A 144,179-nucleotide genomic window follows, 5' to 3' on the forward strand; every position below is an offset into this window, starting at 1 on the left:
CTGTCTTGTTGAAAGTAAACGTTGTCCAGATCAATACCATCCAATTCCGGCTATAAAAAATCTTTAATCATCTCTCGATAGCGCAATCCATTCACCGTTACTGTTGCTCCAGCCTCATTTTCGAAAAAGTAAGGTCCAATGACTCCGCCGGACCATAAACCGCACCAAACAGTCACACGTTGAGGATAGTGTGGCTTTTCAACAATAACTCTTGGGTTTTCCGAGCCCCAGATGCGACAATTTTGCTTGTTGACGAAGCCACCGAGGTGGAAATGGGCCTCATCACTCAAGATGAATTGCATTTGATTCACTCAAGTGAATTTTAATAATTTCAATGCGTTGTTGAAGCGTGTATCGTTCCATTTATATTAATGGCGTAGTTTCTACTTGTCAAATGTCAAAAAATGAATGCTTCAAAAGTAACATCTACCGAAATAGCGGGCTATTCAAAATAACACATCTTATTGGAAAACCCTGTGTAACTAAAAATATTGGGTGGCCGCGGCTTCCCTGCTCATATAAAAACATTCCACTTTGAATTATTCACAGTCATAACTACAAAAATGTGTGAAATTAGCAGCAGTTCTTGAACATTTCAGAGCATTCATGACATATTCCGAATTTTGTTTAGTTGCAAGATTTAAAGTGGTAAGAACCAACAGAAGAACATTTATAAATCTTAAATACACAAGTCAGTTTAGAGCCCTAGGTGCTCGGTGGTTAGACATGTTGCCGGTTATTGTCTTCACAAAAACATGAATAATTTAAAAAAAAATAATATAATTTAAATAACTCTAAGGATATATTATTATTCTACCTATTATATTATAATATATTTTATTTATACATCTTTTTAGTTACAATGCAAAATAATTTTGCACAAAAATTTATACTTTTAAAAAATACTTTGTGTGTAATGCTAATAATGTGTGCTGGCCACACAATATTTTATTTATAAGCTGATACTGTGAAATTAAAATACTACAATATGGCTAAGACAAAAAAATAGTTAGCATTATTTTACACGGTAAATACTAAAAAAATTACAATAATTGTATATTTTGGAAAAAAAATTGATGGCAGTAAAAATTGATTAGCTAATGGAAAAGAAAAATGATTTAAAATGCACATAGTTATATTATGTCAGGAAAGGTTATAGTAAAACTGAAACATCACTCAGTTTATGAAAACAGGTAACTCAAACAGTGAAAATGATTTAATGGTTGATAAAAAAAATTATGGTCAGTCTTGCTCGGACGCACGTTGTAGGTAACCAACTGGAGAACATTGTCACAATAAATTAATAAAGTGGAAATAATCAACATACTTGTAATAGACATACCACTGAAAGTTCTGATGTGACCACTTCCTCTTTCTCACATAAAACGAATGTAACATAGAGACAGATGACAACGGAGCTCTTAGTGGCTTCAGGAAAGGGAGAATATTTTATGTGGAATCAAAAATGGCTGTAATCCTATTTTATTTTAATAAATTAAAGGCACTACTTTAAAAAAAATCACAAAATCGTTTTTGTAAACGAAAAATATAATTACACAAAGTCTTAAAAAATAAATATTACTCAATAAATATTAAATAATTACTAGGATAGGTTAGTTTGAATTTTTGCTAAGTTAGTTTGTGGAAACCTTGTAGTAAAAGCATCTATTGCTATCAACGATACTAGTTGGAAGAAGTTGATACATGGTATGTTACTCCAGATTTCATTAAGTTAGTTTGGGGAAACCTTGTAGTAAAAGCATCTATTGCTATCAACGATACTAGTTGGAAGAAGTTGATACATGGTATGTTACTCCAGATTTCATTAAGTTAGTTTGGGGAAACCTTGTAGTAAAAGCATCGATTGCTTTCACTAATACTTTTTGGAAGAAGTTAGGTTAGGTTATTCCAGATTCCAATAAGTTAGTTTGGATAAACCTTGTAGCTAAAGCATCTACAGCTTGGCTAGCAGTAGAACTTGCTGGCAAAAGTTGATATATGGTATGTTACTCCAGATCCCATTAAGTTAGTTTGAGGAAACCTTGCAGCTGAAGCAATACTTGTTAGAAGAAGCTGATGTATATATGATAGCTACTCTCTATTGCTTTCAGTGATACTTATTGGAAAACGTTGATACACAGTAATGTTGGGTTATTCCAGTTTCCATTAAATTAGTTTGAAGAGACCTTGTAGCTAAAGCATATTTGCTATCAGATTCTTATTGGAAGATATTGACACATGGAATGTCAGGTTATGGTACTCCAGATTCTATTAAGTTAGTTTGGGAAAATCTCACAGTTAAAGAATCTATAGCAGGCTAGCAGCGATACTCAGTGGAAATATTTGATAAATGGCAATGTTACGTTAGGTTATTCCAGATTCTATTAAGTTAATTTGTAGAAACCTCGCAGCTGATGCAATACTTGTTGGAAGAATTTTATGTATGGTATGTTAAATTAAGTTCATCCAGATTCCATTAAGTTAGTCCGGGGAAACCTCACAGCCAAAGCATCTAGAGCTTGGCTAGCAGCGATACTTGTTATAGGAAGTTGTACATATGTTAGGTAAAGTTACTCTTGATTCTATTAAGTTAGATTGGAGAAACCTGTCGGCGGTGGCAATGTGTCTATAGTTTGGTGAGCAAGTTGGCAAGGTTGAGAGCTTCCGCTAGTTCTACATGCTCCAGACGAATGGTGGAAGGACTGAAAGGGAACTTCACTGGGAAGTTGAACTTGGAGTCCATCATCACCTGGAAAAAAAAACATTTGGATTAATAATAGTTTAGGAGATAAGATAAGAATCTTGCAAGGAAATATTAATCAGATACCAAATTATAGCATTGTTTAACTTCCTTCTATAGAATTATAGAACCAAACCACAATGACGCACAAACAGGACCTAAAGGATTCCAAATTATTTAAATGTGGACTTATTCAAACAATAGAATGCATCTGAAGAAAAATCTTCTTACTCAGTTCCCCGAAGGCATATCTGTGCTGAACCAAGTGACTTCCGATGCCGTCAACTAGCTGGATAACCCCAGCATCCCACTCTAATCTCCACAACTCTTCTCCATCATACGAAGAAGAATATTAGTAGCATTACTGCCAGACTTCGTCCATTAATTTTGTTTGATTTTCACAGTTAAATGGTTATTTCAAATTTCAACGACAATGGGATGAACTCACCTGATCAGAATGTTCATTCTTCTTATCCCTGGTCTGAAGGCAAGCTTGAATCTGCCGTATGAAGTCCTGCGTGATCTTGGGCTCAAACTCCTCGGCAGGAGTGTACAGGTTGAGTATCTTGCAGATCTGCATGGACGTCAGGTCAGGGCACATGTCGCAGGTGGACTGCACATCAGCGGCCGACTGTGGAAGAAGCAATCCATTAGTGACCGACTGACATTAACTTTTAAACATCGACAAAGTGATATGTACATAGAAGTCATGGAATCAATTAGTAAGGCGAGTTCCACAATACCTAGCTCCTGGTGCACTAAATACCGAATGCGAAACAACTGACATTTTTGATGTTGTAATAAAATGAAAGATTCGCAATCAATTAACGTGAAACCTCTATCTATCGTTTTCGAAGGAACCTATTGAAAAAATCGATTAAGGCGATGCCATACGTAGTAATGCAAAATCATGTGTTTTTGGTATGAAAATTTTGTCGCCTAGAAATGTTTCAGATGCTTTAATTAAATACTACGAGTAGAATACATTTTGACCTTTGAAATAATTGAGTATTTTTTATATAAGTCATTTTATAAGCCCAGAAAAAAATAATGTATAGGCCTATTAAAACTGCTTTAAAGTTCAAACGAACCCATTTTCGGTTGTGATTTTATTGTATAATGTGGCAAATTAAGTTATTTATAAAATGAACGGAAAAAAATAAATATTTATGCCTGAACATCCACAAAATAAAATAAAAGGCACTTTTTGGCCATGTTTTTTCCTTGCATAAATCAAAACAGGCGGATGGTGTTAAGCGGGAATTTAAACCTCATCGCCATTTACGTAAGGGTTGTTATTGATAGCGGCTCAATTTAAAATATTACACGACGTAGTGCATCGCCTTAATGTCAGAAAGCAATGGATGCGAAATACAGTAGAACCTCGTTAATTCGAAATCCACGGGACATCAAAAATAAAATTTCGAATTAACAAAATCCAACGTAATTCGAAATTTAATGAAAAAAAAAAAAAAGTCGAAAATCAAGTTCCTCGGCCCCCCCTTCAAATCCGGGTAGTATCTTATGAGTAAATTCGTATTAATACGAATCATTCCCGTGTAAATCGAATTTTCGCAGCTGATTTCTGCCGTGGTCAGCCCTTCAAGTTCAGTTATTCAAAGTAAATTCTTAAGTATACCACACATTTTCGTGTAAATCAAATTTTCTGAATCTTTGAATAGAATAAAGCTAATTTCAAAATGTCATATCACTTAGGTGAGCTACACAGTTGTTGACAAAGAATCACAAATATTGTTGTTTTAAGCCCATTACTGCGTCAAGGTCCCTTAAAAAAAAATGTTCGTAGTCATCCATGCCTTTTTTTTGGGTAATTTTTTGTTTTATTTTTTATGTGACACCTCACAAAAGCGCTCCTGACAGTACAGTGCAAAAGCAGGGGACCTATGTCACCACCCAAACTCGTAATATTTTAAGTATAAAGTTTTCGTATTCTTTAAAGACCTAGGCTTCAGCGATTTGCCAATGACGGGGGGTTCGCCTATGACAGTTTCAGCACTGTTGACGCGTTAACACCGTGGCAGGACTCAGCCTTTAATGTCAATAGTCTGTCTTTCCAGTTTTCTAAGATTTTTCACACAGTAAAAAGATCGCAAGCGCCTGTTTGATTGTCTAACGAAAACTAATGACTAATGTCAAAAATTTCGAATTTTCTGCTCGTTATTTACGAGTATCATTAATCGAAATCAAGCATTTAGCTATGAAATATGGTTTTTAATGTTCATATATAAAAAAATGGTCGGTCGAATAAAATATGTAGTCTAAAACTACGTGCTTTAAATGAGTAATGCGGTAAAACCATTGGTATTTTCTTAAGTCATTCGTGAAAACGATGCAAGAGGAACTATCTATTTTAGGGAGATTTTAGAAATATAATAATATTTAGAAATTAATTCGGGACTGGAAGAAATGATCGATTGAGATTTCACTGTAGGTGACTCTCGAAACAACTTTAGCAGCCGAGTAGTGTTGAGTATAGATTTGCTATAAGGATCTTCTAGATCAGCACAAAAGTCCAGTCTGATGTTTTCCCCAGAATGCAATGAAGCGCTTTGATTGCAGTAAGCGTACCTTGCGCGCCTGCATGAGGTAGACGGCCTGAATGATGGGTTGCAGCGTGGTCAGCACGGAGGCCGCATCGGCTGGCAGTTGCTCCTTGGCCCACACCTCCAGCGAGGACAGATTGTAGCGGATCTGCATGCCCTTGGACCAGCGGCACAGATCCTTCCGCAGTAGTAGCTGGTTCAGGCAGCAGGCACACACAAAGTAGTAGAGCTGTAACAACAACAGAAAAAAATTAGATTCATCTAAATACACAAAGATCAGATGGCATTGTTTTCCACCTCATATCCAGGAATTCTACTGAATTGTCGGGGCAAAGTCAGTGGCAGATCTCGACATGAAATGAATTATTAATTAAATACTCTTAACTGCTCCGAATGCGGTTTGGTGAACTTTGGCAGTTTGAGTTCGGAACAAGGTGCTTGTTTTTCACGTCCGGAGTCGAAAAATATGTGAATGATGTAGATGTGGTTTAGTGAACTATGGCAGTATGAGTTCAGAACAAGGTGCTTGTTTTTCACGCCCATTTTGCTGAAATCTGGCACGTAACTGATTTTGCAAGGGCAATGACGATAAGAAGCTGTTTTTTCCAAAATTATAGTAAAGAGCTTCATCAAAAAATTATCACTCACCTGTCTGAATATCTGCACAATCAAGTCCGGGTCCACCCCGTGATAGTAGAGACTGCTCCGTATGTGCGCCAGCTCTTTAGTGAGATGGTGCGGGGAGCGAGGGGGCAGTGGGGAGGGGGGCGGCGGCCCGTCTTGGGAGGGGGCCCTGCCTCGGGGTGCCCTCCCCGACACGCCTGATATCTCCTCAAACTCGAGTAGCGCGGGGACGATGAGCGGAAGCAGCTGTTGCTCTAGGGAGGTGATTAGACCTGGAATACAAAAATGGATGATTTATAATATCTTTGTTATGTCTTAAGGAAGTTCGCAGCTTTTATACAGGATGCGGAAAAACAGACAGTGAAGTTTTGAAGAGCTATTAAAAAAAATGGCCTAACTTACAGAAATGGGGTTCATTTCATTTTATTCGGTACATCAAGCCGTTTTATGCATAATTCCTGAATATGACATCAAAAAGATGGTGGCCCCAAGCAGCGATACATTGATGAAGAGGATTTCTGAAGTTTTCGGCCGCGTTTTGGCACATCTTGACGGGTATAGCGGCGATTTCCTCCCGGATTCCATCCTTGAGTTCTTCCAAGGTGTGAGGCTGATGTTTAAAAACATTTTCTTTCAGGTAGTCTCACAGGAAGAAGTCGCAAATTGCAGCTGGAAGGCTCGCTGGGTGGAGACGAAAGAATGGCCATTTTCAAGAAACGTGTGGATGGCAAAGTCCCGATGTTGTCCAGATCAAACCATGGTAACAACTGAAAATGACACGACCTTCCTGACCAGATTTCTACCCCCACCACAGGGGATGTACCGGCCCTTCAAAACTGCACTGTCTTGTTTTGCTGCACCCTGTATTATAGGTTGGGCAGTTTGAGTGGACCCAAACAACACAAACTTAGGATTGTGTGTATTGATATTTTTTTTAACCCCTACGGACTGGAGCCCTGCATTTGAGGAATTGTGTGCTTCCATTGTTATAAGTGGAAAAAATTTCTTATACAATGCTGGAGGACTTAGCTGGGTGGGAAACAGATGCATGTCTGTTAATTTATAGATTATTGCAACGGAATATATGCAAGTCTCCCTAAATGTCAAATCAACAAATTACAATCCGTTTTCAACGCCGCGGCAAGGCTTATCACCGGAGTATCTAAATACTCCCACATTTCAGAGCATCTCAAAAATCTGCACTGGCTCAAATGTCCTGAAAGAATCCAGTTCAAGGTATGCTGGATGGTATTTAAGTCACTTAACGGAATGGCTCCGGCTTATTTATCAGAATTGTGTATTCCAGAAGATTCCAACTCCCGACAGTCAACCCTTAGGTCAGCAACGTCATCAGCTATCGGAAGGTTGAAGGAACCAAAGCGCACACCAGATACTAAGTTCGGTGAGCGTGCTTTTGCCGTGTCAGGACCTAAAGCCTGGAATGGACTGCCACATGATTTGAGAATGATCGCAGACTCGACAGAATTTAGGTCTAAACTTAAAACGCACCTTTTCAGACAGTCGTATCCATAATTTCAGAAACCTCCACTTTCACAGTTGACGGCAATTTAAATTAACAAAATGTAAAAAATACTAAAAATAAAATAAAATAAATAAAAATAATAATTAAAAATAAATAAATAAAAATGATAACAACTAACAATTTGTAGGCTTTTAAGACAGTTAAAATACATTTAAATTAAAATAAAAACTATAGCAGACTTAAGATCATGCGACGACCAGTGTTTTTTGATATAGTGTCCTCTGCGTGCAGTTCTATCTTTTATAAGCATAAACTTTTTAATATAAGTGTGTTTGTTGGAAGTGACTTGCCAGGTAAGTATGTTTTGGTATCATTTCTAAATAACAAATGTAGATCCTAGGAAATAAATTGTACAGCGCCCTTGAGGTGATTTTTCACAAAAACGGCGCTCTACAAATTATCCAATTATTATTATTATTATTAATTTCATTTATGTGAGCCTTGCTTACCTTGGTAGATCCATACAGCAATATCAGACAGAACCTGCCGGTACTCTGACAGATCAAAGTTTCTTAGACACTGTTCGTTCTGCGATGGCGTGTTCTCAGACTGGTAGTTGCGGTCGCCGCTGTACTGCTTCAGACAATGCAGCAGCCTGCAAATAATGAATAGTGTTAGACATTGTACTATCAATTTAAAAGAATCAACTTTTAGGAAGACTTAAAATGAAAGACAACCTCTAATAATTGGACGGGAATATCATGATTCGGAAATTGTACCACTTCCCCAAAGAATGAATTGTTTATTTATTTGTCAGAAACCATCAGCTTTTATATAATACAAAGATGTTTATGCACATGAAACTTGCTTAGGAAGTTTTCATGCTTAACCTGTTAACCGGGAATTCCGTTTTGAATTACGCAGCATATAACGGGCGCGAACTCCTTCACTAGGACGTATTCGTACGTCACGCCCGGAGGACGTAATTTCAAATTATTATTTTTTTTCATTTATGCATTATAAAAATGAAAACATCGAATTAAAAAAATAGAAACTTTACAAACAATTAAAAAGATTACAAAAAATATAAAAAAAAGTTATAATTACAGAACAATAAACAAAAACACTCCGATAAAAGAGAAACATTGAGTTTAAAAAATTAAAATATGTAAAAATTAAAAACTCAAATTCCGTGTGATATGCTCGGAAATATACGTCCCGCTCGTTCCAGGGCGAAACATATATTTCAAGGACGTATTCATATGTCCTACCCGTACTCAATACTGTTTGCGTTTGACGTATTTATACGTCCCGCCCGGTTAACAGGTTAAGAAGTATGGTTTTTTCGGTCCCCTGAATTTGAAAAATGGCCCAATTTATCTCACACATAAGGTTTTCCCGTTTAAGAAGTGTTTTTTGTCTATATGGATATATTTTGGATATCAGAAAAATTTTGAGCGTGCAAACTCAGCCATCCTGATAAATCGGCAATTGCCAAGTATTTAATTGAAACCGGCTATACCTTTGAATTTCCTGAGAAGATCCAAAATGCATCAAGCATACCTAATTATGAAGGCGATTGAAATGCAAAAAAAATTACATTAATATTAACCTTTCCTCATCTGTGGTGTGTATTTACTACACATTGCTTCTAATATCTTTAATAACTCTATAAATATAATAAATTCTGGGTTCAGATTTTAGGTATTCCTTCGTTATACATTTATGCACTGAATTAAAAAAATATATTTAACATAGTTTTCAAATTCAATTAAAAATCAGAGATTTTTGTAAGAAATCGGGAACAAATACACCAATACAATCAACCGTGTGCCATTGCTACGCGAAGAGTGTGCGAGTAAATGACACGCTATTGATGTCCCGCTTTACTTCGCTATACGGGCACATGAGAAATCCACTTGTCCCCAGTTCTATTTGCATCGATACCTACAGCCGCATTGTGTAGCTTCGTCTCGTGACCAACTTGTGCAGGGGTACTAAAGTGAATCATTATTTCCGTTCGATAATTAAATTAATAATTTTTGGTAAGTACTTTTTCATTTATTTCCGAATACTGTGTTATACTATTACCTTATATTATAGTATTGAAAAGTGTGTATTACGTAACTATTTATCCGTGCGCTTTCGTCATTTAATCATTGATCTAAGATTTATTTTTGAATATTTATTTCAAATGTTACATTTTTTTTCTTATTCGTTATAATATTCAGTTGAGCAATACTGCGTTTTACATTATTTACAAAAACCCTTCCATTTTCAGGAAGAATAATGACTGACAGAAATTTAACAAAAGAAGAGATAGCGCAAGAACTTGATTATGATAGTGATATTGAGTTTGAAATGAACAATGACATATCAGATACTGAAGATTTGGTTGAACATTTAGAAGAATTGGACTCGGAATCGACTAGTGAAAATGAAGACGAGGGAGAAATACTAGTTTCAAAACATGGAATCAAATGGAGTGTATTACCACCATCATCATCGAGACGTCGGCAATGCAATATTGTCAATGAAACTTCCGGCCTGAAAAATGGTAGTTTATTAGCCAACACAATAAGAGAAATGTTTGCTTTATTTATAAGCGCAGATATGGTGACAGAAATATGCCAAGAAACGAATCGTCAATTGAGGCGTTTACCCGGGAATATGATTGAGCAATTATCCGAAGATGAATTATATGCTTTCATCGGTATAATGCTTGCTTCCGGCAGAAATCGCACCCGAAAACTAAGTTTGAATGAGTTGTGGACAAGTGAAAGTCCATTTTGTCAGCCGTTTTTCACGGCAGCTATGTCTCGAGACAGGTTCATAAATATTTATAGTCAGATCCGTTTTGATAATAGAGATACAAGACGAGAGAGATTTGAAGCTTCTTCAGACAAGCTAGAGCCAATTAAGTCGATTTTCAGTAAATTGGTAGATGCGTGTAAATCAAATTACTCTCCATCGCTTGATATAACCGTGGATGAGCGTTTGGCGGCGTTTAGAGGCAAATGTCCATTTCGGGTATATATGAAGTCAAAGCCAGCCAGGTATGGCATCAAAATATGGATCGCTGCAGATGCTAAAACCGCATATATATGAAACATGCAAATAAACAGCTGTATGATAAATAATAAAAGAGAAATAAATCAAGGCAATCGTGTCGTTATGGAATTGGTGGAACCTCAATATGGCACCAATATAGGCATAACCACAGACAATTTTTTTACGTCAGTACCAAAGGCGGACAATCTTCTGTCCAAAAATCTGACCATAACTGGCACTCTTCGCAAAAATAAGAGGGAAATCCCTAAAGAGTTTTTACCATCAAAAGAAAGGCCATTGTATAGTAGCCAGTTTGGTTTTACATCAAATAAAACACTTGTGTCGTATGTGCGTCAGCAAAATAAAGCAGTTTTGCTACTATCAACTCAATTCCTTGGAAATGAAATAAGCCAAACCGATACAAAAAAAACCGGATATAATTTTACATTACAATAAACCAAGGGTGCCGTTGACACAGGGGACAAAATGACCTCCGAGTATTCGTGTGTAAGGTCGACAAGAAGATGGCCGTTTCGTTTGTTCATGGAAATGTTAGACATTGCTGCACTGAACACATATTTATTATGGATTCAAAAGTATCCGGAGTGGAAAAAAAATAATAGAAGTAAAAGGAAATTATTCATAAGACAGCTAGGTTTAGAGTTGGCTAAGCCCAATGTAATGAAAAGAATGTAATTTAAAGGTCTTTCTGACTATCGTGAATTTTCCTTCTTACGTGCAACATACAAGAAGTTGTCTAATGAATCTCGAAAGATATTTTTCGACAACGTCGAAAGTTCATTGCAAAACAATATCAAAAGTTTTTGGTCATACATATCCTCATTAAAGTCGTCCGACGGATATCCTGCTGCTATGTCCTTTGACGGACCTGAATCTAATAATGCCCAGGAAATCTGTAATATGTTCTCTGAATTCTTCAAGTCAACATTTGAACCCTCCTCCGTCAATGACACAATAGACATTGATCAACTTGAATCAGTTCACGACTCAGGACTTGCACATATTCACACGATTAAACTAACGAAACAAGAAGTGAAATCAAGTTTAAAGTCGCTAGACATAAACAAAGGTGCGGGTCACGATGGAATTTCGGCGTTTTTCCTTAGATCTGCTGCGTCGTCACTGTGTGTGCCGCTTACCATAATATTCAATAAATGTCTGAGTGATGGGGTTTTCCCTGGCAGGTGGAAGCTGGCCTACATCATACCGGTCCACAAGGGTGATTCGCGTCAAAGAGTGGAAAACTACAGGCCAATATCCATTCTCTCAGCGATCCCTAAACTGTTGGAAAGACTTGTCCGGATACTAATATATATCCTCAGCTTGCTGCCAAAATTACAGACCAACAACACGGGTTTGTCAAAGGCAAATCTACCGTGAGTAATCTACTTATTTACTCTAATTTTTTGTTTACTAGCATGGATCGAGGCCATCAGGTAGATGCAATTTACTGCGATTTCAAAAAGGCTTTTGACAAGGTTGATCACCTTATTCTTATCAAAAAATTATGTATAACGGAATTAGGGGAAACTTATTACGTTGGTTCATCTCATATTTAACAAAAAGACAGCAAGCTGTATTGTTACGAGGACATACTTCCGTATGGGAACCAGTTACTTCTGGTGTACCACAGGGATCAATCCTAGGACCGCTTTTATTTATACTTTTTATTAATACAGTTTCTGAATGTTTCATGCATTGTTTATTTCTCTTGTACGCCGATGACATAAAAATATTTGCTATTGTATTTGTGTAATTTAAATGATTGTCTGCTCATCCAACGAGACTTAGTATGGTTCGAAGCGTTTTGCAATGAAAACAAAATTTACCTAAGTTACAATAAATGTAAACAAATAAGCTTCACTAAAAATCATAACGCTATTATACACAATTATTATATAGGCAACTATTCACTAGATCGTGTATACTGTATAAGGGATCTTGGCGTACTTTTTGATTCAAAACTTCATTTCGATGCGCACATTAAAAACATTGTGAATAAAGCTTACTGCATGCTAGGCTTTGTTATCAGAAACAGCCGCGTATTTCGAAAGCCTGAAACCTACCTTCTGCTTTACTATACGCTGGTCCGTTCTCAACTTGAATACTGCACCTCCATATGGACTCCACTTTACGATATCTATAAAGAAAATATTGAAAGTATCCAGAAGAAATTTCTGCGTTACCTCAACCACAGAATGAGCGCACCTAAACGGGGATACACAAATATGCTCTCGAAATATAACGTCTCCACTCTTACTAACCGGCGAACTTACCTTGACCTAATGACCTTGTACAAAATCTGTAACAACTTTATCGACTGTCCTGGCTTACTCAATCTAATAAACTTTAAAATACCACCCAGAACGACGAGGCTTAACGACTTATTCCATATTAGCCGGACGCGCACAAATGCTGGTGTCAGAGATCCAATCAGAAGAATGTGCGAATTGTATAATAAAAACCAAAACCTGAAGGATTCCGACATATTTTTTGATACATATAGTACTTTTGGCAGGAAATTGAAGTCTGTTTTACTATAAAAAAAGAAAATGTGTACTTACTTCATTCACTATACTCTTTAAGTACTTTTTATGATCTATCTCTAAACTTGTTTTCAAAATATGTGTACACTTTTATTTGATACTCAGCATTATCTATATACAAAATTTTTACCTTATTTTCATGTAAAAAAATATTTAAAATTGCTATCTACCAGTCAATCAGTGAGAAATAGTTAGGATGCAGGCGAATTCTCAAGTTATTGTTTTACAAAATTATCTTTTAATTACTGTCTGTATCTGTGTTTTCTCCTTAAATAAATAAATAAAATAAATAAATAAAAGAAAAAACAGCACGGTCAAATTTCACAAACAACACCAAGATGCTTTCGAGACAGTTTTGTCATATTATCAAGAAACACCACCCGCAACTGCTGTTACGAATGATATTACGAGTGATTCAAGAAATGTACTAGTGTCCCGAGCACCGTCAAAAACTTGCAGATTTTGCCCATACAACACAAAAAAAAGAAGCACCATAGTTTGTCATATTTGTCAAAAATCTGTATGCAAAAGCCACAGAAAAGAAAAAAAAAATATTTCCTGCCACAATTGCGATGCAATTTAGATTAACAATTTTATATATTTGGTTTAAAATTTTTATTATTTTTAATTTCGCTGTATTGTTTTGTTCTTACATAATTTTGCTGTTATATTTAAATATAATGCATGTGGAATTTTTAATGTTTAGTTTCTCAATATAATATTTCTTTTTACACATTTGTTTATTTCATTAAAAAAAATTTTTTAGTTTGAAACCCCTGCAAGACTGGCAGCGTAAACACGCAAAGCTGTGTGCGTATAGTCCAGCGCCCATCAGCGGAATCAGCCGCCATTCGGTCACGGACCGTCGTTAGATAAGGACTCTTCGCACCGTTTTTTAGCATCTGCCGATGGTTTTTTCATGTTTTCAGCTATTAAATTACAATTATTATCAGTTTTGACATAAAATATAATAAACATAAGCGATTGGCTATGAATATTCATATTTTTCCGATTTAAAATCGCTTATTTTAAGATGTGTATTGACTACACAGCACCGGAACGCGTGTATTTTTTTAGCACAGTAAGGGAAAGGTTAATTAAGACGACGAGACTAATCTTAATAGTTCTTGGTATCCGGTAATAGACAGCAATACCAAAACCAAACGCCGTAAACCACTGTAAATTAAGTAATTATACTGAAATACCAGATCGTACATGATTGGAGCGCGCAACACCGTATCGCATTTACATATATAAGCACACACTTTGTAGCAGTTCAATCTTGCCCCGCTACAGAGATTATAACACTGGTCAGTACCTGGCACTGGTGGATGTTGTGGCTGTTGACATGCCGTATGGCAACTTCGAGAGAGAGCTCGAGACTGGATTGCGGAACCACGAGCGCCGCCATCTTCAGTATTCTACGGGCTGCCAGTTGGGGACGTTGTGTCTACAGGAAGACACGAGCGAGCACGCGAGTCGACATATTTTACGTGCGGCAATGAAGGCCGTGAGCTGTTAGATTCTCTTCCTTGGTCATCGTTTGCTCTGTTTATAAATTTAATTACGCGGATGCATTTAATTTGGCACCCTACTCACGATAATTCAGGTCAGATAATTTTGTCTCCACACTAATGTCACACTTTCAATGTAATTTTAAATTCCACCGTGCGTTCAGTTCTTCGAACTGGCCGTTCACCCCTGAGATATTATAATATTGTTGAATAGAGTCTCTTGCTCTGGCTTTTGTACGAAATAGTAATATATAAATGTTGTAATTTTATCTCTTTATTAATTACATTTGTAACTTCCCGATGTTGGTTCCCGTGCACATTAATCAGAAGGCAACCCAACGTGGTTTACTGTTTATTTTAATTATTATAACATTGGTTAAAACATACCGTTACAACTTCACCACTTCGATTACACAATTACCCGGATGATGGACACCATAATGGTGTACGTAACGTTGGCTAAAGAAGGAGGTAGCGCAACACGGCATAATATGAACGATAATATGAACCTTTTGTATTGTGAAAAAATAACTTTAGGTTAAGTTAGGTTAGATTTGTTTTTTTTTTCCTTCAATTACCTTCAATATCCGTGTTGTCATTATTCTGTACCGTACATAACAAATGCAAACATTCATACCACAGAAAAACAACAAAAACACGTACCGCAGAGTGTTTGCCAGCCACATGATGGATACGTCCATCTTGTCGCCCCGCCTCTTGACCACCTTCTTGACGCCGTTGATGAAGACGCGCAGCAGCACGCGTACCTTGTCATCGTCGTTCACGTAGTCCGTGTATCGGATGCACATAAAGAGTACATACGCCGGCAGTCCCGGTAGAAGAGTGACAGCGGTGCGGGGAGAGAGTTCTACAACAAAAATGTTGTTAGCAACGTAAATAGTGTATTAGTACATACCAGAAAGATTTTAACTTATCAGGCCTTTGACATATTTTGATAGAAGGTCGGAGTATCTTTGCTCTGCAATAAAATCCAAATAAATGGAATATTTCTAAACATATCCGAAAACTAAAAACTGCTTTAAAAGGTGATAAAATATGCTATAAAATTTTATTATTGTAAATAAAAATATCATTTTTGATACATTAAAATTTATAAACCTAACATTAAAAATGGTTCACCTTGCTTTTTTTGTAACAAAAATTACTGATAAAGAAAACAAATATAAAAACACAAGCAATTTATTAGACAAGTGTATTTTACAAATGTTACTCTCACCTCACTTTTTTTGCCGCTTCATATAAAAATATAATTAATAAAAAATTCTCAGGGTTTCATAATTTATTTTCAAATTGCGTTCGGAACCTTTGGTTTCATTAAGGAGCAAATTTTAATTCTTCTGTGGTTAACTTCTATATTTCAATCTAAAGAATGTTGTTTTCTCTTTCTAACACCTTTTAGATCATATTTCTCACCATGAGAGTAAGGGAGATAAAACAATTTATATGAGACCGTATGAGTTGTTCCCAAAAGCTAACAGATTAGCATGAAAGGTTAACTCATTTTGTTTGAGACCGCCATCTTTAAATTAATTGTTTGTGGTACTACACAAAAGTCCAAATACTGCGAAACAATAATTACTCACAAATAACATGGTAAAAAGGAAAACACCAGTTTTCTGTTAAGAAACTGCTTGACTTCAATAAGTAAAGTATTCTTACCGGACACAAGTCTTTGCACGATGGTGTTCTCAGTTCCCGCCTTGTACTCAAACATGCCCATGAAGTCACGGTCTTTCTTCTTCACCACAGGCAGTAGACTCGTATCACGGTCTTTCGCAACTATCATTGAAGATGTATCCTTGGCCGTGGCTGAAACAAAAAAACATAATAATTATTAATAATGTCTGATACAACAGTTATTACGTCGCTTTAGTTCGTTTTTGTCCAACAGACCATTTTTGGAGAAATTGAGTTAAGTACGCAGTTGTTCTCAGAAAGCATTTATTTATACGACACAAGTGAAATTTAAAAAAAATATATATTTTTAATGTGTTTTCAAGACGCAGTTTGTCTTAAGTCCACCAAAATTAAACAACATTCCGAGCGTGTTTATCCAACACTTTGTCCTACATCCAAATTAAAAATGTGTTTTCTGCGTGTTTTTAAACATTTGGAACAAATTTTACTTAACCCTAGATAACTAATCGCTCGTCGAGGCGACGACGCGCTACTCGGCGAAATTTGAAATCACCTACTTCCTCCCGCTTCCCGACCTTGACTCTTTCATTACCTTCCTAATTTGAGTAAACAGTGCAGCACGTGACGCGATTGCGGCCACACGCAAACTAGGACGTGGCCTATGACCATCTCGTCGTCCGCTGGACGAAAGTTTAGTTACAACAACAATTTTTATTTTTAAGGTACATACATTCATATATTTATTGTTAATGTTGGCAAATCTTCTACAATAGAAGCTCCGGTTCCATCTACGTCAAACGTGCATAAAATTAGCTACCTGTGTCCATCCAAGGCTCGGAGGATGACCAAACACCGTTGCACCAGATGTAGAAAGGCTATTTGTGGTCCACATAATGTTGACATGCGTGGTCACTGTGTAGACTGATATTTTGATATTAATTTGTTCATTATAAACCTTACTTTTGTGCCATGTAACAAGTTCCTATGTTAATTAAATATTTTTGATTTATTTCTAGTGTTTTATTGCGTAGTCCACACGACGAAAGTGTAGTTACAATGAAACGATGAAAACAGTTTAGTTATCTAGGGTTAAAAATAATAATTTCTATCACTTTAAACCATTTTAGTAAGCTTAGAATGAGCTAATTTCATTGTATATGCGTTTTTCGTAAAAAAAACTTTGAATAGCTATCTCTCCCGACTTATGTTTTGGTCTGTTGGATAAAAACGAACTAGAGCGACGATTAAGACATTTTTTTATCAAAAATAGGTACACCTTTTCTGATTTATGATTTCATAAATTTTTTATGTAGCAACAATGGCTTAAATTTTATTGTGTCGCAATGATATAACAACCAACTACGATGGCAAACAATTTGAAATGTCGAGTAAATGCAAGAGAAATAATAACTTGCAAAGGTTTTTATATAGGCTTTAACACTTCAAAGTCAATAAGTAAAAATGTAGAAAATAAGAATCATAGACAATGAAAGATAAAAGGCAATAATTGAATGAAGTTTAAGTAAATGAATTACAAAAGGAAAACATATTAATTAACGCATAAAAATGCGACTGATTCGCTTTTCTGCAATTTCGTGCTCCTGGTAGATGCAATGTTTTTAATGGAAGAAGATTCGAGCGCGAGGAGACCAAATCTAAAAAATAATTAAATTTACAAAAGTATATTTACCATCATTGCCATCTTCGAGGGTCAGGTTCAGCCCCTGCAGTCGTCGCCTATAGCCTTCGCATCGCTCCTCTAGCGCATCGCATCGCTCCTGTAATGCTTCCAAGCGTTCCTGCAGTAACAGATTGTGCGCTGCAAGTCTCGCCACCTCTTGCTGCATGAACTGGTCGCCACCCGCTCCACCCGATGACAACATCCTGAAAAACAATACAAGTTTTACTACATAACCTAACTTTAACTCCAATCCAGGGAATTAAAATACAACATCGACATAGTAAAAAAAGTTTCTAATTTTTAAAAAAATATTTTTTTATATGAAACCGCATTAGAGTCCCAACTGCTTCCAACCATCTGGAGCCAGTGAGATTATGGCATTCACAATTGGGGTATGTCATGAGGCTGAAAGAAGCGGGGAGGGGAAGGAGATGGGGAAGAGGAAGGTGGGAAAATTACATGGCTATTCAGATCCGGTCACCAAACACGGCCAAAGCCATTTCAAGCTATGTTTCAATTCTGTTTCAAATTCAATTTCAAAATCAATAATATATTGTTGATTAGTCGACATGAGTGAGCATGACAACTATAACTGACAGTTGACATTGACTAGACAATCTGGTCCACGTGCACAGATGTATTATACAGGATGTCTGTGGTAAAGTGCCCTAACTTCGGAAGGTGATTCTATATGATGGTAGAAGTAAAAAAGATAAATAACTTTTAGAAGAATTTTTGTCCATAATTCATCTTCAAACCTAAAATGCTTGAATTTCGAAAAACTAATTTATCAAAAAAAAATGAATAAGGATGTGATGGCACTGACTTGTGTTGGCGCTCATTGTCTTCGCATAGGCGCTCACACTCGGCCGCCAGCTCTGTGACGGTGTCTCCGTGGCGTTGTCGCTCCACAAGCAATTCCTCTTCAAGTTGCCTGGAACACGAGTAACGAAAATTACAATATTGCACAAAAAAATAAACAAAATGAGGAGGATCAATTATTAACAAACTACCTAAACTAGAAAACGAAAAATACAGTGAAACATATTGATATGTTTATGAAAAATGGTATAACAAAGTCGCCCCACTCCCAAGGGTAATTTAGGTATAACAAAGTCGCCCCACTCCCAAGGGTAATTTAGGTATAACAAAGTCGCCCCACTCCCAAGGGTAATTTAGGTATAACAAAGTCGCCCCACTCCCAAGGGTAATTTAGGTATAACAAAGTCGCCTCACTCCCAAGGGTAATTTAGGTATAACAAAGTCGCCCCATTCCCAAGGGTAATTTAGGTATAACAAAGTCGCCCCACTCCCAAGGGTAATTTAGGTATAACAAAGTCACCCCACTCCCAAGGGTAATTTAGGTATAACAAAGTCGCCCCACTCCCAAGGGTAATTTAGGTATAACAAAGTCGCCCCACTCCCAAGGGTAATTTAGGTATAACAAAGTCGCCCCACTCCCAAGGGTAATTTAGGTATAACAAAGTCGCCTCACTCCCAAGGGTAATTTAGGTATAACAAAGTCGCCCCATTCCCAAGGGTAATTTAGGTATAACAAAGTCGCCCCACTCCCAAGGGTAATTTAGGTATAACAAAGTCGCCCCACTCCCAAGGGTAATTTAGGTATAACAAAGTCGCCCCACTCCCAAGGGTAATTTAGGTATAACAAAGTCGCCCCACTCCCAAGGGTAATTTAGGTATAACAAAGTCGCCCCATTCTATTGTTTATTTATTGTTTGTTTGTAAATATTACATAATACAATTAATGAACTTAAAATGTCCAACTAGGCGATTGCCCGTTTTAGGACATTCCAATATGATAATGTTTTTACATGTAAATTATGGTACATTATAGTGTTGACTATTCTGTTGTTAAAAAAAATACATATGTATATTCATATTCTAGAATACTTCCAGTTATATCACGACATATTTTACTATTGTTTAGCTGACATAATAACTGAATTAACATAACATATCGTCGACGGCAATCCATCACCGCGTATGTAACATCACCGCGTAAGTCATCCTGAAATGCCATTCGACGGCGGTCATAAACCTACATCGTTGGGATTATTATAGGAATTTTTCAATGTAAGGAAATAGTCCTACAACGAAAATAGTATCACCGCGCATCTCATTTGCCTTCCGTTTGGGTAAAATCATCGCCTATCTCAGTCGTTGACCAACCGTCATTGCCGCAGCACGTTATTTCGCTGATTACAACAGTTTTTTTAAAATTTATGTGTTTTCTGTTCATCGGATGTCTTACAAAAGGTATGTATTATGAGACTAAGTAATTATATATTGCAAACATTGTTTTGTGCACACGGTAGACGTTATTATAAATCATTATGAACTTACGCGTTGATACACTTCGCAATGGTTCATTTCATTGTATCGGAAAACGTGAGATACGCGCTGATTCATTCTTTTTTGATTTGCCGTTTTTAATTTTTGTGACTTTACTATTAATTATATATTATACTTTACTAATAGTATTTAGCGAAACAAATATATTAATTTTTAATTTATTTTTTATTTCAGTAACAAAATGTTCGATTCTAGCGATGATGAGTTATTTGTTGATGCCATGTGCAAAGAACTCGGAATAAATACATTATCTGACAATCAGGGCATTGGAAAAAAAGTTGGTGAATGTTCTACAAATGAAAATATAGAAAACATTGATATAAATAATTTGGAATTTTCTATCGTTGATTATTCCCAAAATCAGCCACCAACAACAGAAGACAGTGCGGAGTTGATCTCGATGGTATCTCCTGAATACATATGCCAAGATATTCATAGCATTAATAATAATTCAACATCTTTTGTTATAATAAATAATGAAAAGATTATAGTTGATTCAACTTCAATTGAAATGCAGGTGGTGGATTACAGTACTCCTACACCGGGTACTATATTATCTCCTTCGGAAATAATAGCATCCCCATCAAATCGGCCGAGTGATGGCGACATACACGCAGATTCATCAAGATTATTAAACAAGAAATTGAGGATGCAAGGGAAAGATTATTTAGGCTACAGAAGAAGTTTACTGCAAGATGGGAAATTCAACATGGTACACGATGTGCCTAAAGAAGCTCGTCAAATGGGTCCAGCTTGCAAATCCAAAATGTGCATTCGATCAAAACTACGAAACTGTCCCAAACTTAACCAAGGTTCTAGAGAATCTATTTTCCAAATGTTTTGGTCAAAACTAAATTGGGATCAGAGAAAACAATTTGTTGCATCTAATGTAATGAAAAAAGAACCCAAACAAAGAAGATCGGAAACAAGTGCTTCTCGTAGACAAGGCACGTTGGTGTATTTTTTGCCCATTGAAAATATTACAGCCCAAGTTTGCAAAATGTCGTTTTTGAATACCCTGGGGATTAAGGAATGGACCGTGAGGTATTGGGCAGAAAAATCAGAATCTGCAATGATTCCGATGTCATCCATGACGAATCAGAACAGGCGACCAACAACAGGAGAAAATTCTAAAAAAATGTTATTACTGAAGTTTTTTCACGATCTTCCAAAACTCGAATCGCACTATTGTCGTAAATCTACAAAAAAGCTGTACTTAGAACCAATAATCAAAAGCTTGGCTCAACTGCATGATATTTATTTAGATTATTGTAAGGAAAATGTAGGAAGTCCCATGAGTCGCAGAACTTTCGAAAATGTGTTTAAAAAAGAAAACATGAGTATTTTTATGCCCAAAAAAGATCGGTGTGACACATATTGTGGTCACGACGTTGGGAATATTAGCGATGAGGTTTGGAAAAGACACATCGTACGTAAAAATAAGGCACAAGAAGAAAAAGTTAAAGATAAACAGCTGGCAAAGGAAGGAAAGTGCCACGTTTTCACTCACGATTTGCAAGCAGTCAAATTGGCGCCAAATTTAAACGCAAGTGCAATTTATTACAAGACGAAATTATGTGTGCATAATTTTACAGTCTTTAATTTGGCAAGTAAGGCTGTAATGACATATTGGTTTGACGAAACCCACGCCGGACTGGAGGCATCTGTATTCACCTCCTGCATTATTGATTACATTGTAGGAGAATTAAACAAAGCCCCTGCTCGTCCAGTTATAATTTATAGCGATGGATGCGGCTATCAAAATAGGAATATCATCCTCAGTAATGCTTTGCTTCGTCTCTCCATGAAATTCAACATCATCATTACACAAAAATTCTTAGAGAAAGGACATACCTACATGGAATGTGATTCAGTACATAGTAGAATCGAAAATAAATTAAAAAAACAAGAAATATACCTACCAAGTCAGTATGCTCAAGTCACTAAACTGGCTCGAAAACCTCCTAATAAGCCATACGACGTTCAAATACTGACATTCGAATTCTTTTTGAATTATGCACAAAAAAATACTTTTTTATACGATTCAATCAGGCCAGGCAGAATAGTTAGTGATCAAACTGTTAATAACCTACGTGTGTTACAATACTCACCAGATGGGATAATTCATTTTAAAACAAACTTCCAAGACGATTTTGCCGAATTGCCACGACGACCAAAATTGTCGAATAATAAAAATTATAATGATAATATTCCAAAACTTTACAAAGATAGAATTAAAATAAAAGAATCCAAGTGGAAACATTTACAGGAACTGAAATCTGTAATACCGCAAGATTGTCATAGTTATTATGATTCATTACTATATCAATAATTTTTTTTTTATATTTTTAAAATTACACGAGGTACCTACAATGTAAGTTTATTTTTTTTTAATAAAAAAATTGATGAGCTTAATTTTTACGTTGATGATTGTCGGTGTCATTGAGTAACTAATAATTTTGTGTATTTTTATGATAAGGTACCTATCTACTATTTTATTTGTCTAAATAATGTCATGTAACATAATATTACTTTGTTGTAAAATATTATTATTATTAAAAATAAAAAAATAACATTTGTTTCCACGTTCCCGTGTTTTAAAACTATAATGATATTATATACCTAACTCCCAACAAGAATAAATTTCCGCGTAAGTCTAAACTTTTGCCGTATTTTACTGAACATCACCGCTTAAGTCATTTATTATTTTATTTTCGGTTAAAAACGTATATGTTTTTAAATACATAATTGTAAAGAAAATTGAACATGAAAAATAAAATGATTTGCCGCGATTTCGATGTAAATATATTAAGAAAAGTTGTTTTATGTCTCTCCTGAAAAGTGGCCAAATATGATTTACGCGGTGATGGATTGCCGTCGACGATATGCTGAATTAATAGATAAAAACAAGAAAATGAATTTGAAAATGAAACTGAATTGAAGAAATTCTGTTGGTAAAGTAATACAAATGTATATTCATTTTTTTTTTACTATTGTTTAGCTGATATAATAAACTAAAGAAATATTAATATATAAAACAAGGAAATGAAAAATAACAAAAAATAAAAAATGAAAGTAAAGAAGGAACTTTTCCTTTAAGGAAAAATATCACGAAGAATTGAACAATTTTCGAACTTTCTTTATGTAAAAATACAGTTCCTGTAATGCTAATATAATACCAATATAAGTTAAAATGTAAAGAAGAATGTAAAGAAAAACAAAATTTACAATTTAATTACTGTTTTTTAGCATATTCTCGCATTCAACTCTCCCCAAGACCAGAAGCCAATTGTTTACCTGCATACGCAGAATATTAGTACTCTTTGCCTTCCATGCATCAGGTATGAGATTGAGCAGTTTAGGGCCTAAGTATGAGAATTGTCTCTGTGCTAAAGATGAGGAAGTGGAGGGCGGAACTGTTGGGTTTTTTTTTGCATGTCTTGTATTATGACAGTGGTTTACGGAAGCTAAGTAGTGCCTCTGTTTTTGAGTATGTAAAATGATTTTCCTCATGTATAATTGTCTTACATCAAGAACACGAAACTCTGCGAACAATGAATCGCTGGGGTACCTGAAAGGTTTTTTCAGTATGACTCTTATAAGCGATTTCTGGGATTTAGCTAAGGGATCGAGTATGGTTTTAGCACAACCTCCCCAACCTAAGGAAGCATAGTCTAGTATGGAATTGCACATTGCAAAGTAAATTCGTTTCAAATCATTTAGACATAGAATATTTCTTATTGCTATAAACAGATGTGTAAGTTTCCTGACCTTTGTGGAAGTAAAGGCTATGTGTTTGTCCCATCTCAGAAATTTATCAATGATAATTCCTAGGTATCTTATATTGTCCACACATTCTAAGGTATTGCATTTACATGTAATAGTGTCGTAACAATGGTGTATTCTAATGTTAATAATTTCTTGTGGTTGACCCGCTTGAGTTGAACTGAAGCAGATGAATTTCGTTTTATCCGAGTTTAGAGTGAGGAGATTACTATCTAGCCACTGTTTAACTTTGTTTATGCCAAATTCAGCTTTAATGCAAGACTCATTCCAGGTTTTGCCTTCGAATAAAAGTACTGTATTGTCAGCAAATGTAATAATGTGGTCTGCAAATGAAGTATTACATAAGTCATTTATATAAACATTAAACAATATGGGACCTAGTGTACTTCCTTGCGGTACGCCATATTTAATATTGGCTGGATCACTTAGAGTACCGTTAATATCCACTCTTTGGCTCCTGTTTTCTAGGTAACTAACAAACCACTTGAAAATTTGACCCTGTATCCCAATTCGCTGTAGTTTATTCAGCAGAATTTTGTGCGAGATAGTGTCGAACGCTTTAGCTAGATCTAAAAAAAGTGCAATGCATTTACTACCTTTATCTAGATTATTAGAGATGATTTTTGTCAAATTAGCGATGGCGTTTTCAGTGCTTAAACCTTTGCGAAAGTCGAATTGTCTACTAGAAAGGATGTTGTTATTTTCGAGATAAAGGATGAGACGGTTCTTTACAATTTTCTCCATAATTTTAGAGACAGAGTTGAGCAAGGAAACAGGCCGGTAATTATGTATCAGTGATTTGTCCCCACTTTTATGCAGTAAAATGACGATTGACTGTTTTAAATGGTTAGGGAATTTCCCTGAATTAAAGCTTAGATTCGCAATGAACGCAATCGGTATGGCTATGTATACTTTAATGATTTTTAGAAGATTTGATGAAATCTTATCGGGACCACATGCTTTTGATGACTTAAGGTCGTCAATTATCTTCATGACTTCGTTAGTTGAAGTTGTGATTGAGTCTATTTTGTGACCGATCCTAGGGATAGTTAAATTGGCGAGAGCGGTTTCTGATTTCTTACACTTATCGAGAATTTTTTTCGCAAGTGTGTCACCCACAGATGAAAAGTAACTGTTTGCAAAGTTTGCCATATCTTTGGGGACTTCAGAGTTTGATGTGTTAATGTATAGCGATTTTATTTCAGAAGATTTATTGATTTTGGATTTGGTTATGTTGCGAAAGGTATCCCAAAAACGTTTTGGATTGCAGTTGTTTTCGTAAATGAGTTTTTTATAATAATTTTCTTTCGCCGATGTAATTAATTTCTTACACAAATTCCTATATTTTTTATAATAACATTGTAATACCAAATTCTCAGGATATGTTTTTGCCTTTTCATGAAGATGATTTCTTCTGTGAATCGATTTAACTAGCCCCAGGGTGATCCATGGTGTGAATTTAATTTGTTTATTAGATACGGTTGTATTACTTGTGTGTTTTGATATATACTCGTGTAGTTTGATAATAAATTCTTTCATTGCTAAGTCAGTATCTGATTTATCTAGAACATTTAGCCAGTTTTCTGCGCTCAAGTCCTCAATTAACTTGTTGAAATTAGTTTTAGCAACGTATTTAATTTTCGAAGAAGTGGGAGGCTTGTTTTTAAGACAAAGAGATGTTGTATAGTGGTCTGAAATAGTTGAGTGTATAACAAAAGTGTCAATAAAGTTAATATTTTTTACATTGATGTGATCAAGACAGGATTTACTCGAGCCCTGTTCACGAGTAAAGCTGTTAATAGTCTGTGTGAAACCATTTTCCGCGAGTAGACATAGATAATCGATTGATTGACGGTGGTAGTCAGGGATAGTGTTAATGTTTAAATCTCCCATTATAATTTGCTGTTCAAATGTTTTCGCATTGTTTAAAATTGCTTGCAATGAAGAAAGGAAGGGGTCAATATTGATGAAGGAAGGAGATCTGGGTAATTCCCAAGGGTAATTTAGGTATAACAAAGTCGCCCCACTCCCAAGGGTAATTTAGGTATAACAAAGTCGCCCCACTCCCAAGGGTAATTTAGGTATAACAAAGTCGCCCCACTCCCAAGGGTAATTTAGGTATAACAAAGTCGCCCCACTCCCAAGGGTAATTTAGGTATAACAAAGTCGCCCCACTCCCAAGGGTAATTTAGGTATAACAAAGTCGCCCCACTCCCAAGGGTAATTTAGGTATAACAAAGTCGCCCCATTCCCAAGGGTAATTTAGGTATAACAAAGTCGCCCCATTCCCAAGGGTAATTTAGGTATAACAAAGTCGCCCCACTCCCAAGGGTAATTTAGGTATAACAAAGTCGCCCCACTCCCAAGGGTAATTTAGGTATAACAAAGTCGCCCCACTCCCAAGGGTAATTTAGGTATAACAAAGTCGCCCCACTCCCAAGGGTAATTTAGGTATAACAAAGTCGCCCCACTCCCAAGGGTAATTTAGGTATAACAAAGTCGCCCCACTCCCAAGGGTAATTTAGGTATAACAAAGTCGCCCCACTCCCAAGGGTAATTTAGGTATAACAAAGTCGCCCCATTCCCAAGGGTAATTTAGGTATAACAAAGTCGCCCCACTCCCAAGGGTAATTTAGGTATAACAAAGTCGCCCCACTCCCAAGGGTAATTTAGGTATAACAAAGTCGCCCCATTCCCAAGGGTAATTTAGGTATAACAAAGTCGCCCCACTCCCAAGGGTAATTTAGGTATAACAAAGTCGCCCCATTCCCAAGGGTAATTTAGGTATAACAAAGTCGCCCCACTCCCAAGGGTAATTTAGGTATAACAAAGTCGCCCCATTCCCAAGGGTAATTTAGGTATAACAAAGTCGCCCCACTCCCAAGGGTAATTTAGGTATAACAAAGTCGCCCCACTCCCATAGGTATTTTTGGTATAACAAAGTCGCCCCACTCCCAAGGGTAATTTAGGTATAACAAAGTCGCCCCACTCCCATAGGTATTTTTGGTATAACAAAGTCGCCCCACTCCCAAGGGTAATTTAGGTATAACAAAGTCGCCCCACTCCCATAGGTATTTTTGGCATAAACAAGTTGCCCTACTCCCAAAGGTAATTTTGACTTCTCAAACACTTATTTTTTTTTTGCATATATTTTGATAGTTTGTGAAATAAATATGGTATAAAATTTTCCCACACAAATCATTTTATAAAAAAGTTGTTTAGTTTCTAACTTGAAGATTGATAAAATCATCCCATTTTACAGTACAGTTCAAGTGCGCGAATAGATCAGCAATCTAAGGGTTCGAGGGTAAAATTTATTCTTTGGTTGTATTCAGTGAATAGGGCTGAAGAGAAAGGAAAACGTTTCCCTTCAACTTCTTCAGAATACCGATTCATATAAATAGACATGCGTTGACACAACTATATGCATCTCCCTTTAGCATATGTTCCCTCATTCCCCCACCCAATATGTTGTCCATTATCTGTCTATCTCGATACTCCACACTGTTGATTCACTCTCCACACTGTCGATCTCCTGATCTGACAGTGTGTAGTTCATACCTGAGTGACCTAGCATCAATTGTACCGGTCAGTCTATTAGGGTAACTTGTACAGTGATCAACCCAGTGATCCATCAGTGCCATAATATCGATTCTCAACAAAAAAGTGCAGTGTAAAAATAAGGTAAGTTAGATTCCTTCCCAAATTCACTGTTCACAGTGCTATTTTTACATTATTTTTTTTTAAAAAGACAAACATTCCCGGGTTAAGAATAACCTGACAATATTTAAAAATCTCCTACTTCCACCACAGTTAGCGGAAAGTGTTGCTTGTGTTGTGGTGGAGGACTTAGCCAGCCGAGAAATTGAACACACTACGCCTGGGTGGGACCCAAACGCGATGTCAACTCGGCCACCGACCGGTCGGTGTAGACATACTTAATAAAAGACATACTTCTACAAAATGACCCTTTTTACTTAAATGTAATTTTCATGGACAGTATTGAAATGCATTCAAAATGTCTAAAACATAGCTCTACACACTGCAGTGCACCTCAAAGTAATCATAATTTCACTGGACTGCAAATGTAGGCAGCCGCACAATACGGGTTAAAGACTTTCAGTTTAGCGAAGCGCAGCATGGCCAGTAGGTATCTCAAAAACAAAAAGACCTCACTTCCATGTGCACGAGTCTAGCACTAAGTTGAAACATGACAGTTATTCTCTCGGTAGAAGCATTCAAAAGAGACAGGTAGATTTATATTTGGTACACGTCGTTTTGACGAACGTTAGCTATCTAGGGTTAATCAAATTTGGGAGAGGAAAGGAACAAAGTGGGTACTTACTTGGTGATCCGTTTCTGTGCCTCGAACGCTTGCACCAACTCTCCATCTTCATTGATAACATCCACGTCCGACCCATAGTTGGAGGTGGCGAGTGATTTCAAGTTCACAGTCTGCAAAATACACACGGGGTTAGAAACAGACCAAATTCGAAATTTCATTTTATTTGGACCGATAGTCAGATAAAATTGGAAACGTAGTTAGGTGGAAAATAAGTTTCCTTTATTGCCTATTGTGTTAATAGAACAACATTCAGTCAACATAATAGTCATCATTTAGCGAAGCAATTATTTTTAATCTTTAATTCTCCTCACAGTAATCTTTATGGATTACTTGTCAAACTTGTCGCACTTGTCACCGGAAGGAACTTTTTAAGATCAAGATCTGATCCAATTTAAACTTTCTTGGAATACTTTATTGTATCGATCAAACGATAACAAAAATAAAGCAGACTCTACATTCTCAAAATCGTAATTATAAAGCAGAAATCTTTTAGTTTTTCCGAGTCACTAAAAACTCTCAATGGAGAGCTCTACCATCACGAAACTTGCACAAAAATTTTCTGTCTAGATTTTGCAGTTCAACGCAAGTATTTTTAGCTCGCCATATCATTTCCAACGTGAGCTATGAAGCTTTGAAAATTTCAAATAAATAAATAATTTCAAATAAATCAACACGTAAAAAACACAGATTTTCTTCCATAATATATTTATTTTTATTAATAGATGTATCAAAAAATATACAATTTTTTTTTGTTCGGCTGAGGATTGGACCTTCCTCTCCACGGACTGGAGTCACCAACGCTAACACCTAATCCAAATTCTAATTATAGTGTACCGACATTTATTTTGTACATTAACTGCAGTAAATTTTTATTTATCAAATACAATGTCATGCAATTTCAGAAAACTGCGTGTATGCACGCGTGTGTGCGCATGAGTGCCACCAAAAGTAGATAGAATGCATTTTCATCGACATTGAGTCGATCTGCTGAGTTTCAGCTCGATCGGATGTCGGGAAGTGGGTTAATTTTCACTTCTAAGATTCCGCTTCATTCATTCCTTCAATCAATCGAGAAAAACCGAATTTCAAATAGATATAATTAAAAAAAATAAGACAAGATAAATAAAATATTTTGGGAAAAAAAAAAAAAAAAAACTATTTGTTTGTTTCATATTTTTCAATCCAAATCTCAGGCGAAACCGGGTAGTAAAGCGTAAGTATTTTTAATAAATCTTTCTTCCATTCATCCTACTGGTTACAGTGTTGACATAAGACCAATTTAAAAACTACTTACATCTTCATTTTTGGTATTATTACCACTGGAGTAGTAAGTCCTCCACCTACCTAACATTTTAACATTTCACACACACTAGTACACTACCGTATTATTATTGTTATTACACACCAATATATGTACAGCCACTATAAAACGCACACTACATATTGCAAAAACTAACTATACAACATTTAAAATAAATAAAGTGATGAAAAATTACAATAAATGTGAATATTTTCTAATTTTAACCCTTTCCCGACCCAAGACCCAAATTTAAAGTAACGAGGCCGTCTCCTACAACGAAATTGCATGATATTATTACAAATGTATAATATTAATTAGAGCATGGTGAGGATAGCACTTTTAGAATTTTTGGAAAATACCAAATAGTACCGAAGAATTATAATTATTACTTCCAAAAATTTGATATTTGCGGCTGGCCAAAAAGCGTGTGACGTCGTGGGACATGCACGGCAGTGATTTCACGGCACATTACTGCATATATTACGGCAATCACTTTTTAATCATTCAACATTTTTGGAGATATCGAACAAATAATTTTACTCTCCTTAATAAATCTTTAAATAAGTTGTAGACTTGCAAAACGCGCTCTGGAAATTTCTGCAGGTTCTGATACATTCACAAAAAGTGCTCAAAGTAAATTGAAAATAATTTTATTTTTGGAATAACTTAACGAGTAAAACCTCAAATTGTAATATTGATGATAATATTAGCTCAGTGGTGTAGCAGACCTCCGGCAAGGCTAAGGTCCTGGATTCGATTCTTAGATGCGACCGTATCTTTTTCTGATTTTTCCGTTTGAGTGTCGCTAATATTGTCTTCGATGATTAAATAAATAATAAAGATATTTCGCTTAATATCAAAAGAATTATGTAATATTCTATACCATAAAAGGTATACAGGGTGTCCGGGGGTAAAGTGAGCTAACTTCGGGAGGTGATTCTACATGATGATAGAAGTAAAAAAGATAAACAACTTTTTTTCCCATATTAAAATTTTTTTCCATAGAAGAATATTTATTTTCCCGTACAAAAAAATCAACTTTTTAACCTAAAAACTACCTTAAAATGATTCCGAAAAAAGTTACTTTTTTTTCTACTTCTAAAATCATGTAGAATCACCTCCGAAGTTAGTGCACTTTACCCCCGGATACCCTGTACTATTTTTATATTCAAAGTGTTTGTTCCAAACTGACATCATCAGATTGCCGAAAAATTCCCAAAGCGGATTTTGCAAGTCGACGACCCAAATATGGTGCTTTTACGGTAAAATGTTAAGATTATAACACCTAAAAAGTTGAAATTAGCAATTGATTGAAATGTTAATGTTATTTTGAACATAACAGATTGTAAGTTATTGGGTATGAAAGAGTTAAGCTTTATCTGCAGGGAATTTAAAAGATAAGATATTTAAAAATAATAATAGTCAGATTAAATCGATTATAGATAAACAGATTAAAATTAACAAAAGAGAATAAGATTAAAAAAATTAATATGAAAAATAACAATTGAATGAGAAGAAAACATGAATATGGCGAAATAATTTCATTAAACCAATATTTATTGTCATGGATTAAGGTGAACGGTTGCGCGACCTTTTTCATATAAAACTAAAATTTGGTTTTGCATTTATTTGGATTTCAAATTATAAAAGATGTGCAATTAAAGAAATCGATTTTAGAAGCAAGTTTAGCAATTATTTGTGATTATGGTAATTACAAAAAAATAATCAAAGATTTTGGAGAAAAATAGCATTTTATCCGTTAGTTACAGCGAATGAAGATGCTGAATGAAAATCACATTAAATAAGTCGGATGAACATAGCAAAGAAGATATAGTATAAACATAGCGTGGGAGATGTTGGATGAACATAGCACTATATCTGGTGACTATGGGGAATGAAGATATTGAATGAAAACAACATTGATTTGTTGGATAAACGTAGCATAGAACATGTAATATGTACATATTATTAAAAAAGAAATGTTTCTTTTGGATACTGGGAAAGGAAATGTTGGATGAATATACCACTATATCTGATGACTATGGGGAATAAAGATATTGAATGAAAATAACATTGATTTGTTGGATAAACATAGAATAGAAGATGTCATATGTACATATTTTTAGCAAAGCATTGTTTCTATTGGATACTGGGAATGGAAATGTTTGATGAATATTGCACTATATCTGATGAATGGGGAATGAAGACATTGAATGAAAACAACATTGATTTGCTGGATAAACATAGCATAGAAGCTGTTATATTATTATTATCAAAGCATTGTTTCTATTGGATACTGGGAATGGAAATGTAGGATGAACATAGCTTGGAAGATGAAGAATAAACAATGAATTTGTTGGATGAACATAGCACAGGAGTTTTGTATGAACATAACATTGATAGAGGGAGTGAAGATGTTGAATTAAAACAACATTAAATTTGTTGGACGAACATAGCATAGGAGATATTGTATGAACATATTATTTCTATTGAATGCGGGGAATAAAAACTAAATTGAATTTGTTATATGAACATAGAATAGGTACCAGATGTGAGTTATTACACACAACAACAAACTACAGAAGAATTTGTAGGATAGAAGTTGGATGGAAGTATGAATATTTAATGTTGTACATTTGACTAGAGCAAGCAGTCAATATAGAGTACTTACAACATCTTTGAGTGCTTGGAACCAAGGTTTCTGTCAGCGTAGGACATAATAATTTATTATCATCGGTTAGGTATTCATAAAATAATGCAAATGATTGATAGATTTGAAGAGACCAAAGATATCAGAAAACAGAAGCAAGCTATCCAGGGCGTTACTTGAATATAATTTAGTAACAAATAATGCATTTACAAAATGAAATAAGCGCAAGAAGCTCAGATATAATATTAATGGCCGCTTTTGCCAGTCAAACTGTGAGATAAAATACAGCAACACATAATTTCAGAGTTAAATAATTGTATTTTAATAAAGTTAGGAAATCCTTTTTACATAAATAATTATTAACTTCTACTAAATTTAATGTTGACCTGTCAGTGACATAGTTTTCTGCAGTAAAAAATCGTAACTTTATAACAATTTTTATTTATTTACGAAAGTGTAATTAAAAAGTTGGGTTGACTTGGATTTTATGTACGTTCATGAACAATTTGATGTCTTATTAGATAGGCATGAATGGTGAAATGATTAATCCTGAGTAGGTTTACGCTAAGGCCAAATTCTTACAAACTTAGCCTTTGCTCACATGTGATTAGTGCAAGCAACCATAAGTGTAAGTGGGCCTAAGCAGCTTGTGCTATGAATATAAGATAGGGTTAGGTTCGCGCTTAAAAAAAAAACAATCATAAGTTAGGAATAACCTAAAAATGTTCAAATGATTTCTACTTTAACTTTTGAAAGATATCAAATGTAGCTTGTGCTATAGTAGCGCAAATTAGCTTCCAGGGAATTGAATTTAACCTTTGAAATGCTGGCCTTTTTTTAAAGCAATGTTTCCTATTGATCATAAACATCATTTTGATCATAGCGAGGGCTGTATCTACAAAAACATAAAAATAATTTTAGGTCTTAAAGTCAAAAAATATTAACTACGAAAAAACATGCCGATATTAATTATTGGTAAGTATATCTTTTCGTCGATAACATTGTTTTATTTTAAACCCTCGAATCATTGGTATGTTTTTTTGTATATGATGTCTCAGTAATATTACAAGATTAGTAAAATTACAGCACTACATATATCTGATGAAAGGGGAATGAAGATATTGAATGAAAACAACATTGATTTGTTGGATAAACATAGCATAGAAGATGTCATATGTACATGTTATTATCAAAGCATTGTTTCTATTGGATACTGGGAATGGAAATGTTGGATGAACATAGCTTATATTGGAATGTTTTTTGTATATGATGCCGCAGTAATATTGCAAGATTAGTAAAATTATAATTTTACTAGAAATAATATAAGCTTATTCAAACTTGAAATTCACAATTTTGCTGGTTCATTTTGACACAATTATAATTTTACTAGGTTGCGTTACAAAAGATCGTAAGATGCAATGATTTGTTGCAATTTCACTGGTATTTCGTTTCAATATTTAGTAAAATTGTAATTTTATTGATTTAGGTTAGGTTAGTTAGATATATCATGGCGTCTTACAATCTCTCTGATGCATTCTAGTAAAATTGTTATCGTGCTAAAATTTACCGGGAAGATTGTGAATTTCAATGTTGAAATACAATAAAACAAAAAAATATTATATTTCTAGTAAAATTATAATTATACTAATATTGCAATATTACTGGGACACATATAATTTATTCGATTTTAGGGCCAAGAATTATTTGTATATATTTAGTCGATAACGTTGTTTGTCTTTAAGCTCACTTTATGTGATATTTGCGTGCGGAGATAGCCGCCGATGTATGCGAAAGTCGAGTAGATAAGGTTAATTCTGCAAGTATGGAATGATTCCTTTTCGCAACGGATGTTGATTGTACAAGTATTGTCACTGACCTGATTGGCGAGGACGCTCCTGAGTTGAATACATTCCTCCCTTCTTCTTTCCAACTCTTCCTGGAGTGCGGAGAATTGTTCTGAAAAACAAAATGGCCTCTTAGTAACCAGAATTATAAAGGGGTTTTCCAATAAGAGGTGTTATTTTGATATTCAATCGTAAAAAATCAATGGATTCGTTGTTGTGTGGCACATAGTCCTGTCGCCGTCTTGTTGAAAGTAAACTTGTCCAGATCAATACCATCCAATTTCGGCCATGAAAAATCATTAATCATCTCTCGATAGCGCAATCCATTCACCGTAACTGTTGCTTCAGCCTCATTTTCGAAAAAGTAAGGTTCAATGACTCCGCCGGACCATAAACTGCACCAAAAATTCACACGTTGAGGATAGAGAGGCATTTTAACAATAAGTCTTGGGTTTTCCGAGCCCCAGATGCGACAATTTTGCTTGTTGACGAAGCCACCGAGGTGGAAATGGGCCTCATCACTCAAGATGATTTGCATTTGATTCACTCAAGTGAATTTTAATAATTTCAATGCATTTTTGAAGAGTGTATCGTTCCATTTTTATTAATGGCGTAGTTTCTACTTGTCAAATGTCAAAAAATGACAGCTTCAAAAGTAACATCTACCGAAATAGCAGGCTATCCAAAATAACACCTCTTATTGGAAAACCCTGTATAATAAATGTACATAACGTGCATAATATTACATTATTTCAATTTTTGCTGAGCACCTCCTTAGATTCATGGTCTGGAGCCCAAAATGCCTGAAAAAAAAATTGACAAATAATCTTTGGAGAAAAGACGTCAGGTAGGAATGGTGTCCTTATTCTACCAGTATTTCAATAGAAGATGTTCTAAGAAACTAGCGTCATTGATTCCTTCGGCACTAGCGCTAAGTCGGCAAACACGCCAAACCCGTGCCATCATTTGTACATGGTTGACATAGTCACTTGAGAATGGAATGTTTCTACGACTCTTGTGTTTAACATCTCGGCTGTGGGATGACTTGACAGCCTCTGTGTTTCCTCCCTCCTACAACATGGGTCTCTTCAAGACCCAGGTTCACTCCTTTCTTTTCCTCAAAAAGACCCTCCACATGGCATCCCCAAAGATGACGTAGGCCCTGGGAGAAATTATTTCCTCCTACGTGGAATAAACGTACTTAAATTAAATGTTAAAATAGGATTCTGTCCTCAAGTGACAAAAGAACATTTAAATTACCGTCCACCAATCTTTAATTGAACTTACCTGCAAGTTCCCTTGAGCTGACATCTCCGTCTCGCGCTACGCTATTCCGCAGTCGCGTGAGGTCTGCCAAAAGCCGCGTGTTCTCGATCTCCAGCTCGGTGATGCGGTGCTGGTCCTCTGCAGTGCCTGGGACGGTGCTGGCCTTGAGCGCCCCTGCACCTTCTAGGCCAGCGATGCGCGCGCGTAGCTTATCGCGCTCCTCCGTCACGCGTTGGGTGCGCGCCTGCAGGCGAAGGACTAGGCCTGCGTCCTCCTGGGAAATGTTCAGCATAAAATTTTTTTGAAATTAACTTTTAATTATATCGATATCACAGATACAATTAATCCGAGCTAGTGAAAAAATAAATATATGATATTATATATATTGATATAAATAATTTATAATGTACAGAATTAACCAACACACTTAGAGTTAATTTATTATCTTTGTCTAGTGAACTAGCTGACGTGTACCCGGCGTTGCTCTGCTTTTCTCTACTTTCTATAAATATAATATGCATGTATTATATACATAAACTCTATCAAAATCCATTACGTAGTTTAGAAGAACTAAGCGCACAAATAGACAGACGAGGATAGCAATTCTACTACCAATATCTTAATATATATTTATACAGGAACCAAGAAAAATAATAATGAGAGATAATTTTATGAGTTTGATGTGTAATGACACCATCAAGACATTTTCACGTTAATGTCCGCATCCAGTGTTGATAAAAATCATAAATTATAATAAATGTTAATTTTAGTTCTCCAACCTTGGATGGTACATGGATCTCCTGTGCTTTGGACCACTCGATGTTGTCCAGCGTCGATCGGGTCGCTCCAGACTGTACAGAGCGCACAGAACCATAGCCGTTATCCTGTGGGCAAACATAAAACATACGTATTATGCATTACTTCAAAATTATATATTTTAAGACCAAGACTCGCATAAATATTACAAGTAAACCAATTGGAACTAACTAGTGTTGAGTACCTTATACATGATGCACTACAAATGTTACATACAAAAACGTAAAATGTCCCGCCAACTCACAAAATATATTTGTCCCAACTCATTTTCTTTGTATTACTATAAAGGGTTTCCTATTAATACAAATATTTTGTACTATTATAAGTGTTTCGAGATTTATTTATTTAGAATTACATGGTGAGGTGTTTGTTTGTGTATTACACATTTTTGTATTTATATTTCAAAATGTATTAATTTAGTATTTAATACATTTTGGTTGTACAGGATTTTAGCACTTTTTGGCTCACTCTTCAGACCTCATTTCAGTATTTGAGTACCTTGTACAAACTCAGTCTGAAGTTGTGTCCTAACCAACACTAGTCAATTAGCTGGGGTTACGATGCAAACACCCTTCGAATGGCTACGATTGCTTTGGTTTACTCAGTAGCTGAATAATGTGCTCCAGAGTTGGTTAGACATGCACACACACACACAGGAGTTTGACGTGCAACTATAGAGAAACACTTCCCTCCAGTCCACTACAGTATTGCACTGCTCCCTGTCATCTCGAATATTGCACTATGGGACGAGAAATAGCAAACTTCAGAAATAGAATACAAAAAGCATTGAATAGCAACATTCCACTTCCAAGATGACCTTGCAAAGCCTTCTGGCCAGCCACCTTACTTCCAGGAGACCCTTTTGGACTGACACTCCGTTGAAGAGTCGTGGTGAACTCAGTGGCAGATTTCGGATGAGAAAAACAATCAATTTCTTATGAACCCAACTATTAAACGGCCAGGGTTATCTCTCGATCGAAAGACTCGGACCTCACTAAACCGCATCCGGTGCAGTCATAGCTGTTGTGCATATATGATGCATAAACGAGGTCTAAAGGACTTGTATGAATGTGGATATATTCATGGTAGAAGAATATCCCCTTCTTCAAATCTCCTATGGCACATCTTAGCTGCTGAACCCAGTGACTCCCGATGCCGTCCACTGGCTGAATAATCTCAGCATCCCACATTGACCTCCACCAACTATCCCCAACGATACAAAGAGAATATTAAAAAATTCGGAATGATGGAAAAGACCTTTTGGTGTCCCATCTATCTGCGTCTATCTAACCACCACGGTGTTTCCCCTCAACGGCAGAGAGGATGAACTGTCGCACTACTCTGTTTTGACACGCATTTCTTGCTTCATTTCGCATTTATACATTTATATTTATACCCGACTCAAATATTTGATTCACTTGGTTGTGCCAAGTCTTCCTCATTCACTTTCGTGTCGTATGTTCTTGCGGCACTGCGGTTTTCGTTTATCCGTTTTACATTTCGAAACCATCCAAGTATCCCATCCTTAACCCCTATAAGACGTGCCAAATTTTGTAAATATATCAAACCCAAATTTAATATTGAAAATTTAATTAGAAATAATAGACACACTTCCACAAATTAACTTTTTTACTTTGGAATTTTCATGGATAATAACGAAATGCGTTCAAAACGTCTAAAACCTACACACTGCAGTACACCTCCAGGCAGAGATGTGCTTTATTTCAAATAAATCCATTTCAAATGGAAATGCAAAATGCAAAATGGCCATTTTCCATTTTGCATTTTAAATGCTTTTCTAAAAACCATTTTGCATTTTAAATGCCTTTCTCAATGCATTTTCCCTTTTAAATGCTTTTTTGCAACATTCTTCCTACTATCTCCACTCATCTGTTTTTCATAAGCCCCAAATATCAGTCGGTCCTCAACCTCGCTATGAGAGATAATTTATATTTGTCAAGTTGCTCCCTGGTAGGAGCCCTGGCAATTGAGTGATACCATTACAAAAAATACTGAACATGGGGCCATGACGCTGTAATATTAAATTTTAGATAGCAGTTTCTATGTTTTTACGTTGGCAACATTAGTCCCGCGCAAATTTTTTGTGGTTTCATAATCTGTAGTCGTGGTGTTTTTGGATTTACCATCATGTAATATGTTTGTTCTACATTGATGTCCATTATGAAATGACAAAATTGTTTAAAAATTCTATAATTATTCTAATTGTTTGACCTGAGAAACCATTTTGCATTTTCAATGCATTTTGAAAATAGGTATTTTGCATTTTGCATTTTCAAATGGAAAAGTTTTGACCCATTTCCATTTTGCATTTCAAATGGTTTTGTGTACCCATTTTGCACATCTCTGCCTCCAGGTAGTCATAATTTCACTGGACTGCAAACGTAGCCAGCCGCACAATAGGGGTTAACACATACTTTCACTGCGCTTTCTTTCCGATCTCCGAATTTGTAACACAATAAAAAATGGTTTTACCACAAATACGCTTCATTCGATAACATTTTTCTAACATTCAGCCTACTTTCATCCTTCAAGGATGATATCGAAATTCCAATGTGAACTGCTAACCTCCCTTCTTTTTTGAAGTGTCCTTTATTTCCTGTGTATTTCTAGGATAACTGTAAACACCGATTGATTCCATATTTAGACTGAGATGCCTCAATAAACTAAGAATTTTTTTTTTTTTTTTTTTTACAGTATTACCGCACAAGAGTCCCAACTGCTCCCGTCTGGAGCCAGTGAGACTATGGCATCCCCAATTGGGGTATGTTGTGAGGCTGAGGGTATTGGGGAGGGGAGGGAGATGGGGAAGAGGAAGGTGGGGAAGTACCTGGCTATTCAGATCTGGTCACCAAACACAGCTAAAGCCATTTCAAGCAACGTTTCAATTCTGAATGGTGGTCTTACACCAGGGCGATACTGAGAGTATCTTCCACTCTAGAATTAATATAATAAACCAAATAGACCTGCAAATCAATTGCTTACCTCCTCTTGTTGAGATGCTGAGCTTGCGTTGGAGAGAGAGCGCTGATGTGACTTCTGTCCAGATTGCTTGCTGTAAAAGAATATGTAGTTTAAAATGGGCATATTGAGTATTAAAAGATATATGAAAAATAAACTAGGGTTATATCAAGAGAGCTCTGTGTGAAGCAAATTTTTCTGCCTATGTAAAAAATAATTTATTTTTTATTTATTTATTGGTAAAGGTAAGAGACAAACAGCTTATACATAAAATATAAATATATACATGTTAAATACAGTCAAGCCAAAAAAGTACCCTATATTAAAATTGATTGGAGATGGAGTTTTATTGCATAAAAAAATATATATATATATATATATATATATATAATATATATTTTAGGTGAGGAGGGGAGGAATAGGAATTTAGGATGAGGATAGGAGATGCTCTGAATACAATTCATACTATTGTATTAATTTTCGATCGTACGTGTTACTTCTAATCGATATTTGTGAAGTGTATTGCTAAAAATGTCTATGTTTTGAAATTTAGTATTATATTGGGCACATATACGTGGAATTGGTGAATTTTTTCTAAAGTTAGTTCTATATGTAGGTAAATGAAACAAATGGGATTGCCGTGTTGATCTTGTTGGAATATGAATATTTATTTAATTGGTTAGCTCTGGTGAGTCGAGGCCATTGTTAAGAAATTTAAATAATAAGATTTGGTCAAAAATCAAACGTTGTGTATGAAGGGAGTTGAAGTTGTGGTAATTAATAGAATCGGTGTAATTTGAGAAATATAAGTTTTGTTTATAATTAATGTGTTTAAAAAATTTATAACATAGATAATAACATTGTTTGCGAAGCAAGCGCCAAAAGTACCATTGCAAACGAATATCCGTTAAGAGCCTGCATATCCATGTGGTAATTTGATATTAATACATTTTGTTTGTGGGTTTTTTACCTTCAGCACACTATGAAGGTATTAGGTTGAGAGATCTCAGTATTTCAAAGGTTAAAAATACACATAATATCGTTGCAGTTCTGATTCAACCTCATATCTATAGAAACGTTTCAAAGAAGTAGTTTAAGTATTATGCTCACGCCTGTATCTCCTCGAGTCGTGCGGTGAGTCTGTATTGGTCTGTCAGCAGCTTCTGGTAGGCGGTCTTCTCCTGGTCCAGCTCCGAGAGCAGCTCCCTCTTTTCCAGCTCGAACTGCGATCGCAACTTCTGCTCCGAATCTGGAAAAAATATTTACTCAGAATAAGTTAAATTGAAAGTAAATTGGAATGAAAATACAAATTGCATCGCTTAAAAAAAAATTTTTGATTTGGGCAAAAATTAAATGACATTCTGTATCATTTTTTTAATCCGATTTTTGAATCCATGGCGATTTATGAAAATTAAAATTTTTTATAAACCAGAAAGACCAGACATAATTTTTGATGGATGTGAAAAATTAAAAAAAAAAAATCAGATCCAAATAACTAAGTCAGAATTACAGTTCCTTTGTGCAAAAATACTTCTGCCATAGTGAAAAGATTTTCATAGTGCCGAGAAATGAAGCCGTCAAAAATGCAAAACATCAAAGTGAAAAGTGAACGGAAATCTTAGTGTTGTTATATTTAAAAAAAATCAATTTTATAAAAATAAATACAAGAAAATCAGAGACCGGACATTTTCCTGTAAAGACCAAAATACAGATTTATTTTTTTAATTATTAAAAAAAACTGAAAATTTCTAATTTTTTTAGTAACATTTCCGAAATCTAAGTAGAAATATCTATCCACAACAATTCATTCTAAAAGTCAATATAAAATGCATGCAAGTGGCCTATTATATTGAAGATGAAATTAAAAAGAAAATATATTTAAATTAAAATTATATTGAAATTAAATAGATGTCACATTATGAAAATTTTTCTACCATAAACAGTTTACCTTTATGAGTGGTGACCGTATCCTGAGTTAGTCTAGCCATCTCCCTCTCCGCCTCCGCCTTCTCCAACTCCCACTTGCTCCTGTGCTCCGCATACTCCCTGGACATCTTCTGCTTCTCCTCCACCAGTTCGATGTTGTTGCCTCTCTCTAGCGTCAGTTGCTCATCCATGGCCAGTATGCGGTTGTCCCTCTCTCGCACAGTGGCTTTAAGCTCTTTGACGAGAGCTTCTAGGGATTTTAACGGCTCCAGTTTCGTCCTAAAGAAAAAAACAGAACAATGTCATCATTTTTGTAAACTGTTTTGTACTCAGGTGAGTAATTTTTTAAATCTTTAAGCTTTAATTGAACGCGCTTTTCAGAACTTACAAAAAAAATACAATTCCAAAGAATTGCAATAAACTCCTTGAGAAATATTAATCAAGAGACTGGAAAATTTTTGACTCTCAGTGTTAACCTCTAGGAGAGTACGGATGTACAGTGTACGTTCATGAAAAATATACGTAAAGGCTTATGGACGTACACCGTACGGCGGTGTTTGTAGAAATCCTTCTATTAATAATTAATAATATGTAATATCAAATATTCTGTATTATTATCGGATTAATAAGTTTATTTCGATATTATCTACGAATTTTTTTAAGAAAGTTAAAATTTTTATAGTATATACTACAAATACAATAAAAAAATGTGAATTTTTGAGGTCAAAAAAACCTCCTCATTTTCTTCCCTTAAAAACTCACTCTGTCAGAGGTTAACCATCGAATAAGAATATATTTAAACCTTCCTGCAGCCCGGCATGTTGGTCAGTTTCAAGCTGACATAATGCTTTCACCTTTATTCACAAGATGACATCCATTTCCAATGAACATAATCATACATTTTATAATAGTTGTCAATGTCAACAGTTAGAATTATTTTTTTCATGGCGGGACGATTCCGTGTATGTTTATTTTACACAAATACTATTACATACTGAATATCAATGTGTTCGTTATTGAATTCTTCGTTTAATTAATGTTATTTTAAAGTCCTAGAATTAAAAATAAAGTGCGAAAGCGTAGTTTGCAGCTATCAAAGAATTTCTGTTTTCGGACGGGTGTGTGTTTTATTTTTACAATCATAGTTGTAATGTCGTAATGTGTGTGGTTTTTAATATTGATTCAGTTAGAGTGATTCATAACAAAGAAACAAATATGTATAATATTTATTATTCTAGGATTGTATTTAGTATGATTAAAAACGATTGAAAATATGATATGTCAAACAATTTTATTTGCTTTTAACAAATAACAAAGTTAAAAGCAAAGAAAACAGAGGATTATATGTTATAAATTGAGACTGAATAATATCTCAAATCAATCAATAACTGAATGTTATCAATTTTAGATTTTTCATCACAATTTTACTTATTCTTTATATTTCCTTTCTTTTTTATGTATTCATACTTCACTTGTGATGGTTTGAATAATCACGAAAATAAATAAACGATAAATAATAAACGAACGTGCTCAAAAAAATTTTTTGTTTAGACAACGACGGAAGATTTATTGACAGACAGGCCTGGAGTAAACACATACACACGGGACAGGGCGCAGGTACAGGCAGTCGAGTCTTGAATTCGGATACGTTGACAGCCCCGAGAGGTGAATGCAAGCCAGAAGTGATGTGTGAGATTGCAATTGGTTAGTGAGTTCAGATGATGTTGGAAAGCTTTGTTGGTTTCTGAATTAAAGTGAAATATTATTGAACCGGTTTTTGTGTGAAGTGAGAGTGGTTGGACTCAGTGAGAAAACAATTAATAATAATGACAATAATAATAATTGGATAATTTGTAGAGCGCCGTTTTGTAAAAACCCACCTCAGGGGCGCCAGGTGTTGTGCAATCGCGATTGTGTTATAAAGTTGTGTTGATTTAAACGTGATTTCGTATACAGTTCGAACTAGATTGCTTGTCTTAAAAACATGAAAATAATAAAAATAATGATTGCGTTTTTAAAACAGAGTGAATGTACTTAAAGGCGGGAAGTGTTTAATCGGGCTAGGTTATTGATTTGGCGAGATGGCATTTATCCACGGAGACCGAAAACCAGAGAAACAAATATATCATTAACTGTGGGTTCGAATCCTAACAGATTAGGGAGGTACAATTTTATTTACAGGAATATTTAATTACCCTTTTAAAGTCTTAGGGAGGGGAACAAAAGTGAACAAATTGCCAGGATTTCACTAAAAGGAAGAAGGAATGCCGGTAGGGGGTAGACCGAAAAATTAAACTGATTTAGCTATATAGTGTGTAACCAGGTAAGCTTCACACTAGGATTTGGAGGTGACTAACAGGGTGAGTTTTTATATTATTTATTAAACAACAGAAGTCCCTTTTAAAGGACGGATACAGCGTCCAAGTTTACAACCCCTGTCGTCCAAATAATGTTATCATTGAAAGGGAATGTGTCAATCGGACTATCTACCAGCTGAAAAAGGGAGACGGGCCGATGACCTTTTCATATATAGGCCGAGGCGCGGTGTACAGTCAGTCAAAGGGGGAGTTTTGCTAGCGTATGACCGCCCAAATAGAAAGCGATCGGATGCAACCAGATAGAACAAAATGAATATCTTTCGTCTGTTATTTGACTTTTCTAATTTAATACTTTTCATCTATTGTTTGACTTTCTAAGTTACGAATTGGGATGCACAAAAACAAATCTAAAGTCGAAAGAGGGAGATGGTAATCTCCGAAATAAAACTACCAACCGAACAACTTTTCTCAACAGGTACCTTTCGAGAGGTAGGCAGCCTCTTTAAATTAAATGCAAAAATCAAACCAATTATCCGTTTATACCTACCTGAGAGGATAGGTATTCAGTAGGAGTTACCCATACCTAATACACGAGGATGCTAGTAACCTCATAAAATAATTACTAGAACCGAATATTAAAATACAGACAGTCCTCATCCTAAATTTGGCATTTCGAGTAGACCTTACATATATCTCACATGATAATTGGCTGAATGGGTAGGCACAGAACCTATCGTTAAAAAGCAGGCTAAATGTCGACAAGATCGTCGTGTGTTATCTATGTATTGACCTAGAAAGGGATGTAAATCCCCGACGGCGTGGGAGTTACAACGTTTTCTAGAGGTGGCACGTAACTTAGGACCTTGCGTGTCACATTTTCGTGACTAGATTCGTGACAAGGGATGTCATGGCTTTCCCCTTCTACACTCAGTAAAGTAGATTTTCCTGGAGGTGTATGAGATTGGGGCAATTCTGAAATTGGTGATGAGACCTGGTTTTCTTTATTCTGGCGTGACGGTTGCCGATTTGGAACAAGGGGAGACCCGGCCGGTTGTGATATCCAGACACGCAGATATCGATCGCCTTGCTCAAATTATCATCCATCAGTTTTGTTTGGTAAGAGGAGGAGTCAATCTTAGCTTGAAAAAATTTCATTCCCTTTCCTCTCCTTCCCCTCCCAAAATATATACATGGATGGCGCCGACAACTAACACCATAAATTTATCGTATGTATATCACATATATAAAATCTAACACTTTATTATACTCACATAATCCTATGACAGGTAGACTCACGTAGCTAGTTTGAAGAGCAGGCGACCCAGAAAAATCAGGTTTATGAGATGGCTTTAAAACACAGCGGTAATGAATTCAACTCAATCTATCTCAAAAGAACCAAGGGATACCACACATACATAGATAACTAGGTTTCTAAACCGAGAAACAAAAACCCAACACAACGTTCGGTGAAGCCTTTTTATACTGATCCGTCACGTGAAATGAGTACGTTCAAGGTCGTACGTCACGTAGACAAACTAGGATGTACACACTTGAAGGGGTGTGTAATAAACAGAGAGGCAAGGGATTGAAAGGCGGCAGGGAGGACCCTCCTACCCCGGATATATACATAACCAAAGCCTTATGGAAAAGTTACCTATGGGACTTAAAGAAAATTTATCGTAGAAAGAAGAGAAGAAAAAGTTTGAAGTAGAAAGGGCGGATCATTACACACTTTACCTTTATAAAAGAAAGAAAAACAATCCCGGGGTTACGAATAACCTGACAATATTTGAATTCAACCACTACCAATATTATAAGCCGAAAATGTTGCTTGCGCAATGATGGAGGACTGATCCAGCAGAGTAACTGAACCCACAACGCCTGGGTGGGAAGCCGACGCATTTGACAACTCAGTTACTAATCGGTATGCAGTTTAATATGTTGCTTAAATGATATCATTTATTACCGTTAGTCTAAGGACGGGTTGTTTTGGAGAATTTGAACAATTCATCAAATTTCAATGTTCATTTTCGGGTTCTGTAAAAGTCCTATTCGAGTTCTGTTATCATATAATTATAGGCTAGTTACCTGACAGAACTGTAATAATAACAGAACTTAAAAAAAATCTTTCACAGAACTTGAAAATTAACTATGAAATTTGAAGAATTGTTTAAATTCTCCGAAACATCCTTAGTAAATAAAAAGAGTAGTCGTCCGGAATGTCACTGGCCACAGCTGTCAATGCAGTGCAGGACCTAAGGAAGTGGAGGAACCAGGTTTATTCAAATATAGAGAGATAAAATTCCGTTACCTGAGGTCCTCCACATCTTTCTGCAAGTGTACGATTTGCTTGTTGTCCTGTTGAAGGTCGCCCAGTCGCTGCTGCAGAGAGATGATCTTGTTCTCCAACCCCTTGTTGAGCTGTTTCACATGCTCCACGCTGCGGGCTTCCGCCTTCAGCTTTCTGAATTTGCGGCGTGCCAGGAATCGCCTCACCTGACAAAAAAATGTGAGATTAAATTGAGAAAACAAAATAGAAAATCTGTATTTATGATGTAGCAAAACTCTCAAAACATAAGCTCTAGTGTCATTAAAAATAAATTAAGATGCCATATTGTTTATTAAGTATAGCCAGGTAGTAACTATTAGTTGTTTATAAAAATAAAATAAAAGCAGTCCCATGGCAGACCCTTGGAGGACACCAAAAATCGTTGTGAAAAGCATACAGTGCAATTATTTACTGTTATCAAGATTAATTTGTTGAATTTCATTTAATAATCCATCTGAAGGCATTATCAAACTGTTTGACAATGTCTTTAGAAGGCAGCTAGAAACTGTCATGCATAATAATAATTTCACAGCAGAACTTGTTTATAAATAAACTGCTTTTTATAAATTGAATAATAACATTATTGAATATATAAAAGAAAATTTTTGACATGTGTTATCATCAGTGCATTTATTGCTGCTTGTCAATCAAGTAAGAGAGAGAAAAGGACTTACGGCGGCTTGGCAAATGATGACCTGCTTCCTCATCTTAGCGTAGCGGCGGCGAGCTAGCCAGCCACGAACCGTCTTCTGAATGATGATGGCCTAAAAGAAAGATATTGTTGCATTAGTAATGCAGTTCTTTTTAGAAACAATTTTGTAAAATATTACAAGGCGTCGTTATAGGGTTTTGGTAGTTGAAACAATACAAGAAGAGTAACTAAAGACGGGCTTCCACTCAAGGCCGGTCCCGTGCGGGTATTTTCTTTTCTGTGTTCAATAGGAGGCAGTCCTCGTCTACTACTGCCTCCAATTAAATACGGAAAAGGAATTACGCGTCCTGTGCAGGCGTAATTGGAGCAGTCTGCTCCGGGAGCCGACTTGCCAAGGAGCCAAGGAGCCAAACTGATGATAATCCCACAGCACCCTTGAGATTTTTCTTTCGCTGTTTGGTTTGTTTCAAAACATCAGACACAAACAAGAACACTGGGTTGGGATCACAACATATTTGTTTTCCATGGAAAATAAAAACATTGTGGCCCTACCCCTCTCTTGTTATCTCTCATACGTCCGTTGCTCCTGTGCACGCTAACCCTTAGATTCCTACCAGCCTACATATCTTTTACCTTCCTAGAACTTCTTCTCCATCCTTGTGTTAAAAAGAACTTACACTCAGCATCCCCAAATATGACATAGGCCCTGAGGGAAATTATTTTTCTTAGAAGTTGTGTGAAGCTAATGTAAAAAAAAGGTATTAGTTTGTATTTTCAATATTTACGATCAGTTATACTCACAGCCTTGTTTCTGCGCATGCGCTGGTAAGCTCTCCTAGCCAGCACACCCCGGCAGCGTGCCTGCAGCCCGAGCGCCGTGCGTCGGAGGCGCTGATAGCGGACGCGCTCCAGCCAGCCACGCACTGTCGCCTGAATCACGATGGCAGCACGCTTTCGACGCAGTTCTTGTGCCAGTCTGGAAAGAGAAGAGATGGATTAGTGATTTAAATGCTTGACTTTAACCTGATCTACATGGATGTTGTACTACCAATATCTTACATATGATCCATTTTACATACATTATGTCAAAATGTGCCGCGGGGCAGGATAAATTACGCTGGACTTTTTTGATAGATTGAGTACCAGGAATTAATGTTAAATTATTATAGGTTGTTATTTTTAGCCATATTGAGGACTACAACCTGGACAAAATAGTAATTAGCAGTAATAATCTTCCGGCCATCATTAATATTAAAGATTGAAAGAGATTGTTAAATAGAGAGCAGAAAACATGGATCTGGTGGACGGGTTGCTTTTGTAATTTTAGCAGTAATAAGTTTCTGAAATTTCTCTACACAGGAGGGGGGAGTGGGGCACTATCCCTCGCTCTACCCGATGAGCTCCCTTCTGAGCATGCTACGACTTTACTCCCTGCAGCTCAGCAGGGATGGGTATGCCGCAACCCCCTTATTCAGCGTGTGAGACGTTATGTTCCTGATGACTATTTAAGACAGCGGCAGCATAGATTATTCTATCTTCCTGCCTGTACGACCAACCTGCCAATGGTTCTCCCGGTGGGGAGGAGTACATTTCTCCTGGATCAAATTTCTTCAGATATAGATTATATTGCATCAGTGAGGAGATATTAAGAAGGAAAACCCTGTTGATTCTTGAAAGAGTCTCTCCTCACTGACACAATCTTCACCACATGCATAATATAATCTAAGGAAATGGTTATTGGATAATAATGATTTATACTGATGCCCCTGAAATGGAATTCATATTGTTAGAAAATGGAAAAACAATTATTTTGTAATACCTGACTACCTACCTCTATTTATGAAACTATTGATGTACTTGTTGATAATACTAATTTGTTCATACATTTATTTTTACTTGCTTATTATATAAGGCTTTTATGCTGCTATTTAAACTTTTCTGCAATGTAACCAATTTATGTAATTATGTACCGTTCAAATTGTATCTTATGATTTTATAAATGTTGTCTCTATGTCCCTGCTGACAAACTACCTAAGTAGTTTAGCGGGTTTAAATGTGAATAAATAAGAAAAAAAATAAAATAAAAAAATGCCTGATGACATATGTCTGAATAAATTTTTCTTATTTGTAATTGCAATTTCTTATCAATTAAATTATGGTTCGTAATGTAAAATAATATATTATTATTAATAACCTTCTGGCCAGGTATCCGCGAGCGTATCGCTGCAGTCCGCACACGGCCGCCCGCAGCCGCAGATAGCTCTTGCGGGCCACAAAGGCTCGGAGCTGCGACTGCATGATGATGCAGCACCGCCTCAGGTGCTCCGCTCTGAGCTTCTCCAGATAGGCTACCTGGAATGTCAATCAACTGGTTTCAACATGAGATATTGAGGCACGATATACTTGAAACTTATAACTCCCAGTCCTATAGATGCATTCAGGATGTGAACTCAAGAACATCTTTTCAAAGCAAATTTGTTATAATTACATATTCCCGTGTAAATTGAAATTTTGTGGCTTAACGTAGAAACGGTCTAAATTTGTAATAATACTTAAATTTGTAGTATTCCTGTGGTACCCAATGGAACAAATCATCCATTGTCCCTGTCTTTTCTTTCCATGGTATTCTGTGGAACGTAGCCACCGTCTAAATTTGTAATAATATAATGTATTCCTGTGGTACCCAATGGAACAAAACTCCCATTGTCCCTATCTTTTCTTTACATGGTATTCTGTGGAACATAGAAACTGTCTAAATTTGTAATAATACAATGTATTATTGTGGTATCTAATGGAACAAATCTTCCATTGTCCCTGTCTTTTCTTTACATGTGGAACGTAGAAACCGTCTAAATTTGTAATAATACAATGTATTATTGTGGTATCTAATGGAACAAATCTTCTATTGTCCCTGTCTTTTCTTTACATGGTATTCTGTGGAACGTAGACACCGTCTAAATTTGTAATAATACAATGTATTATTGTGGTATCTAATAGAACTAATCTTCCATTGTCCCTATCTTTTCTTTACATGGTATTCTGTGGAACGTAGACACCGTCTAAATTTGTAATAATACAATGTATTCCTGTGGTATCTAATTTTCTCTGTCTTTTGTGTACATAGTTATACTGTGGAACGTAGCTACTGTCTAAAAAAAGAATTAAGTGTATTGTCTTGTACCTGTCCCGCCCTGAAGAAGATCTTAGTCTTGCCGAAGCGGTACTTATCCTCATCTTTGATGCAATTGTGAATGATGTTGGAGCAGGTGGCCTTGTAGTCGTGCCGGTTAATAGCCTTGGAGTGGCAGAGCACTCGGTATCTAGACAACAAAAACGAGTCATTGACATATTTGAGGGATTCAATAACCAACTCGACTGGATCCGATACGCACGCAGTACTGCTTCAACTATAACCATTCACCAAATAAAAGAAGCCTTAAATATGTTGATATGTGAAATTCGCTATGTCTGTGTCTGTTGCCTCGATGTCAGCGGAGTCGAGGAAACATTGGAATTCTTGCATCTGTTTATATAAAGAAGAGTGTCTGTGACTTTTGATTTATGTACAAATCATTTATTACGAGACTGATGAAATTTTGAAAACAAGAGGAAGGTCACTATCTACATAAGATTTCGAAAAACTCTGGGTAAAGCCTTCAGGGGACTTCAGTTAGTACTCGAGAATTCTGTGTTTGTTCTGCCGGTATTTCAATGGAAGGTGCTCTGAAGAACTAGCCGCATTGTTCATTGTGGGAAAATCCTTATCCGTACTGAGTAATTGACATAATTTAGGTGCTTCTATATTGTCTGTGTTATTTTTGTTACCTGAGGAAGAACTCAGAGTAGAGCCAGCGTGAAGGGAAGCCAGCAGCGGAAATCCTGATTGTCTCCAGAACTCCGCAAGCCCTGAAAAACAAAAACGTAAGCAATAAAATTTGTTGTAATTTTCAAAAATTCTGAAAAAAAAATTGAAAACTAAAAGTACCAATTGGATTGGAAAAAACAGGACCAAGGGGTAACATGACCTGATGGTAATTCTTTAAATAATTTTATAACTACTGTCAAAGAAAATAGAGTAGAACATCGAAAATAAAATTATAAGTTTTTACATAAGATTACGTAAAATAAAATGCGGTAAATAATGTATAGGAAAATGGGAGATTATTGAACATACTAATTTCGGTGGAAAAAATTTGAACTGATGATTGTGCGAGGACAAGTGATTAAGTAGTTATCTATAACCTAATTATAAAATTACTTTTTATGTAATTAATAATTCTATATTTGAAATGTGAATTTGTTTAGTTTAAATTTTTCTAGTTTACTGTTTTTCTAGTTCTATTATAAATTGGGAGGTTCGATTGTATGAAAATAACACCCAATATGTCAGAATAATAATACAAATTATTTTTCTTTATAAATCTAAGATTCTAATAAGAGCGGATTTTTACCGATTGTTGACCGTGTTATATCAAACAGATTGTTGACCATGTTATATATAATTTACCTGAGTTGTTGTACGGCCCGGGCGGGATCATAGCCAAACGGACGCTTGTCGTCGTTGGGCTTGATGCAGCGCACGTAATGGGGGGTGGTGGAGTTCAGCGAGGTCATAAGTGCCTGCAGAGAGGAGCGGAACTGCGCTCCCACCGTCTGCTTATGCTGCTTGCTCAAGGAGCTGGGGGCTGACTGAAATATACATTTTCGTCTAATTTGTAATCCATTTGCGGTTATTTCTGTCCACAGACGTCGCATATATTATAATCTTGAATTTCTACTAAAACACATGCGTTGTGAAAAAGTGCCAGGGGGTGGGCAGTAGCGGCTAGCAATAAGGAGCAAAGGAGCAACATACTCCGCGGTCAATCTAAAAATAATAGTTATAAACCAAAAATCAAAGAAAATAACAGTAATAAAAGTAATACTATTAAAAAATTAAGTTAAATTCAACCGGCTCGAAATTTCGTTCTTTGTATCACGTGTCATAAGTCGCGTGGTGCGAGTGGATTCCATATCGCTCGCTGAGAAACTTCAACATCAGAGCATCAAAGTATACCATTGCATTAAAATCACGCAATTCTTTGGCAACGCGGAATCACCCGAAGCCACAAGACATTTATTCATTTCACCAAATAGAGATGGTGCCAATTTTCGTTCACAGTTCATTTAAGGATAATTCCAGCAGGTATAAGTTTTAAAATTGCTCGTTACCACGCCTGGCTTTGGAAACAAACTGACAGGATCATCAGCCACTAGTGGTGGGATAGATTGCATTAAAAAGGCCAGCATTGAAAACATTAATGTTGAAGGTAAGGTCGAAATGAGGAATTAAAGATATTTTAAGAGCTTTTCATGTACGTTGTATACACAAGAAGCATAGTTTTAAAAGGAATAAGAGTAATGAGATGTAGGGCTATCTAGTTGTATACTATAGTAACTCACGCTGGCCATGATGGGAGATATCTTCACCCTGACGGAGGGCACGGGTCCCGGCACCTTGAGCTTGCTCTCGCGGGCGGGCTCGCACAGGGTCACCAGCAGGCTGCAGGAGCTGGCCCTCGCCAGCTGCACCTGTTCCTCCAGCACCGTGTCGCGGTTCTTGTCCAGGAAGCCGGCGGCCATGTATGTCACGTCATCCGCAAAGTGCTTTATCACGAACGCTGGAATTTATACAAATACATAAATGACTTGACTTGAGAAAATTGGTGTGATAAGAGGGGTCTGACAAAATGCTGGATGGTGAAGAGACTCACATTGCAAGATAAATACACATGACAAGCTGGAAAACATTCAACAGAACGATTGTTTTGTAAAAATTGCCCTTCCTCGTATGGCAAAATACAATTTTGTACAAATGTTAAGGATGTGTTTGACGCCCCTCAACTGTGCATTGTTGCTAAAATGATGAGTAAAAGAAGCTCTTTGGAGCACCTACGATTACAATGTAAGCAGAGTATTCCCCACTGTAGTCCATGGGCCTTTCCTGTGTGTGACAAGTTGTGACAATGTGAAACCATTTTATAAAGTGAAACCTTGTGACCAAATGATACCTTGTGAGAAAGCGAGCATGGCTTAACACATTGTAAAGTCAGTGAAACCCAGTTTCAGCTGCTTTTACATACATTATTTGTAAACAAATAATAAAATTTTTACATACCCTGCGCGTGAAATCTCGGCGTGACAAAATGTTTGGAAGCAGCACAACCTCGGTGCAGCTTGGCAGCCCAGCTGGCGTCACTACCCTGCGGCACCCGGCATTCCTCGTCCAGCAGGTCTAGCACTCCGAGCCTTGCCTCGATCAGCTCTATGCACGGCTGGTTGTCGTAGAAATGGATCATGGTCCAGGTTATGTCTTCCTGCAAACAATACGATAAGTTAAAAACATTAAAGAATCTGGAAAAGTTGGAATTGAGGAGGATGCCCAAGCCTTATATTAATGCTTTAATGCCAGAAAATTGCGCTGAAAACTATGAATGCGATTCCAGAGGGAAGAATTCATTCAGGCAAAGTTGGGATAAACAAATCAAGAGACTGTGCGTGAAAAAGCTGGGCATGCTACGGAAAGGGGTCTCTGAAGTAAAGCAGGACCTGTCCTACACCTGGAGGTGCCTTATCTAGACGAAAAATTTCCGACTCGAATAGAACAAGGGAAAAAAGATGAGATAAGATTCTGGAAATGTGATGGGGTTTAAACCAACGGTCTTTTAAGGTTGAGGTATTTTAACATCCATCACATTTAACTGACAATCAAATCGACGACTAGCACTATTACTTGCATTAGGTTGAACCCCGTCACATTTGACATTGTTATCAAATCAGCTTTGCTCTTGCACCATCAAATTATCTTTTTTTATAAGCTTCAATACTAATTAATAAATAAATAATATAAATGTGGCTCAAGTGACATACCCTAAGGTACTCCTCTTGTTCCAGTTTGAAGACGTGGGAGTTGAACTGCTGCTGGAGTTTCTCATTAGCATAGTTGATGCAGAACTGCTCGAAAGAGTTCACTTCGAAGGTCTCAAAGCCGTATATGTCCAGGACACCTGAAAGGAGAACATAGGTTAATGCAAGAGCAAGGATTGGTTGAATAAAACAAATAGAATTTTAAACAATCGGAAATAATACGTATGAGATTTGAAACAAAATATTTTTAATATACAAACTTATACGTAAGGCACATGAAGATGGCCTATCTCCCTCCCCAATCGAGAAGCCACCAGTATTGCCAGATCGAACGCTCAAAGCTTACTCTTGCTTGATCGAATTGCTCATTGCTCAGAGCAAATAAAGAAAAGAGATAGAGTGATATAGGACGAAGCAAGAGCTAGAAGATTGTTCCACAGTCAACCAGGAATGATAATGAGTTTGAAGAAACAAACAAAATTATTATGTGACAACCGAGATGAGTCAGTGGGACTAGAAGAAAGTGGGAGGGGAAATAGTCAAACCTTGTATTATCTGTGTAGACCGAGTCAAAAATATAAAAATAAAAACAAAAGTGGTCCCAGAATAGGTCCTTGTGGGATTCCGGAAAGACTTGAGAAGCCTAGTAGTACACATACTGTTTACGAGTTTTGTAACAGTGATCTCTAAATCCAGAACGAAGGAGCTAAACGCTCTGCCATGTAGGTTATAGAATATAAGTTAACATTAGTTAGGTTAGGTTTAGTTGAGTGTAAGTTAAGTTAGTTCATGTGTAGGTTACGTTAGTTTAAGTGTAGGTTAGGTTAGGATAAGTGTAGGTTAGGTTAGGTTAAGTGTAGGTTAGGTTAGATTAAGTGTAGATTAAGTTAGATTAATTGTAGGTTAGGTTAGATTAGGTGTAGGTTAAGTTAGATTAAGCGAAGGTTAAGTTAGGTTAAGTGTAGGTTAATGTAGGATTAAGTAAAATTACTCGCCTATCCTATGCTGCGTGGCCTGCTCGCACCTGAGTGCCCTGTTTGCCCCCTCCACTAACCAGGAGAACAGGCTAGCATAGAGGTGCTTGGCCAGTGCGTCCCTAGCTCCCCGCGCCGCCCCCGCACTCAGCGGTGACTCGATGGTCTCCGAGCGAGACACCAAAGCGCGGTGCGTGAGGCGCTGCGACAACAGCGCCGGCGAGATGCCCGTCAGTTGGCAAAAGGCAAACAGATGGCGGTCGTCGGCCTGGAAAAAGATGAGAGATAAGTGATTGATGACTACTGTAAGCATTAAGTGGATAGTGATGAGTGATGAGTGACAACTGGCGAGTGACAAGTGACAAATGACTAGTGCTGAATATATATGCACTATATATATCAATGCAAAAACGAAAATACGCATGATTGGTATGCTAATGGGCAGAATAGAGGGTTAGTGGTCAGCAAATCTTTGGGTAAGGAACTGGTTCCTTCGAAATATTGTATCAACCAATGCAATATATTGACCACCTCAAATTTGAAAAATTAAATGGCTGAAATATGCATTAATAACAAAAAAGGCTCAAATATGCACAAACAACCAAAAAAAGCTCAAATATGCACCAATGATAATCAGATAATACCTACCGTCATTGATTACACAGATAGTGAATACGCTCCACATTAAAACTTCCAAAACATTAGAAAATTGCAAGTAAACACAACATAAAGTGTCGAAGTAGTTAAATCACTTCATCTTCGAAATATTCAATCAGTTAGATTTTTAAATTATCGTGTGTGCTGTGCAGTGCTGTGTTTTAAAAATATTAAAATAACAATTTTCAACTGGTAAACATACCAAACGCGCAGGCGCATTATCAGTCCGTCATTACTATCGCCATTGGTCGAAAGTGTCGTCACTTTTGAATAGTGCTAAACAGTTTGCGGGAAACAGGCGTTTGTGTATAAACTAATTACGAATAAAGTGAACATATTTTTAACTCTTTTTAAATAAATTTTAATATGGATTTAAACGAGAACTCTCTTAACTATATGACCAAGGCCAAGGATCTACTCTGTTCGCTGATAAAAATTATTAATGACCCCGGCAACAAATTTACGAAGGAGCAAATGGGTAAAATTACCCCGATAACAACGGATCTGTTAGGAACCACAGGATTGATGGCTGTTCGTATGGGAATGTTGGAAGGAGAATTGTCAACATTAAAAAGTGTAACGGATACTCAGTCTATTGTTACTAACCCGACAAATACTTCATCTTCAATAAATGATTTGCTCGCAGAGGCCGAGGAAAGAAAAACCCGGTCAAAGAACATTATTTTATTTAATGTTCCCGAAAGTATTTCAGAATCAACAACAACAATTATTAAAATGGACAGCGATAAAGTAGTTTCAGCGATTAGTGATATAAATAATGAATTAATACCGAGTGTGGTTAAGTCGTACAGACTTGGTGTAAAAAAGTCCAACAAAATTAGACCGATTAAGGTCGAATTCAATGACTCTGTCTCGGCTCGTGAGGTTTTGACCAGGAACGCAAAACTGAAAAACGGTATAAAGGCCAGTAACGACCAAACACCATTGCAGAGGACTCAACTTCTAGATTTACGCCAACAACTCGAGACGAGGAAGAACAACGGTGAAACCAATATAACTATCAAATATGTGAACTCTGTACCTAAAATTATTGAATGTGCGCCAAAAAACTGAAACAACAAAAAATAAAATGCTACTACCAAAATGTGAGAGGGATCCGCACTAAACTTCCCATGTTGCTGACTTCGGCGGCAACTATCAGCAGTGATATCTTCATTTTAACCGAAACATGGCTCGACTCAGGAATCAATTCTGCCGAATTAGGCTTCCCTAATTTCAACATCTACCGTATGGATAGGAATTCTAAAACAAGTGCCAAAACGAGAGGAGGTGGTGTAGCCATTGCTATCTCAAAAAATCTCAGTTCTTCAAAAATATCCACAAAAAACACATCCATCGAGCAACTATTTGTCAATGTGAACACTTCTAGAGGTAAAATAATAGTGGGATGTGCATACTTACCTCCGAATTCTGATGTCCAAAGCTACAGCAATCACTGCGACGAGGTTGAATCAATTTGTGCTAAATATCCTAATACTAAACTACTTCTAGTTGGTGATTACAATCTGCCACATTATGATTGGTGTAATATGAACTCTGTCAATTCTTGTTCTAATGTTAATATTCGTGTTATTAGAGATATGGCACTGTTCTTAGGTCTAACACAGTGTAATAATGTTCATAATATAGGAGGTCGTACGTTGGATTTGGCACTGTCAAATGTGTCTGACATCTGTGTTGTGAGAAGTACCGAAATTCTATTACCTGTCGATGTTTACCATCCACCACTAGAAATATGCATGTCTAATCTTAAACCAATTCCTATCGTAAAAAAGGTAGTAGAAACTCGAAATTTCAAAAAAGCTGACTATGTTAAAATTTCAAATTTCCTTAAACAGACTGACTGGTCATTCTTTGATAGCGACGATGATATTAATGTACACCTTAAAAAATTTTACTTCATCGTTAATTCTGCAATTGAACAATTTGTTCCTTTAACGACTTACAGAGAAACTCTATACCCAAAATGGTTCTCAAAAGACCTGATAGATTTAATTTACCTCAAAAAATTATCTCATAAGAGATTCAAACAAAGTCGCCTGGCCATCGATTATACTGCGTTTCAAAAATTGAGGGCAGAGTGCAATAAGCTCTCCGCAAAATGTTACAAAAATTACATTAGTGATGTCGAAGGCTCTATCATGGACGACTCAAATTTCTTTTGGAAATATGTTAAATCCCAAAAAGAAAATGGTACTTACATACCTAGTAGTGTGTCATTCGATTCTAAATTATCCCAAAATCTTCAGGAAACTGTTAATCTTTTTGCTGATTTTTTTAGCGGCGTTTACATTAATGCAAGTGAAGACAGCAATATTTCGTGCTTTGATTTGGTTGAAACTCTTGATATATCTGACTGTAATGTAACCATAGACGATATTATATCTAAGCTGAAGAGTCTTGATTCCCGAAAATCCGCAGGACCTGATAATGTTCCGCCCAGGTTTTTAGTAAATTGTATGCATACATTGTCATATCCTATTCATAAGTTATTTACAAAGTCACTCTCATCAGGTGTATTCCCGGACCTTTGGAAGTTTAGTCTTTTAACGCCCATTTTCAAAAAAGGTAATAAGAGCGAAGTAACAAATTATAGGCCAATATGTATAATGTCTACTTTACCCAAACTTTTTGAAAGCCTAGTACTAGATAAGTTGATATCCCGAATCAATCGAACCATCTCTCCCCTTCAACATGGATTCATTAAAGGTAGATCTACTCTTACCAATTTGATATTGTACACGAATGATATTGTTAATGCCCTTAATGCATCACATCAAACTGATTCCATATATACTGACTTCAGTAAGGCATTTGATAAAGTAAACCACAAAATATTATTACGTAAACTAAAATTGTTGGGAATAAGAGGGAGTATGTTGGAATGGTTTAAGAGTTATCTATTAGGAAGGTACTTAGCAGTCAAGATAGATTCGTTTACTTCTTATACATTTGCTGCCTCGAGCGGAGTACCACAGGGATCTCACTTGGGCCCAATATTATTTTGTTTGTTTATCAATGATATTGTTAATATTTTTACTAATGTTAAAATCCTGTTATTTGCCGACGATCTGAAGATATACAGAATAATCAAAGACGATGACGATCGCGCAATTTTGCAGTTGAACCTTAATAAACTATGTGCGTGGTGTTCTGTCAATGATTTGCAACTAAATTTAGGTAAATGCCAGATTATCAGTTTTTACAAAGGCAAAAATCCACTTAATTTTTCCTATTTTATGAATGGTGCTAATCTTCTTCGTGTATCACAGATTCGTGATCTTGGTGTTATATTCCACGAGAGTCTACAGTTTAACGAACACATCGATGAAATAACAAGCGATGCGATGAGAATACTAGGTTTTATTTTGAGAATGGGAGCAAATTTTAAAAGTATGTCAACATTAAAACATCTGTATTGCTCGTTAGTACGAAGCAAATTAGAATACAATTCCACCGTATGGTCACCGTACTACAAGGTCCATTCTCAATCATTAGAAAAGGTACAAAATAAATTCCTTCGGTACATTAATTTTAAAATGAAAATTCCAATCGAATTTATAAATTACAATAACTTGCTTGCTGAAACTAAACTTCTTAAATTATCTGATAGAAGAGTGTTAATTGATTTGCTATTTTTATTCAAAATTATTAAATCTTTAATTGACAGCCCTAATTTGTTGGAACTTATTTGCATTAATGTTCCTGCTAGGCAAACTCGCAGTAAAGATACTTTTAAATTTAACAAGAACCTCAACACTAATTATTCTATTTTTTCACCAATTCCTAGAATTCACAACCTTGCGAATAAATACTGTGAACTTATAGATATATTTGGTTTTGACAATTTTGTGAGCTTTAAAAGGCAACTTATTTCGATTCTATCGGCTAATAATTAACTTTTATAGCTTTAATAATTTTATTACATCTTCTCCCATTCGAAACCTTTCAAGTAAATTATATCCATATTTGTTTGTTTTTTATTTGCTCTGCTATACACTTATAATTGTATGCATATACCTACTAACTACTTTTTATACATAACACTATGTTCCATCTCAGATCTTATTATTTCTTATTCATGTCGATATTGCTAAATTCTATTAGTTTTTGCTTTTTACAGGTACAACTCTTATTTTGTTATTTTTTTTTTTTTTTTTTTTTTTTTTTAAATCTCTGTTATAATGTTCTTTACCTCACGAGTAAGTTACACTCTAATTTATATTGGTTTATCGATTTGTTAAACACACAATTAATACTGGGTTTAAACACACCCACTTACTTACTTTTTATGTTGAACTTTCTTTTACTTACTATTTCATGCTTGGGTATATTTTATATTGAATCCATCTTATTAGTGTTTTGCTAATTTGCACAAAATTTTATTATATGTGTTGCTTTCTTACAATTAACTCCATTTATCTTCTTATGTTCAATTATTGTAATCAATGTAAATGTATATTTTCATGTAAAAGCCCATTAGGGCGTAAATAAAATAATAAATAAATAAATAAATAAATAAATGACCAAAAAGATTTGTTGACATCGTATATCCATTATGCATAAACAATGTGCAAATGCATACAATTCAATATCTGGTGATGGGTGTTGAGTGATGAGTGATTAGTGATGAGTGATTAGTGATGAGTGGTGGAGGGCTAAATCACCTGTATTTGGCTGGTGTCTCCGCTAGTGTCGTTGCCCCCCTCCTCCACGGGCCCGGGGGAGATGGTGATATTGCCGAGGTGCAATATGGCCGCCAGCACGATAAACATCTCCTTTTGCTCTTTGTCGCTGAAGCCCAGTGTCACTAAGGCCTGGAATTATTAACAATCGAATATTAAAAGAAACTAAAGCAGACCTGTGAAAACTCACAGGATTTTATAATTGTAGGTGAAACTGACTCAATAACTGAGTACTTTGAACTTATTGTAAGTAAGTACAATAAGTTCAAAGTATACTATAATTTAGTTAGTCTTAACCACTCGGAACATTAGAACGTCAAAAGACGTAAATATGATAATAGCGGTCAAGACATTAGTACGTCTTTTCACGTAAACGCGCGAGATTTTACAAAAATCGATTTATTTCCATCACTAGTATACGGATTGCCATGATTTAAAAAACAGAGTATCGATAATGAATAACGCTACGCGTCTGCATTCAAGAATATCTATGGAATGTAGAGGTGCGTTATCTGAGTCGATTGAAACTGTCATCTTGTTCGTTCATAATTTATTGCGTTTTTAAATAATTTATTAAAAATATTTTAGTTTGGACGGTTAATATTTTGAGGTGACTAATAGTTTTTAATTATATTTCTTCAATATATAAAGTGTTATTTCTTTATGATACTCAGAAAAAAGTACATTTTTCACAGCTTTGAAATAATGGTCAGCGATTTTTATATATTTTTGACGTTTTCAGAAAATGTATATTTAGACACGCAAATATTTACGTATAACAAAACAATACGATAGTGAATTTCATAATCTTTCCAAAACATTTTTTAGAATGAGGCTACGTTTCCCAAAACGTGAGTTATGAAGCTTTTAACAAAACTCGTGAATAACACAAAAATTTTCGCGTTTTGACAGTTCGCAAAGGAACACAAAGTTAATAAAAGTCCTTTTCTGAGAGGTTAAGTACATGTTATATTCATACTAATCAAACAAAAAATTTATCACCTGCATGATAGCCATTCAAAGAATATGTACACGAATAGGCCGGAAAAGTATGTCCACTGGACTTAGTTCAGTGAAACTACGCGAATTATCTTAGAAACGTATCTTCACTCTATTAAATCATCTAAGCATCAGTCAGGGCCGGCCCTGAGCCAAACGACGCGCGGCACAAGTAAAATTTTGGCGCTCCTTGTCAAAACCAGTAGACGCCTCGGTTGGAGATAACTGGAATCGATAATATTTGGATGATTTGTGTAACGCCGTTTTTTGAAAATTAATCTTTAAAAGCGATATGTGAGATGAGTTATCGTCAATTCGTCGTCCGGAGCGACTGCTCCAATTGAACCTGCATAGGGCCGGCCCTGGCGTCAGTCAAGCATTTAAACAAAACAAATATGCATTTCAAAGAATTATTAATTCATAAAATAATTTTAGTTCCTAGTTTCGCTTGTCTGATATGAAAACTAGTTCCAATTATGAAAATGAAAAGAATTTTTGCTTAGGAAACAAACAGTCATTTATACATTTAGCATAAACAGTAATTATTCATATGTTCTAGACCAATAAAGTTCCATTAAGTTTAGTTGTTGATTTAGTATTTCTACCTACAAAATATATTTATAAATGAAAAAGAAATATAAAAATAAATAAACATTATAAGGAATTACAAAATGTTATAAAACAAGTAAAGAAAGTTAGTAGTAATACAGTTTTCGCATGATTATACTAAAAACAATAAAATAAACTAAGAAGATAGAATTATTTCACAAAATAAAATATTAAGTTATCAGCTTAGTAAGCTGCATTTTATATGTTCTCATGTTACAGTTGAAAATGTCTACATCTCTTAATATTTCACATTACTTAGCCAGTGAGATTATGGCATTCCCAATTGGGGTATGTTGTGAGCTGAATGTAGTGGGGGGGGGGGGGGGGGGGAAAGGATATGAGGAAGAGGAAGGTGGGAAAGTACCTGGCTAGTTAGATCTGGTCACCAAACACATTTCAATACGGAATGGTGGTCTTACACCAGGACATTACGGAGACGTCTTCCGCTCTGAAACGTTCAGCAAATAAACTATATATCATTTTAAAATAATAAATTGTGAAATAACATAAATTAGTCAATAAAATTTACTTGCAGATGCTGTAATTTGAACCAGAGACTTCCGGATTGCTAGTCGACAGCCTTACCCCTCGACGGCGGAGGCCATCGATGAGGAAGACAAGTACATAGAAGTAAGTTATTTGAGGTTAGATTAATTTACCTCTTTGGTGTCCTTGAAAGATTTGAGGTCATCCACTCCATCAATGAAGGGGTCTTCTCCTTGATTCAGAAAGCGGAATGTGTCCGAGTGATCTGCAAAACACATCATTTTATGGCGGCTAATTGACGGTGAAAGGATGAACATCTGGCAAGACACAAGTATGGCCAACTGTTGATTCAGGTACTAATTGACGGTAAAAGGATGAACAACTGGCAAGGCACAAGTGTAGCCAACAGTTGATTAATACCTGAATCAACAGTTGGCCATACTTGTGAAAGGATGTACAACTGGCAAGGCATGGCCAAGTATGATAAGTATGGCCAACTGTTGATTCAGGTATTAATTTGATATTTTATTTATTATTTAATGTGTACGGTCAATTAGATAGTAATTATTTACATTACATAATTCACATGTTGGAAAATCACGATTCTGTGTTATCTATATGAATAAAAATATAAATTTTTATTTGTTCAAAATTTTAAATCTCCAAAAGTTCTTTGTTGATGAAAATGTAGTAGAATTAGCTAACTTACTTCATAATAATATAAACAGATATATAGATGTAGAGCCAACAGTTAGACCAAAATTACCGAAATTGCATACGTCAAAGAAATTATCTAAATTAATTTTTGAATTAAATAACATAATTTTACCAAAAATCATATTTGACGAAATTAGTTTTTTAGATCTTCATACAATAGTATACGCTAGTGCGATTACTGTTTGTAATAAGTTAGGAATTAAATTATCATCCTCTGACGATAGATCATATAGTTATAGTAAACCAGAATGGCAGATCAGATTAGAAAATGATGTAGTATTTTTAAGAAGTAACATAGCTAGAGTAATAGAATATAAAAATGGAAATAGAAGTAGGAAAATTTTGAGACATGTAGATGAAATTGGTAGAAAATTTGGTTATAACATTGATAGTCATAATAATGAAAATATAATCAATGATTTATTGGATTTATTAAAACAAAAATTAGGCGTAAAAGCTAGTAGATTAAAAAGATATAATTATACGTATAATAAAAAAAATAATAATAGATTATTTCAGAAAAATGAAAAAATATTTTATTCCAAACTTGACGATAAACAAAATATTATTTCGAATAATAATATTCCGTTACCATCTGAATCAGATATGCGCGATTTTTGGACTAAAATTTGGAGTAAAGATATAAAACATAACGAGTCAACTCCATGGATAGAAAATGAAGAACTCAATTTTTCAGGTATTGAACAAATGAGTTTTTCTAATATATCGGTTGAATTGTTAACCAAAATTATTAAAAATACTCATAATTGGAAAGCCACGGGTTGCGATCGGATACATAATTTTTGGTACAAACGTCTGACTACTTTACATCCTCTTTTGGCAAAAAATCTTTCAAAATTTGTCAGTCAACCTCAAAATTTTCCAAATTTTCTAACTAAGGGTATTACTTATATGTTACCCAAAAGCGAAAATATTAATAATCCTTCTCAGTACAGACCCATTACATGTTTACCGACAATATACAAAATTTTAACCTCTTGTTTAACAGATTTAATATATACTCATTTAGATGAAAAAAATATTTTATCTGAACAACAAAAAGGTTGTCGCAGAAAACATATGGGATGTAAAGAACAATTAGTTATCGATTCTGTAATTCTAAAACAGATTCAAACTCGAAAACGTAATTTACATACTTGCTATATAGACTACCAAAAGGCTTTCGATAGTGTCCCGCACTCGTGGCTGATCAAAGTATTAAAAATATATAAAATTAACCCCATTATTATTAGCTTTTTGGAAAATATTATGTCCTTTTGGAATACCAATTTACTTATCAATTTAAAAGGTAAGAAAATAGTAATACCGGGCATTTCAATTAAAAGAGGAATTTTTCAAGGAGACTCGTTGAGTCCTCTTTGGTTTTGCTTAGCATTGAATCCTCTATCTAAAATGTTAATTAAAAGCAAGTTTGGAATAAAAGTTAAGGATAATACAAGGGAGAGTAGTACAATTTCGCATTTATTATTTATGGATGATATAAAATTATTTTCGAATTCTGAACAAAATTTAGAGAAAATGATCGAGGTAGTTAAAAACTTTTCAGATGATATCAAAATGACATTTGGTTTAGATAAATGTAGAACGATCCATATAGAGAAAGGCAAAATTGTAGATGGGGACGAGAGTATATTTAGAAATTTCCAAATTACTAGTATGAAAAGGGATGAGGTTTATAAGTATTTAGGATACCCACAATCAAATAGATTAGACCATAGTAGTATTAAAAATGATATTAGGATTAAATTTCAAACTAGGATAAGGAAAATTTTAAAATGCAATCTATCTGCTAAAAATTTAGTAAAAGCAATAAATACTTGGGCAATACCTCTATTAACGTACTCATTTGGCATAATTAAATGGTCTAATACAGATTTAGATAACTTAGAAAGATTAATTAGAACTACGCTAACAAAGTTTAATTGCCATCATCCAAATTCAGCTATAGAACGAGTTAATTTACCTAGAAATTTAGGAGGTAGAGGTATAGTCAAAATAACTTCTTTGAAACATAATCAGGTAGAAATGCTAAGAACTTTTTTCCATAGGAAAGCTCATAACTCAGAAATGCACAAAATAATTTGCAAGGCAGATAGAAATATTACACCTTTAAATTTATACGATGAGAATGCCAACATTTTTATAAATCCCAACCAGGAATTATTAGATTCCTGGTCAAATAAAATTTTACACGCAAAACACTTCAATTATCTCAACCAAACGTATGTTGACAAAATTAAGTCAAACAAATGGTTGAGTATTGGAGAGTTGAGCGCAGAAATAGAAGGATTTATGCTTGCAATTCAGGATAGAGTCATTAATACTAAAAATTATAGAAAGCATATAATCAAAGATACAAATCAAATTGATGATTTGTGTAGAAAATGTTTGGCTTTTCCGGAAACTATAGAACATATTATATCGGGATGTTCTATATTAGCACCGTCCGAGTATACATTTAGGCACAATCAAGTTTTAAAAATAATTCACCAAAATTTGGTAATTAAACATAACTTGATTGACTGCCGTAATGTAGTACCATATTATGAATACGAACCAAATTCATTTTTAGAAAACGAATTTTACAAAATATATTATGATAAAACTATACTAACAGACCGAGCGATTAGTCATAATAGACCCGATATAGTTTTACATGACAAAATTAAAAAAATAACTTATATCATTGATGTTGCTATTCCAAATTCCTGTAATATTCAAAAATCTGTTAGTGAAAAAATAAGAAAATACACAGATTTAGGAAATGAAATAAAAAGAATTTGGCATTCTCATACTATAAAAATATTACCATTCGTTATTTCGGCTACTGGCATTATACCTAGCTCTCTAATTAAAAATTTAGGCGTATTAGATCTATCAAAAAATTTATATATAAAGATGCAAAAGTCGGTCATTTTGAATACATGTAGGATAACAAAAGATTTTTTAAATATTTATGTTGAGGGATCAGTAGGATTTATAGGCCCTGTTAGAAGTTCTACCGAGCCGAACCCTCTGATATGAAAATATCTGGAGACGGTGAATTTTTTTTCCCATTTGATATCTGGTGATTTGACGTGTTGTTGTTCTTGTATTGTTTTGTATTTATTTTACTTATATAATGCACTTACATAGTGTTGATTGACTAGCTGATCATTTGTGGAAAAGTGAGTGGAAGGGTTAAGTTTTTCCTTTGGGGAAGACTTAACCCGGACAACTAAATCGGAAGTTTAAAAAAAAATAATAATTATTTTTATTTTTGTTTAATATAAGTTTTTTTGGAAAAAAAGTTTGATTTTATTTTATTTTATTTATTATATACATGTTTTTATTCTAAAACAGCGCCATCTGTTGGATGTAACAGCGACACGCGCAATTATTTCTCTATCTGCACAGACAGACTGAGTCACAGCAACTCATGGCGGAATAGAGCTAGTATTACATATGTATACAATCAAAAAAATCAATCTGTATATTGAAGTTTGATTTTGACAAACATTCGAAAATTCGTCAATTAATCTTCACACTCTTTTCTTAGGACGGGTTGTTTCGGAGAATTTGAACAATTCATCAAATTTCAACATTGATTTTCAAGTTCTGTGAAAGATTTTTTCAAGTTCTGTTTTTATTTCAGTTTTGTCAAGCAACTAGCCTACAATGATATAATAACAGACCTTGAATAGGACTTTCACAGAACCCGAAAATGAATGTTGAAATTTGATGAATTGTTCAAATTCTCCGAAACAACCCGTCCTTAGACATGCAGATATGTTTTATTTTGAACTAGCTGTATCCCGCCACGCGTTTCTGTGGCTCAGTCTGTCTGTGCAGCTAGAGAAACAACAGCACGTGTTGCTTTTACGTCCAACAGATGGCGCTGTTTTAAAAAAAATTCATGTTTTTACGTGCCGCATAAAATATAGGTAAATAAAAACACACACATATTCGAATGCAACGTTGTGTCAAAATCTCAAATCTCCGTGAAGAACTTTTGGAGATTTAAGATTTTGAACGAATTTAAGGATTGGAACAGGACAGGAGGCCTAAGGACTCGAGGCTAATGATGAGAGACTGCAGCCAGTGGAGAACTTTTATAGGGGAAGCCAAATCTCACCCTGGTATGTAGCGCTGTGATGATTGTAAAGATAAAGCAGTAATTATAGATCAACATACCCAACAGTAGATGCGGCAACTGCTCTCTGGCGGCACAGATCTGATAGAAGACATGATAGTTCCTCTCTCCCCTGGCCTGGAAGACTACCCTGGACTTCTCCAGGAGATAGGTCCTCATGGAAGCTCCAACAATGTGGAAATTACGACTGAGGTGGATCTCAATGAACTTTCCGAAGCGGGAGCTGTTGTCGTTCCTTGTAGTCTTTGCGTTTCCGATGGCCTGAACATTGATATGTTTCATTACTACACGGTCGAAATATTTTATATCATAACCTAAAAATATCCTACACTCCATTTTAATGCATTTCTTTGCACAAAGAGTAAAGTTAATGGTAACCGTGTAGAACATGGTAATCTGACGGTGTTCAAGATGGTTTAAAAAAATATATAATTGTAAAAATTCAATAACTTAATAACTTAGCAATATTTTCGATTGCAAAAAGGCTTGGATCTACAAGTGTTACTGGCTTGTTTAATTTTTTTATAATTTGTGTTTAATTATTACATATTCACTGTTTGAATGCAAGACCAACGCAAGTGAAAATATGAAGTTTAGAGAAAAAAAAACATTGAATAGTAACTTGAACAAATTAAAGCAACATTACAAATACTAATTTTGATTGTGAGTATGTCTGTAACTCCGGTTCAATTCTAGAACGTGAATTAAGGTGTCACTCTCAAAATTGGAACTGACTGTATGAACAATTCAGACAAGAGATAAAGTAGGTACCAAAATTATTTTATTTTAATTAATCAATAATTCTAGACTTGAAATGTGTATTTCTTTTTTATTAAATTTTTGATAGATGTCATAATTTTCAAGTTTATGCAATGTTTGGTTTCTGAATGGTGCGATACTGAGAGTGATGATAAATAATAATTTTTCACATTAAGTGAAAGAAAGATTAAAACTGATGATACATATTTCATTATTCTTTCATTGTTGTATATCGAAAAATGTCAAATTTTGACTTGTGTCCTTATTGCATTCATACAGCTATGTTATTTCTTGGAATGCAATACACTCAATGTCAGATTCAATACATGTATCATGAAAATGAATAATACCTTGAAATAATGACCATGATTAAAGTAAATGAAGTTTTCAGAGTTATCACCAAATTGAAGCATAACTTAATAGTGGAACAAACAATATAAGTACAAATTTTATAACGTCGGAGAACACCATAGAATAATGAAGAAAACTAAAAGAGCTTTCGATACAAATGAATGAAAACCTATGTTTCATTTAGCCCAATAGCTCTGGAAAACCTTTTCAGTTCAATCTATCCCACTGTTGCGGACGGAATCAAGGCATCGTCACACTGCGGATAGAAGAGGATTGGAATTCCGGGATGCCGACTTACCGTTTCTGTTCTTCTTCAAATACAATGCACTTTTTTTACCACCACAAACTCACAATGGCTTTACAGTTTCGGCACGGTCGATCAAGAGGGGGCTACGTAATCAGACACAGTTTAGGTGTTGACAGGATTACTTTTGATTTTAAACTGAATTACACGCACTTTGTAGGTGCGTCACACGTGCCTACACGTGCTTTGTAGTCAGCATAGGTAGGTGGACAAAATTCATCGAGGAAATCAAAAGGAAAGGTATAAGGCATAACGATGCTAGGTACCAACACACACCATACAGCATTTTTTAACGCAATGCTAATGTTTTAGTGAAACTTCATGGATCACAACATTGACTGTAAATTGGTAAACAACAAAAAAACAAGCCATACTTTCTGCAGTTTCATAATCTAAAATAGTCATTAAAGTACAACATGGAAATTATTGCAGATTAACCTTTCGCGTGCCGCTGTATCCAATAGGTACAATAAAAAAATTATTTCACTGAGCCATTCTGAGGAAACTAATCATGGTATATTATTATTTTTTTATTTTTTTTTATTGAATATATAAACACATTACAATAATTTACAAATGTAGATATTTCGAGGCTGATTGCGAAAAAATTAGAAATTTTTAACAAAAAATTGCCCAACTCAATTGAGAAATTATTTCTCGTGTTTGAGTTGGGGAGTGTTGTGAGTCATTATGGTTTATAGGTTGTAAAATTTCACTAGTTGATGTAGCTAAAAATTAACAAATAGCTATAAAACTAGATGATAAATTTGATAACACTATAAATTAAGACAATAAGAAATTTAATTACAAACTAAAAAATAAAAAAATATAACTTAAATAATATAATAGTTATTAAACTTAGAAAAAATAAGATATAAAAATAAAAATGTACTTATTAGGTACAAAATAATAGTAGGTAGGTACAGTACTGGTAGTAAATTGTTCAAAGACCGAGCTGGCAATCTTGTATGAAATGGGTACTTATTAAAATGCAACAACAATAAACGCATATTAGCACATATTAGGAAGCGGATAATATAACTTTAGAGGATATGTATTTTTTTTTTAATATTAAATTTTGTTTATATATATATATTTTTTTATTAATCATTAATCAATTTTCCTAAATTCATAACGTAAATTTAGGAAAATTTAATTAATAAAAATTACAAATGAGTTCATATAAACAATTATTTGAAAAATGTATCCAATGAAATTAAAACTTGTGATTACCGTTGGGTTTATCTAAAAGTTGTTTGATTTGTGATTTGAAAGTTTTGTAATTTTTTTCAGTTTTAATTTTATCCGGAAGGGCATTAAACAATTTTATACCTTGATAATTATAATGGTGTTGACCAGCACTAGTATTACATTTAGGAATTTCTAAGTTACCACGTGATCTAGATCGGTTACTTATTTTTGTAGAAATTGTTGAATTGAAATGGTCTTTATGAATTTGTAACAGTGCATTCTTTTAAAAAATTTTGTTATATACTATTATTTCACTGAGCCATTCTGAGGAAACAAATCATGGTATATTATATACTATTATTTCACTGAGCCATTCTGAGGAAACTAATCATGGTAGGTATATTATATACTATTATTTCACTGAGCCATTCTGAGGAAACTAATCATGGTATATTATATACTAATCATGGTATATTATATACTAATCATGGTATATTATATACTATTATTTCACTGAGCCATTCTGAGGAAACTAATCATGGTATATTATTTACTATTATTTCACTGAGCCATTCTGAGGAAACTAATCATGGTATATTATATACTATTATTTCACTGAGCCATTCTGAGGAAACTAATCATGGTATATTATATACTATTATTTCACTGAGCCATTCTGAGGAAACAAATCATGGTATATTATATACTATTATTTCACTGAGCCATTCTGAGGAAACTAATCATGGTATATTATATACTATTATTTCACTGAGCCTAATCCTGAGGAAACTAATCATGGTATATTATATACTATTATTTCACTGAGCCTAATCCTGAGGAAACCAAGCCTGAGGAAACTAATCATGGTATATTATATACTATTATTTCACTGAGCCATTCTGAGGAAACTAATCATGGTATATTATATACTATTATTTCACTGAGCCATTCTGAGGAAACTAATCATGGTATATTATATACTATTATTTCACTGAGCCATTCTGAGGAAACTAATCATGGTATATTATATACTATTATTTCACTGAGCCATTCTGAGGAAACTAATCATGGTATATTATATACTAATCATGGTATATTATATACTAATCATGGTATATTATATACTAATCATGGTATATTATATACTATTTTTATACATATGATTTGAGATTTTCACAGCCAAAAGTATAATAATAATAATAATATTTGGCTAATTTATATAGCGCCGTTTGCGTTAGAAATCACCTCAAGGGTGCTGTACAAATATATTTCTTAAATAGTTAATACTAGAACTACTGACTTAAAACTAGTGACTTACGTCTGAGACTTATATCTAGTGACTTACGACTAAGGCCTATAACTACTATCTTAATAAAGAATATATTTACATATGTAGACACTTATAACTAAAATTAACATTAATAATCTAATTTTACAAGCGCCATAAGAAGGAGGAAGTTCTATTATTTTAGGGTGTTTTTAAAATTAGTTTTTATTTTTAGCTGGCAATATATCTTAAATGAATGAAGTGAATAAATTAAATTAATCGTCGATCTTTAACACATTCAAATCATTCATCTGCCAACAATTAAACCGATCGACGTGTTATGTTTTTGCTGATATTGTCCATTGTCCATTGGCAGGCAAGTCAAAGCATTTTGACTTTATCATAAGTAATTGAAGTATGTATTATAGTGATGATTTTTGGGATATTATGTTGTAATTGTGCTCCTTCTTTAGCCAATGTTTCGAACAGCATTACAGCATGACTAGTCTGACCTGATGATGGACAGTGTGTCCATCATCAGGTCAGATTTATAATCGAAGATTGTGATGCTTGTGTATGTATGTAGATGCGATACAGTGTTGCAGGCTCAAATCCCCTAAGAGCAGGCAACTAAACTTTTATCTATGCTTGCGTTCAAAAATGTTATATTTTTATTTGCATAATGTTGATTTGTAATACTAAAATCTGAAAAAGTCTTCAATCTGCTTTCAAAAACAGTACTTTATTTTGAAATTTTTCTGGAATTGAAAATATGTAATGCAAAAATATTTCCCGCTCAATCAGGATTTTGACAGTTCGCTTAAGAAAAATACATTGCCAAATATCAGAGGCTCCGGGGTTTAGGAGAAGGTCCTGTTTGGTAAAAACCAGTGACTCACCTCCATGATGGGGCTGGAGGCTAGTACTTTGCGCTCCACTTGTGTCTCAGAAGAGCTGCCCCCCACCGTGGCGAAGTAACGCATTGCGTACTTCGCGGACACGGTCTTACCCGCTCCTGATTCACCGCTCACTGCAAATAAATTAAAGAATACAGTGTTTAGTATATTGATTCTTGGTCATCGAATAAAGACTATCTGTGAACAGTGGCGGCTCGTGACTTTTGAGTGTGATAGAGTGCTAAGTTTGAAGAAGTCGACATTATGATGTTGATTAGTCCAAAATCCTGATTTTAGAATATTTACAGGAAATCTGTGCAGCGCACCGCCAAACATTTTTGACAACCACAATAATGCCATTTTTTGTAATATTAGCACTCTCTTACACCCAAAAAATAACGAGCTGCCACTGCTTGCGAGCAGCCAACAAAATGGACACATTTATCTTTGTCTTTATGAATTTTGAATATTCAAAATGGAGTATTTTTTACTATAATAAAAATTAACCTTTTTTAAATATTTTTTTTCCCTCCTCTGCACATCTCACTAGGGAATTCCTATATCGAGATGAGCAGCAATTTCACAGGAATTTTTTTTTCAAAAGAAAAAAAAAAGTTTGAAACATACTATACACAAGCAATGCATCTGTGTGAGGGAATCTCTGTTGGCGGAAATACCTAAAACTATTTCTTGCTGACAAACAGTGTGATCAATTAGTTAACATATTTAAATTAGTGACATAGGGTTGACTAATGAATTAGTTTATCAATTAAATTCGTTGATCGAATTGTAAAGATTTATTGTACTATTTAAATAATTAAGCACCTTAAATAAGCACCTAATCAATATCCTCGGTAAACCAGCTAAATTTATTATGTAAATTAAATTTTACTATGTAAATAATGAAGGACGATGAATAATGAAAGAAAATTGATAATGAAGAACGATAACGAAGGAATAATGAAAGATGATGAATAATAAAGGAAAATTAATAATGCAGAGCGATAAATAATAAATAAGGAAGGATGATGAATAATAAAGAAACAATGACAAATAAGAAACAATGGTGAATTATAAAGAATAATGGATTATGAGAATGATGAATTAGAAAAGATGGTAAATGGTGAATCATGAAGGGTGATGAATATTGAAGGATGATAAATTATGAAAGTTGTTCAAATAAAGAAGGTTGATGAAATAATGAATAAGGAAGGATAATGAATAATGAAGGGTTATGAATAATGAATGATAATGAATAAGAAGGATGATGAATACCTAAACATAATTAAAAAGGATGAAAAATAATGAAATATGATGTAAAATGGAGAATGATGATTTATAAATGGTAATGAAATATGAAGTAAAAAGAAGGATGATTAGATTACCTATGATGCTCTGGTCCTTGTGCTCTCGCTCCAGCTTGGTGTAGGCCTCCTCCGCCACGGCGAAGATGTGAGGATCCAGGTCGCCCATGGCCTGCCCCCGGTACGCCAGGATGGTCTCCTCGCCTGGAACATCCAACAGACAAGTCAAGCACATCATATATCATATTTCAGGGTATATAATATACAAAGTGTTTGCTTTCTTCGATAATTTATATAATATGTATTAAGTTAAGCAAACATTAGAATGTTAATGATGTTCTAGATCAAGGCTGCCCAACCTTTTTAACAGTTGGCTACAACAGTTGGGGGGGTGGCTACAAGATTCCATTCCAGACGCAAAAAATATTATATCAAAAACCGGTGTATTTTTGTTTAAAAAGTAAGTACGGGAGGTTAGATTTTTTCGTCGCTGATTCTCGTTCTGAGTAGCCTAAATAGCGATAAATCGCCTTCGTTGGCAAGACTGGTGACCGCGCGCAAGCTGCATTGTTTGTTTTACCGCGGGCCCGCGACACTTTTCAAATTGGCGGGTTTTTTGAAAATGGTTCACGCGGGCCACTTATAATTCCCAGGCCCGCGGGCCTGGGCCTGTTGGGCAGCCTTGTTCTAGATCATCCATGTTGTCATGATCACTCATTATTGTTCACTTATAATACTTGCACTTTTTTTGGAAATCTTGTCTATTTTTGTAATTTTTTTTATTAGATACAATAACCTTAAAAACTTTAAAATATTATTTGGTAATGTGGGCCTCACTCGGTGCTTTACCCTTGCTGAGGCCCGGATCTTTAATATTATAATTTAGTCATAGTAACAGAAGTTAATATTCATTATTTTGCACATTTTAGTCTTCCTTGTCCATTTTTTACTTTTTTGTCAATCATGCAGTTTTCATACAGTATTTTGTAAGCATTTATAAATCTTGCAATATTTAGGCCCAGTTGTTTCAACGGTCGCTCAGAGTCATTTTGTTTTGACATTTGAAAGGTCCTCATTAATCGCCGATTCTAGGTATGTTTCAGCTTTCTATCAAATTGTAATAAGCTGATTGTTCAAAATCTGAAATGGACTTAGAATCGGCATTTAAAGGGAACCTTCCAAATGTGAAAAAAAAAAAAAAATCGGGCTGAATAGCCATTTGATGCCTTTGTCACATGTGAATTTCTGCCAAATAACTGGGCCTTAGTCATTCTTGTCGACTTTTGTAATTCTTGCAATTTTTAGCCAATCATGTGAACGTATAACATCTAATTTTTAATTAGGACGGGTTGTTTCGGAGAATTTGAACAATTCATCAAATTTCAACATTCATTTTCAAGTTCTGTGGAAGATTTTTTCAAGTTCTGTTTTTATTTCAGTTTTGTCAAGCAACTAGCCTACAATGATGTAATAACAGAACTTGAATTGGACTTTCACAGAACCCGAAAAAGAACGTTGAAATTTGATGAATTGTTCAAATTCTCCGAAACAACCCGTCCTTAATAATTTGCATAGACTAAATTAGACTAGACACGGCATATTCATTTAAAAATAACCCCAAAACAATTTTGGTTTGGTTCACATGCGCATTTATGAAAAGGCCCACGCATTATATCGCAATGCAGAATGGGCACTGTGCATTGCGTTTTACCTTTTGTTGGTCTATTTTGCTTCTCAGCTATGCTGGGCAAGTTCATTTTTTCAATCACAAAAATAACCGAGTTCCAAATATTTAAATTTGAATTATGTCCATATTACAACACCTCTGACAACAAATTCTCCGTGGTTTCGCTTACGAGTTTGAACGCTTGTACAAGGAGTTTAAACAGAGTTGGGTTGTTAAGTTCATCTCCATATTTGTGACGTACGCTACGTGGCGTTATTTTTAAAATGAATTTAACTAGACAGGGCTAATCTAGTATAATACATCAATGATAATTTGTCATTATGTTATTGAATGCACACTTTACAGAAATAAAACAATTATGGTTTACCGTAAATGGGAAGTTCATCATAAGGATTTATGGCCACAAGAACTATACCGCAGTATGTGTAAATGGCATTCAGGTCACAGAACCTAGAAAACAATAAAACAAAAATTCAACATCATTTAAAATTAGAACACACAATCTTGACATGTATGATTTATGGAGTTGCAAAACCCTCTCTGGAATTTTTCGGAAATCTGGAGATATCGGGAAAAACAGTTTGGAAAACTTTGAATAAAAAAATTATATACCTTGCTAAATATCAACTTTGAAATTTGATGAATAGTTCAAATTCTGTGAAATAACCCGTCCTTAGTTTTGCATTGAGGGAGGTTTAATCTGTGATTTTCTCTGCTTTGTCTGATGGGCACTCTTAATTGATTCGTTCAAGGTGCGTTTCGAAAATAATGAATTTGTTTTATGCGGAATTCACATGAAAAAGTTTTCATCAAGAATGATAATGAATATACTTCATACAAACCTGCTGCGTAATATATCTATTAAAATATTCAGTGCTAATAAATATTTATACTTATACAATGTTTGTTTATATTTACATTTTACCATATAAATATTCATAATGCAAAACAGGTAATGAGTGGTATTTAATGCATCCCAACTGCTTTTTAGAATAAAATTAAAATTATTTGCGATAAATTCAAGATGATGTGTCCAGTGATTGTGTTTATTACAACGTTTGTGTAATAAATATGATTTCTTAGTGGTGTGTAACTTGTTGTAATTATGTGTAAATTGAACCATTTTAATTAATTTATTTTATTTCAAAGAAAATTTACATTGGATGATACATTTTGAATGTTATTTCAACGGTCATGGTCATGCTAGGAATGTAGGGATGCCCCTGTGTTATGGCAGGTGAAGTTTACACATTGAAGAATTTAATAATATTCATAATAGTTAGTAAATTATACAATTCCGATTCAGTTAATATTTTATGTGATAAATAATTAATTAAACATTGACAAGTGCTATTTTTTATATGGATTAAATCAATCGAGGAATGTGAGAGATGTGTGGAGGGAGATTAGGGGGTTATAGTGTAGAATGTTTGGGTGTTGTTGAAATGTATTGCCGATGTTAGGATCCATAGAGTTATTTGTGTTTTGAAAGTATAGAGTGGAGTTTTTTTTTTAGGATATCAGGGAGAAGGAAGGTTTTGGGAGCTAGGTAGGCGAATTTTTTTTGTGCTGATGTAGTATGAGGTATAGGTACATTGTAGTGTCGTTTGGTTATATTTCTGGTGGTATGCTTGTGTTGTAAGATTGTTTTTTTATTGTATTTGTATTATGGAGTTGACGTATATTTAAGACACACTGCACCAAGGAGAAATATGTCGCACAAGGAAAGTGGAAGGAACTCACCGCATATTTGTATCACAATTCACTACTCGGTATTTATAGATGGCAGAGTGAAATCTGATAATTGGTTCACTTGTGTAATAACATAACAATTTTATATTGCGTCTCAAAACCTGATGAATACAGCGGGTCGCGGTAGTTTTATTCTGGGGAAGGCGACTGACGAACCCGCTTGCGCACAAGCAGCGAGAGAAGAAGACGGGGAACAATATATTTTGCAACAATAATACTCCCAAGTACAGCGGCTTTGAATATAATTGTATCTTCGCGACATCTCAAACACAAAATGGGACTCGTGATTGTAACCTAAAAAATCAGGTACGAATCTCTCTATTTCTAATTTGTAACAGCCTTAACTTAACTTAATCGCAGAATTGAATCTATTTTTTTTCAGACCGTATCCGTGTTCCTGCCAAGATTGTGTGCATATTATATCATGCAAGATATAATACCATTGTTCTACTTTATTCATTCATGATTTAACCTGTTATCTATTTATTGTCTAGCTGAAATAAAAATAATTAGCATGTAACTGAGTTTTTCATTTTTGTGTTACCAATTATTTAAAAAATATTTTAGGCTAATGTATAGGGTAGGCTCTGAATGACAATCATATTGCCTATGGTCGCACCTTTTTTTTTTGAGTTTCTTCTATCCTTGTCGATGGTGTGTGACGTATATGAATTGCTTTTAGAAAATGTGTCTAAATATTGGCAAATTTATGGTTAAATAGAGGGCCAATTTATTTCATACAAAGAGCCCGAAGATATCGATCTAGTGACTGGTTTATTTATGGCACTTGGCAAGAAGTCAACCTCACAATTGTCGAGGTGCTTTAGTAAATCTGGCAATAAAAGAATACGCAAGTAATTACCGGTAAGCAGCGTAAGCGCGCAGACAGATGGTGGTGGAGTAATCGGATACGGCTGGAGAAGCCCTTTGTAGGGATTAACGGCAGAGTATATATGTACATATATATTGTTATTGTGGTGAGGGGGAGAAGAAGAAGAAAGAGGAAACCAATTATCTAAAGCGGGTGTTTCTGAACTTAATAAGATTGCAGCAAACCCTTTTGGAAGAGCAGACCTCACCTCCAAATAAGTGTATTTCAAATTGTCTCTTATTTAACTGTTTCAGTACAGTGCTTATTTCGGAAGAACGAGTATATATATAAATTACTGCAGATATTTTCTCTTATTTAACTGTTTCAGCGCTGTGCTTATTTCGGAAGAACGAGTATATATATAAATTACTGCAGATATTTTCTCTTATTTAACTGTTTCAGCGCTATGCTTATTTCGGAAGAACGAGTATATATGTAAATTACTGCAGATATTTTATGTTTTTTTAAAAGTTTATTATGAAAATATAAAAATGCAATAACTTGGATGAATATCAACCAATTTTAATAATTCTTTTTGCAATAAAATAAGTAAATATTGTCATTTTGCGCTTTGAATTTAAAAAAATTCACATTTATAACAATTTTTTTTTTTTAAATTATAAAATTATTTATTTTTACAATTGTGGTTTCCCACGCAAAGTCCGTGTAGTCCCCTTTTACAGCAAGCGCATAGGAGGTTGGATCGCCTTACCTCATTGGAATCCCATTTAGATTAGAAAAAATGGTAACTCGTCTTGTTATCCCCATTTACAGTAAGACGGCAATGAATACTTTTATATCATTCACAGCAGTTGGTGTCCATTTTTTGCCCATGAATTCGGTTTCAAATTTCCTGTGCACGAAAATTATGCAACATAACAATCGGTTACCAATAAATGACGACCGTGACCATAAGAATTTATACAAAAAAAAAAAAAATTGAATTATTATTGTTTTATATCAATCTGAATTGAACTTAATTAATGTTATATCTTGTCTTAACATATAACAAAAATAAAGTTCCCGTGCGAATTTATTTAATTAGTTTTAAATCGCTATGTCTTCGAAAATAATTAAAATATTTTGATAAAAATTTCTACGTAGTAAACTCAGCATACCCAAGTTATAAAAGTACTAAACGAAAATCGAATATTATTTGAAATACAACTTATTTAACCTTGTAATATGTTTATTACGGTCCGCCTATCGGTATTTGCCTATGCATACCTGCTTTCTTTAAATACGCCCGACATCTCTCGCTCACTTGCACACAGGAGTTGAGTGGAGTGGGACAGAGATAGAGATTCGAATCGGGTTTCCCGATCATAAACACCCTCATTCCAGGAATTGAATTATTACAATAACAAGTAATATACTATCCTTTTGTTGAAATACCGATGTAAACGAAAGGCACAAAGAAAAATATAAAAAGAAGACTTAAATTACGATTTGATTATGTACATTTAGTTGGGACCTTTAGAAAGAGATTGGTCTATAATACAGGGTTTTCCAATAAGAGGTGTTATTTTGATATTCAATCGTAAAACATCAATGGTTTCGTTGCTTGTATGGCACGTAGCGCCGTCTTGTTGAAAGTAAACGTTGTCCAGATCAATACCATCCAATTACGGCAATAAAAAATCATTAATCATCTCTCGATAGCTCAATCCATTCACCGTAACTGTTGCTCCATCCTCATTTTCGAAAAAGTAAGGTCCAATGACTCCACCGGACCATAAACCGTACCAAACAGTCACACGTTGAGGATAGAGAGGCTTTTCAACAATAACTCTTGGGTTTTCCGAGCCCCAGATGCGACAATTTTGCTTGTTGACGAAGCCACCGAGGTGGAAATGGGCCTCATCACTCAAGATGAATTGCATTTAATTCACTCAAGTGAATTTTAATAATTTCAATGCGTTGTTGAAGCGTGTATCGTTCCATTTTTATTAATGGCGTAGTTTCTACTTGTTGAAATAGCGGGCTATTCAAAATAACACCTCTTATTTGAAAACGCTGTATTAATATAAAAACGTTGAATAATTCCGTCTTTTCTGCCATTGAAATAAGGACGGCGTAAAAGGTAGAACTACCCTTCCTGCCGTTAAGCATCAATCGACCGAATAGGTTGAACTACCTTTCCCGCCCGAAGTGTGTCAATATGACATCTTCAATTATCACCAGAAAAAGCTTCATAAAATAAATGTTTTTCTTACTTGTCGTGAGCGATTTTTTGTTTTATGTCATTTTCTTGTAAATTTCATTAGTTTTATGTGTTGTCTTATTAGAGGTAAAGTCACAAAGAGGAAAATTAATAATTGGTTTTACTTTGGCTACATACTACACATGTATAAACTGTTCCAAAAATGAATAAATAAATAATATAGTTAAAAAAAAGGAAATTATTGCATATTTCTGTACATTTAGAATTTGTATTACTTCAGTTTAAGATAAATTCTCCATATATGATGTAGAGGCGCTGTGCGACTGGTCGACAGCCTGGACGAGAGTATCTTATCACGAAACTCTGTTAAAACTATTTCAAGCAACGTTTCAATTCTGAATAACCAAATCAATTCAAATACATCAAAATAATGTAATTGAAATCCATTTGAATCAAATAATACTTCCAATTGAATGAAGTATGCATTTTGTTGGGACCATGATGTTAGTACAATTGCCACAGAGTTGTTTTTTTTACTTTGTTGTTAGAGGCTTGGCTAACCAGTGTTAGTGTACATCTGTTTCTTTGTGAAATCCACCGCATACCAAAAATTCATTGGCCTGTGCAAACAAACACTTGTAGTTTTTCATTCCTGTTAGCACGACAATAAGCAAAATGGAAACTGTTTTATAACACCATCTGTTATGATAATATGTATTTTTATAAAAAAAAATTATATATTGATAAAAGAAATAATGATTTCATCATTTTTGATAACAAAATTATAACATTGGTGCCTGGTGCATGCCTCATTTTAAAATACAAACAAGTACTGGTAATAAACAAGAAATGAAAGTAGTAGGTACCTGCTTAGATCACCTTTGCGATAATAATTTATGGCCTAAAGGTCAAGAACATATTAAACTGAATAGGTAGGTACTTATTCGAAATGCCAGCAAATTCTCTCTTTGCAAACTTTCTTTTGTGTTATGTTTTATAATAGGGCAGACCTGTGAAAAATCACATGATATTATAATAGGGAATTCTCTTCACACCAAAAAATCACTTATTATTAATTATTCACATGTAGAAACACTTCAGACACAAGAATACATAGTTTTTATAATTTTCAAAAATCATTTATTAAAGTTATAATGACTTTAAAAACAGGCGCGAACGAAATATTTCAATGCAGCTAAAAACGCCCGGTGATTGATCAAGCGTTCAAGGGCGAACGATGACGTCACTGTTGACCGGCCCGAGTAGATCCTGCAAACCGATGGCGGCAGCGGCGGCAAAGGTGTGACGTAGCACTTGTGACGTAGCGGTCAAAATGGCGCATGACCGTTTTCAGAGCCGAAATAGCACGCAATTTTTAAAACAACTACAAAAAATTGAAAATACATTTAAAAAAAAAGAAAAAAAAGAGGCACATAATAAAATAATTATCTTTATTGAAATAAATTATTTACAAAATGCACGAGAATTCCCTATTGAAGGATTTGTGAAGTTGAATGAATTCATTCAAAAAATATTTGCCTCAAAAGACCTACCTTTTAAAAAAGAATATAATTATAGGCAATCATGCTGAAATACAATTTCAAGTAACGGAAATTAGAATGTTTAATATCTGAAGCTATTCTAATTATGTAATTTGGTTCAGTAGACTGAATACCATAAAAATGAGATCCTTTAGGCACATGTGTGGTCGAACCATGTATGAACATGTTACAATGTGGAGATCCAGAAAGAATGCAAGGCATATCTAAGCAGAATGAATAAGGTTAAGAAAGGGGCCCTTATATATTTTGAACATGCGGAGTGGATGAACGAAGAGAGGTGTGCAAGGAAATATAACACGAAAGTGAATGGTAGAGGAAGTGATGGAAGGAAGGGGACGCCCGAGAAAGACATGGCACGATCAAGTGAATCAAATACAATTGGGTAATGTCGAGAGTCAGAATAACAGAACAGTTTGTATGAGACGATGTATGAATGTGAATGAAGAAAGAATGTGTGCCAAGACAGAATTATGTGGAAGTTCATCCTCTCTGCCTACCTCTGCGGTGTAATCGTAAATTGTTTAGTTAGTTATTAGGTTTATTGTTGGACCAAAGTATAACACAATGGCTGTGAAATCATTTTTAGGCTAAAGCAATTGGTTATATACAGGGTGTATCGGCACATACCCGACAAACTTCAACCAGCTATTCCTTAGCACATTTGGAGTAAAAAATGTTATGGGCACTTTGCTGTCCGGTAACATTTTTTTTTAATAAAAAAATTATTATTCATATTTTCACCACATGTCACCAATGTTTTATCCTTTGTCAAAGTTTGAAAACCCGTCTGGCAATATTTTGTTCGAGTTTCGTTGAATAATGTACGTACGTACCTACGTTGGAGCGCTTTTACAATCACAACGAAATGGCACGGCACCATTCGTCTCATTTTTAGCTATTATTATTTAGTGTGTACGAAAGAGCGAGGACACTTTTTGACACACTTGCTAATAACAGCTGTTGAACACGAGAAACAATGCAAATGACAGTGACGGAGTGTGGATTTATTTTTTGTTTTTAATGGAAAAAAAATGTTACCGAACAGCAAAGCGCCCATAACATTTTTTACTCCAAATGTGCTAAGGAATAGCTGGTTAAAGTTTGTCTGGTACTTGCCGATACACCCTGTATATACAATCATCAAATTATTTAATTAATATCATTCCACAAAATATTAATATGGAATATACAAACTGCTTACTGTGGTTAAAGCCAATGAATTCTAGATTTCGCCATTTATCGCATATTTTTAGGTTCCATAAATTTGGCACATTGTGACGAGCGATTGTTCAAAATGTTTATGCAAACTTATCATAATATGCCGAAAATCGCTCCAGTGGTTAAAGGGACCGAAAAAACCAAACTTCTTAACCCCTCTAGCGTCTGAGGGTCATATATGGCCGGGATGGTCATATATTTTATAAATTTTTTTTTATCTTTTTTCCATTTGATGCCATTAATAAAATCCTAAAAATTGCCAAAATTAATAATTCATATTTCGCGTGGCTATCGTAGCAATAGGTTTATCTTTAACGAAATAAAAGTGAAGTTACAGTTTTCTTACAAATTGCCCAAAAAAAACGAATATCAAGTTCTCTGAATTTTTCTACGACTGGAGTAAAAAATTAAGTAAAAATGTGGTTAGCGTTTTTGATATCATTTTTCAAGTTTGATATTAAAATTAAATTATTTAGAAATAGTAATGTTTAGTTTAAATGCGTACACCAGAAAGATAATTTTATCTAGTTTCTAAAACAGTATTTATTTTTATCTAAAATTAAAAAAAATAAGATGTATATAGCGCATTTGAAATACACAGAAAACATTGCTAATTGAACAAAAGTGATGAAAGTACTGAAGGGTTTAGCGAGTTTCACGTGGATAAATATCTCTGTTTATTAATAATTTCATATAAGCTGTTTGTTTCTGACAAATAAATAAACTAGTTATTCTTTGTAGAAATGGTACAATTTCCTAACCATGGTATTCACATTTGAAAGAAAAAAAAAATTGAACAAAACAAAAAACACCAAAAACAATATTCGGACCATGGAATAAAGAATAACACAAGAAGTGCCTTGTGGGCGCGTTTCGTGATCTAAACATTTGCCGAATCGAGGCTTAAAATTTCCAATACAAAACTGCGTTTACGAAATTCAAATGGGATGGAGATCAACGATGTCAGGCGAGTGTAAGTAAGATGGAGCGCTGGGCTGTTGGGTTAAATGAAACATTTGTTTCCATTCAAATTTGTATGGAAGGACCTTCTAATGTTATACCTTATTTTATAGTTTGAAATAATCGTGACCGTAGCATGGAGCGCAAAATTCAAACACGTTGGAAGTGAAGCCGAATAAAAATAATTCCTTCTCACCTGACTTTTAGGTTATGCAGCACGGCCGGTTCATGCAGATAACTCAGCGATGTGAGGTCGTTCTCGCCGATGAGGATGCTGGGATTGCGCAGCGGCGGCAGATCGTCCGCGCTCGCCACCTTCAGCTGTCTCGTCTCGCCACTGGCGTCCAGCCGCACGGTGAGCAGCGCCGCACCATCCCAGTCTGACAGCACCTCGGCGCCCTCCCACACGGTGGCGGCGGACGGGACCCATACCCGGGCACCCTGGAATACACACAGATTAAATTAGGTGTCAAATCTCCGTTACATTAAGTGAACACATCATTATTCACGGTTGATTTATTTATTTTTCACATTTTCAATAAGATTCAGCAAAATTATAAAAATATTACAAGTACAGAGGGCAGAAAAAGAACAGAAAAATTTAAATGATACCAAATAAACTATCTACATATAGAAGAGACAACAGGCGTGCGGCGTGATTTGATTTTTATACAAATCTAAAGTTTTACTCCGAGATTTTTTTTGAGATTTTTTTCAAATCACCCCAATGTTTATTTGTTGATTAGCATAGGTTGATTGCGTATCGATTAAGGTGCTTTAAGGGTGGGTTGTTGCACAGAATTTGAACAATTCATCAAATTTCAAATTAAAGTTCTTTTAAAGATATGTTGCCCCTAATGATATATTAACAGAACTTGAATTGAACTTTCACAGAATTTGAAAATCAACTTTGAAATTTGATGAATTGTTCAAATTCTGTGAAACAACGCGCCCTAAATGTGTGCCGATTAACTGTGAACTAATCAATATTGATTAATAAGGTATTCGTGTTCGTGCATCGACGAAAAGACACCAATGTGTGCATATTAACTGCCTTGTTCATCGACACATGACTAATCCTGATTATCACCCTATTATTATGTATTTTTGTACCCAGTTGATCTCCTTTTTAATTGGTACCCAACTGTTCAATAGTTTGTGCCTTGTTCGTCGACACAACATTATCCATTACTTAACGACACTGTTATAATAGATACTGAGTTTATTGAAAAAAAACTTCGTTTATCGGCATTTCAAACAAACTACAAATGCATTCTAATTTATAAAATTCCTAAGCAATCGTTATTCGTCAATCAATAAACATTCAATATTCTATTCACTATTCGAATCATTCTTCAATTATTTGATTTTTTATTCTGGAATGAAAAAAAAAAATTAATAAACTAACTATTTAAAAAATATACTTGTATTATTGTTGTGGATTTACATTTCTGTAGTGATGGCCAACTTTCGATAGGAGAGTGTACCAGAGAAGGAGGACTTTGAAGTGGACCTAGTATTATTTTTTATTTGAATACAGCACAACAGTCCTAACTCTCCGGTGCCAGTGGGACTATGGCATCACCAACTGGGGTATGTTGTGAGGTTGAAGGAAAGTGGAGAGGAAAAGAGAAAGGTTGAGAAGTGTCTGGCTATTCACTAAACATGTCTAAAGTTATTTCAAGCAAAGTTTCTATTCTGAATGGTGAATCTTTTACCAGGGCAATAAAATTTATTCGCACATGCCAGGAATTGAGGATTTTAAGTACTCTGAATATGAATGAAGCCAAGAGTAATTATGATTGTCAACTCGCTTGACCCTTCAAGCATCAGTAGCTAGTAAAAACATCATATACCATTTATAGCCCCTAAGGGATAGATCTGACCGGGGAAACCATACATTATAATTAGAGCCTCTAAGGGACAGATCTGACCGGGGAAACCATACATTATAATTAAAGCCTCTAAGGGACAGATCTGACCGGGGAAACCATACATTATAATTAAAGCCTCTAAAGTACAGATCTGACCGGGGAAACCATACATTATAATTAAAGCCTCTAAGGGACAGATCTGACCGGGGAAACCATACATTATAATTAAAGCCTCTAAAGTACAGATCTGACCGGGGAAACCATACATTATAATTAAAGCCTCTAAGGGACAAATCTGACCGGGGAAACCATACATTATAATTAAAGCCTCTAAGGGACAGATCTGACCGGGGAAACCATACATTATAATTAAAGCATCTAAAGGACAGATCTGACCGGGGAAACCATACATTATAATTAGAGCCTATAAAGGACAGATCTGACCGGGGAAACCATACATTATAATTAGAGCCTCTAAAGGACAGATCTGACCGGGGAAACCATACATTATAATTAGAGCCTCTAAGGGACAGATCTGACCGGGGAAACCATACATTATAATTAAAGCCTCTAAGGGACAGATCTGACCGGGGAAACCATACATTATAATTAGAGCCTATAAGGGACAGGTCTGACCGGGGAAACCATACATTATAATTAGAGCCTCTAAAGGACAGATCTGACCGGGGAAACCATACATTATAATTAGAGCCTCTAAGGGACAGATCTGACCGGGGAAACCATACATTATAATTAGAGCCTCTAAGGGACAGATCTGACCGGGGAAACCATACATTATAATTAAAGCCTCTAAAGTACAGATCTGACCGGGGAAACCATACATTATAATTAAAGCCTCTAAGGGACAGATCTGACCGGGGAAACCATACATTATAATTAAAGCCTCTAAGGGACAGATCTGACCGGGGAAACCATACATTATAATTAAAGCATCTAAAGGACAGATCTGACCGGGGAAACCATACATTATAATTAGAGCCTATAAGGGACAGATCTGACCGGGGAAACCATACATTATAATTAGAGCCTCTAAAGGACAGATCTGACCGGGGAAACCATACATTATAATTAGAGCCTCTAAGGGACAGATCTGACCGGGGAAACCATACATTATAATTAAAGCCTCTAAGGGACAGATCTGACCGGGGAAACCATACATTATAATTAGAGCCTATAAGGGACAGATCTGACCGGGGAAACCATACATTATAATTAGAGCCTCTAAAGGACAGATCTGACCGGGGAAACCATACATTATAATTAGAGCCTCTAAGGGACAGATCTGACCGGGGAAACCATACATTATAATTAAAGCCTCTAAGGGACAGATCTGACCGGGGAAACCATACATTATAATTAAAGCCTCTAAAGTACAGATCTGACCGGGGAAACCATACATTGTAATTAAAGCCTCTAAGGGACAGATCTGACCGGGGAAACCATACATTATAATTAAAGCATCTAAAGGACAGATCTGACCGGGGAAACCATACATTATGATTAGAGCCTATAAGGGACAGATCTGACCGGGGAAACCATACATTATAATTAGAGCCTCTAAAGGACAGATCTGACCGGGGAAACCATACATTATAATTAAAGCCTCTAAGGGACAGATCTGACCGGGGAAACCATACATTATAATTAAAGCCTCTAAGGGACAGATCTGACCGGGGAAACCAAACATTATAATTAAAGCATCTAAAGGACAGATCTGACCGGGGAAACCATACATTATAATTAGAGCCTATAAGGGACAGATCTGACCGGGGAAACCATACATTATAATTAGAGCCTCTAAAGGACAGATCTGACCGGGGAAACCATACATTATAATTAAAGCCTCTAAGGGACAGATCTGACCGGGGAAACCATACATTATAATTAAAGCCTCTAAGGGACAGATCTGACCGGGGAAACCATACATTATAATTAAAGCCTCTAAAGTACAGATCTGACCGGGGAAACCATACATTATAATTAAAGCCTCTAAGGGACAGATCTGACCGGGGAAACCATACATTATAATTAAAGCCTCTAAGGGACAGATCTGACCGGGGAAACCATACATTATAATTAAAGCATCTAAAGGACAGATCTGACCGGGGAAACCATACATTATAATTAGAGCCTATAAGGGACAGATCTGACCGGGGAAACCATACATTATAATTAGAGCCTCTAAAGGACAGATCTGACCGGGGAAACCATACATTATAATTAGAGCCTCTAAGGGACAGATCTGACCGGGGAAACCATACATTATAATTAAAGCCTCTAAGGGACAGATCTGACCGGGGAAACCATACATTATAATTAGAGCCTATAAGGGACAGATCTGACCGGGGAAACCATACATTATAATTAGAGCCTCTAAAGGACAGATCTGACCGGGGAAACCATACATTATAATTAGAGCCTCTAAGGGACAGATCTGACCGGGGAAACCATACATTATAATTAGAGCCTCTAAGGGACAGATCTGACCGGGGAAACCATACATTATAATTAAAGCCTCTAAGGGACAGATCTGACCGGGGAAACCATACATTATAATTAAAGCCTCTAAGGGACAGATCTGACCGGGGAAACCATACATTATAATTAAAGCCTCTAAAGTACAGATCTGACCGGGGAAACCATACATTATAATTAAAGCCTCTAAGGGACAGATCTGACCGGGGAAACCATACATTATAATTAAAGCCTCTAAGGGACAGATCTGACCGGGGAAACCATACATTATAATTAAAGCATCTAAAGGACAGATCTGACCGGGGAAACCATACATTATAATTAGAGCCTATAAGGGACAGATCTGACCGGGGAAACCATACATTATAATTAGAGCCTCTAAAGGACAGATCTGACCGGGGAAACCATACATTATAATTAAAGCCTCTAAGGGACAGATCTGACCGGGGAAACCATACATTATAATTAAAGCCTCTAAGGGACAGATCTGACCGGGGAAAACATACATTATAATTAGAGCCTCTAAGGGACAGATCTGACCGGAGTGTCCATACATTATAATTAGAGCCTTTAACGGACAGATCTGACCGGGGAAACCATACATTATAATTAGAGCCTCTAAAGGACAGATCTGACCGGGGAAACCATACATTATAATTAGAGCCTATAAGGGACAGATCTGACCGGGGAAACCATACATTATAATTAGAGCCTCTAAAGGACAGATCTGACCGGGGAAACCATACATTATAATTAAAGCCTCTAAGGGACAGATCTGACCGGGGAAACCATACATTATAATTAAAGCCTCTAAGGGACAGATCTGACCGGGGAAAACATACATTATAATTAGAGCCTCTAAGGGACAGATCTGACCGGAGTGTCCATACATTATAATTAGAGCCTTTAACGGACAGATCTGACCGGGGCGTCCATAGATTATATTAGTATTTTTATCTTTTTCTCTATAATGCAGAGATATGTGATTTGATCAATGTTGAAAAGAAAAATAATTATTCTTCTCAGTTTGTCTCAAGTGACAGTTTTCTTATTAATTCCTTGCACAAAAAGAGTGAGTTTTAAATATTGAATTGTTTCTAAATTATGGACGTTTCGAGTCAAAATTTTACGGTAAGTGTTTTCGTTAACTATCGATTACAAATATTAATGATACAAAATACGTTAATTTAAAAAAGTAGCTCGGAAGCATTCCAAAATTCTTGGAGAGATTTGTAGTTAACACACTTCCTATGGGAAGGGTAGTTCTACCTTTACGCCGGTCCTACTTGAATGACTGTAGAGGCAATGCTGTCTGATAATTTTATATAAATACTAGCTGAAGTGTATCTGGCGTTGTTGGGGGTTATCCTTAGGAGATAGACAAATACCATCACAGACTTGTCTGTGGGCCTTTTTAAGATATACAATTCTGTAGTACATTCTTTGGATGTATCTCATGAGATTTAGCCAACGTTAGCAATGTAAGCGCCCAAAAATAATCTTTTTACGACTTGATTATAAAACATCGACTTTTCTCTACTTTCTATATATATAATATACATCTATTTTATATATAAACCTTCCGGAAGAAATTCTTTAAATGATAATGAAATCCTATCAAAATCAGTTGCGTTGTTTAGAAGAACAAAGCGCACAAACAGACAGACGCGTATGGCCACTTTATTTTATAATATTTAGAGATTTTATATCAATCTCTTTGTAAGGGTTCCAACTATATGTATTTAAAACATATGAACTAAGTCTTCCCGATCTTCAACTTCTTGTCTTTTGTGTGGAAGAATATTTTATAAAAAGGAAACTATATTTAAACCAATAAAGCGGGTAATACATCCTTACACTTAGCACCAGAGATGTGGAAGTTTTTGTTTGTTTTGTAATGATTTTTGTGAAAATGAAAATAAATTTTACATTTTTTAAACATAAAACATCACTAAATGGCCAAACTCTAACATTAACTTCTGTTTATATACGTATTGTAATATTCTTTTCTGAAGTTCAATAACAAGTTTGACACACGCTGTATGCAAGCAATCTGTCTGTGTGAGTACCAACTGTGTTAGAATCAACGCTGATTGCAATACTTATATGACAATATAGCGCAATAATTCATTTCAGATTTTTAACTCGGTATTTATGCTGCTGCTGCTGGAAATGATAAGCTTATCAAATGGAATTCATGCAGCCGAGACTCTCGTAAAACTTCAAGGCCTTAAACATTTGCAAATACATTGCCAAAGAAGTTGTTATCATTTGCGTCATTTGGAAATAATAACGAACGGTATCAAGATTGACCGGTTGACCAAATTTTATGGCTTGGGATTTGTATAAAGAAAGATTAGCTGCACTCGGCCAGTATCTACGTTTAGTATTGGCTGAATGATATTATATACGATGTCCAGTAACTCGTATAACTGGTGAATCTACAATGTATTTAGAGTCAATTTTATGGCATAACTTTATTTGATTTTAGCTTTCGTTTTAGAGTCAAAAGTTGGAATCTTTTTCAGTTCTCTTTGAGATGTAGATTCACGAGTTTCCCTCTTGTACTACGAGTTCCCGGACACCGTGTATAGACCGGTTACTAGACAGGTTGTCAAAAGCTTTGGGTTCCCACCTATAATTTGTGTTATTTCGCAAAATACTCATTTAAAATAATATTTTTGCGGCACGTCCCAGAGTGGAAGATTCTTTCACTGTCTCCCTGGTGTAAGACCATTCAGAATTGAAACATTGCTCGAAATGGCTTTGGCCGTGTTTGGTGACCAGATCCGAAGAGCCAGGTACTTCCCCACCTTCCATTTGACCATCTCATTCTCCTCCCCACAACCTTCAGCCTCACAACATACCACAATTGGGGATGCCACAGTCTCACTGGCCCCAGACGGATGGGATAAGTTGACTCTTGTGCGGTATTCAAATTAAAACATTTATATACTTACATTTAAGATTTTTTATAAATACATAAAGTATTATCTGGTTAAATGGTGCAATTTATTGAAACACCATTTTGCAAAAAACAAGTTACTAAGAAAATAGAGTCAGCCGGCGTACTAAGAATTGGAAATCTTGTGCGGTCTAGACAATGATGTAAAAATTATATATATCTCTAAATAGTATAAAATAAAGTCGCTATCCGCATCTATCTGTTTGTGCGCTTAGTTCTTCTAAGCTACGGAGCGGATTTTGATAAGGTTTTCACTATCATTTAGAGAATTTCTTCCGGAAGGTTTACATATATAATACAGGGTTTTCCAATAAGAGTTGTTATTTTGATATTCAATCGTAAAAGATCAATGGTTTCGTTGCTTGTGTGGCACGTAGCGCCGTCTTGTTGAAAGTAAACGCTGTCCAGATCAATACCATCCAATTCCGGCCATAAAAAATCATTAATCATCTCTCGATAGCGCAATCCATTCACCGTAACTGTTGCTCCAGCCTCATTTTCGATAAAGTAAGGTCCAATGTCTCCGCCGGACCATAAACCGCACCAAACAGTCACACGTTGAGGATAAGGAGGCTTTTCAACAATAACTCTTGGGTTTTCCGAGCCGCAGATGCAACAATTTTGCTTGTCGACGAAGCCACCGAGGTGGAAATGGCCCTGGATGGAATTCTAATAATTAATAATAGTGATTTTTTATAATTTCAATGCGTTGTTGAAGCGTGTATCGTTCCATTTTTATTAATGGTGTAGTTTCTACTAAAATGACAGCTTCAAAAGTAACATCTACCGAAATAGCGGGCTATTCAAAATAACATCTCTTATTGGAAAACCCTGTACTGGTAATATTGTATTTATAGAAAGTGGCGAAAAGTTGATTTTTTATAATCAAGTCGTAAAAATATATTTTCGGGCGCTTACATTTCTAAAGCTGGCTAAACCTCATGAGATAAGTCAAAATAATGTACCGCGGAATTGCATATCTTAAAAAGGCCTACAGAAAACTTCTCGATGGTATATGTCTATGTCATAAGGATAATCAGGATAGTAAGCTAGTAATAGATATTAGAAAAAAGCAATTCGAAAATTAGTAAGTAAAAATGTGTACTTTGTATTAGACCGCATGAAGTGGAACTATTTAAATAAGTATAATCAAATTAAGTATTTAAGTGTGCTATCATGCAGAATAGATTAGTTCCGCTCGGTTATGCCAAAACATTTGTCATTCCTGTGTTCACTATCTAATATGTTTGAAAAATGATGAGTCAATCACATCCTTATCAATGCTTCATGTTTATTATGATAAGGCAAATAAAAATTCTTGCTAAAATTACTTTTACTAATTGTATTACAAAACATTACTTATGCCGTAGGACTAGTGATGTAGACCCGGGAATATTCCCCGGGGAATATTCCTGTTCCTGGGGACCTGAAATAAATTCCAGAAAACGGGGAATTTATTTTATTTTTAATAAAATGGTTTCTAAACTTCTCTTGGATGCTTTATTGAGTGTTAGCAGTTATCTAAGACGACATCCCCTGATCTAGGGACTTCTCTACCACTTATGCCCCCCCTGATTTGTCACAGGTTGCCATAAGAATATTGACTGCTCCCATTACTTCAGCAGCCACTGAGAGATCTTTTAGCACGTTTAGTCGCATTCATACAACACGGAGGAATCGTCTAACAACTCAAAGAGCAGGGAAAATAACATTTGTGGCACACAATTGGAAACTTCTTTCCTTTGAAAGAGGCTCTCAAGTTGCTCCCAAGAAAACCCTTTCTTCCACGGATGAGCAGATTGATTCGCATCATAACGTTTCAAACCTATCTGGTACTCGCAAACGCAAACATCCAATTGACTGTGCTGAGGAAGAAGAAAACGTAGATAATCCTGAGTCGGCAACAACTTCGTCCGGGTCGGATGAAGAAGAAGAAGAAGAATATGAAGGTGAAAGTGGAAGCGAAGTTGATAGTGTCAGTGTCCAATCGGTATCATCAGATGAACAGTAACGATCTGTGAAGTTGTGTCATTTTTACAGTTTTACGATTGATTTTTTATATGTACCGTTTACTAGCATAATGTGTATATAGGCTACTAATACTGTACAGTATACAATTATATAGAGATACTACTCACTTTAAAATAATTTTGATCGGTGTTTTTTTGTTATTTTTCTCTTGGATCCTATTCCTATATATATGGGAATAGTTTTTATGGATCTATCCTGCTCTATATGTACCATATGTGTGCATATATTATTTTTTATTTAATAAATATTATTCTTTTTGAGGTATTATTATGTTGTTAAAATCAAAATTCCCAAAATTCCCCGTCCAGGGGAATATAGAATTCATACATCACTGACTAACAAACACACCATTTCCTCAAAGAGGATACACTGCGTCACTTTGTCTTGATACACGTTTGTTGCTTTATACACATTCATTCGTCGTCTCGTTGTCTCAACTCTTCAGTTATTCTGACTCGACTCAATAATTTTTTTTTATGTGAATACTGCACAAGAGTCCGAAGTGATCCCAACCATCTGGAGCCAGTGAGACTAAATCCCCAATTGGTGTATGGTGAGGCTGAAGGTAGTGGTGTGGGGAATGAGACGGGGTTGAGGAAACTGGTGAAATTCCTGGGTATTCAGGTCTGGGAACCAACACGGCTAAAGCCATTTTTTTAAATGTGAATACCATACAACTGCTATCAACCGTCTAGAGCAGCGGTCCTGAAACTTTTTTAACCATTACCCCAAAATATTTTTGCGTAAATCAATATTACCCCTTCCCCCCATTTTGAAAAGACGACAATCAATGTATATTTAAATAAACATTATTTATTGAATTAATTTACACGGAAAATAATAAAAAAGTTACATGAAAATAGTAAATATGTAATAGACAAACAAAAAAATAAAATTCTCAAATTGGATCAAACAAAAATTCAGATTTTCAGGTTTCCCTTTCAGTTTTTGGAGAAATGATGTTGCTTCATGTTTGATACAATTACTTCAACTTTTGATGTAAGAGCAATTTGAATACAGTCTTCTGCGTTTAATCGATTTCTGTTCTTCGTTTTTATGATCATTAGAGTGGAAAAGCCTTGTTCACAAAGATAGGTTGTTGCAAATGGCAGCAACTTTTTTACCGCCTCCTCATGTGCAATTTTGAAAGCCTTCGTAGCTTTTGACATCCAGAAAGACGACAGATTGGCTTTGCTCTCAAATTGAATACGTTTTTCAGTATTAGATCGAAGTTCAAGTATTGTTTCTGCCAAACCCGGAGGTTCTTCTGGTATGTTAGCAATTTCACATTTAAAAGGATCTACAACTCAATAGAAAGTTTGTATATCAAGATCTGGAAAGTAGTCAGAGAACCGCTCTTTGAGTTTGGTAAGATGTTTTATAACTGTATCCTTGATGTCATCAAAAATAATATTTTCACAGTCTTCCAAAATAGCAAACTAGAAAAATTTCCTTATTACCCCAAAAAAAATAATTTTACCCCATTTGGGGTAATTTACCCCGGTTCCCCGAACGCTGGTCTAGAGCCATTACGAATATGGCATCTCTAAACGTAAAAGAAGTCAGGGATGCTTGCAGAAGACATGGCACGATCAAGTGAATCAAATACTTGAGTTGGGTCATGTGAAGAATTAGAATAACAGAAGCGGATGTATGATAAGATATATGAATGTGAATGAAGCAAGGAGTGTGTCAAGACAGAATCGTGTGGCGGTTCGTTTCTCTGCCTACCCTGGAGGAAAACACCGGGATGGTTAGCTAAAAAGATAGGTAGAACCCCTCAAAAGGTCTTTTCTATCCTTTCTGAATGTTTTATGTCATAGGTCCATGATATATGTGTGATTTAATAATAACATGTATAATAATAGAACTAACATGTATAAATGTAAAGAACAGCTCTGTGTTGTTATTGAAATTGATTATTTGTGCTGTCATTCGACTGACGTTAGTATTGCAAAGTCCCTCATAAAACGTTTTTAATATGCATTTATTTATTAAACTCGCATTTTAAAATGTCGACACGCATTTTAAAAGGTCAAATAAAGAATTGACACGTCAATGGCAACTGTTCTGATAAGCGTATTCACCAATTCACGATGCAACCGTGAGAAAAATAAATACCTACCTACAGCATAATATCAAAAGAAAGGTACCACCTATTACAAATCGCATCGTCTCTCGGCCTTTTCAAAATATTTATTTAAACCTTTCCTACACAAAATCGGGTACCTATAAGATTCTGTTATCAAACGAATCAAACATTATTTTATTATGATTTTATTGAATAAAATCCGGCAATGGGTCAACAATATCTTCCGTCATCAAACATGAAAGCGAATTTTATTATTTTCATTGTGGGATTTACAAACCTCCGTGTACAACTCTTTCGTCGTCATTTCGCACTGTTAGAGTTCACCGTGTTATGGAAAAATAGAATAATCCATGTTTCACTTCACAAATATGCACAATATTTAACAAAACAGGCAACAACACTTGCTCATATTATTTTCAGTTGACAGCTGTCAAATTCGAACGCACTGACATAAGAAAATTAGAACGAAAAATCGATTATTCCTACAATCTTGCTATAACTTTTAACAAGTGATTTTTTTTTATAGTTAAGTATTATTATTTAATAATTGTAAATAAATGCGTTGGAGATCAATTAGAACGGAATGTGTTGGTATAGTAAACACATGGGCGACACGGGTCACTTGGTGTCGCGGCGTTTTGAATTAACTACGTGAAACAATCTACCTATTTAGTTCACTTATGGCGTAACAATGTAGGGTTGACACTTCAATACTGAAGGAATCGTAATATAGAAAAAATTGCTTGCACATATTTATTTCAGCCGCAATTCATCAATAATGCACATTTGAGCCATTTGCTGTCATCCGAGGATCAGCGGTTTTAGCGTTTAGCTCTTCTAAATGAGGGTTCACGTGGTGATGACATAAATCCATATCTGTCCATTAGTATCTTTTGTTGTTTTTGATAATAATAATAATAAAGTGTTTATTCCGGTATGTGGGGAGGTTAGTGCAGTCCCACACATTCCATATAGAGATACAACAAAATATATAATCAAAAACAAAAAGATAGAACAGAAAAACAAAGAAAAGAAAACAGAATAAATTGAAAATAAATGTAATAAATTCGTCACCTAAGAAATGGGTTGTCATAGGACATTGGGTCAAAAATTGAAACAAGTACATTGTATATATATATATAATTATAGTGATGTAAACTAAGTTATTTGTATTTTTAATAAAATTTGCTGACGTGACGTACCTGTCATTCCTGGGGGTTATCTTTAGAAGTTAGATATATATCATCACTGACTTTTCTTTAGGCCTTTTTATTTCATAAGGTTTAGCCAGCATTAGCAATGTAAGCACCCGATTTTTTTTTATCAATAGATTACAAAATATTGACTTTTCTCTACTTTCTATAAATATAATATGCATGTATTATATGTAAAAAAAATATCAGAAGAAATTCTCTAAATAATGGTTAAAACCTCAATGATAAAGACGTACCCGACAAACTTTAAACAGTGATTATTGTGAACTTAATTGGAATAAAAATGTAAATGAGGTTTGGTTTCCGGTGTTTTTTTTTTTTTTTTTTTTTTTTATTTCAAGTTCAAATCGATGAGAATCGGATTCAAAGTCACCGGAAACATAAATTACAGTTACATTTTTTCTCCAAATAAACCCAGGTAAACTGATTAAAGTTTGTTGAGTGAATTTTTATTACTAAAATATTGGCAGAAAAAACACAACACTTCTCGCCCGTTGAAATAATGGTGTTTTAAAGTATGTGTGTATATTTTACTTACGATAAAAAATTCCACACAATAACTTTTCTTTGACAACCCTGCACTTCATGGAAGCGTCAAACGAAAGAGCTGGTAAATTAAATGTCATAAGTAAAAATGTACTGCCGAAACCATTGAACCCAAAATAATCTTCTACGAATATACTAAAACCCTTCTAAAAAGTGGTCCGTGACATAATTGATTGCCGTGATAATAATTGGTAGAGTAAATTAATTTTATTGATAATATTATGATGTATGTACGGAAGTATGTAACTGGTTCAAACTATTATTCTTGTTTTTATTGGCATTGAAATGTTGTGTAAATAATGTTGTAACACATCATTTAATGGTTCAGTGACATGAATCTTTTTATTAGTACTTACCCAAATTAGAATGATTAATGCAATTGGGGGTTCTCAATATTTCTTATGATATTACAAAAGTTATGTGAATTTCACACAAGAGTCCCCGCCCGAAGTAGTGGGTCCATGGTATCCCCATTTTTTGTATGGTGTGAGGCTGAAGGTGGCGGGAAGAATCTGGATACGCTCTAAAGCTCTCGACTAGCAAGCCAGAGGTCGCGAAATTTAAAAAACGAGAAATTTTATTTCATTAATTTGTGTTACGTCACAAAATACTCTATAGTATACTATATATAGTATTTAAAATAATATATAGTATATTTGCGGCACGTCCCAGAGTGGAAGATTCTTTCAGTATCTCCCTGGTGTAAGACCATTCAGAATTGAAACGTTGCTTGAAATGGCTTTGGCCGTGTTTGGTGACAAGACCTGAATCCCCATCTTCTTCTTGCCTATCTCCTTCCCCTCCCCACAACCTTCAGCCTAACAACACACCCCAATTTGGGATGCCATAGTCTCACTGGCTCCAGATGGTTGGGAGCAGTTGGGACTCTTGTGTGGTTTCACATAAAAAATTTAAATCTATCATTTATTATATGTGTCAGTTTTCATTTACTTTTTCTTTTCATTAATATTGTTAGAAATGATAGAGAAAAAAATACAAAATTTTGTGAAAAATAAATTTTTCACTATTCATTTAGAATGACATTTTCCTGAAATATAAAAATTAGTAATAATAAAGTTTTTAAATATGAAAAAAATAGTTCAAGGAGAAGGGATTACAAGAAAGAAAAATACATCAAAATGGTCTTCAGAAACTTGCAGTACAAAAACTGAAACTAATGAATCTACGGCATTTGGAGTCCATTTTGCTGTACGGATTTTTTTGATTTGAGATAAATTCAAATTTCAAATAAATCGAGTGTGAGAATTTTTTAGGACAATTTAAATTTTGACCGGTCGGTGGCCGAGTTGACATCGCGTTTGGGTCCCACCCAGGCGTAGTATGTTCAATTCCTCGGCTGGCTAAGTCCTCCATCACAACACAAGCAACATTTTCAGCTTACTGTATGGTAGTAGGCAAAGATATTAGAAGAACGAGATATGCTATGTTGGCCGCCGGACCGTAGCCGGAGTACTACCTAATTAGGGTACTTTGAACGGTATCGGGACGTGTACGCACAGAAATCTGTTCTATGTATTAGTGCGGATACCTTAGCGCAAGCGAAGGTGTGCAGTAGTATTGGTGAACAAAACCGGCGACACTCGGCAAAACAATTCCACTTAGTACGAACTGCGCATAGCACATCTCGTTCTTCTAATATCTTTGGTAGTAGGAGATATTCAAATATTGTCAGGTTATTCGTAACCCGGGATTGTTTCTTTCTTTTTAAAAAATTAAAAAAAAAATCGATGGCTAGGAAGTTAAAATCAGCTCTTAAATGTCTTTTAAATTACGTCAAGGCGTCGACCTTAATTCAAAAGATGTTTTAACCATTTAGTTTTCGAAAAAAATTACAAAAGCTAAAAAATAAATCGAAATGCAATCGAAAAATATAAATTTTTTTGGGTTCTCCATGTGATAACGTAGATTCATCAGTTTCCCTAGTACTTGCTTGTACTACTTTCCGAATACCATTTATATTGAATAATAGTACATATCATGTGGGTTGCAGTCTAATTAATGTTGGTATTCTTCTGGCGTCATCTCCTATCGGAAGTTCTATCATCAGGACAATCCACCTGCTGCAAGCTGCAACCTGGAGCAACTTGTAACTCGTAGTGTAACTGCACTAGTACCAGTCGTGCAACTTTCAAAGTTGGGTGAAACGTCTTTCAAGAATTTTCTACTTCATTATCAGTTGGAAAATCTTGTACTTATTGCATCTTATTATGGACCATGTTTTTGGAGTTATCTTCTTTTTATATTATAACTAACTGACGTGTATCCATAGGAGATATACATATACCATCTCGGATTATGCTGCAGGCCTTTTTAAGATATACAATTCCGTTGTACATTATTTTGATGTATCTCTTGAGGCTTAGCATTAGAAATGTAGTGCCTGAAAATATATTTTTATGACTTGAGTATAAAACATCGACTTTTCTCTATTTTCTATAAATATAATATCCATGTATATATATACATATCACATACCTTCACATACCATATACATACCTTCCGGAAGAAATTTTCTAAATGATAGTGCAAACCCTATGAAACTCCGTTGAGTAGTTTACAAGAACTAAGCGCACAAATAGAAAGACGCGGATAGCGACTTTATTTTATACTATTTAGAGATTTACTAGTAAAGATGGCACAATTAAAGATGACCCAAACAACGTAACCTTAGGTTTGTGTAAGTGTGTATACAGGGTGTCCGGAAACTCGTAGTACAAGCGGGAAACTGGTGAATCTACATCACATTTGGAGTCGATTTTGTAGTATATTTTTTTTTTATTTGAGCTTTCGTTATCGAGTAAATCGAGTTTGAAGTTGATTTTTTATATTTTTTTTTTTAATCAAATTCTTATAAATTATTACTGAAGATCAAAGTACCCAACTAATTAAAACTATTTGAAAGTAAAACAAATGAAGAAACTCGGATTTGAAGCATTATTTTGAAATCACCCTTCATTTAACCCGGTGTAATCAAAAAATATTTCTGCTCTGCAGGGTTAAAACATCTGTTATTCAACCCTAAACACCAGAAAAAACTTTAACCCTAAAATAGCCGAAAAATATTTTTTTTTGGTTTTTTTTTTTTTTTTTTGAAAATGCTCAAATCAAAAAACTTTATGTTTTTTTGGGTTCCCCATGTGGTGTAGATTCTCCAGTTTCCCGCTTGTACTACGAGTTTCCGGACACCGTGTATATGCACTTCTTGCAAAATTTTACCGAGAAATTATTATTTTTTGTCTTGCTTTCAACCACTTATTGTTCTTAAATAAAAAGAGATGGATAATATTTGAAAACTTTTCACAGTTTTTCTAAAAGTGTTACAGAATGTTCTTTTATTATAATTAACTAATGCAGACACGAGAAAAATCACGGATTCTCTGAATTTTTTTTATGAAAAACTCTGGAGATAATTTTGCAAACTGTAATATTTATTAAATTATTTTACAAATGAAACTTAGGCCAGCGCCACACTTGACGGAAATTCCGTCGCGGATCTTTCGCGACGGAACGCGGTCGCTCCGTGGCGGACCGCCGACACTCGCGTCTGCTCCGTCCTCCGCGCACCGATCTTCCGTCGGCGGAAGATCGGCAAAGTCGCATTCCAAGTATTTGTATGCATCGCGCCACATTCGGCGGATAACACGCGGCGACGACGAACGCACAGGATGTTCGACACTGAACGATTTATTATCGAAGTGCAAAATAGAGTATTGCCTTTGGGACTCTAGAGATATAGCCGTTCTAAGTTTTGTATTTTGCTTGGTAATATAGTCCTTCGTTAAATTCAGCAATACATCAAATGATTGTATGGACATTCGATAATATTCAAATACTTTATCTGGATAATGTCTTAGTTGCATATACAAGGTATGAAATTGCCCAATTTCTAGTCGAAGAGTATTTATGGGATGAACCCAATATTTACGCTTTCTTTTTCTTTCTTCTTCTAATGCCTCATAAATAGCTATCACTTCTATCGGATCCATTACGACCACGCTGTATAAGCGTTGGCAGTCGACTGATAATCCGCCACTGAATATTCAGTGTGGCTGCAACGTATGGTAACGGATTGACTCCAGCGGAAGATACGCGACGGAATTTCCGTCAAGTGTGGCGCTAGCCTTAGTGGGGTGAATGAATTGCGTTACCTCCAATTGATTAATTAGCTACACCTATTTTACATACTAGATACATTTTAAAAGAGAAATGTATTGCTAGCAGTTTCAGTCACCTCTGATGCCTGCCTATATACGATTTTGCAATTTTCGGTCATGTACATATTATTACATACAGCATCAGCGCTGCAATCCTTGGAGAGTCCTGGAAACTTCTTTACCCCGGCCGGTCTCCTGTTCCTCCAGATCCATATGGCTAAGGTGGGGTATTTGCATTAACTCAATCCAACCACCTATGGGATTACACACTTACAAATCAATTCTATTTTCGCAGACTTGTTTTATTTTTTCTATTTAGCAGCAGAATCTTAACAATACTTTTGCAAGAAGTTTGAGCAGCTAAATGAAAAGGAGTTAATCCGTCATTATTAGCGACATCAACGTCTATTAATTTCTTTATTAAGAACTCGACAACTTCTACGCGTTCGTTTTTAACCGCCCAATGTAAAGGGGTATTTCCTTTTTCATCGCGAGAATTAATGTCGGCTCCAGCATTCATTAGTAACTTAAGAGCTTCTAAATGTCCGTTTCCTGCTGCGAAACAAACAGAAATGTTCATATGACTAATTATAGCATTGATAGGTGCTCTTATTGTGGTACTTGATGCCAATTTAGCATTAATGGGGTCTTTAACAGGTAGTTCTTTGGTCTTAACAGATATATCTTCAGCATCGAGGATTTCTTCTTTAATTACGATGCATAAACCTTTAGCGTTAACGACTTCTTCTTTATCCTTAACAGATGTTTCTTCAACATTAGGAATTGTTTTCTCAGTCTTAACGGATCTTTCTTCGGTCTTAACAGATGTGTCTTTAGAATTCAGGATTCTTTCTTTAATTTCAGTAGATACACTTTTAACATTTACAGCTTCCTCTTCAGTCTTAACAACATTAAGGATTGATTCCTTAGTCTTAACGGATGTACCTTCAGCTTTAGCGGATCTGTCTTTGGTCTTAACAGATGTTTCTTTAGCATTGAAGATACCTTCTTTTATCAGAACAGGTGCACATTTAGCGTTAATTGCTCTTTCTTTGATCTTAACAAATGTATCTTCAACATTGACATTTCCTTCTTTAGCCGCAGTGGGTGAATCTTCAACATTAAGAGAGTCACCAACGGAGAGATTTTTTGGTAATATGATTTGATCTGCTTTATTCTTAACAGATACTTCTTTAGCGTTAATAGCACCTTTTTTGTTCTTAATAGATTTTTCTTTATTCTTAATGGGTACTCCTTTAGCGTTTCCTTTGCTCTTAACAGATATGTCTTCAGTATTGAGGATTTCTCCCTTCGTCACAACGGATTCATCGTCAACATTAGCGGAATCTTCTTTAGTCTTAATAGTTACTTCTTTAGCCAATAATTCTGTTAGGATGTCGACATGACCAGTTACCGCAGCGAAAACCAAAGCAGAGTGACCTTTGCAATCGAGAATTCCAGTGTCAGCTTCGTTTTCCAAAAGAATTGTATTAATTTTCTTAAGCCCATTTTTGACTGCGAAATGCAAAACTGTTTGCTCATTCTCCCCCTGTCTTTTATTGATAAATGATTTCTTATCTTCTTTTTTGACACTTTTGAGAATTAGTTGCACAATGTTTCTAAAGTCTTTAGCTACCGCGCAGTGTAAAATTGTTTCATTATTACTGCTTAAGATGTCAAGTTTGCACTCTTTTTCAATCAGTAATTTTACCACATCAAAATGACCATTGTCTGCTGCAAAATGGAGAGCGCTCCAGTTGTCTTTGCTGACTACATTTAATTCACAGCCTACGTCTATTAAGATGTTTAAAATGTTTGCGAGACCATATTTCGCAGCAATATGAAGAGCTGAACATCCCGTTTTATCTTTGGCGTCAATATTTGCTCCACCATCGATTAAGTGTCGTACACACCTCTCATGATCCATAGCTACAGCGATATGCAAAGCAGAAGAACAATCTTCATTTGTGGCGTTCACCAAATCACTCATATTATTCTGACGAGTCATTTTACTGTTTTTAATTTGAGCAGCGTGTGTAATCAATAATTTGACTGTATCAGAGTGATTGTACCTGACAGCTAAATGCAATGCAGTGCAACCGTTATGAGCTTTAGCGCAGATTGGAGCTTTATATTTCAATAATAGCCTTAAGACTTCTAAATGGCCCATAGCTGCAGCTCTGTGCAGAGCAGTATACCCGTTTTCAGGATCAGCTACCCCCGCTGAATAACCGTCTCTCAACAACTCTTCTAAGACATCTGAATGTCCGTGCATTGCAGCTAAATGAACATTCTTCCAGGAAGCATTCTCATCAGTTTCAATTAATGTCGCTCCGGCGTTAACCAACAGATCGATGATTGTCGCATGTCCACCACTATAGGCGTAGTGCAATGCTGTCATGTTGACACAATCTTTAAAAGAGACAGAGCATTTAAAATTTAACAATACTTCCACAACGTCTTTATGTCCAGATTCAACAGCCAGGTGCAGAGCTCGCATTTGTTTGTCTGTTGGAGCATCTATAAAATCACGTATCGAAGATCTAGTATTTTTTAAGTGTTCGAGAATAGTTTTAACGACAGTTGGATGTCCGTGATGTGCGGCACAGTGAAGGGAAGTCCATCCATCATAAGATGCTGCCATTGGATCGGCTCCTTTGTCCAATATAATCTGCACAACTCGCTCATGTCCATTTTGTGCTGCATAATGCAAAGGTTTTTCTCCTAGTGCGGTGTCAGCGAACACCGATGCTCCCAATCCTAGCAACAGGCAAACAACGTCTTCATGACCACCTTGACATGATAAATGCAAAGCTGTTTGTTTGCACACATTGTCTTTATCTAGCTCATCAATATCATCCTGCATTCCTCTTATAATATCTGTACGACCCAATCTTGCCGCTAAATGCAAAAAATTTCCTCCTTCAACATTAATATCCTTAGATATTAAAATTTCCCTATTGATTAAGTATTGTAAGAGATCAATTCTATCATTGACATAAGCAATATGAAGTGGAGTTCTACGATAGATATCTTTTGTTTCCAAACTTAGGCCAATGTGTAAGAAATATTCAAGCACGGTAATATTCCCAGATGCTGCGGCAAAATGTAGTCCAGTCCAACCATTTATATCGGCTCGTTTTGGGTCAGCTCCATTCAAAACGCAATCTTTAACACCTTCTAAATCATTCTGCTTTATTGCTGTGAACATTTCATCTTGCTGGGAAACTATTTCAAAGCCTCTCTCATAAATTTTATTTAGTTTCTTGAAGTCTGTTGCAATGCTACGACCTATAATTAAGTCCTTGTTGGTCAGTAAATCTCCTCCCATTTTGACTAGGAGTTTGGTGCAATAATCTATTGCTACGCTGGGTCGAAAGGGGAGGCTGTCTATGAGAGCATCTCCGTGTGCAAGATAATTACGTAAGTTCTTACCGATTAACAAAGGACAGGTTTGGTCGAGAAATAGTTTACCATCACCGAAATACTTCATGTTTTCTAAAATTTCAGTGAGTTCTAGTGTAAGCATTTCTATCGCGATGTTATGACTATCTGTTCTGTTTTCTGGAGTGTCACCACTAAGTAACAAAGTCTCCAGGACTTTGAGCCTGCCGTTAAAGTACTTGGTGATTTCTTCTTCCCTTTTTTCTATGTGTTTGTCGACAATTTCCATCAAATTCTTTTTAGTGTTTTCTTTTAGTTTGAATGATTGGAAAAAAGCTAAAACATTCTTTTTGTACGTCTCCTGTGAAAATAAACTTAAGTCTTCTATTGTTTTAGCAAATTGTCCGTGATTGTCTTCTATTTTATTTACAAGTTCTTTGCACTGAACAAAATCATCATCTTCATAAAACGTATGCAGTCTGTTTGCATTTCTAGCATTTAATTTTAAGTTTTTAACAGCCTCGGAATAGTCGCATTCTTTCCCTTTTACTTTTGAATCAAAGATTTTTACAAGAACCCTCTTTGCTTTGTAAATCATTTTCCCATTTTCAAAAGCTTTTTGCAACATTATTTTATCTTTCTCTACCTCCAAAACATTCAGAATAACTTTAAATGTTTGATCAACTACCTCAATTGCTTCGTTATCACCATCTTCCCTTCTTCCTATGTTATTTTTGAATTGATCGATCCCTGAAATCCTTCCTGCAATAAACTCAACAACTGCATACATTTCATAAACAATCCTCTCCAATTTTAAGTGCTTCAATTTCAATGAGTTATTTGTTTCTGAAACATTAGCATCACTCCTTTCCATAACTGTCCAACCAATAGCTGAGATGATATTTATAAACCTTTTCAATTTAGACTGAGTAATTTTATCTGATGACATGGTATCAAGGCACGACTCTGCCACCTCTTTAATATCATGAAAACGTGAATTGTTCGATCTACTTAAATTAACAAGATTTTTAATTTGGTTTATTTCCTCCAAATAATTAGTCTTCATTTCAGTCAAACTATTTTCATGCCAGTCAAGAATTGCCTCCGCCTCTTCGAACAAAATTGTAACACCAGTTCTATCAGTAACAATTTTTTTGAATTCCTCAAATAATCGCTTAAGAAGAAATGATTCTTCCGTGAGATCCATAGTTTTAGCATTTAGACTTTCTTCAAATTGGTGTTCCACAAGGCTCCGTACTAGGTCATGTATTTCTTCGATTCTTTTTGATTTTAAAATCTTTTTCATAAAAATCTTGGAAGCTTCGATTTTCAATGTGTAAAGAATATGTTGTATTTGTTTGTTGATCTTTTTTAGGTCTGCTTGTAGATTGAGACAAAATATTGCATCCTGCAACGGTCTTCGCGTGAAGCTATGGGAGTGAGAGAGACAGTCTCTGAGCGCCGTGCTCAGTTCTCTAGCATGTCTCGGAGCGTCTTGGGAGAGTATATTGTGGACTTGCTCAGAGACGTTGGATGAATCCGGAGTATTCTTCAGGGATTCTCCAATGACCTATAAATGAGGAAAAATAAGCAATTCAACATCAAAAGAATTAGGTTTTAACTATCTCTTGTTGTGTTATTGAGCATGCAAACCAATACTACATTCATTACCTATGTGAACTTAGCAACACACAACATTATTTGAAATGATTTATAGTGAAGAAAGTATGATTTGAGATTTGTATGGCTAAAAGTATTTTCATGGTTTATTTTTAGGTAATTATACCATGTTGCACTTCTTTGGATAGTGTTACTATGTTTGTCAATAATAATAGAGAAACCTGCGATAGGTGTTGTATTCTAACTGGCGTTCTAATTGAATGTCAATTGTCTTTCACATCGCAGAACGGTTGCGTTTGCTGCCACTGCTTTTGCAGTACTTGCATATCACCACACGCCCTCCTGATGTCGTCATCACTGTACAAATTGACTTAACCAGCCCGGAGGCCTTCGCACCCTAGTGGGTCGTCCTTCTGTACTGGTCTCTCCTTCTTCTTCACTTTCCTCTTCAAACACATCAAGAAAATTTACGGTGGGACTTGCGGCCAATTCCTCGCATCTCTCTTCAGACTCAGTTCGTTCTCTGTCAGGCATCTTTCGCAGGTCAAGCACATGTCTTGGTACACCATCAACTATAATATTGTTGACTGAATTAAGTCCTGTCACCCTTCCTTGCCTCCAGCGTGATGTGCATCTTTTGTCTACTGGTTTGACCGCAACGACATCGCCCACTTCAAACTCAGTCGATACTTCCTCTTCTATATTCACTTGCGCAGAAGGGTGCCTCCATGAATAAGTGTGAACCGAGCTAGAAGGCGCAACACCCTCACCCTTCTGACTCTTCGCAGCCAAATTATACCAAAATACTGCCTGCAGAGGATCGCTTCCACTTCTGGCTGCAGTTCTCTTTATTGTTCGATGATGTCGTTCAACTATACCATTTCCTGCTGGACGGTATGCCGCGCGAAATCTTTGACGTACATTCCATCTCTTACACATATCTGCAACACTATAGGAACGAAACGCAGTACTATTGTCCATGAGAACTTCACTGGGCGGGCCTCTTTCCCGAAACACTTCTTCCAGATTTTTGACAATCGAAACTGCGTTCTCTGATTCGATTTCCCGCCACACGGCAAATCTACTTGGCCCGCAATCGATGAGTGTGAAGAAACATTTCCTACCGAAATGAGTGACATCAGCTGCCAAGCGACTCCAATTTGTTGCAACATTGAGGTTACCCGCTTCATGGGTTGACGGTGGTGGGTCAATTGTCCTGCATTGTATGCAGTTACGTACGCATCTATCGACGTCCTCTCTTCTCACCTCGGGATCAACCAGCCGGGCAAGATGAAGCGTTCGCTCTACTCCAAAATGATGCTGAGCATGTAAAGCTTCTACGCTTAAAGCACATGTTTGCTCTCCAGTTTCTTTTTCAAGTATCTCCAACCTCTCTTCATACTCTGAAGATTGTAAGTCTCTTTCATGACGTTTCCTGTCATGGCTACTCTTTACCCAGGCCTTGCAGACCCTAGTAAGTACATCGGCTTTATTTTTACAAGACTCTACAAGGGTGATCGACAATGTGAGATCAAATTCTTCTACGATCTCCTTCACCAATCCTAGACGCCGCTTGACGAGCATCTCTGACATGCCAGAAACTTTTACACGACTACTCCCGGTAAGTGTAGATCTCACCCAGCACAAAACCGTTGCCGAATCTGTAATTATTTCCACAACTTGAAGATTCCACTTGAGAGCTAAGTTTAATCCCTTCAGGACAGCATCTAGCTCCGCTATGTTAATATGCGCTACACCGGTTGTCTTACGCAGCCATGCGGCGTCTTCAACAGTTCTTCCCTCAATTTCCAAGGTAACTCCAAGGGCCAGATTACTTGCATCACAATAAACTCTGGCATCACCTAATGATTCAGGCACTAGCCACTCCCCTTTTACAGGATCGTCAATTCTCACTCTCACCAGAAGCTCTTCAGCCATTTGTTGGGCCCTGTCGCCAACGTAATCATCCCATGCCTGGCCTTGACACTCTCTCTTCATGAAGCTGCAGGCTGTCCTTAACCATCCACACACAGGATAGTGCCTAGTCAGCTTGCCACAGATCGAAAATAATTCCCTTCTACTCAGGTGCGATCCTTCTTGCATTATGGGAATGTCATTGCCTCTTCTGAAGATAAGACGTCCGACCTTATCACGTTCAATACGCAATCCGAGCACTCTTGCGCCCTCCAGCTTCTCGGGAGGCTTAGTTACGAGACCGTAAGTATGCAAGTGTGCCGCAACCTCTTCAGCTGATATTATGTTTTCATTCACTATAATGTCATCGATGTAGCTATCTGTGCCCCGTCGCACCCTTTCGTCAAGCGAGAGCACCTCGTTTACAATCCGTGTCATGATTTTGGGACCACACTTTAATCCAAAACCTAATCTTGTCAAGCAGTATGTTTTGCCTTTATACTTAATGAGTTGGTACTTCCAAAGTTTTTCCTCAATGTGCACTTGTAAATATGCTGATTGGAGATCAAGCAACTTTAGAGGTTCACGTAGCTTCCTCCACTTCCGAAGTGTCTCATCACACACTGCTACATCCTCACCAGTATGGCACTGAACACTCTCGTTGAGTTCACGATAATCCAAGACAGGACGTACTTTTCCCTTGTTCTTTTGGATCACAGCCATTAAAGGAAGGATACCACCGGAGCTTCCCTTCCATGGCCTGAGCCAGCCCTCGGAGATCCACCTTTGAATCTCTTCTTCAAAAGCTGCCTCCGCTTCTGGTAACTTAGTGCTTCTATAGCACTCTACAGTGTTTTCTAATTCAGCAGGAGAACCTCTCCACACCCAACTCACGCACCAGTTTCTTCCGTTGAATGTAGCTTTAAAGTCCTTGTTCTCAACAGATATTCTGTCTGCCGAGGTTTCACCAGACTCGACACAATTCGCACTGTACTCGTCTAGTCTGCTTCTTACGAACTCTACCCTATCGCGCATTATCGTAACACCACCCAGTTCTTCGATAACGTCCATGCCCAGTATAACATCGACTGCACTTAATAGTTTTTTCACCACCACACAGTCTACCAGTAGCGACACACCTTGCACTACTATCTTGGCGACACCTCGCCCCTCACAAAGTACACGACTGCCATCAACAGCAATCACATCACAACCAGGACCTTGTACACTACACAGCCCACTCATCACTACTGTACGAGAACACCCTGAGTCAACGAGTGCACGCACCTTCTTTCCATTGACTGCAACTTGGATTATTGGTAGCGCCTTTAGTCCTGATTCAGAAGAGCTGCCGGCGCACCAGTTCTCCTGCTTCCGTTTCCCTTCTCACAGTGCCTGGCCAAGTGACCATCTTTTCCGCAGTTCCAACAGACACTTTTCAGCTGCTCACAACAGAATTTGACCAAATGTGGCCCACCACATTTAAAACAACGCCGTCTTGCATTTGGAGATATTGCGACAAATTTCTGTTGGCCCTGAGCCACCGCCACGACAGGCTGATCCACGAGCTCTGCCATAAGAGCTCTAGCACGCTCCACGATTGTTGACAGCGGCATTGTCTCTACTTTTGGCTGCGCGCGCAATTCACGTGATACCACTGAAGGCAGACCCACTATGAAAGCTTTCATGAGGAGAGAATCCGACGTCACACCCGCTAGCCTTGCCAACCTCCTCAGGTCCGTCATATAGACGTCGACCGGCTCATCACGCCATGTGCGCCTCACGAACTCCTCATAGGCCAGAAACGGGTTTGTTGCGAACGCACAAATCAACGCATTTTTGATGGCGTCACCATTGCCCTTATCCTCTGCACTCAGCTCATTGTAGACAGCAAATGCAGGTCCCTCCAGAAACATCGGGATGATCGCGCACACATCTTTTACTTCTTTAATTTTTAAAACCAACTCGACTTTTGTTATCCACTGAATAACATCGCCCTCGCCATTAAAACACCTTAATAAATCTCCGAGTTTAATATTTGACATCTTGCCGAAATAGCTTGTATTCTAACTGGCGTTCAAATTGAATGTCAATTGTCTTTCACATCGCAGAACGGTTGCGTTTGCTGCCACTGCTTTTGCAGTACTTGCATATCACCACAGGTGTTTAACGAAAAAATAAAATCAACAATACTAAATATATAATATACCATACCTGAAGAGTTCTTTCCAGCACTAGAGTTTGTACATCTCCCACTACGTTGTTTGCATTAAAAGACAGAGCGATAGAAATATATAAGTTGATTTTCTTTAAAGAATAAACGCTCTTTAAAATATCATGATGCCCGTACAAATCCTCGAAATCGGGAGTCTCCCGTAAGATTCCAGATATCATTTTACCCCTGCCTCCCAGTTTCTCTTTAAAATGTACATCTTTCTCTTTTAATCCCTGCTTAACCTCGTTTAACTTCATCCGAAAATGATTTAGATGCTTTAAAATTGTTTCTCTGTCAAGCACAAGTTTGTAAATGACATCACAATCTTCGGGATTTTTTAGAGAGCTCATAAAACATACTAATAAGAATTCTATTTCTTCCCACGGGAGTTGTGTGTAGGTTCCTTTTAGTTGTCGCTTTAATATGTGTATGTTTTGGGCTATAAAACGCCCCAACAAATGGAATTCTCCGTCAATGGACGGAACATTTATTCCTTTTTCTGGCACTACAGCCCACAATGAATCTGGTAAGATTTCATAGTCGTTTACCGAGTATTTGAATAGCATCTTTTCAATAAGTTTGCAGGTCAATTCTATCCTTGCTTTAGCATCATCCAAAGATATTTTGATTTCATCTTTATTTTTAGTGTCTGCATTGTAAAAAAATTGCAACTCAATCAACTTCTTTTCAACATGTTGTTCCAAAGCAATATTGAGAGACGCATTCCTTAATTTTAGTTCTGAGTAAACTTCGCTTAAAAGATTTTTCAACTCAATCGTTTTTCCATTAGGTCTTGCATATTTGATAAGTGATTCAAAGAATTGAATTTTTCCAGAGCATATGATATTATTAAAGGATTTCAATAGATTATTTTCATCGATCAGTTCAAGAAAATTTTCTTTCTCTTCATCGGAGAGATTGACTTCAAGTTCGTTCGGATCAAACAAAGCCATCTTTTGTAATGTTCTGAAAAATTAAGAATAATTATCATAAATTTAATATCTTATAATATAATTTACTGTCGTATATTCTGTTGTACCTAAATATAACTTTTTTAAATTTACATGAATTAAATTACATAAAAAAATCACTCTGGTACAACAAACTACCGATGTGTTGGGAGTAAGTTCATTCCAGGAAGGACAAAATCATGAAAGCAATTTATGTTCTGATAAGATAAACATCAATAAATAAATAAAAATTAAGCAAATAATATTTACTAATGTCAGTGTTCTGTTGTAATCCTAGATTTAACTGGGTAAAATTTCGATCGCGCTGGCCTCGCTTATTATGAATATTTTTTAGATAAAACCTTTAGATTCACCTTAATTACTATATAACACAACTTTTTGCATTTGTGATACAAAAAAAAGTGCCCCCTTTATAGCGCCTGCTCGCGTCAAGGCAAGAAAAACATCCCAGTTTTCAAGTAGTTTAGCGGCTACGCTAGGTTTGTGTAACATGGTTTGTGATTCAAAAGAAAGTGTCCCCTTAATACCGCCTGCTCGCGTCAAGGCAAGAAAAACATCCCAGTTTTCAATTAGTTTAGCGGCTACGCTAGGTTTGTGTAACATGGTATATATATGTATATCTTGCTAAGGTTGGTTAACCCGGAGTCGAACCAGGTAATTAGTTGGCTAAGCTCAGTAAAAAGGTAGGCAGATGAGACTCGTGTACTATCAGGGGTAGGCAGTTCCTTTAATCATTAGCTCGTCCATCGGTTAGGAGGTTGGAAAAGGTTAACACACAATAATAATACAATGGGTAGAAAGGCACAAGGTATATTAATCATCTCGAGAAATACAGGGGTGACATAGATCTTTCTACTCTCTCCTCTAAATTGACGACGACCGGATGAAGCGTGGATTCTACATGAAGTTACAAGAATTGAACACAAGAAAGGGGATAGGTTGAAAGCTTACGATTCGCCTTGAGATGCGGTACATCATGTTGACTCAGGTTTCCCGCGCTCAAAAGCAGCGGTACTGTTGATGTGGTGATATGCACTCGGGATTTTACACGGGAACGGGACTCCATTGAGTTTAGTTTGAGCCGAGATAATAATCATGATTGGTAATTGATAGCGAAATGCATCTAGTTAGAAAACTGGAACGAGATCGCGTTCGTTATCGCGTAATTATGCAAGTCATGTTCGCGAGTAGTTTTTCGCCTTCGCGAGCGACAGTGTTGTTTAGACCAAGGTCGGTTCTGCACTGCCGAAGCGCGCTTAGGGCCGGCCCGTGTTGACTCTAGCAGCCTGGGTGGTCCGTGCCGATCACGTATTTTGACCATCTGGCCGCGTGTGTTGAATACGCCGCAACTAGCTGTGAGGGGAAGTTGGGGTAACTACGCCTTATTTAATTTAATAGGGAGACTGTATTACGTAACAATCTCAAAAACCATGTTACACAAACCTAGCGTAGCCGCTAAACTATTTGAAAACTGGGATGTTTTTCTTGCCTTGACGTGAGCAGACGGTATAAAAGGGAGACTTTCTTTTGAATCACAAACCATGTTACACATTTTCAAACTATTTTCCACCGCCCCGAATGCAAAAAGTTGTGTCGTACAGTAATTAAGGTGAATCTAAAGGTTTTATCTAAAAAATATTCATAATAAGCGAGGCCAGCGCGATCGAAATTTTACCTTTAACTGAATTATTTAGAAGATGGGAGTGGTAAAGAAACAATATTTTGGAATTAATTTTGAGGGAAACATACTAAAGATATGCCAAGTTTTATGGAAAATATATGTCAATGGCGAATTGTAAAAATATTATATTAATACCTTTTCGTCTTTTGATAAGACTGGTTCCTAACAATATTGCCCTTTGTGCAAAATCATTTTTACCAAACGACTTCAACTTATGACATTTCGAATGATTCATACTTCGTGCGAAAAACTTCCGATAAAAAATTCCCCTTGTATCGAAACAGTTTAACTGCGTGCGTCGAAATTTGAATTCAACCATTATTTTTGCAAAGATGTACAGGACGCGTTCACTACAATTGCATGGCACTGTTTGGCGGTTAAGCTTTTTTGACAATATTTTGACAGGTAAACATTAGTGTTGGCAGTGTAATAAACGTTTAAAGAAAATAAAAATAAAACTTTTCATATCTGTGATGAGTACTTACGTATGTACTGTTCTACACATAAATTTGCAGTCAGTGGCGCCAATGCAGTGTAGATACAACAAAAATTCTTTGGGGGCCTGCAAAGATAAACGATTAAAGCTGTAACATTTTTTTGCAAAATTATAGAATTATTTTAAGACTGAGTAAATTTGCATACAGTAATCATTATTTATTTTTTAATTTTAATCAATAAAAAAAAATCCCTACAAAAGGATTTTACATTTTTTATTTATGTTTTTTGATTTGCTACTAAAATGGTTACTTATTCACTTTTTTATATTTTTATTAGTGAGTGGAAATCTGAGTGTTAGAAATTTAATAAAAAAACATCAAAAAGTAACCGGTATTTTACTCCAAAAATTAAAGTTAGTTCCTTAACACTCCGTATAATCTACCATTAGTAGTTTCCCAAGAATACTGCCATGGTAAGTAAAAACACAGTCTTTTCCTTGAAACTCCGAAGGAAGCCACTGTGTTTTTAGTTACCACGCCAGAATAGCCCAGGTAAATGTTTTTTATTGTACCTTTTGGAAACAGCGGCACACAAAAGGTTAAAAATAATTTGTCACACCATTTGTTTGAACGTTTTGTTGACAAATTCTGTTGCGACAGTTGACTTCATCTGTTTACCGAGTTGGATTTCTTTTTCATCCTTTAATAAAGCCTTGGTCACACGGAACAATTTCATTAGACATAGCGGTGATTCCGTTATATAGTTGCCAATGTTTATTTTCCCGTACAAACAATTAATTTTTTTTACCTAAAAACTACCTTAAAACATATCGTATAGAATGAACCCCCGGAGTAAACGCACTTTATCTCCTAACAAGTATAATATATTTTTTATACAAGTATAATATATTTTTTAAATGAATTAATTTATTAAAAGGGTAATACCTCAAAGGTTGAGAATCATTGGCATTTTGCATAGACCGTGCTTCAATATCACGAACAAAATAATATTGCTAGCAATGTTCACTGAGTGGAAAGGTTATAAGCCTATGTCAAATAATCGTGAGTGATATCGACCCTTTTTACATATAGCAGTTAAATGCATGGCGGTTTTAGTTAATTACACGACACTTGAAGACTCCATATCTTCTGTGTAATTTTAGTTTGGAATGATCTCAAAAGATGGCGGTAATCCAAAAAACAGTAAATAATAATTTTTTATCTCTTATCTTTGAACGATTATGGAACCCCTCTGTTCAGCTATTGGAGCTATTGGCGGTGGGCGTTTACAAAATTATAAATCTGTTTGGACTTGCAGGATCTTAATATTACGTGAATGTAATGGTAAAAAAATCGGGGACACGACAGAGTTGTGTGCTGCTTTGAAACGGCGTGATGGTTAGTTGTTTAGTTAGTTTATTCCCCACATAAGCCACAAGCCAGCGTCACTAAAATCACGAATATCTTCAGCGAATGGAAGGGAAAACGTGAATTTGTATTGCACGCAAAGACACTTAAAAACAAATTGCTTTTTTTTTTATAGAGAATACCTCACAAGAGTCCCAACTGCTCCCGTCTGGAGCCAGTGAGACTATGGCATCCCCAATTGGGGGATGTTGTGAGGCTGAAGGTAAGTGGGGAAGGGAAAGAGGAAGGTGGGGAAGTACCTGGCTATTCAGATCTAGTCACTAAACACGGCTAAAGCCATTTGGAGCAACGTTTCAATTCTGAATGGTGGTCTTACACCAGGGCGATACTGGTAGTATCTTCCACTCTGGAACGTGCCGAAAATATACTATATATTATTTTAATTAATTAATTGTGAAATAACACAACTTAATCAAATAAAATTTATTTGCGCACGCCGGGTTCGAACCCGCGACCTTCGGAATGGCAGTCCAATGCGTTACCACTGGACTATGCCGGCCGTGAATTGTTAACATTATCAGTAAATTAGCCTATGTGATATTCGCAACTTTGTGAGATACTTGCGAAAAACCGAAAATGATGATTTTGTAAACAATGATAAGTATTTATGACCGGGTATTTCCCAACCTTCCCTGATGATAACCTCATTATTTGATTGTATATCTTAGGTCAAGAAGAAAAGTATTTTTAGAAAAGTTTTGCTGTTTTCATTCCAATTATTTTAAAGAAAATATCTTTGCCTGATTCGGATCATTGTGCTTTAAACTAAAATATGGAAAAGCATTTTCTAAAGAACGACTATGTTACCGTGTTGTAGTTATTAGAAAACTTTTTTTTTTTGTTTTTGATTTTATGGATTCTTTCGTAATCCTCTAACTAGCTAGGGCTTATAACAATACCCTTCATGTTTCTAACTAACTAATACTGCGGCTGATTAGCCTTATTACTATCACCATCTGATGGTTGTATTTAATTGACTGAATTTATGTTACATTAATAAGTTTTATGAGGAAAAAATCTTAACTGGATAAAAAACCTCATACAAATGACAAGAAAAAGAAAAACAATAAGTTCTGAACTTTTTACGCTGTTTTACTTTGTGATTTACTGAATTTAAGTATTTCATTTTTTCATAATTTGGCTGCGTCCTTTTCGCTTCGGTGGTCCTGCAAAAAAGTTTGTGAGAGAATTCCTGTGGGAGAAAAAACACATTTTGTTATATTAAAAAAGGATACTATTTCTTCGCCATCGCTGTCATTTTTCTCATGGAGCTTCACGGTGAGATCTCCTTGAGAAGCTCCATTAGGATGATCAGTTTCTCTGTTTTGGATGAGCAGGAGGCCAGTCTTTCGCGTACCCTGATGATAATAATAATTGTTTATTCCAGAATGTGGGGAGGTGAGTGCAATCCCACACATTCCATAAAATATAACTACAATGTTATACAGGGTGTATCGGCACGTACCCGACAAACTTTAACCAGCTTTTCCTTAGCACATTTGGAGTAAAAAAATTTATGGGCACTTTGCTGTCCGGTAACATTTTTTTTCAATTAAAAACAAAAAATGATAAAAAAATCCACACTCCGTCACTGTCATTAGCATTGTTTCTCGTGTTCAACAGCTGTTATTAGCAAGTGTGTCAAAAAGCGTGTTCGCTCTTTCATACACACTAAATAATAATAGCTAAAAATGAGACGAATGGTGCCATGCCCGTTGTGATCGTAAAAGCGCGCTAATGTAGGTACGTACGTATACGTTCAACGAAACTCGAATAAAATATTGCAATGTGGTGAAAATATGAATAGTAAATTTTTTATTAAAAAAAAATGTTACCGGACAGCAAAGTGCCCATAACATTTTTTACTCCAAATGTGCTAAGGAATAGCTGGTTAAAGTTTGTCGGGTACGTGCCGATACACCCTGTATACAGAGATAAGTAGGTACAAATAAAATAAAATATGAAATGTAAGTATGATAAAACAAATAAAACATAAGAAAAAGTAAGAGGAAATATATAGAGTGGAGAGTGATAACATAAAACATTTACATTTCTTGGAAGCTTATTAGTATATCGGAGCGATAATTATGGGGGCCAATATTTTTCTCCAATGTTTTTCGATGCTCGATCCTGAGGTCTGGCGGGTTTCGATGATGAGGACGTTTCTGGAGTTGTTGATCCTTCCTCTCGTTCCTGCTACCCTGGTTCTCAGTAGGGCTGCAAAGCCGGGAACTCTCCCCTCCATGAACATCGAGGAGGCACTGCAGTACCTTGGAAGTCCGAACATTATGCGGTAAGCATTATTATATTTAATCCGAAGCCTTTCCATGGTACGCTTTTTGAAATTGACCCACAGCTCGCACGTATACAAGGTAGTGCAGAAAGCTAAGAATAGCGTCCTTTTCACCTTCGGGCTGCAGAGTCTGAATCTTCTACTAAGCATGTTACTTTTTATGCTTAGTGCACTCCTCTGCCTGTCGATGTCGTCGTCATCCGTTAAGTTGTTGGTGATGATATGCCCTAAATATTTCGTTGTTTCTACTATTATGAGAGGTTCTCCATTCAAAAATGCTGGGGGAATATTTTTTGGTCCTTCTCTATATTTGACGACCAGCAGTACTGTTTTTTTCGCGTTATATAACATGTTTGTTTCGAGTGCATATTCTTCGCAGATCTTCAAGAGAATTCTTAGTCCCCTTATTGACGGTGCCATCAGCACCATATCGTCTGCGTAGCTCACGTTGTTATATGAGGCCTTGCAGTAGGATCATTATGTCCTCGTCATCAGAGGATCCGGTGTTTGGCGCTTGGCGTTGTTCCGGTGTGGCTCTTCGTGGTTCCTGTTGTTCAGGAGCCTGTGGCTGGTGGTTGCTTCGGCCCGCTACGTCCGCCCAGGACCGGCCGTCTACTCGGGCCGCGGGTCTCTGTGCCCGGGGCTCTGCCTCTTTGCGCCTCTGGGCGTTGGATTGCTCCGGTCTGCGCTGGAGAGCAGCTACGTATGCCACCCTGTCGGGGCATTTGCCGTAGTTTGCGGGATGGGCTCCGCCGCAATTGCAGCAGACGGCCGGCTCTTCTCGATTGGTTTTGGGGCACTCCGGTGTGGCGTGACTTCCTTCGCATTTGACCCAGCGGGCAACGTGTGCGCAATTTCTGGACCCATGTCCGAAATTTTGGCATCTGTGGCACTGTATTCCGTGTTGGAGGTGGTTGCTTCTGTACTTCCTCAAAGTAATCCTGCAGTGGCACAGGTAGACCACTGCGGCTCTCAGGTGGCCCATGTTTGTTTCCTGGCCAAAGTGTGCCAGGTAAAGCGGGTATTCTGTTCCCGGGGTGGTCATCTTATTAGAAAACATTTCAGCTTTAATAATACAATAAAACTCTTCCCAACCGACAAACGGTGTTTTAGTTACACAATAAGTAAAGTGTTTAAAGCTGTTTTGAATTATTTGTAGTAAAAATATCAATAAGTTAAAAACCTTTATTTTACTATTACATCTATTTTACTATTACATATATTTTAAAAGTATTTAAAACTAAAATATAATAAGCAGTAATTGTTGATTGAGGTACTAGTAAATATTGAATTATTTGGCGGGTTGGAAATAAGCCTACATAGCTCAGTGGCTCAGAACACCTGCAGAAACTACTATATATTATCAAATAAAATTTAGATAGTCGAGAAGCTTACCGCTCGACCACGGAGACCGTTGCCGTATTTAGGGCTAGAAAAAAATAAGTCCAAAGCTTTTTGACTAGAACATTAGGGATGCGCCGCATCCAAAGCACGTATTAAGGGAACGGGCCTGGTACATTGCCATCCCTTATGAACATCCTTTCACAACTTGGATCAACGGGCCTGGTACATTTCCATCCCTTCCGAACATCCTTTCACAGCTTGGATCAACGGGCCTGGTACATTGCCTTCCGAACATCCTTTTACAGCTTGGATCAACGGTCCTGGTTCATTGCCAATATTGCCATCCCTTCCGAACATCCTTCCACAGCTTGGATCCACGGGCCTGGTACATTGCCATCCTTTCCGTTGTTGTGTTTTAACCATTTAATCTTTCTATAATATACTCGTATATAAGAAGAGTGTATGTGGCTGGTGGATTATATATGACTATATTATATTACTTACTTAACCTTCAAAAGAAGAGGAAAGTCACTGCTTACATCAGCGTTCGAAAACGTTAGACTTCAGCTAGTTTTTTGAAACACATCTATTTTGTTTTCTCGAGTAAATGTATCAATGAATTAAGTGAAATTTTGGCAGCGTAAACTAACCCACTTCCTGGCATCCGATCGAGCTGAAACTCGTAAGATAGACTCGTTGTCCATGACAATGAACATGCATTGGATGATATATTTAATAAATAATAATTATAATCTAATTAATTGGCTTAGGTGTCCCTGGGCAGGAAAGTTCAATCTTCAGTTAAACCATTTTTTGTTTGTTTTTGCTTGTCTTCCAGAATTAATATGATTATTTGAAATTGACTCTAAATACATCCACGGAGATAGACAACTACTTACATTTAGAAAAAGAATCACCCACGACTGTAAATTAATGTAGTAAATAAAGTATAAAAATAAATGTCTAAAACAGTTTATTAAAACAAAACAAGAATTATAAAATAGTTTTTTTTTTAATTTATTTTGAAATGTCATGGGTAATGCAAACATTTAAAGGTGTTCCGTATATGCATCCTTCAGGAATCGACTGTCAAATACATGTATTTTTTATGGTTCAATGGGATATTTTCACAAACTATAGCTGTGGTAATCTGACCATTGTAATAAAAAATACAATTTAAATCGTTGTGGAAAATTTATTCGTTAAAAAAAAACATTTGAAGAAACATGGGGTTGTTATGATACCCTGTTTAAACAGTCTAAAATTATGTATTAGTATTATTTGATCAATTTGAAACAACTACAAAATCGGGAAAAATTAAACCAAATATGAAATATCACGTTTTATCAACAAGAAGGTTTTCACCATCGTTGATGGCTTTAAATTATTAGACAATCTAAGAAATATCGATTAGTATTTGATTATTAACTGCGAGCTTTCAAGGTTCACGTGACTTAAATACATTTAAATAGACATTTATTTCTATTTGTTAATATCGTCAGTAATGGTTTGGCGTATCACACTTCTAATAGTCTTCTTCAGCCATTGCCTCATCTTGAAGATGTTGGTGAAAGCCGTGTAAGTGTTGGATCGGCAGGAAGTTTTTTCATCATTGAGAGGCCCGCTGCTCACCACCCCACGAAGATACCAACGGGGGGAGCCCTCCCTGTCCATTGTAGGAAATACCAATCCTCCACCTCTATCGCCCTGGCACATGGCGCTGCCTGAAAAACGCAAGAAATAATTTAATCTCTGTACCAGACAGCAGATGGATATACCTACCTAAATAATTATTGAATAATTATGAAAATGAATATTCTGATATCCCACATTTTACGATGAAGAATCCTTTGAGGCTTATCTCGCACGATGAGTCATCTTGCTAAGAATTTAAAGCACCGTACACGTGTCATATCGCCAGTTCAAGGATGAATTACTCGCTCGACAAACCGTGGGACCTCAGTATATGTTTAGATTTAAGAATAATTACTCCACATTAACACGTGTAGAAATTGTTGAATTCGAACCCAATAAATACGCCAACAACTGGCTCAACCAGTCAGTTGTCCGACGACTTTCGCAAGTTGTGTTTCTTTTCAAATCCTTACCCAAGGTACCCCCAGAGGAAACCGGCATTTACAGTCAATGTCACTGGCTTAGGTGTCCAGTACAATCTCTATATGTACAAATATATGTATGCTTCTTTGTTTGTCCCCTGTAGACACAAAAAACAGCTGGACTGATTTCGCCGAAAATTTCAAAGATTGTTCTTATTAGTGCCAGGAATGTTTAGAGAGTAGTTTGAATGGTAGAAGAAGTTGGAGAAGTCCGTGAAAGACGCATTCTCTCAGCACTGGAATGAGATATGTGGCCGAAGTATAGACTATATAATGAGTTTTTTTTAACAGTTACAGTATGGTGTACATTGGCCAATGGTGGAAAATGTCGGTAACGCCAGAGGAAGACCCATCACGTTATTTCTGTTCTGGAATGAGGTACGGAGCCGAATTATAGTCGCTAAAAATAGTAACAAAGTGGATTTCATGATTCTATAATAAACGAATGGTAGGAAACGTTGAGGAGAAACGAAGAAGACATGAATCAAATATTAATTTGTCGTAATATGAGGTGTATGTCTATGCCAAGTCGCAAGTCCCGACGACACCTCTTTACACCCTACATAGTATTTACCATTGAGATGTCCAGCGCACAGTTTATCCATCGTGAGGTACCTGCTGAACTTGTACTTGGAAAACTCTATGCGGCACTCCCCGTAACCAACGACTGGCATATCCAGGGTCTTCAGTTCCTCTGATGGTTCTCCGTTCTCTGTCCTTCCCCAGCCAGTTACCTGCCAGGAATATAATTTGTGTGTTACAAAAACTCAATTGTTGATAATATGTATACAACGGGTGCTTTTATCACAGTTTAAAACTACTTTGAAAACTAAAATAAAGCCCAAGATTCTGAATTTACTAGCGATTTTTTTAGACAACTTTCATTTTTGCTGCACCAACAAATAAATCTTATTTTTGTGAATATCCTCTTACCGAGATAGAGGCATTGTTATTGAATTTTCCCCTCCCTAAAAAAAAACTCCCACGAAAAACACGGTTATTATGAATGCATTCATCATTATTAAGAAAATTGAGAACTTCCAGAATTTTGTCCAAACTATCAGTGCACTTGATATGATTATTTATAAAATATTCTCTACTCAAAGCAAAGTTCTGGAGTTAGTCACAATTTTCCGTTTCATCATTTTTGTGCATAAGATTTATTTAATTTAATAATGGTCCCAAAATGGTGCCATGGGGCACTCCTGAAGAAGTTTAATAAAAATTTCGACGGTTTCACTGCGGGATTTGAATTTCGGAAGAAAGCATAAACATATTGAAATATGAAATTATGAAGACTAACGTTACTAACGTAGAGATGTGTAAGATCTAGTCTAATTTTATTCCTGAGATACACCAAGCAAATATTCATTATAAAACGAGGGAATAAAAAGTATCCACAAGAAATTACGAATTTTACATATCCAATTAGGTATATAAAAAATCCAGTGTTCGTGAATCGTCCGAAAAAAAGACACCTTAACACGATGATGCCTAGGATTATTGGAAAGAAATATCCTCTCGATTGAGGATGAAAACGAAAACTCCTCGGTTGCGTCATGCAAATGCTAGGACGACACCGAAGCAGAATATCCTTGCGCCTCAGGGGTAGATGTGCTTAATGTAGCTCAAACACATCTGACAGCTCTACAAGATGTCTTAGCAGAGAAGCAGTAAAAGGTCTCAAAAGACCAGCAGCTGAGGATCGCCAGAAACGTATCGGAAGTTTTTAAGTACTAAAAAAATTATCCAAGACATAATTCGGCCATCTGAGCTAGGCGTTCGGGTCACGGGAAAAAAAGATAAGAAATAAAGGTATCAATAAACACGGCAACCGCGGGCGAGCAGCAATAACTATTAAATGCACCCTGCTTCGACAAATCGAGCACAATTAAGGCCCGACTACCGACCAAGCGATCTCAGAGACTAATATTTTTTGGTGTACCGCGGGACCTGAATGACGAAGAATTTTTAAGAATCGCCTTAACTGGTGTTCCCAACATTCAAGACATGGAGGGAACTATTGCGTGCTGTAAATTAAGTCACTTGGCTGGGGCTCGCTCAGGAAACACTTGTCATCGTATTTATGAAATGCCCGCCATCGTGCATAAATTAATTATTGAACAGGAGAAAGTATTTGTGAACTGGACTGTTTGCCGCGTCAGAGAATTTATTGGCCTTCCTATTTACAATAAATGTCATATGATTGGACACTCATACAAATATTGCAGAGATACTACCTACATGTGGACACTGTGCTCAAGAAAAACACACCCGTGAGCCTTGGCCAAATACAACCATCAAATCAGTTTGCGCGACATGCACCAGATTTGGTAAGCCTGCTGACCATTCTATCGGAGATAGGGACAACTGCCCAGCCTACATAGCTGCCCTCAAGAAGAACCTAGCTATAATAGACTATGGAGTGTAATATACAAGAACACAAGTGCCTGACCATCGATGACTATACTTCCATGAAGAACTGTCTGCGAATAATGAATATGAACGCTAGAAGTGTACGAAACAAGTTTGACGAAATTAAGGAAAAAGGTCAGAAGATTATGCGATATTGTTCATGTTCTTGTCATCACTGAAACGTGGCTTAATGTTGCAGAAGAAAGGTTATTTTGCGTAAATGGTTTTCACAGTGCTTTTTCTTCTCGCCCAAATAAAGACGGAGGAGGTGTCACCATATATGTTTTGGATTATATGAAGTGCTCTACCATTGAAAATTTATCCAAAGAAAATTCATTTTTAGGTATAAGTGTTTGCAGAAGTGATAGGAAACCAGTCAACATTTATGCCATTTATCGAAAACCTAACCCAAACATGCACAATTTCCTAACACATTTTGAAAAAATACTGTAAAAAAGCAGACAAGATACATAAATACTCGGAGATTTCAACATTAACACTTCCATAAACACACCTTATTCTTAAAATTTTATCAATATCTTATTAACATAAAATTTCTCAATACAAAACAAATCATATCCCACAAGAGTCACTGATACGAGCAGCACTATTATAGATCACGTTTTATCACAGTGTTCCGCAAAGTGTGCTCCGCGGCACACTGGTGTGCCGTGGCCATTTGTAAGTGTGCCGCGAGTCCCGCGTCACTTCTCACAAAGTGCTCTGTAAATCGGTCTTTACTTTTCTGTGCGGCGCGGCGGCGGGAGGTGGCGTGGGTGGGACTCGATCGCTGCAAAGTGGCCGTGTGCTACGCCGCTACGCTACATTATCACGTGTGCTACACTACATAAGTGGGGTGCTATTGCTAAATTATCGCGTGATTGCGCACGAGCTATCGGGGTGCATGCGCGTGACAACATAACATTACGAATTCATGGAGCTTAAAACTGATCGGACACTAAAATTAAAATTTTCTGAAACAGAGTTAGCACATTTTTGGCTCCACGTAAATAATGAGTATCCACTGCTGTCAAAGCGAGCTATTGCAATTCTATTACCATTTGCCACGACTTATTTATGCGAATTGGGGTTTTCAACTCTCACGATAAAGTCAAAAAAAAGAGAACGCCTGAGGACGATCGACGAAGAGATGCGAGCAGCGTTATCAACGATTGTTCCAAATTTTGATCGTCTGTGTTCAGTTAAACAGGCTCACATTTCGCATTAAACATCTTTTCATTTTATATTGATTTTAATAATAAATATTAATAAAATATTCTTTTTGGTAAATTTTGGTTCGGAGTGGCCACGAATTAGGCTTATTACGAATAATTTTTAGAAAAAAACTTTAGATATGCCGTAATTACTATAAAAGGAAACTTTTTGGCTTGGTGGCGGCGGAAAAAGATGCATTTTAATTATCAATTGCGTAAAATTAAAATTCACTTCTCGAACCGATTTGGTGACAGTTCGCGGTCATTCTGTCACTGTTATGTGATAAATATCAATCATAATTACACAAACCCGGCTAGACAAACCCTGCTTTGCCAAACAAACCATTCAAAACCTGAGATGTTTTTTTAATTATGAAGTCATGCAGCTTTCGTAGTTTAACCTCAAAGTTCGCCGTTATTCGTAATAAGCCTAGCCAATCCTATCCAAAATTTACCTTGTTTTTTTTTCTTTGGTGTACCGTTAAAATTTCTTGATTAGTTAGGTGTACCGTGAACATAAAAAGTTTGCGGAACACTGTTTATCAAACAGTCAAAACACGATCACAAAATCAAAAACACTTATCGTCATCTACTTACACGACTAAATTTGGAATTGACTCCTTACAATACATTGCCAAGAAGCAATACAACGCATTACCTAGTTACCTAAAACTTCCGGCAACGAACAAAAACATTGGAAGAAGCTCTTAAAAGCTATTTCCTCAGCAGTTTTATTAATAACTGACACATTCTTTCTTTGGAACTCCCAAATAACTTCTGCGTTTATTTATTTTAATGTATTTATGTTGTCTTGTCTTTAATCTAATGTTGTCTGTCCCGAAGTGAGTTTTGTAAACTCACTGGGAATAATACACTATAAATTTATTATTATTTTGTAATCTAGGTATTATCTTGTAATAAAAAAATAAAAATAACATGTTCTTACCTTGCCGGTGTTTCCAGGTAATGTTTGAAGGGTGTCAAACCTCTCATTGAGGATGTCGTAGCAAACGGGCCGGACAGAGTTTTCGAACTGAAAGGGAGTCGCCAGCTGCAGCACGGCCAGGTCTTGTTGCTGGTGTTGCTCATACCCAATATATTGGGCATACCCCGGGGGAAGGTGAATTGCGATCACCTACAAATTATAGATGGTTATTGTGGTGTTAGAAAGTAATATTATGACAAGTGCAATGTACGTCGAGGGTAAGCTGCAATACAAGCGTTAGAGGGGAGTTTTGTTTTTAGTTTTTAGAATTTCGAAATTCCAATATGTTTACTCTTTAAAAACCTCAACAATTTATTGACCTGGGAAGACATTTTCAGGTAGCGCGGTTAACCTTAAATTCACAAAAAATTTTTTTTTTTTAGGTGTAAATAGAGCTCTTCATGTAAAAGATGTATTATGTAAAAGCCCATCATGACGTTAATTAATTAATATATAATTATTATTTATGGTGCCACGTGTTCGACTATTCTTTCTCGCTCTTGCAACTCTTTCTTCTGACTTCCGTTAAAACAAAAAGTCGCAAATTGTCAAAGCGCATGAAACTCAAAATCACTTCCGCGCATCCAATTCTTGATGCAACATTTATTTACTAAAAAAATACCAACACAAGACAAGATTTTGTTGTGTCCTGTGTTTAGTGAACGAAAACAGCATACAACAGATATATAGCATCTAACAGACTTATTGTGAAGTTATAAAGTACCATTGTGATTGTGGGTGAAAAACGATTTCTTATCCGTGAAAACCAAAAAAGTGTTTCTGATGATTGAAGTTTGTGAAATATTAGTTGGAAAAAATGTGGTAAAAAGCTTCTATTCCTGTCATAAGACATCAGAAAATAATACAACACTTTTTTGATAAATATAAAAGCATAGAAATGTAAGCAAATGGAATGAAAATAGGTTAGTTTCGGAAGGAATAATTGAACCGTATTCGTGCAGTGAATTTGCTAGTGCTATTTATTGATCCGGTTAACAATTAACCCTTAATTATTGGTAGATAAATATCCGTTGCCGAAGATTGAAGAGCTAAATTAAGTGGCGGAAAAGTTTTCGCGAAGATTGATCTACATCTGAAACAAGCATATAATCATTTTATAAGCAATAATTATTAGCCTGAAACACTCATCCACATTGAAAAATCTCCTACAATACATCAACGGTTACATATAAAACTATTTAACCTAGTTTTTAACACTTTATATAGGTGCGTTGAATTGTCATTTTGATGACTTATCCTGTCACCATTATAAACGTACCCATTTTTAAATTATTTAAGCTAAAATATATTATTGTTGGAATTGTGTAAAATAATTCAGTACAATAATGTAATGTAACTCAGGTTAGCACCTATAATTTAAGTAAGTAAGTAATTAAGTAAGTAAGTAAGGGGATGTGGAATTAGAAAGTATTTAATTTGACTCCGTCAGTATAGAGCGAGATAGATAAACTGTATTGCGCTGTATAATGTATCAAGTGTATTAGCTTCATCTCCCTGTCTCAAAACCCAGCTCTCAGTTAGACCACACGAATCCATAACCATTGTACGCGTTTATTAACAAACTAAATCTTTCTAATATCCGGATTATTATTACGATAATCATTCATCATCGCATTAATATAACAGTTACAAAGGAACTGTCGCTTCCCCTCGAGTAGTTCTTTTTACTTATTTTAAAATTAGTCAATTTAGTATATTTTCTGTTAGTTTTCGTAAAGCAGTACTTTTACTGCTTTACTAGACCCAGTTGCGAGACAGAATATCTAAACAATAAAGTTTACAGAATTACTCTCTGTTCTCATTGTACTTATATATTTCAATGAGGAATCTATATTTTAATCCTATGCCATATCCCATACTAACTGAAAAGATAAAAGTTATTATAACTTCAAATGAAATTTTACCAACATCTGATTGCTGGACGAGTTTCACGTTTTCAGCCGAATTGTTGTCCCAGGACCTGAGGAACTTCCCGGCAGCAACCTTGTAATACTTTGCATCTATATTTTCTTGTTTAACCAGATCAAAGAAGCACTGCGCGGCTGAAAAGATAAATATGTATTATTTTTTAGCAAAACTGAGAATTCATTATAAATCGTTATCGTAACCAGCAAGAAGAGACTACTCTTGTTGAATGAGGTAAATCTTAAGCTATGTGCACACGTATTTTCATGTTCGACGGTTTGGCTCGATAGAACATATTAACATGGACCTATGCTCATCGTTGTGTCCCCATGCTGAAGCAGCTCTATATAAGACGCCATAGATATACGAGTAGCTCTAGCCAAGACGCTCAATAAAATTGTAAATTTTTGTCGAACATCGGTGAAGAATTACCGTCCCTGAATCTTTTTTGCATCGAGGGTTGGCTCGATATCGAACAAAAAACATGAGATGGTACACATGTTGAGACGTATGAGCGTAAAACCATCGGGCATTAACGGTTGTTATTACTTACTTCTAGAGTACAGTAAAAGAAAGGAAGGAATCTTAAGATCAAAATTGATATGAAATATATTATTGAGTAACACTTACAACTGATTACAAGATTAGCATGTATAATGGAACCTCCGCAAATCTGTTCGGTGGTATTTTTATTTTCGTCCCACTGGAAGATCCCCACGTGCCAAGGGAACGTGTTTCTTTTAACTGTGAACCCATGTATAATTTGTACTCCACCGATGGCATTTTCTAAACCGCAATCTGCAAAAAACCTGTTTTGTTAACTTCCAAAAAGAAAGCATATTTTTTCGCACTAGAATTTCATGAATAATATATAATTTACATAATGAGTGTCGTATGTTTTGTAAAATATTTTGAGGAGAACAGCGTTAAGTGTTCTGTCCTTCATACAAAGAGCCCTTTCTAATTTTTTCCTAAAAGGAACCATTCCATAGCACAGTTTATGACTTAGACCTTGAAATTTCTCTCTAATATTCCATTTAAGCCTCGGGGTAAAAGAGTTTATTCGGCTTTTCAACGAGCAAGAAAAATTAGTACAAAATACTCGACCTGGTCTACAATCTGGAATAGGGTTATCCCAAATCCCGCCTTGCATGCACGTCAGGTCCTCAAGGTCATCGCTGGGATTGTGGTACCCGGACTTGCAAGTTGAAGTAATCACGGACCCATAAGGCAGAAGCTTGGGACAGTCCATTTCGATTCCTGATTTATAGCATCTGAAGTCCACGGTGAGGGATTTAACCATATGACATCTTTCTGAAAAATTGTATGGGGATCAATGAACTACCCAGACTGCTTATGCATAGAAACATTTTTTTCGGATTGATTGGTTGGTAGTTTTCATTTACAAAATTTTGCGAAAGGTTCCGAAAATAGCGGTCACTAAGAAAATCCTTACTCCTGCAAGTTGGCGGTGGACTGTCCCATTTGCCGGCATTACAAGTGGCGAATACCTTTTCAGTGGAAGGATCATAATTCGTGTTGCAAGAGTAAGTGATGAGGGTGAACTCTTCAACGATAGTCCCAGGCGGCAAGTTCTTGTTAGGGCCTGCCACCGAGAACTTGCCGTTAGATGGATTGCCTGGCAAGACGCATTTAGATCTGCAAAAGAATGAAAAAAACACGTTAAAAATATACCTAAATTTTACATTTTGTCAATTTAGTTGTCATCGATAGCCCTTTGTTCTTGATAGAACTGTTTGCCGGAATTTTAAAACAATTTAAGACCTTGGAAATAAAATTCAGGAGAGCAATGTTCTACTGATGTTAAAATATATATTTTCTAAATAATAAATCATTGATTTACCTTTTATGCATTTAAAAGGTTTAGCATATTTGCTAAACTTAATTTATAATATTTTATAAATTAAGTTTGTAGGTGCACTTGAGGTGATTTTGCACAAAAACTAATAAATAATAATGAATACTAATTGTTTTTTTACAAATTATTTGTACCTTTTCTGGTTTTTCTCAATTAAAACAACAATATTTCTAGAACTTCAATCAGTGAGCGTTGATCAACGGACAGTATTTGCATTTTTCACAAACAAACCCTAATTGTTTTTACAAAAGTACCATATTTTTTACAAAGAGTTAGAAGAATATGATTCTTTTCTAAATTTTTTAACAAGAACTGTTGCATGGAACATTTTGATAAATGTGGACCGTCGAGGTTTTCCTCCCAAGGTCTTCAATTATTGTGCAAAGCTGTCGAAACTCTTGAAGTTGTCGAAACTATTTGAATTGTAGATTCAAGAGATTGCAAACAAAGTGACCAGCACGTGCAGAGGCGGATTTGCAGTCTTGGCCGCCCTAGGCCCCAGACCATGTAGCCGCCCCTTTCTCAGTACCCATCATATTGACCAGGAGTATCCAAACTTTTCAGTATGTTCCTAGGGTCAAAACCGTTTTAATTTTTGCTATTTTGTACGTAGAATATTTAGGTACTTAGGAACAGAGGCGGTCCCTGCCTGAGTGCATTTGTGCACTGCACTGCCAAACATCGATATAAGTTAGAAATGTAAATTCGTATATCCACTCACCAAGAATTCACGCCAGATCATTATAATCTTCTTACCAATCAAAGTTTGTACTAGACTCCCGCGCATGCGAAAAACAGGGCATTTTCGGCTTTGCCCGAGACATGCCATGTACCTTCTATAGGCACTGTCTCTAGAGGTCGGAACCGTGAAATGAACGAGACAGGTAGAGACCCATAACGGCTGTTGATGTGTTAGAGCAGTGGAGATAGAAGCTGGTCTGTGCATTATCGGCGCATGCGCCGAAACATCCTGATATATATCAAAAACCTTAAACATGCGTAAAACGTTTGGAATGCATTAGTTAGGATTGACAGATTTCGAACTAATTAACAATGTTATAATATTCTAGCGTTACCGGCGCGATCTACATATCTGCAAACTTGACAGTATTCATTATTGGCGATTGACGCGACGTTTTAACGGTTTTTACGAGTTTTGCTCTGCAAAAAGCTTTTTAAAAATGAGTACTAATGAAAACATTGCGGTTAACATTGATTTTATCAAAAGTAACCAAAGTTCATTTAATCCCAACAAACTAGAGATGATTTCGCGAATGCTGACGGAGCAATATCAATTTTACAATTATTTTACAAGTGTAACTTGGTGGAGTGTTTTAGTGAAATAGTGAAACTGTTAAAAATAATTTGTACTATTCCGATGACAACTATCGAGTGCGAAAGGTGTTTTTCTACGTTGAAACGTGTAAAAACATTTCTGAGGAATACTATATCCCAAGATTGTCTCAATGCTTTATCAATGATGAGCATCTAAAAAAGTTTGATCTCGTCTATACCAGACTTTAATAATCTTGTAATTGAAGAATTTTCTCAAATGAAAGAGCGACGAATGGATTTTTTCTACAAATGAATTATTTGTACTGGGTATGTAGTTTCCTTTAAATCACTTTATTTTCCTATTTTACATGTTACCATTATTTGTGAAATGCACTGCTGGCAAATTCTGTCACGAGCCGCCTCTGCTTAGGAAGTAATTTCTTGTTATCATCTGTGACTTTTTTGTCACGATTGGCCGCCCCTAATATCTGGCCGCCCTAGGCCCGGGCCTACATAGGCCTAAGGGCAAATCCGCCTCTGAGCACGTGACTTACATTTAACTAATAATGAAATGACTAGATATCAATTTGCTGAATAAATCGAATTTGAGAACAGTAGCAATGTAAATAAATAGTCTTACTCATCCAATGTTGGTTGTGGAGTGGTTGTCGAAGGAACTGAAAATTATGAAAATGTTTTATTAAAAAAAAATAGTTAAAGACGGAAAAAATATCAGAAAAACATTATATTATTGCTAAATTAAATCAAACAAAAAAATGCATAGAGTTTGGGTTAGTGCAAGAGGGTTCCGTGAAAAAACAACACAGTGGCATTCGAAAGCACATTTGAAAACATATTCAACTTAGTTTTTTCATTACTTTTCATGGCTTTATATTACTTTTGGTACTGTGATACTGTGTGGAGAGCCTTTTTATGGAAAGGAAGGAGAAGAAGTTCTGGGAAGGAAACCTCTAACCTTACTTTCTTTCCTCACTCGATAAGGCTTCACAACATTCCCGAATTGGGGATGCCATAATCCCACTAGCTCCGAAGAGTGGGTATTCCCATAAAAATAAGGTAACCAGATAAAACAAGAGTGAAAAACTAGAAATTTTATCTAATAGTAGGTAAGGTTAGGTTATATTAGTTTACTTTAAGTTAAGTGTGATTTTATTTTTGTCTTTGTCACCTGTCTTTAATGCTCTGTTTTGTCGTGGAAAAAAAAACAAAAAAAAAACAAATATAAAACTTACCAAGCACAAAAAGTGTGAGAAAACACGACGTTGCAAATAACAACTTCATGATTATGCTTCTTGAGAATGACTGAGGAAAACAACACGATATTCAGGTATATATTGCAGGTCAACCATAGGATCAACACAATCACAGGTCACCAGATAACCTTACAAAGTCGTAAAACATAATGTCCGATTAGTAGCCGAGTAGAAATAAGCGTCGAGTTCAGAGGCGAATTTGCAGTCTTGGCCGCCCTAGGCCCCAGACCATGTAGCCGCCCCTTTCTCAGTACCCATCATATTGACCAGGAGTATCCAAACTTTTCAGTAAGTTCCTAGGGTCAAAACCGTTTTAATTTTCCTGCCATTATCATTCATGGTTCATGGGGTGAGATTTGTCCAGGTCTTGGCGTCGGATACGTCGGCCCACCTGCTGCGTGGCGGGCCGGATCGAGAGAGACTGGGTGAGGGAGGCCTTTTGACCTTTCCAGCCGGACTATCTTGACCCATCGCCTTGCACCGCAGTTGGAGGGATGTATTCATACGTTCCTGGACACACTAATCCCCAGATTCCTACCCGCCCCTCATACATTTTCCTTTTCAGAACTTCCTATCCTTCCCTTCCTTAAAAAGACCCTCCACACAGCATCACCTAAGATGACATAGGTCGTGAGGGAAAATATTTTCCTCAAAGCCTCCTGTGTGGAATTAATGTAAAAAAATACGCTTGCTAAATTCGCTAGTTCAATTAATTGTCGATTGTCGCAGGCCGGATTGATGACATTGGCGGGCCGTTGTTTGGAGACCCCTGATATAGACTATAGACTACATAATTAATTTACTTTATTGACAACTTTTATCGAAATCGATTCAGAAATTTAGTTAACTATAATAGCTGCTAGTATGTAATACTTTCTAAGGTTTCAAGGATTTGAATAAAACATTTAAAACAGTTTTAGGTTTAATTTATCTAACTAGTTTCAGGTTTATTCTCATACAATAATATATAAGTGTTTCACAGTTACAATTAGGGTTGCCAGATACGGGCTGGATAAAAAGTTATTATTAAGTCTCCAAACAAATAAAAGAAATCAGCACCTTTTTTAAATAAAAATCAACTTAAGGTAAGGTGTGGCGAGGGCGGCTGCGGGGCGTGGGGGCGCGCTGTGTGCTGTGTGTGAACACGCTCTTGCATATCGCTATTTCGTACGTAGAATATTTAGGTACTTAGGAAGTAATTTCTTGTTATCATCTGTGACTTTTTTGTCACGATTGGCCGCCCCTAATATCTGGCGGCCCTAGGCCCGGGCCTACATAGGCCTAAGGGCAAATCCGCCTCTGGTCGAGTTTCTTTCCCAGGCAGGTTGATACTTCCAGTACCACCCTGGTGAAAGACCGCCCCGTCAAATTGAAACGCTGCTTGAAATGGGTTTACCCGTACTCGATGACCATATCTGAATAGCCAGGTAACTCTTACTCAACTCCTTCCCCACCTCATTACCCCAGCCTGTCAATATATAGGGTATTTTCACGTTTTTTTTTTTTTTAATTCTCGAAAAAAATAATGACAGTGAAAATATTTTTATTCTATTTTTATGTTGACGAATACATTTTTTATATAGATTTGAAATTGACTATTTCGATTTGCCGATATGTTCGTTATTATTCGTGAATTCGGCGGCGTGACCTCGCGGTTTGAGATCGTTCTTCAAACCAATAATTATCAATGAAATTATTAAAATTACACTTTCTTGGTGCAATAATTGGAATCAGAGAAATGGTTCCATGATAACTCAACCCAGTGACAATTCAACACACCTTTAAAAAGTGATATAAAGTCACTACAAACGATGAATTTTTTTTTTAACCTAACCTAACCTACCCCAGTTAATAAAGTTTTTGTTTCATCACTTTCCATGACTTTAACCTAACCTACCCCAGTTAATAAAGTTTTTGTTTCATCACTTTCCATGACTTTATATAACTTTTTAAAGATGTGATGAATTATCATTTTGATGATTTATCCGGTCACCATTAGCCCTCACTTTGAGCACGGCACACCGATTTGAACACCTTTCTACCAAACTCGTGTTGAAAGAATTCAATGAAAAAATGTTGAGAACATTAAATATAAATTATATTTACGCTTTAAAAAATACTAAAACCGAATCCATAAAATTCTACATCTTAAACTCCCTTCAAATCCGACTTTAAATGTTTAATCAAATCCATTATTCTACATCACTCCCTTCAAACTCAACTTTTAATGGTTGATCAAATCCATTATTCTATCTCTTAAACTCCATTCAAACCTAAGGACGGGTTGTTTCGGAGAATTTTAACAATTCATCAAATTTCAACGTTCATTTCTGGGATCTGTGAAAGTCCAATTCAAGTTCTGTTATTATATCATTATAGGCTAGTTGCTTGACAGAACTGAAATAAAAACAGAACTTGAAAATGAACGTTGAAACTTGATGAATTGTTCAAATACTCCGAAACAACCCGTCCTAAATGTTAGATCAAATCAATTATTCTACATCTTACTCGTAACCCCCTTCAAATCCGACTTTTAATGTTTGATCAAATCCATTATTCTACATCTTAAACTCCCTTCAAACCCGACTTTTAATATTTATTTGATCAAACCATTGTTTAAAATTCTTAATAGGGGCCTGGATTCGCCTGAGCTTACAAATTTCATACAAATCCACATAACATCAGGACCAACCCGACAAACTTAATTATTTTTATTTGCGTACGCAAAAGCAGGGCTAACTTTCAGGAAAAAAATCCCAAATTCACCATATAATTGCGCAGTGTTTAATTCATCTTTTGACTATTGTCTACATTCTTTATATGTATTATCAATAACCTTTTGGGGATCTTGTGAGGAGGTACCAAATGAAAGAGGTCGTGAAGGTCACAGTGTTGTATTGAGTCAGGTTGCCGTGTGAGAGATGACTTAGGACCGATGTTGAACACTCCGGATGCAGGCGATGGTGTGCTGGTCAAGCGTGGGTCAGTGAGTCGACGCCGCTGCTGGTAACCAGACTCGTTGACCGCCAGGAACTGGCGAAGAACGTGGGTCTTCGGGTCCTCCAGTGTTGACAGGAAAGCCGAAGGTGCGGTGGACCTTGTAGGCGGTTTTACGGGAGGTGCATAGACCATGGAGGATGCTGCGTGGTCTAGGTGCGCGGATGTAGCGCTGGTCAGATGCGCTAGAACCAGGGCGCTGTGATCCAGTGTAGCGCTGGCCAGGAACGATGGCCGGGGCCAAGGCGCTATGATGATATTTCGATGGAGACGATGGTTGAATCCGTGCAGAGCCGGGTATATTGTCCTACGCGCGGTGAAGGTGCGCGGGTTATCACTTGCGAGACTTGCAAATTGTTGACGGAATAATGACTGACTGACTGCTCGCTGCGTCGGGCCTATTTATATTGACCGGCCGGCGGCATCAGTAGGTATGCGAGATCGCAGGTAAAATGGAGACAACTCGCTCAGTCTGGGTGCTACTGGAATTTTCGTTGGCGCTGAAATTATTCCTAGGCAATAGGCTACCTTCTAGTGAGTTCGCGTAATGTGCTAGACCAACTCGCAACGTATTGTCGTAGGTAGCTCTAGACGTCGCGAGTAGGTAGTTCACTCGCAAGTAGGTACTCGTAGACAGGTAGGTCGTATTGTTTACTTTTAGCGAGACAATCTAGATTAATCTACGATCGCTACAACCTTCTGAAATATCTGACCGAAGTAATGCGTATGCTCACTAAGTGTATCGAATGTATTGAGAGCATCACCCACCCTCATCCTATTTTTCTATTCTTGTTAGTTTTGTAAAATAAAACTAATATTTCTAACCAACATTAGGAAAATAACGTTTTTTGGCTTAACCTTAATGAATTGTGTTCGAAAACTAGAGGTACTAAGCAGAGGCGGCTCTAGGGCTCCAGAAGTGGAAGGTCAATTGATTAAAAAATGAATATGAAATGTTAATAAATAGTATTGCTAATGCGTAGTGAATATTATAAAAACCCCAATGTATGTAGTTAATTTGCCGGTATCCGCCTATTCTGAAGTCGGTAGTCCAATATTGTTTAATTTAAGATTATTTATCTAATTGTTAACACAAATATCTAATTCTTTTAAAGATATTTTCCTGTTAAAAGTTTTTCAATCACTAAGTCCGAACTCAGTCCATTGTTCAGCAGTACCTATACGTTCATTTTATTGCACCCGCAAATGCACTGATAAAAATGATATCTTTGGTTTTTAACCTGTTTATTTTTCTCTTTTATAACATTGTCACTTTATTTGAATACGTTTGTCATGATTCAATGAATTGTTTGCGATTTATTTCGATATGATATCCTCAGAATTTGACATTTTAAATTATTCCATGCAAGTTATGTCAACAATGACAAACATAATTTGGCGAACTCATATTCAAATTCAAAGTGGCTATAATTATAACAGAAAAAAATTTTCGACTGGCAAATTTTTCACATCTCCCTCTAATACTTAATAATCTTAGGTCGTAGATATCTCTATCTCACCGCGGTCATGTCCGAAAATCCCTTTAAAATACATTTTGTATGATACTAAGCATACGTCAGACATGATAGTGTTCACCTTCTTTGTCTGTATAGTAAAAAGAAATAACGGAGATAGCTTGGGGACAAAACTTGAAGTGACCCACAGTAGGTACATATTATATATAAAAATAACTTACTAACTAACTAACCAACCATCAAGCAGTTTGTCCTCAGGAGTAGTAACTCTATCTCGGCACACATTTCTTGCTTCATTAAAATTCATAAATCGTATCATACATAATTTTGACATTACCCGACTCCAATATTTAATCCACTTGGCCGTGAAGAGTCTTCCTCGAGCGTTCTCTACTTCTTCTACCATCAACTTCCGCGTCGTATATTAATAAAATAACTTAATTACTTTTGAACTTAGTTTTAAATTTGTGGAACAACTTACTTTAAAGGTTATGCCTTTCAATGAAAAATAATGAAACAATGATCGAACCTCTATATCTTTTATATTTCAAAGCCGACCGGTTTCGGAACTGTTCTTTCCTTAGGAAAATATATATACTAACATAACATTACAATATAATGGGTGAACATATATTATTGTATGTTGAAGTGGGGGTGGAGTGTGGCTAGCGATTGGTGAAGATTGAGATTTTGTGTGTGTTTAATGCCCGTTCTAGGGAGATTGATACAATTGTATCAGACTATGTGTGATACACAAGACTGTAAATGGGCCGGTGATCCTAATCTGTGGAGGCGGAAGGCGTCGTCCTTCAGTGGCGTGGAGGGGTAGAGCGGGGCGTCTCTGCAGCCGTTGTAGAGCTCGTCCAAATGCTCATTTTCGTCCTTCTTGTAGAGTCTGGGTCGGGTACGTAGAGGCAAAGAGGTCCGGGGTGAGGCGAGGGGGCAGAAGAAAAGAAGGCGAGTAGAAGCAGAAGTCGGAGCGAGGTAGAAGGCAGAGCAGAGAGAGAGTTGTAGAGCTGGTGGTGGTTGCTGGCTATCTGCCCTTCTGAGGGAATGTTTCTCGTTTTATAGGCCGCTGGCGGTCGCGCGACGCTCACACGGGTCCACTTTCTCTTTGATTCCTAGAATCGAGAGCCGTGTTGTGACGCTATCGCGGCGCCCCGCCGGGCAGTTTACCGCCGCTCGGCCGGTAGTTTCGGGCCCGTGGTCGAACGCGACCACGGCCTTTCTTTGTTCAGGCACGATCCTCAGAATTGCGCCTGGGGAACGTTATGACGGCGGAACATTTCTCACGTCATGACGGCGCACGGCCCCTTGCTTCGGGCCGTGGCTGAACGTTCCCTCTCGTATAGGCACGATTCTCATAATCGTGCCCGAATTAAAATGCTATTATGATATCTAATTATGATCTTATCCCCAGCTCTCACAGTATATTTCTCTGCCCGTGTTCCTCTAGCCAAGCTCCGACGTTTCATTTATTGTTTTTACATTTTACATTACATTTTTACATAATTTTACATACAGAGGGTCATGACAGTTTAGCTTTTCATACATTTACATTTTATATTCTTCATATTTCGGGCAGTTTCTTCAATTTAAGGACAGGGCAAATAGCAGATTTTAATATGGGGCGGCCGCGTCCGATCCCGGAGCAGTACGTCCGTTACAACAATATTCACTATCGCTCTGCAGCTATCGGCTACAATTATGTGTTGAAGTGGGGGTGGAGTGTGGCTAGCGATTGACTTTTGACTTTTGAAATATTGGCATACAGAGCTCCGGGCCAAAAAGGCCCCTTTCTCTTTCATAATGATTTTAATAAAGGTTGTAGGAAAAATAGATTTAGTTTTTAAGTTTTTTTAGAAAAAATTTTTTTGCAAAATACATGGCTGCAATATGGGGGGGAAAGTTAGCGTAATTTTTTAAGTGGTTGTTGAGGGGAGGATTGGTGTTGATTAGGGATTTTATTGGTTGTGGATGGAGTTGAGGAGTGTTTCGACGTTAGTGAGGAGTCGGCTGTTCATTTCTAGCGCGGATCTTAGTTGAGCGGCGGCGTTTGTCAGGGCCTTGATGATATGAGGGGTTAAAGTTGGGAGGTTGGGTGAAGGGGGAGAGGTGAGAGAGTCTTGTGAGAGTGGGGGAGGGGTGGAGAGGACACTTGTGGGGGCCAGCGGGGTATCTGATGTTTGTATGTCATTTTGGGTGATGGGAGTCTGATCGATGTGGTTTTGTAGCGAGGATGAGGGGGTGCAGGAGGGCGCAGTGTTGAAGTTGGTAAAGGAAGGGTGGGGCCAGGAGTTGGGCTTTGAGATCGGTGTATGCATGAGGGGGCGTAGGTTGGAGGGAATTGCGAAGCGAAATCTGTTTGAGAAACGGGGGGAGGGGCGTTCGGGGCAGCCTTGGTAATTGGCCGGGTGGGGGCCGGTGCAGAGAGCACATTTAGCTGGTGTATCGGGGGTTTTTGTGCATGAGCTGGTTGGGTGGTGGTCGCCGCATTTGACGCAACGGGGAGTGGCGTTACAGCAGGATGAGGAGTGGCCAAAGGCTTGGCATCGGTGACATTGGCTAACTGAGAGGCGTCTGCGTTGGGGTTCAACGGAAATTTTTAGGTGGAGGATGGATGTGAGCTCTGTGAAAATCTTTTTCGCCGCTTCGGTTTTGGTCAGGTTGACCAGCATGAGAGGTATTTCCCTGCGGGAGGGGCCAGTCCGCATGCGGTGGACTGAAATGACGGGATAGGTAAGGCCAAGAACGTTGTTGATTTCTTGGCTGGTGATCTCTTCGGGGATGCCTCTGAGGACAGCTCTTAGGGGTTTGTCTTCTGGTAATTTGTAGGAGTGGTGATCGATATTACGTTCAAGGAGGAAAGTGATAATGCGGGTTAGGTCGTGGGAGGATTTGGGGTGGATGGTGATGGATTTTGATTGATTTTTTGCGTAAAAGTCAATACCTCTGTCTGTAAGGGTTTTCTCGAGAGAGGCCCATCCCGATATGGAATGAAGTACCACTGGGGGGATCTTTTGGGTCGATACGACCACCTGAGGTATGTTGGGGGGGGTGGGAAGATTTACGGGAGGGGTGGCAGATTCTTGAGGGGGGGGGGTAAGGTCTTGAGAGAGGGTTGTTTGGTGTTGGGTGGGGGTAGTAGGGTGATGTGGGGGGCTGGTAATGTAGGGGGAGGGGGTGACAAGGCGATTTTTGTAGGGGAGAGGGGAGAGAGGTTCAACGAATTTTTTAGGGGGGGTGAGGTAGGCGATTTCCTGCCGCGAGATCGTTTACGTGAGACTTTGGTCGTTTCCCAGGCCATTTCGTCGGTACTTGAGAGTTCGGAGGCTGACGCCTCTGAGCCAGAGAGATCTGCCTCGGACTCCTCTGCAGCCGAGGAGTCGTAGGAGCGGAGAGAAGTTGGCGAGGTGATGGGGGCGCTGATTGAGGGAGAGGCGAGGAGCTGACCGGCGAAGGAGGCCGCGCTCAGAGTCGGGGTGTTTTCGGGAAGGGGGGGTGAAAGGGTGGTACGGTTGATGGGGGTAGTGGTCTCTAAGTCTATGGGCGGGTTGTTGGGAGAGGATGGGGGGGGGTAGGGGTGCGAGAATTTAAGTATTGGCGATAGGTGAGATTAAAGACGTGGATTTTCTCCTCTACAGAATAGGTATTTTTGTCAGGGCGCGACGCGAGGAACGATGTCAGTTCCAGATCGATGAGATCGTTCTCGTCGATGGTGGATTTAGGAGAATTGACGTGGTGGCAAGACATTTTGGATTTGATGAGATGGGGACGGAGCGACATTGGTGGTGATTTGTAGATAGAATATTTAAGGTTGGGGACGGTAAGTGAGTTTAGAAACTTGGAGAGACTGTATGCCAAATATAACAAAAGACAAAAGACTTACAGGTTTGGATGGTAGAGATGGTCTGGTCGGTGGAGTTATACAGCGCTGATTTCGTGGGACGTACAGGATTGGTGGCTAGTGATGGCTTTACTCTTCTTTCAAGCGGGATGCACTATGGGTACGTGGCTAGCGATTGGTGAATATTGAGATTTTGTTTGTTTTTATTTAACGTTCTAGGGAGATTGATACAATATTCAGTATCGTTCTGCAGCTATCGGCTACAATTATGTGTTGAAGTGGGGGTGGAGTATGGTTAGCGACTGGTGAAAATTGAGATTTTCCAACTTTCCGGATCCAGTTGGAGCCGGTTGTGTGGCTGACGGGAGTAAGCAAGGGTAGAAAAAACGGAAGAGGAACGTAAGGAAGTATTTGGATTAACCTATGGTTTAGCATTTTTTGCTCGCTGTCCCATATTTGCGGCCATAATTTTTAAAAACCTTTTTGTTTTAACTTTTATACGGGATGTTAAGGAACGTACTTGGCTTACTTTAACCAGTGATTTGGAGAAAAAAATATAAATAAAATTTTCGTCTCCGGTGATATTTTTTGATAATTTTTTTTTTCAAAAACATAGAAAATCAGTAGGAATTGGACAGCTAGGGTCGATGTGAGTTGAACCAGTGTCGAAATGTGGAGAAAATTTTGAAAAAATAAAACATAAAAAAAGTCACCTCAGGAATAAAGTAAGTCAATTACGTCCCTTAACACCAAATGTCATAATATAATGTAAACTTATTGGCAATCCGGTTAAAAACGGGATTGCAGGCCGTTTCCTCATAAACTTTTAGTAATTTCCTAATATATCACGTGTTGACGCACTTGCCTTGATAACATAATATATAATGACGAAATGCGAAATTATTATTAGTTGTTCAAACATCGTGATATGAAATATTCGTATTTTATTAAAATTTTATCGGGAAACCTATAAATTCATTCATTGAGCCTGCACTCCCGTTTTTAACCGTATAACGAATTTTTTGAACAGATTCTTAATAAAATAGCAATAGTTTTTGTGAGTAAGTTTTGTCCGTGTAGGGAGTTTACACATATGCACCAACAACAATATAACCTCATTTGTGTAAACGAAATTTTTCCCGTTAGAGTTTTAAACCATTGTCAAACAGTTAAATTAATATGTGAGAAACGTGCATGTCAAAGAAGCATTATAGCATAGGTAGGTAGTCAATAGTGTTGTAATGAGCATAATCGAGTTAGCAATCTTCTTAATTTAATCGAATGACTTATATCGATATTACAAAAAAATATATCTTAACATTTTTATCAGTCTTTATAAAGTATAATATATTAATGTTAAAATAGGTAGGTTGGAATGTTTCACTGTTCCTCGTCGCATTTGATGTCATTTGACATTTGAACGTTAGCCGATTCTCGGCCCGTTTTTGTTTTTAATCGAAATGTAAGCAGCTTTTTTACTGTAGCTCCACGCAGGAGCCCCTCAGGAAAATAATATCTCTCAGTGCCTATGTCATCTTTGAGGATGCTGTGTGAAGGGTTCCTCCAAGGAAAGGAAGAAGGGAAACTTCAGGGAAGGAAAAAGGTATGAGGGATGTTTAGGAATCTGGGGGGGTCAGTGAGTCCATCCCTAATGCGGTGGGCTGAGAGTCCGGCTGGAGAGACAAAAGGTCTCTCTCAACCAGTATCTCCCGATCCGGCCCACCACGCAATAAGTGGGTAAACGCATCCGACGCCAAGACGCCAACCCGGGCACCCCTTTGGGCACTTGGTGCGATCTATGGCAGAGGTAGTTATCCAATTAATGGTTCCCGGGGCGGTGGTACGCATACCAAATACACAAATTAAAATGAAAAACTTACAAGCTTATCAACATGACCGTTATACTGGTCAGCCGATGACTAATAATATATCAATATTGTCAGCTGATGAAATCTGCAAACGGGCAGAGCAAACGGCGTTCGGTAATCTTTCAAATTTAATGTCAAATATTCAAAATGGCGCTGTCCTTCGATTTGATATCGCCATCATATAAGATGGTGTTTCAGACGCCTCTGCCTCTACCTTATTAAACTAATGACGTTGATTTATCTTAAATAATAAGTATACCTACTTATCTTGCAAATCATTAATGAATTTTAAATCAGTGATTTCATTAACTTTAGAAAATTCTCTGTTGACTTGATCTTCGGAAATGTCAGATTTTCCGTAGAGTTTTGAGTCAGAAACCCCTGTAATTAACGCACTGTTTATATCTTTATCGTTTTTGTACTTGATAACGAAAACTTCAGGCTTATAAGGTTTAGTGGGTCTAGGTATTGGGAGAACAATATCCTCGGGATCATCAGGTCTCTTCACGAGGACGTACACAACAGTCTTTTCGTGAACTTGAGGTGGCAGTAACAAAGTTTCTTGGACCTTGGGAACCGAGGGCGGCACTTTAACGAAGATGATCTTGTAGCGATGCTCAGGGTCGGCTTGCAGGAAGCGCGTGGGCGGCTGAGGGGGTTCGTCCTCTTCTTGGGCGCCGTGAAAGTAGTAATCGACCAGCACCTTCGACGGGGGCGGATCCTCGATGAGGCTGTAGCCGCCCAGGCGTGGTGGGGCGGCGGTCGTGGATGCCATAATGCCAATGAACAGCTAAAGCGACAAATTGCGTAATCAATAAAGCAACTCAATACAGAAAAAAACAACACCAGTTAGTGGCCGTTTACTTCTTTCTCTTCTTCTAAACCATCTTCTCTCTCTTTCTCCACTCCCCGGCACCACAATTAGGGCCAATTGGAGATACCATAGACCCTTTTTTACTATTTTTTATGTGAATACCGCACACGAGACCCAACTGCTTCCAAGCGTCTGGAATAAGTGAGAGCATGGCATCCCTAATTGGGGCATCTTGTAAGGCTGAAGGTAGAGAGGAGGGAGATGGGAAAGAGGAAGACACGGCTAAAGCCATTTCAAGAAACGTTTCATTTCTGAATGGTGGCCTTATACCAGGCATATGGGAGTATCTTCCACTCTGGATACCGCAAGTGTTATATATATTATTTTAAATTACTACATTTTAAATGAAAAAACACAAATTTATGAAATGAAATTTACTTGCACACGGTGGAGATTTGAACCCGCGATCATCGGATTGCTAGTAGAGAGCCCTACCCCTCGGTCATGGAAGCCGTCATGTCTCGATTGGGAATCTTGTGTGGTATTTACATAAAGAAATTAATTGGGGAAGGAGAGAAGATAGAACAAAGAAAGGTTTTGGAATATCCGTCCAATCAGGAAATATTATTTATTATTCCGAATGGTTCACTCTCACTGAGAGTTAGTGGAGGTGCAAAAATATTTACTAGTATTTACCCGTCACTTCGTTTCGGCTCGTTTGGTTTTAGGGAGAAATTACTGTACAAAGAATTTTTCCACGGGAATGAAAAGTAGCTAATGTCACTTCCCAGTCTTCCAAATATATCTACGTAAAAAATCACGCCAATCGGTCGCTCCGTTGTCACGAAAAAAAAAACTTTCGAATTTATAATATTATTCAGGATTATAAGTAAACTGGCTAACCTGTGACCGGCGTAGCTGGGGGTTATCTTTAGGAGATAGAAATATACCATAGCGGACCTGAAGGTCTTTTTAAGATATACAATTCCGTAGTATTTTTATTTTTTAAATTTAATTAAAATCAAATTTTTTAATATAATAATAAAATTCTGCAAATATTTTTAGATTTTTGTTTTAAGCTTAACGGCATCTTCAAAAAATATACAAATTTTTCACCATGTTCCAGTGTCAAAAACTCAATAGAACTTGTTAATAAAATTAATAATTTTGATCTTCCGCATAACTGTCAATTCATTTCTCTGGACGTAAAATCCTTATTCTTAATCTAAAGTCAACCAGATAAGAAAATAATTATTTCAGCTCATAAAAATGTGCATACAAACAAATTATTTTCTTTTCAATGATACCTATTTTGAGTAATTGGACGGAATTCCCTCGGGATCACCTTTAAGCCCACTTCTAGCGGAGATATTTATGCATCATATTAAAAATATATTTCTTAAGTCTCCCTTAGCTAAATACATCATATACTATTTCAGATATTATGTAGATGATATCTTAATATGTTGGAAAGGCACCAACCGTCAGTTAGATATCTTCACAGACATATGAATATTAATAGACTAGAAATTAAGGATGAGGGGTAAAATCAACTGTTGAAGAACGAAGAGGGTAAAGCTGACTGTGATTCGTCAATAAATCAATCTGACAGTATATAGGCATCTCGCCTTATAATATCACCATTTAGTTCTTAAAAGTAAAATCTGCTTTTGAATGAATAGACATTTTTACATGGGAGCGCAAATTACTCGCCACGTTATGAACAAATTTGCGAAGTCCAAATTCGGCAAAATAAATTTCTTCTATTTTCAGAGTCGAATATTTCGTTTATGTATTTAGTTAAGAAACTTTTATAAATGTTCATAATTTACTTCCCAGCAACCAACCAGCTTTGTGTTTCACGTCCAGACGTGTCTCGATGTGATAGTATAATATGTTTCTACAACTGATCCATATTATACGATGTGAATATGCTTAAAATAAAGTAAAATAATGCTTATATATGGAATGTAATACGACAATTGGGTTTATTCTCTTTTTCACATCTATTTTTACAAGTTTTCATAGTACAAGCCACCATTTTGCCGTGTTATTTCGTAAAATGAACCGATGATGCCTCGACCATAGTTCGCACAAGAATGATGACGTCACGTTTTCTAAATTCACTTGAGGCCATACGCGAGCCCAGCCGGCTCCAATGGAACCGGTATGGGGAGTGGGGAATAATACGCTTTTAATCACTTAGGGCAGGTCTACTAATATTCATATGTCTATGGATATCTTCATTAATTGGGCCAACACTGTTAATAATAAAATTTGCTTCGCAGTCGAACATGAGATCAAAGATAAAGTATTTTTTTTAGATCTGACAATTGGAAAGAGTAATAATAGACATACCTTTGAAATATTTAGAAATTCAACTTTTACAGACACTACAATAAATGCAAATTCAAATTATCCTTCCTTGGTCTCATAATTTATCAGCTTACCAT

General features: G+C 36.3%; 3 protein-coding genes across 5 annotated transcripts; all 3 read right to left on the bottom strand.

The window, feature by feature from the left end:
* Positions 1-1,434: 1,434 nt before the first annotated feature.
* On the bottom strand, positions 1,435-95,047 carry didum (dilute class unconventional myosin). 2 transcript variants are annotated; one of them, XM_089647898.1, is made up of 36 exons: positions 94,696-95,047; positions 83,157-83,401; positions 74,801-74,883; positions 72,828-72,950; positions 71,446-71,576; positions 66,716-66,935; positions 61,978-62,069; positions 59,693-59,842; positions 54,369-54,615; positions 53,377-53,513; positions 52,625-52,823; positions 51,910-52,127; positions 50,975-51,156; positions 50,293-50,373; positions 49,649-49,787; positions 48,662-48,819; positions 47,269-47,443; positions 46,490-46,579; positions 45,798-45,982; positions 41,191-41,447; positions 40,353-40,491; positions 39,267-39,336; positions 36,227-36,331; positions 35,469-35,721; positions 34,214-34,293; positions 32,359-32,388; positions 28,388-28,497; positions 18,710-18,817; positions 17,893-18,086; positions 16,224-16,373; positions 15,207-15,411; positions 7,921-8,066; positions 5,953-6,200; positions 5,330-5,533; positions 3,189-3,371; positions 1,435-2,749 (listed from the first exon to the last, which is right to left on the bottom strand). In XM_089647898.1, exons 1-36 carry the CDS (start codon positions 94,720-94,722, stop codon positions 2,627-2,629), a joined length of 5,487 nt encoding a protein of 1,828 aa, XP_089504024.1. In that variant the 5' UTR covers positions 94,723-95,047; the 3' UTR covers positions 1,435-2,626. The 2 variants fall into 2 exon arrangements, with proteins under 2 accessions (XP_089504024.1, XP_089504023.1); XM_089647897.1 differs by lacking the exon at positions 32,359-32,388.
* A 5,495-nt stretch (positions 95,048-100,542) lies between these two features.
* Positions 100,543-102,754, bottom strand: LOC149410677 (uncharacterized). Its single transcript, XM_089648305.1, has one exon. The coding sequence runs from the start codon at positions 102,752-102,754 to the stop codon at positions 100,637-100,639; it is 2,118 nt and encodes a 705-aa protein (XP_089504431.1). The 3' UTR covers positions 100,543-100,636.
* A 16,061-nt stretch (positions 102,755-118,815) lies between these two features.
* LOC149410678 (chymotrypsinogen B-like) lies at positions 118,816-130,769 on the bottom strand. Of its 2 annotated transcripts, XM_089647748.1 has the most exons (10): positions 130,705-130,769; positions 130,092-130,128; positions 127,754-127,956; positions 127,405-127,611; positions 126,928-127,095; positions 126,301-126,434; positions 124,333-124,521; positions 120,332-120,491; positions 119,113-119,364; positions 118,816-118,954 (listed from the first exon to the last, which is right to left on the bottom strand). In XM_089647748.1, the coding sequence occupies exons 1-9, from the start codon at positions 130,751-130,753 to the stop codon at positions 119,123-119,125; spliced, it is 1,389 nt and encodes a 462-aa protein (XP_089503874.1). In that variant the 5' UTR covers positions 130,754-130,769; the 3' UTR covers positions 118,816-118,954; positions 119,113-119,122. The 2 variants fall into 2 exon arrangements, with proteins under 2 accessions (XP_089503874.1, XP_089503873.1); XM_089647747.1 differs by having other exon boundaries at positions 118,816-119,364.
* Positions 130,770-144,179: the final 13,410 nt, after the last annotated feature.

This window comes from Hesperophylax consimilis, chromosome 27, assembly GCF_061612785.1.
Source record: "Hesperophylax consimilis isolate HC1 chromosome 27, BYU_Hcon_1.0, whole genome shotgun sequence".
In the NCBI taxonomy this organism is placed as follows: Eukaryota; Metazoa; Arthropoda; class Insecta; order Trichoptera; family Limnephilidae; genus Hesperophylax; species Hesperophylax consimilis.

Bases quoted from the DNA above. Each gene is read 5' to 3' on its own strand.
- didum (XM_089647898.1), bottom strand. From the start codon at position 94,722: ATGACGACGAAAGAGTTGTACACGGAG. The intron at 54,616-59,692 runs GTGATTTAGCCC...ATCTTTTTCCAG, and splicing joins GAGACACCAGCCAAATACAG to GCCGACGACCGCCATCTGTT. The intron at 50,374-50,974 runs GTAAATTATATA...TTTGTTTTTCAG, and splicing joins CGGGCCGTACAACAACTCAG to GGCTTGCGGAGTTCTGGAGA.
- LOC149410677 (XM_089648305.1), bottom strand. From the start codon at position 102,754: ATGACAGCATTGCACTACGCCTATAGTGGTGGACATGCGACAATCATC.
- LOC149410678 (XM_089647748.1), bottom strand. From the start codon at position 130,753: ATGAAGTTGTTATTTGCAACGTCGTGTTTTCTCACACTTTTTGTGCTT. The intron at 126,435-126,927 runs GTAAGTGTTACT...TTATCTTTTCAG, and splicing joins TGCTAATCTTGTAATCAGTT to CCGCGCAGTGCTTCTTTGAT. The intron at 124,522-126,300 runs GTTGGTAAAATT...TATAATTTGTAG, and splicing joins AACTCGTCCAGCAATCAGAT to GTGATCGCAATTCACCTTCC.